The sequence below is a fragment of the Coregonus clupeaformis genome, unplaced genomic scaffold, assembly GCF_020615455.1.
Source record: "Coregonus clupeaformis isolate EN_2021a unplaced genomic scaffold, ASM2061545v1 scaf0492, whole genome shotgun sequence".
In the NCBI taxonomy this organism is placed as follows: Eukaryota; Metazoa; Chordata; class Actinopteri; order Salmoniformes; family Salmonidae; genus Coregonus; species Coregonus clupeaformis.
The window spans coordinates 103,580-247,420 of record NW_025533947.1 but is presented as its reverse complement, the minus strand read 5'-3'; the positions used below and the strand labels follow the sequence as shown (position 1 = coordinate 247,420).

The 143,841-nt window shown below is 41.1% G+C and overlaps 6 protein-coding genes and 4 long non-coding RNA genes across 66 annotated transcripts; 2 read left to right on the top strand and 8 right to left on the bottom strand.

The window, feature by feature from the left end:
• Positions 1-6,323: 6,323 nt before the first annotated feature.
• Positions 6,324-19,481, bottom strand: LOC121587464 (butyrophilin subfamily 1 member A1-like). Its single transcript, XM_041904409.2, has 11 exons — positions 19,404-19,481; positions 18,200-18,364; positions 17,959-18,093; positions 15,488-15,580; positions 15,157-15,183; positions 15,033-15,053; positions 14,710-14,742; positions 9,966-10,025; positions 9,740-9,766; positions 9,468-9,616; positions 6,324-7,001 (listed from the first exon to the last, which is right to left on the bottom strand). Exons 1-11 carry the CDS (start codon positions 19,408-19,410, stop codon positions 6,981-6,983), a joined length of 738 nt encoding a protein of 245 aa, XP_041760343.2. The 5' UTR covers positions 19,411-19,481; the 3' UTR covers positions 6,324-6,980.
• A 7,231-nt stretch (positions 19,482-26,712) lies between these two features.
• LOC121587463 lies at positions 26,713-27,735 on the bottom strand. Its single transcript, XR_006004075.1, has 3 exons — positions 27,687-27,735; positions 27,542-27,568; positions 26,713-27,408 (listed from the first exon to the last, which is right to left on the bottom strand). It is a non-coding gene; the product is annotated as an uncharacterized LOC121587463 (long non-coding RNA).
• A 199-nt stretch (positions 27,736-27,934) lies between these two features.
• Positions 27,935-29,740, bottom strand: LOC121587462. The gene is made up of 2 exons (XR_006004074.1): positions 28,795-29,740; positions 27,935-28,025 (listed from the first exon to the last, which is right to left on the bottom strand). It is a non-coding gene; the product is annotated as an uncharacterized LOC121587462 (long non-coding RNA).
• A 4,791-nt stretch (positions 29,741-34,531) lies between these two features.
• Positions 34,532-39,677, bottom strand: LOC121587454 (E3 ubiquitin-protein ligase TRIM39). Of its 7 annotated transcripts, none has more exons than XM_045215680.1 (15): positions 39,616-39,659; positions 39,457-39,477; positions 39,294-39,359; positions 38,972-39,037; positions 38,651-38,716; positions 38,329-38,394; positions 38,171-38,194; positions 38,008-38,073; positions 37,687-37,752; positions 37,365-37,430; positions 37,043-37,108; positions 36,884-36,904; positions 36,721-36,786; positions 36,196-36,222; positions 34,532-35,572 (listed from the first exon to the last, which is right to left on the bottom strand). In XM_045215680.1, the coding sequence occupies exons 1-15, from the start codon at positions 39,644-39,646 to the stop codon at positions 35,049-35,051; spliced, it is 1,242 nt and encodes a 413-aa protein (XP_045071615.1). In that variant the 5' UTR covers positions 39,647-39,659; the 3' UTR covers positions 34,532-35,048. The 7 variants fall into 7 exon arrangements, with proteins under 7 accessions (XP_045071615.1, XP_045071614.1, XP_045071616.1 ...); XM_045215679.1 differs by having other exon boundaries at positions 39,457-39,480; positions 39,616-39,658; XM_045215681.1 differs by having other exon boundaries at positions 38,171-38,191; positions 39,457-39,480; positions 39,616-39,658.
• On the bottom strand, positions 39,677-137,054 carry LOC121566612 (proteoglycan 4-like). 50 transcript variants are annotated; one of them, XM_045215630.1, is made up of 49 exons: positions 136,920-137,054; positions 135,082-135,144; positions 134,555-134,908; positions 126,191-126,355; positions 125,869-126,018; positions 125,563-125,658; positions 125,379-125,420; positions 124,508-124,528; positions 124,345-124,410; positions 124,023-124,088; positions 123,863-123,886; positions 123,700-123,765; positions 123,378-123,443; positions 123,218-123,241; positions 123,055-123,120; positions 122,732-122,797; positions 122,409-122,474; positions 122,086-122,151; positions 121,763-121,828; positions 121,603-121,626; positions 121,440-121,505; positions 121,117-121,182; positions 120,794-120,859; positions 120,634-120,657; positions 120,471-120,536; positions 120,148-120,213; positions 119,825-119,890; positions 119,502-119,567; positions 119,179-119,244; positions 118,856-118,921; positions 118,534-118,599; positions 118,374-118,394; positions 118,211-118,276; positions 117,888-117,953; positions 117,565-117,630; positions 117,242-117,307; positions 117,082-117,105; positions 116,919-116,984; positions 111,173-111,238; positions 42,033-42,053; positions 41,870-41,935; positions 41,548-41,613; positions 41,389-41,412; positions 41,226-41,291; positions 40,904-40,969; positions 40,582-40,647; positions 40,423-40,446; positions 40,260-40,325; positions 39,677-40,003 (listed from the first exon to the last, which is right to left on the bottom strand). In XM_045215630.1, exons 1-49 carry the CDS (start codon positions 136,927-136,929, stop codon positions 39,921-39,923), a joined length of 3,240 nt encoding a protein of 1,079 aa, XP_045071565.1. In that variant the 5' UTR covers positions 136,930-137,054; the 3' UTR covers positions 39,677-39,920. The 50 variants fall into 50 exon arrangements, with proteins under 50 accessions (XP_045071565.1, XP_045071570.1, XP_045071578.1 ...); XM_045215635.1 differs by having other exon boundaries at positions 41,389-41,409; XM_045215645.1 differs by lacking the exon at positions 39,677-40,003 and adding an exon at positions 40,043-40,124.
• Positions 54,100-56,331, bottom strand: LOC121587461. Its single transcript, XR_006004073.2, has 3 exons — positions 56,301-56,331; positions 54,317-54,481; positions 54,100-54,210 (listed from the first exon to the last, which is right to left on the bottom strand). It is a non-coding gene; the product is annotated as an uncharacterized LOC121587461 (long non-coding RNA).
• On the bottom strand, positions 88,642-96,616 carry LOC121587457 (butyrophilin subfamily 1 member A1-like). The gene is made up of 5 exons (XM_041904406.2): positions 95,672-96,616; positions 95,155-95,502; positions 90,150-90,314; positions 89,900-90,034; positions 88,642-89,171 (listed from the first exon to the last, which is right to left on the bottom strand). Exons 1-5 carry the CDS (start codon positions 95,721-95,723, stop codon positions 89,050-89,052), a joined length of 822 nt encoding a protein of 273 aa, XP_041760340.1. The 5' UTR covers positions 95,724-96,616; the 3' UTR covers positions 88,642-89,049.
• On the bottom strand, positions 101,518-104,470 carry LOC121587458 (E3 ubiquitin-protein ligase TRIM68-like). 2 transcript variants are annotated; one of them, XR_006004069.2, is made up of 5 exons: positions 103,597-104,470; positions 102,693-102,827; positions 102,489-102,542; positions 102,344-102,370; positions 101,518-102,210 (listed from the first exon to the last, which is right to left on the bottom strand). XR_006004069.2 is itself a non-coding variant. In XM_045215686.1 (3 exons), the coding sequence occupies exons 1-3, from the start codon at positions 102,565-102,567 to the stop codon at positions 101,924-101,926; spliced, it is 393 nt and encodes a 130-aa protein (XP_045071621.1). In that variant the 5' UTR covers positions 102,568-102,657; the 3' UTR covers positions 101,518-101,923. The 2 variants fall into 2 exon arrangements, 1 of the variants encoding a protein (XP_045071621.1); XM_045215686.1 differs by lacking the exons at positions 102,693-102,827; positions 103,597-104,470 and having other exon boundaries at positions 102,489-102,657.
• LOC123484911 lies at positions 136,765-137,264 on the top strand. Its single transcript, XR_006658780.1, has 2 exons — positions 136,765-136,828; positions 137,046-137,264. It is a non-coding gene; the product is annotated as an uncharacterized LOC123484911 (long non-coding RNA).
• A 619-nt stretch (positions 137,265-137,883) lies between these two features.
• LOC121559381 (cyclin-dependent kinase 2-associated protein 2-like) lies at positions 137,884-141,982 on the top strand. The gene is made up of 5 exons (XM_045215687.1): positions 137,884-137,980; positions 138,821-138,976; positions 139,410-139,501; positions 139,826-139,946; positions 141,409-141,982. The coding sequence occupies exons 2-5, from the start codon at positions 138,922-138,924 to the stop codon at positions 141,474-141,476; spliced, it is 336 nt and encodes a 111-aa protein (XP_045071622.1). The 5' UTR covers positions 137,884-137,980; positions 138,821-138,921; the 3' UTR covers positions 141,477-141,982.
• Positions 141,983-143,841: the final 1,859 nt, after the last annotated feature.

The window sequence follows — 143,841 nt, the reverse complement described above, 5'->3', positions numbered from 1 at the left end:
GAGGTAATGGGAGCCGCTACCTGACCAAAGCCACGGATAAACCTCCGGTAGTAGTTGGCAAACCCTAAGAATCGCTGCACCTCCTTAACCTAGGTTGGAGTCGGCCAATTACGCACGGCCGAAATGCGATCAATCTCCATCTCCACCCCTGATGCGGACAGGTGGTGCCCTAGGAAGGAGACAGACTTTTGAAAGAACAGACATTTCTCCGCCTTGACGTACAGGTCATGTTCCAACAGTCGACCAAGCACCTTGCGCACCAGGGACACATGCTCGGCTCGTGTAGCGGGGTATATGAGAATGTCATCTATATACACCACTACACCCTGTCCGTGCAGGTCCCTGAAAATCTCATCAACAAAGGATTGGAAAACTGATGGAGCATTCATCAACCCGTAAGGCATGACGAAGTACTCATAGTGCCCAGATGTGGTACTAAATGCCGTCTTCCACTCATCCCCCTCCCGGATACGCACCAGGTTGTACGCGCTCCTGAGATCCAATTTGGTGAAGAAGCGCGCCCCATGCAAAGACTCCGTCATACTAGCAATGAGAGGTAGTGGATAACTGTACTTAACAGTGATCTGATTGAGACCACGGTAGGCAATGCACGGGCGTAAACCTCCATTCTTCTTCTTCACAAAAAATAAACTTGAGGAGACAGGTGAAGTGGAAGGCCGAATGTATCCCTGTCCCAGAGATTCGGAGACATATGTTTCCATAGCAGCCGTCTCTTCCTATGACAGAGGATACACGTGACTCCGGGGAAGTGCAGCGCCTACCTGGAGATTTATCACACAATCCCCCTGTCGATGGGGTGGTAATTGAGGCGAGAGCCAAATCGGCATATTCGGGGGGAATGTGCATAGTGGAGACCTGGTTTGGACTTTCCACCGTAGTTGCACCTATGGAAACACCTACACGAGCACTGACGTGACCATCCCTTGAGAGCCCTCTGTTGCCATGAAATTGTGGGGGCATGAGAGGTTAACCAGGGAAGCCCCAATCAGAAAGAGACTAATTCTCTCCTCATGACCCTCCTGCATTTTCATCCAGAGTGGAGCTGTGACCTCCCTAATCAGGCCTGACCCTAAAGGGCGACTATCTAAGGCATGTACGGGGAAGGGCACATCAACAGGAACAGTAGGAATCCCTAATCTACGGGAAAACATACGATCACTAAAGTTCCCAGCTGCGCCTGAATCTACGAGCGCCTTATGCTGGGAATGCGGGGAAAACTCCGGAAATTCGATGGCAATACACATGTGCGCAACAGGGAGCTCTGGGTGAGTCGGGTGCCTACTCCCCTTGGACGGTCCACCAGTGCTCTGTCTGCTGCCTCAACTCCCTGAGGACCCTCCCCAGCACCGACCAGCAGTGTGTCCTCTGCGGCCACAGTTGGTGCAGGAGACGGCCCCCCTTCCGGTCTCCCTGAGAGCAGCACCTCCAAGCTCCATCGGTGTAGGGTCGGAGGTGCTGGGGGATGGAATGGACAGACCCTGATCCGTACGTCCGCGGGTGGCCAACAGGTTATCCAGCCTTATCGACAAATCCACCAGCTGGTCCAGGTTAAGGGTGGTGTCCCTGCAGGCCAGCTCCCGACGAACATCCTCCCGTAGGCTGCATTGGTAGTGGTCAATCAGGGCCCTCTCATTCCATCCCGCGCTGGCAGCCAGGGTCCTGAAGTCCAGTGCGAAGTCCTGTGCGCTCCTCTTCCCCTGTCTGAGGTGGAACAGACGTTCCCCCGCCGCTCTTCCCTCCGGTGGATGATCGAATACCGCCCGGAAGCGGCGAGTGAAATCTTCATAGCGCACCGACGCCGCATCTATTCCTCCCCACTCGGCGTTGGCCCACTCGAGCGCTCTCCCCGACAGACAGGAGATGAGGGAGCCGGGTGGATGGTAGCCAGGTAGAGCTCTACCTGGAGCAGAAAACCCTGGCACCCGGCAGCTGTACCATCATATGCCCTCGGGAGCGAGAGCCGGATCCCACTGGAACCAGGTGATGAATGGGGTGGACAGTGGTGTGGGTTACTGTGTAGTTGGAGGAGGTGTAGGAAAACCCCCTCTCTCCCATCGCTCCATGGTGTTCAACACACACTCCATTGCTGTGCTGAGAGTCTGTATCATGGTCGCCTGCTGTTGGACGCGTTCCTCCACTGATCTGGAAGGAATTAATGTACCTGCTGACTCCATTTGAGGTGCGTGTTTCTGTCAGGCGTCCGTGTGTAGCGGTAGGACGGAGTCAGGCGCAGGACACAGAGCTAGTTGACAACGTACTTTACACGTAAATATAAAATGAACATACAATCCACGCAGGGAGGACAATCCCGCTCACCAGTCGATAATACCAAACATAGAACAAACATGCACACAACACAGTGGGAGCCAGAGGGTTAAATAGGGAACAAATCATAGACATAATGGGAACCAGGTGTGTACAATGAAGACAAAACAAGTAGACCACAGAAACATAGATCGGTAGCAGCTAGTACTCCGGTGACGACGAACGCCGAAGCCTGCCCGAGCAAGGAGGCGCAGCCTCGGCTGAATCCGTGACATGGTGCCCCTCTTATACTGAACAAAAATATAAATGCAACATGTAAAGTGTTGGTCCCATGTTTCATGAGCTGAAGTAAATTATCCCAGAAAAAGCTTATTTCTCTCAAATGTTGTGCACAACTTTGTTTACATCCCTGTTAGTGAGCATTTCTCCTTTGCCAAGATACAGTGGGGGGAAAAAGTATTTAGTCAGCCACCAATTGTGCAAGTTCTCCCACTTAAAAAGATGAGAGGCCTGTAATTTTCATCATAGGTACGTCAACTATGACAGACAAATTGAGATTTTTTTTCTCCAGAAAATCACATTGTAAGATTTGTAATGATTTTATTTGCAAATTATGGTGGAAAATAAGTATTTGGTCACCTACAAACAAGCAAGATTTCTGGCTCTCACAGACCTGTAACTTCTTCTTTAAGAGGCTCCTCTGTCCTTCACTCGTTGCCTGTATTAATGGCACCTGTTTTGAACTTGTTATCAGTATAAAAGACACCTGTCCACAACCTCAAACAGTCACACTCCAAACTCCACTATGGCCAAGACCAAAGAGCTGTCAAAGGACACCAGAAACAAAATTGTAGACCTGCACCAGGCTGGGAAGACTGAATCTGCAATAGGTAAGCAGCTTGGTTTGAAGAAATCAACTGTGGGAGCAATTATTAGGAAATGGAAGACATACAAGACCACTGATAATCTCCCTCGATCTGGGGCTCCACGCAAGATCTCACCCCGTGGGGTCAAAATGATCACAAGAACGGTGAGCAAAAATCCCAGAACCACACGGGGGGACCTAGTGAATGACCTGCAGAGAGCTGGGACCAAAGTAACAAAGCCTACCATCAGTAACACACTATGCCGCCAGGGACTCAAATCCTGCAGTGCCAGACGTGTCCCCCTGCTTAAGCCAGTACATGTCCAGGCCCGTCTGAAGTTTGCTAGAGTGCATTTGGATGATCCAGAAGAGGATTGGGAGAATGTCATATGGTCAGATGAAACCAAAATAGAACTTTTTGGTAAAATCTCAACTCGTCGTGTTTGGAGGACAAAGAATGCTGAGTTGCATCCAAAGAACACAATACCTACTGTGAAGCATGGGGGTGGAAACATCATGCTTTGGAGCTGTTTTTCTGCAAAGGGACCAGGACGACTGATCCGTGTAAAGGAAAGAATGAATGGGGCCACATTGTATGATTTTTAATGAATTTATTTGCAAATTATGGTGGAAAATAAGTATTTGGTCAATAACAAAAGTTTCTCAATACTTTGTTATATACCCTATGTTGGCAATGACACAGGTCAAACGTTTTCTGTAAGTCTTCACAAGGTTTTCACACACTGTTGCTGGTATTTTGGCCCATTCCTCCATGCAGATCTCCTCTAGAGCAGTGATGTTTTGGGGCTGTCGCTGGGCAACACGGACTTTCAACTCCCTCCAAAATTTTCTATGGGGTTGAGATCTGGAGACTGGCTAGGCCACTCCAGGACCTTGAAATGCTTCTTACGAAGCCACTCCTTCGTTGCCCGGGCGGTGTGTTTGGGATCATTGTCATGCTGAAAGACCCAGCCACGTTTCATCTTCAATGCCCTTGCTGATGGAAGGAGGTTTTCACTAAAAATCTCACGATACATGGCCCCATTCATTCTTTCCTTTACACGGATCAGTCGTCCTGGTCCCTTTGCAGAAAAACAGCCCCAAAGCATGATGTTTCCACCCCCATGCTTCACAGTAGGTATGGTGTTCTTTGGATGCAACTCAGCATTCTTTGTCCTCCAAACACGACGAGTTGAGTTTTTACCAAAAAGTTCTATTTTGGTTTCATCTGACCATATGACATTCTCCCAATCCTCTTCTGGATCATCCAAATGCACTCTAGCAAACTTCAGACGGGCCTGGACATGTACTGGCTTAAGCAGGGGGACACGTCTGGCACTGCAGGATTTGAGTCCCTGGCGGCGTAGTGTGTTACTGATGGTAGGCTTTGTTACTTTGGTCCCAGCTCTCTGCAGGTCATTCACTAGGTCCCCCCGTGTGGTTCTGGGATTTTTGCTCACCGTTCTTGTGATCATTTTGACCCCACGGGGTGAGATCTTGCGTGGAGCCCCAGATCAAGGGAGATTATCAGTGGTCTTGTATGTCTTCCATTTCCTAATAATTGCTCCCACAGTTGATTTCTTCAAACCAAGCTGCTTACCTATTGCAGATTCAGTCTTCCCAGCCTGGTGCAGGTCTACAATTTTGTTTCTGGTGTCCTTTGACAGCTCTTTGGTCTTGGCCATAGTGGAGTTTGGAGTGTGACTGTTTGAGGTTGTGGACAGGTGTCTTTTATACTGATAACAAGTTCAAAACAGGTGCCATTAATACAGGCAACGAGTGAAGGACAGAGGAGCCTCTTAAAGAAGAAGTTACAGGTCTGTGAGAGCCAGAAATCTTGCTTGTTTGTAGGTGACCAAATACTTATTTTCCACCATAATTTGCAAATAAATTCATAAAAAATCCTACAATGTGATTTTCTGGAAAAATTCTCTCTCAATTTGTCTGTCATAGTTGACGTGTACCTATGATGAAAATTACAGGCCTCTCTCATCTTTTTAAGTGGGAGAACTTGCACAATTGGTGGCTGACTAAATATTTTTTTCCCCCACTGTATTTGCCCACCCCGATTCCTTTTTCCACGCAACTTCATCTAGAATTGTTGAATGAGTTTCCTGTAAACAATATATATTATATTCCTTCTCTTTGAGCCATGTAAATTTTGTTATTCTTTTGTTATTATCTGCTTAGCCATTACAATTATAACTGGCTATACTTATTTCACCACATACCATAATGAGATACAAGTTTCAAATCTATTTATCATTATATATGTTTGTAAATTTACCAATAAAAACTACCATAGTGATTGAGTGTCCATATAGCTGTACCATGATATTTGCATTGCTACTAAGTAACCCTCCAATTGTTCTCCACTAATATTGAATTTGGCCATTACAACTATAGCCCATAGAAACAAATTGAATAACACATTCATAAATGGAAAAACAGACAGTCAAACAAAAAATCATAAGGAATAAGGTTGAGTGTCTGTCCTATATCTAGGATATATAAGTAAGCTCAAGAAATATATTAGTTTTTTGGACACATATTTAACCCCTTTTTCTTTGTTGGCACAAAACTACCTCCATACTTCCATTCGTAGAGCAAAACGGAGAACACCATCATGTTTGTGAGAATCTCCCCTTTCCATAGTGGGGTCATATTCGTTTTTTAGGCCAAACCGTTCGGATGCTACAGACGTTTTCCTGAGAAAACCGATTTTCGGGATGTCTCATGGTCGGCTCGGCCACCTTCCACCGCAGATGCAGAAGGCTGACATAGATGGATGCTGTTGATTGAGACGCAGCCCATGCCTAAACTCATGGATTTTGATGGGGATTTTTGTTAGTATGTTACTTAGATTGACACACAGGTGCGTCTATAGACTCTTATTAACTCTTTAGACCCCAATATAACTCTAGAATGCTGCTGTAGATTACTGAGAATTTTCAAGGTAATTTTTTTAATATTTTCTCACACATTTCAAAGAAACAGACATTGCTCAAAAACAAAGAACAAATGACAATTACAAGTGAACTTAGTTTTAAAGAGCACAACCTCTTCTTTAATATGACACCACATTCATGTCAATAGGAATAACACTCATTTTATCTTCCATTGTGTATAGACACTCACTATCAAGAAATGATTAACACAACAAAAACCCACAGTATTTAAATTACTCCCTCAAAATGTACCAAATATACTATATTGTACAAATATTTAAAAAATAATCCAAAATGTGACCAGAGGACAATATTCAGAAAGTATTTCAAAACCCACACAATGTAGGCTATTGTATTGACAAAGACTCTTACTACTTATTCAGAGACTATTTCAAAATGTAGATAACCTCTCTCAAAAAGATTTAGTACAGACAAGGTCTGACACAAAATGTAGAAATAGTAGCCTACTTTGACAACAATTCAGTGAATTGGATGTGGACAGGTTGGTGTTAAACACCAGATATAAAAAATACTCCTAACACTTTTAAAAACAACTTAAAAACCCCTGCCTCTGTCACATTAGGCCCAGGCTGTGTGGTACAAGGGTGAATGGTGGGACTTGGGGCAGATGCACCCCATGGAAACATAGGCTCTACTCTCGGGTGTGCGCTCCCTCTCCATCTGCTTCTTCCTCTCCCTACTCCACCTCCTCTCCCTCTGCTTCCTGCTCTCCATGTTCATCTTCATGTTAATCTCCCTCCACTCTCCTTTCCCTCCTCTACAGTCTCCTCTTTCTCTCTCCCTCCACTCTCCTCTCTCACTCCACATCTCTATTCCTCCTATCATCAGAGCCCTGACACTCCACATCCCTTCCCTCGCTTTCACTGACCTAAAGGAACGGACTAACAGAGGGAGAGGGAGAGAGAAGCGGAGCAACAAATAGGATACAATTGTGGTCAGGAATATCATCTCTCTCTCCCCATCTCAAAGTAAGTGGCACAACGGTTTATAGATTCAACACATCAACTATTGCTTATTTATGTTGAAAATAAAAGATTACAAAGATGACACTGTGCAATTTAGCCAAAAAGGTTTAGAATAATTCTTCATCTATTTCGATGGGCATAGTTAGCTGGTTGTCTTTGAGACTATCAAGTGACAGCATAGCGAGCGAAGCACAATGTTGCCTCCAACTCTTGTTTTCTTGCCTGACAGACTAACTACAGAGTTCGCCAATGTTAGCTGATTAGTTATGAAACTGGGACAGTTTCCAAATGAATTGCATCGGTAGAATCAGGACAAAACAAGCAACTTATTAGCCGGCTACGTAAACAAATATCACTGCAACTCAATATCATATGAGCTCCACTGCGCGGGCATCTACCCTAACATGACCGCTAAGCTGTCAAAGAATAGGAAAACGAGGCAATGTATAGCATATGAATATCTGTACCTAGCAAACATGACAAACCATGACCTAAGCCCAACAGATAAAAACAAATTACTCTAATATCCATTTTGGTAGCTAGTTAGCTGGTTTTCTGTATATCTAGCTAGTGAAAGTGACAGCTGAGGTTGACGCTTCTCAAGCGCAGCCCAAATTTACCGCCACACACAACTTTTCTTGCCTGACAGACTAGCTAGATAGCTACAGCAAGCAGCTTGGGCCGTTTCGATATGAATTACATCGGTAGAAACAATACTTGTTAGCTGACTATATACCAACTAGTTAGCTGACTATGTACAGCTAAACACTGAAACTATTTCCATGAGACAGAGAGCAATCATTCAAGCTCCTGCTTCACTGCTGATGTGCTTGCCTGTACCAACCAAATGATTATGACAGGATTTGCTAATCTGAGAGCTATTACCCAAGTTTCACAGCATCAAACATCAACAACCCCAAACATATATCTGCTGTTCACTAATTTCATTCACCTCGACATAAATCGCTTTCAATGTGCAAGGGCGTGTCCGAATCCATATCACCAACCAACATAGATACAGCCTCTTCCACAGTGTAAAGACATGGCCGCGTTGGCGCCGTCATTTTGAGTAAGTAATTTATTTTTTATTTAAAAAATCTAAATGACAGCATACCCTGTTTCCAGTTTATGTTTCATGACAACAGCCATGTGAATACGACAACAGGTTGTTAGCAAGTTAATTCCGCAATATTATTGTTTAAAAAAGAAGGCCTTTCGCGGCCGTTATAGTAATTTAAAGAAAGGCCGTTGACGGCCACTATGGGTTCTAAAGGTTTAACTGTAGTTAGACAAGCTAGCTACTCTAACTTGATTGATGGCCTGAAATGGCTTCTTGGTAGCTAGCGATGCGGTTGTTAGATTGGGAACCTATCTGGGTTCCCAATTTCATTGCTAGGTGGCTAGCAGTATTACAGAGAAACATATATTTTTTTTACAGGACAAATCCGAGGTAGCACGTGCCCCTGTGCCCCCTATGGGCATGACGCCTCTGTTTACTAAATGTGAAATAGCACCTTTGAATTCTACAAACAATAACAGAAGAGTGGGAATAATAACTTAGTCCTCCCTCTCCCATAAACTCCCTCCCTTAGTCTGAGTGTCTGTACTTCCACTATCTCCTCTTCATCAAACCACACCCCCAAGGCTTACTCATTTACTAAATGTTGATGAAAATCAGACTTCAGTCTCCTATGTCAGAGGATGCGCAATTGTATGGGTATGTCAGTCTTTTTCATTACTGGCATCCTGGTCCAGTCTGTTCAATGCACTGAATAGACCACCGACTGGACGTGTTGCACTGGAGTTTTGAAAATTACATTAATTCAATATCTGGTTAGTTTATGTCAATACAGAACTCAACAGCATTGTTGAGATTCAAATTTCAAGTATAATGTGTTTATGCAGCTGATTTACCTGTTTGTGTCTCAGAGTGTTACAATGGGATTTTATTTATTATTTCTTTCCACCTTTGTCATCCAGAGTCATTTAACTGTTAAGGAATTTGTCACGGAACCCAGGGCTGAATACAGCTAAGAATGTGCTAGACGACACAATGTTAAACAAACTGTAGAGATGTGCCTTTGATTCAGCATTATAAAAGGAAAGCATCTGTCTGTCACAATCTAAGAACACTCCCAGTGATGTAAGAATTTTTTCTCCAGATTCTGGTAGGTCTAATAATATGAAAGGGCTTTCATTTCCAGATACTGGCATTTGAGGGTCATCAGGGACATAATAACCTTTTCCTTTTTCATATGTAAAAACCCAGAAACCGTTCTCAGGGGTTAAGGGGACAACAGCCCTTGACTGAGTGGCTTCGTATGTGGCTACACCAACATACCATAACTGTTTCTCTTCCTTCAAAATATTATCATCCCTCACCTTCACTTCCCAGTATAACTGTCCGGAGCGGAATCTGTCCTCACTAAAGACATGAAGAGCCATGGGAACATCAGTTACTTTTGACTTCATTTTACTTGCATACACGTCTAGGTTAGGGTGAGCAGACTTTGGGTCCAGAGTGATTTCCACTAAAAAAAGAGAATAAGATTTGGTGAATTCATTCACTCACATGGTTTGCTGATATGGATGTAACTTGATGAAGGTACAGCCATGTAATGATATTATGTTAGTTCTTTGATCATGTGTCCTACCTTTGAATCTTTTCACTTCGCCCCATGCTGTAAATGAACAAATCAAATCAGATAAATATTTATCCACTAATCTTATCAACTGAAAATAGACATTGGGTTCCTTTTCGTCTTATGGGTGTTCAATAAATGCTAATAACCCTGAATGACTGTGCTTGTGGGGTGAATAAGTTCTAAAAACCTAGAAAAAAACATTCAATAATGAAAAGGTATGTCAATATAAATTTACCTTTTGGTACATTTACATCTTTCTGTGTAGTTGTTTCCTTGGCAGTTTGCATACCACATTCTGCATGAGTAAAACATATGATTATTGACATAGTTTATTATTGATACGTAATATAAATAAACCATATTGATCGATCTATATGATCGATGCATGATACATTACTCATTGAGTTAAATCCTTAGCCGCTACATTTATTTTTTGACTTATAATGAATGATATGTACTATTGATTCTCGAAGACTATTACATTTTACATTTTTTGTCATTTAGCAGACGCTCTTATCCAGAGCGACTTACAGTTAGTGAATACATATATATATATATATTTTTTTATACTGGCCCCCCGTGGAACTATAACTTATAAATGCCTCATGAACTTAGTTCAACTGTCTTACCACATCAGAGCCCAAAATATAAGATTTACTCCAATGTTTTTAAACAATGTAAATGTAAACAAACACTGTATAGCCTCAAAACACGGTTAAAACTTCCCTGGAAACCCGACGTTGAATTCCATTGAATTCTGCTTCGGGCAGAAATGTGCGTTTGAATCAGGAAAGTTTCCTCTCATGACCTCTACAAGCCAGAATGTTGAATAAATGTATATTTAAACGTACTTTACCGGTGGTCCGTGCGGTTGGTCCTTTTGGCGGTAGGAATTTCAGACAATATATCCACAGGAAACTATAATTACATCAACTTTTCAAAGCGCTGGTAGTGCTTTCAGATTTCTATCACCTGAAGCATGCGCAGAACCATGTAAACACGTGCACGAGCTCGGCAAGTATGCATGCGTCTCGTGCATGTATTTTTATCTTGTGCGCATGCTTCAGGTGATAGAAATCTGAAAGCACTACCAGCGCTTTGAAAAGTTGATGTAATTATACTTTCCTATTTTTTTTTTTAAACAATACAAAACATACACATACAAACGTCAGCATACAAATGCACATAAAACCTCAATGATATAACACCTGCTCAGACCCACCTGGTCAAACCCCCATCTCCAGAGCCCACATCAATTTCCAACACATGGCCTCAAACTGCACCATTTTGTTACTCTCTGTCGCCCACGCACTTTCAACATTTGGTTCATAAAACATCTGACCTTTCCATTGTGTTAATGATGGAGGATTGGTTAATTTCCAGTTTTTAAGTATCCGTTTTTTTTCAAGATAATTGATGACAAAAGTATCGTCTAACCCTTCGGGTATCTCACTGCACTCATATGCCATGTCTTGAAATATGCAGACAGACGGATTAAAAGTACATTTACATTGTAATACTTCAGACAGCCAACTTTCTAACTACGCCCATACCTTTTGGACTTTATAGCATTCCCAGAAGGCATGGATTATTGAGTCATTGTTAGTTTTACATGACTCTGCCAATGTGCTGTAAATTTGTGAATTTTGTCTCTTCTATAATAAACTATATAGTTTATACTGGATTAAGCGTACAGTTTTAACTGTAATTTTGTTAGTTGTGTTCCAACATTCTCTCCATCAAAATCAGTTATTTTTCAATCTTGGTTCCAATAGTCTATATTTTTTTTCTAAGAGATTGTCAGTTGGAAAGGCTTTCTGCAAGGTATTGTATATCTTACCTACAGTACCGGTCAAAAGTTTTAGAACACCTACTCATTCAAGGGTTTTTCTTTATTTTTTTACAATTTTCTACATTGTAGAATAATAGTGAAGACATCAAAACTATGAAATAACACATATGGAATCATGTAGTAACCAAAAAAGTGTTAAACACATTTTTGATATTCTTCAAATAGCCACCCTTTGCCTTGATGACAGCTTTGCACACTCTTGGCATTCTCTTAACCAGCTTCACCTGGAATGCTTTTACAACAGTCTTGAAGGAGTTCCCGCATATGCTAAGCACTTGTTGGCTGCTTTTCCTTCACTCTGCGGATCGACTCTCCCAAACCATCTCAATTGAGTTGAAGTCGGGGGATTGTGGAGGCCAGGTCATCTGATGCAGCACTTCATCACTCTCCTTCTTGGTCAAATAGCCCTTACACAGCCTGGAGGTGTGTTGGGTCATTGTCCTGTTGAAAAACATATGATAGTCCCATTAAGCCCATACCAGATGGGATGGCGTATCGCTGCAGAATGCTGTGGTAGCCATGCTGGTTATGTGTGCCTTGAATTCCAAATAAATCACAGACAGTGTCACCACACCATAACACCTCCTCCTCCATGATTTATTGTGGGAAATACACATGCAGAGATCATCCGTTCACCCACACCGCGTCTCACAAAGACACGGCGGTTGGAACCAAAAATCTCCAATTTGGACTCCAGACCAAAGGACAAATTTCCACCGGTCTAATGTCCATTGCTCGTGTTTCTTGGCCCAAGCAAGTCTCTTCTTCTTATTGGTGTCCTTTAGTAGTGGTTTCTTTGCAGCAATTCGACCATGAAGGCCTGATTCACACAGACTCCTCTGAACAGTTGATGTTGAGATGTGCATGTTACTTGAACTCTGTGAAGCATTTATTTGGTCTGCAATTTCCGAGGCTGGTATCTCTAATGAACTTATCCTCTGCATCATTCCTCATGGGAGCCAGTTTCATCATAGCACTTGGTGGTTTTTGCGACTGCACTTGAAGAAACTTTCAAAGTTCTTGAAATGTTCCGTATTGACTGAACTTCATGTCTTAAAGTAATGGACTGTCATTTCTCTTTGCTTATTTGAGCTGTTCTTGCCATAATATGGACTTGGTCTTTTACCAAATAGGGCTATCTTCTGTATACCCCCTACTTTGTCACAACACAACTGATTGTCTCAAACGCATTAAGAAGGAAAGAAATTCCACAAATTAACTTTTAAGACGGCACACCTGTTAATTGAAATGCATTTCAGGTGACTACCTCATGAAGCTGGTTGAGAGAATGCCAAGAGTGTGCAAAGCTGTCATCAAGGCAAAGGGTGGCTATTTGAAGAATCTCAAATATAAAATATATTTTGATTTGTTTAACACTTTTTTGGTTACTACATGATTCCATATTTGTTATTTCATAGTTTTGATGTCTTCACTATTATTCTACAATGTAGAAAACAGTAAAAATAAAGAAAAACCCTTGAATGAGTAGGTGTTCTAAAACTTTTGACCGGTAGTGTATATTGTGAATATCTTTTACTGACTCAAATAGGATTCCCTCAAGATTGCTCTGATGTCCAAAATATTTCAAATCAAAATGTTCTGATATGAAACTTTTAAGTTGCATGTATTTGAAAATATCTACATTGGTCAGTCAAAAATGGCTTTCTAATTCTGTCATGGAAATACATTTATTTCCTAATTTATTTACAATTTCTATGCCTTTAGTTTTCCATGTATACCAATTTATCGGTGAATTCTTAAAAGCTATCCATATGGTTGTGTTTTTCGGGAGTGATATATTTTCTTCCATGTTGTTATAGTGTTCTTAACTATGAAGTTGTTAATGTTCTTAGCTTTATCCTTTGAAAATAGACATGGAAAAGATTCTGGGGATGAGCATGCTTATCTTCAATATGTACCCATTGTTCCTCTAGTGCATTTAATTATATGTAAAGTAAAATCCTTGGGTGGCGAGTTGATACAATTCCAAGTCTAGAAGGTTAAAACCTCCCTCAGACTAAGGAAGATGTTAATCTTTCTTTTTTATTCTATGAGCTTTATTTGCCATACAAAGTCTGTTATGACCGAGTATACTTTTTAAAGAATGTCTTCAGTGGGGTAATTGATATTACCAAGAATAAATATCCAAACTTTGGGAGCCATGCCATTCTGAAGAGGTTAATTCTACCTGTAAGATTTATGGGAAGATTATTCCATTTAATTAGATCTGCTCTCATATTTTTGAGTAATAAAATAAAGTTATTTTTATATCATTGTTGTTTGTTGTCACTTATTAAAAGTAAGTGTTTTATATTTTTCGTGGTCCACTTAAAGGATTGCTGTAGATCATGAGTAATTTTTTTCCCCTTTGCCATTATTCTGTTTCTTTTTTTTCACATTCATTTTATATCCTAAGATTTTAGAGTATTCTGTAAATATTTTTAGCAAGGGGGGCATTGAGTTTTCTATATTGGTCAGGTATATCAGGAGATCATCTGCAAATAAGTTTAGTTTATATTCATGTTTACCAATACTGACACCTGTTATCTTTGGGTCTGACTCATGTCTAATTGTTTCTGCAAGTGGTTCAATTGCCAGTGCAAACAGGAGGGGGGAGAGAGGACATCCCTATCTTGTGCTCCTTTTCTAAAGCAATTTCATCAGATAATGTATTACTTGTGTATATTTTTTGCTTTAGAACATTTATATAATATTTTTATTTATTATTTCAGCTGGAAAGTAATTATACTTTCCTGTGGATGTGTTGTCTCACATTTCTACTGCCAAAAGGGCCAACCGCATGGACAACCGTAATGTGGTAAAGTACGTTAAAATATATTTTTATTCTACATTCTGGCTTGTAGAGGTCATGAGAGGAAACGTTCCTGATTCAAACGTTCATTTCTGCCCTTAGTACAATTCAGTGCAACTCAACGTCGGGTTTCCAGGCAAGGTTAAAACTACAATTTTGATATCATGGATGGTCAGTCCTTGCATCCGTAGCTCTGTGTATGAATTTGAGAGTGGTTACATTTATACAGGCCCAAGCCTTAGCTTTTAACGAAAACAGAGGTGGGGTGAACACTTTGTTATTGTTTCAATTAAAGACTCTTTAATGGAACAGTACCTTCATTTGGCACTTGATTTTTACCTACTTCACCTGGAGATGTATTAGAAACAGAGTGTCATAGTAAGAAATACCATTTGAAAATAGAAAATCTATTTAATTTGAACACCACCTAACTGAGTTTAATTCTAAACGTATTTTAGTCAATTTCTAATTAAGTGACACATATTATTTAGCTAATGTACTGTAGATATACAGTATACACAATTTTTACATCAAATAATCAACAAACATAATCTTCACTACAAAACACAATAAATGCTCAGTCAAGTTACCTTAGCAATGTTAAATAAAAATATAATTAAATAATAAACAAACTGTACCTGCGAAAAGAGCTGTTTCTTCTATTAAAAGAAGACGTTACAAAAAAAAGAAACCAAATATGTTAAAATCATGTTATCAAATGTGTAGAAATACACACAATAGTAAAACATATAGAAGTAATACCTGGCCTCTCAGTAGACTCTGTTTTATCTGAAATAAAATGAAACTAATATTAATATAGGTAGGTCATGCAATATTACTTTGTTAAAATGTATTGTATTATATCAGGGATATTTTCAATGTTATCATCAAACCTAATATTATAAAGCGTCAAATCCTAACTTTCACTTAAGTTGAATTTTCACAAAGTCTCCAATTGACATCTATGCATGACTAAGTGAAAATTTTACTTAAGTGGAAGTTAAGATTTGCCCCTAAATGATTAGACAACCCTTAATACCGTCTGCATAGACTGTTCACATTTAATTGAATATGTGTTAGCTTGTTGACATACCTGTTTTTTTGTTCCAGATGAAGAGCCCAATGACAGTAAAGACTAGCAGTAAAATAATCGGAGTTGTGATGAAGGCTCCAAGACTCCAATGACCTATACAAGGATTTATCAAACCATTAAACATTTTACATTTAAAGAAATCTGTACTTAAAATCTGAAGTGAGTCTTATTTTCCAAGTTTATGATCTTGTCTTTTGGTAGATATAGTAACTCGAGACAACATGTTAGAGGTCTTCACCAGTCCACCTGTACCCGAAAGGTCGGGTTGGACCTAGTTGTCATGGGTCTCTGGTATTTGTAATTATAACCGATTTGCCCGTAAGGACCTGTACAGACCCGAACGCGACTGGTGACGTAGAGAGAGAGTGAAAATGTCTTGCTTTTCACGAAAGTGGTGCGTGAAGCTTGCTGTTGTTGCCGGCCAATCACAAGTCATCAAAAGCATCACTATAGTAAAAGAGCCTCCCCGTGTGGCAAGCGGGTTAGGGGATACAGGTAATTGCCAAAATAAAGGAAACACAGACAGTGTCTTAAAGGGGAATAATGACATATTTCAAAAATGTGTCTAAGTTCCTAAACCCCTCGAACTCGTTGTTGGACTGTCTGTCAAAGTGCAGACCTCTCTCACTCAGGGAGAGCTAGAGTGAAAGCTATGCCACAGGGTTATGCAGGCCCCCACTCACTGCAGCGCTAGATAGAACTTTGTGGAAAAATGGAAATCTACGAAAAAAATAAACATTCTGTCACAGTGAAAATACTAAATTGGGGAAGTCCAATCAATTGTGAGATATGACATATACATTTTATGTGATAAATTTGGGTCTAACATGGTCATACCATGGAGATGGTCATACCATGGATCATTTTGCTATTTGAATTTGAATTTTAAGACCCTTTAGGTATGAAAAAAAAACGATTTGATAAAATATTGGATTTGGCATTTACTACTATAGTCCATTTGCATTTTAGTCATTTAGCAGACGCTCTTATCCAGAGCGACTTACGGGAGCAATTAGGTTTAAGTGCCTTGCTCAAGGGCACATCAACAGATTTTTCACCTTGTCGGCTTGGGATTTGAACCAGCGACCTTTCGGTTACTGGCTCAACGCTCTTAACCGCTAGGCTACCTGCTTCCATAGAACTGCATTGAATAACACATTCATAAATGGCAAAACAGACAGTCAAAAGCATTTATCATAAGGAATAAGGTTTTGACATGTCTGTACTATATCTAGGATATATAAGAAAGCAACATTGTTGAATACCCGTTTCTTATTGGCTAGAAGGGCATTCTAGAATGGACATTAAAACCAGATAACGGGACAGTTGGAAAAGATATTGGGACACCTTGCAATCATGACGCAACAAGCGCATATACATGCAGACCGTACTGGCTACAAAGTTACAGAAAGCTACACCAACAACCACACAAACTAAAATTGGATACATTGCAAACACAGGTCCAAAGAGAAAATGTTATTACTTCCATACTTTCATTCATTTTTTAAACCGCTACCGGGTTACCTTCAGATGAGTCCCGTGACACTTGTGGGGGTCGTACAAACTGAGAAGACCATTGTGTTTGTGAGAGCCTCATCTTTCCATATAGTGGTCATATTAGTTTGTAGCCCAAACGGTTCGAACGCGACACACAGAAGTTGGCACAGATGATACCGACTTCAGACGAGTCCCGTGGAGCTTGTGGGAGTCGTAGAGCAAGACAGAGAACAACATCATGTTTGTGAGAGTCTCATCTTTCCATAGAGTATTAGTTTGCCACTTTCCATTGCATTTGCGTATGTAGTGGATTGAGACGCAGCCAATACAAAAAAAACGATCTCTATCTTAAACAGACGGATTTTGATTGGTCTTTTTTTATTATGTTGCGTCAATCAACTCTTAAGGATTAATTAACTCAGGAATCACACATGTGGAAGCACCTGCTTTCAATATACTTTGTATCCCTCATTTACTGAAGTGTTCTTTATTGTGTCAGTTATCTGTTGATCATATCTAATTAATGGAATATGGAATTAAAATGATGGAATTAAAAGGTAAATGAGAAGGATAGACTACAATGACCAAGATCTATGGCAGCTAGAAGTTAGTCTAACTAGTGCGAGTTGGCTTGGTTGCTGTTTTTCTCTCTCTCTCCCTGCCTGGACCCACATTACTCACACGCACACAGCCCCTCCCTCTGCTAGAGTGGCTCCGTTTCTCTCTCCATCGCGCTTTAACAGCTCCAGTTAAGTTCTTTTGCTGCTTCCCTCAGATTGGATCAGACCGGGTCTGGTTGTCCTTGGGTCCGTTCAGACCAAGTCTCTATCTTTTAAGAATTAATTTATTCAGGTAGGTGTCCGTGTAGGAAAGTTTTTTTTGTTGACTGGTTTGTGGGTATAATTAACTTATTGTGTTAAGTTGACTAAGATATTAAATGATGAGATACTGATTAAGATTTCTGAGATTCTCACTCTCCGTTGGAGCTCTGGGCAGGATTCTACTCTCCTTCTTCACCTCCTCAGACAGAGAGACTGTACAGGAGAGCCAATCGGAGTCTGAGGGAGAATACAGCAGCCAACTACTGACACTCACCAATCCCTGAGGATCTGAAACAGAGAGCATGGGGGGGATATACACACTTATTCACAGACAGACAGACACAAACAGCCGTACATAGTTGCAGTAATGATCCAGACTAGTGTCTGCAATAACCTGGAGTGTTGAGTACTTCTTGTCCATTTCTGATCTCTGTCCCCTCTTTGTTTCTCCAGGTTAGTGTAGGTTGTGGTGACCAGCCCTCTGATGAACAGGTAACGTTCACCAGACCTCCTCCTCCTCTTGTTTCAGCTACAGAGAGAACTGGGATACCACCTAATACTAGTGAAAATATAAAGGGTGAGTGTGAGGGCATGTTACAACCATGAAAATATTATACAAGGCATATGTTCTGTGAACCTGTCCCCAGCCACTGGGTCACTACCTAATACTAATGGAAATAGAAAATGGGAGAGGGTGGGAGCAGGCTATGACTATGTAGACAAAAATTTGAAGAAATCAAATTTTCCCGTGGATTATCATACGGACATCATAAAACAAGAGATACAAGAGTATTTCTGCTACAATATTGTGAGTATTACGCAGGGTTGGGGTCAATTTCATTAAAATTTCAGTCAATTCAGGAAGTACACTGAACTTCCAATTCTCTTCAATTAGGAACATTTGGAATTGGAATTTGGTTTACTTTCTGAATTTACTGGAATTGAAACGGAACTGAACCAAACCCTGGTATTATGGTATTTTTGGGGAAGTTGTAGTTTTGTGGACCTAAAATGTCATCCCATGTTGAAGGGATAGATCACCCAAATTACAAAATTACATATTGGTTTCCTTACCCTGAAATCTGTCTATTGACAAGTTAAGATAGCAATCCATGCTTCGGTTTTGTTTACCTGGCCACTGTCACCAAATGCAAACTCTTTAGCAAGTATGGCCTATTAACATTTTTTACATTTACATTTTTAGTCATTTAGTAGACGCTCTTATCCAGAGCGACTTACAGTTAGTGAATACAATTATTTATTTTTTTATACTGGCCCCCCCTGGGAATCGAACCCACAACCCTGGCGATGCAAACGCCATGCTCTATCAACTGAGCTACATCCCTGCCGGCCATTCCCTCCCCTACCCTGGACGACGCTGGGCCAATTGTGCGCCGCCCATGAGTCTCCCGGTCGCGGCTGGCTGCGACAGAGCCTGGATTCGAACCAGGATCTCTAGTGGCACAGTTAGCACTGCGATGCAGTGCCTTAGACCACTGCGCCACTCAGGAGAACCAATGCAAGTGAAGGAAACCAATCTGTAATTTTGTAATTTGGGTGAACTATCTATTAAGTAAGCACTGTCCCCAGTCCCTTACCATTCATTGTGAGGAGTACAATGGCCTTGTCGTACCACTGTTCACTGCTAACATAGCACACATACTCCCCCCTGTCTTCTAGAGAGACCCTCTCCAGTCTCAGGGACACATTCCCTCTCTCCAGCCCCCCAGTTAGAGACACCCTGCCCCTGTACCGGGGGTCCACAGACGTCTCCTGGATCTTGTGATCTTTGTACAACAAGGCAGGTTTGTTGAAATCACCGGACCGGTACCAGCGCACCTCCAATGGCTCCGCATTGAAGAGAGGTGAAAGTTCACAAGGTAAAGAAACGGAGGAGTTCAACCAGGTCAAGATTGGACCATGTGGGACCGACAAGATGAAGACCACTGGGGGAGAGCGAGAGAGAGAGAGACTAATACATGTTTTCTTACTCAAAGAAATTGAAGGATAATATTATTTATTTATACATTTGAGACAGTTATGTAGAGAAAATAGGATTTTTTGCAGATAACTAATAGCATATGCTCACCAGGACTTTGGGCTGTGATGTGAACGGTGAGAGCTGCCAGTATCATCACCCTCAGAGACACACCTGTGTTGAGATCAGTGTGATGACATTATCATCATAACAGGGTATGCTGAAGTAAGGAGTGGAGTAAGGAATCATGTCATCTCTATTTATGGAATTTCTATCTGCAATGTTTAGTATGTTGCACCCTGAAAGCTAAAACTGTTGGTTCAGCCAAACAATCATATTCATCCAGCCATTGTGCAGCAAAGACACCAATTAACATACAGTATAGATCATGTGATGCTGAACTTTGGACCTTCAGTTCAGAACTTGTGACAGTGTCAATAAATTGTACTACTGCTACTGTATCTTGTAAAGGGAAATTACAAAAAGATATACACAATGGAAGATATTGTAGAGAAATAAATAGAGCCTTGACTGATCCTGCTTGGATGAATGCTCGAGTAAATGCTGATTAACCCTCCTTAAGAATTATTCTAATACTACAGTAGGAAGTTGAGCCTTTTTTTGTAATAATAAAAATAAGTCAAGCAATAGAATATCAAAACATGTCTTTGTAAATAAGATTAAACCAAGGGGAGGAGAGGAGGAAAAGGATAGTGAAGTACAGAGATACATGCTTCAGAGAAAGGTAGTAGTGGTGAAATTCATTTCTACCTGAATGCATCCTTCTTCTTCAATTTCAAGTTGTTGTAACATACATTTCCAGGTGTTGCAACATCAAACCTCTGCGGCTTTGGAATTCTCTGATACTCCTATAGATTCATGACCAGCTGACATATCACACTGTATTTGAATTCTACTTTGTAGGAGATAATGAAGATAGAACAGTTTATCCACTCCCATCTGTCCACTCCCTCTCTTTATTGTATTGTCTTAACATAGAGTCATGTGACAGGGCTATGACTTTGAATTGATCATAGAAACACAATGTTGTTTTTAAAAACAAAAAGTAACACCTACTTCTTAGGTTGTTCTTCAAGTGTACTTATATGAGGAATAGTGAACTACACTCTTAGAAAAAAAGGTGCCATCTAGAACCTACAAGGGTTCTTCCGCTGTGCCCATAGGAGAACACTTTGAATAACCTGTTTTGCTCCCAAGTAGAACCCTTTTGGTTCCAGGTAGAACCCTTTACACAGATGGTTTTACATGGAACCCAAAATAGTTCTACCTGGAACCAAAAAGGGGTCTACCTGGAACCAGAAAGGATTCTCCTATGGGGACAGCTGAAGAACCCTTTTGGAACCCTTTTTTCTAAGAGTGTACCTGAGGAATTCCACATGGAAGAGCTCACTCATTGATACCCAATCACAAATGTAACCCAAGCACCTGTACAGTCTATCAACTTGCGGAGCGCTCACCTACCAGAGAGCAAGGGGGACCTAGAAACCGCTCAAATCTCCAAGAGTACATAGGGATAGGGGCTAGCCTAGGGGTTGATTTGGAATTGGGCAAATTGTGATGGCCCTGAATTTGTATGAACCGTCTCAGTGCTTCTCCTGCCGACGTTGCGCTTCCCATTTAATTCCCTATTACATAGCCAGCATCAGCTGAGCAAAAGAGGGTTGCGACAACATCGACCGATGAGCGCCTAGGATTGAGCGACTTTGATCAATGGAAAGTGCGAACAAGCTGTATCTTTGTTTTTTGGCGGATTTGGCACAACTGCACTGTGACTAGGGTCGGCATGGTGGATAGTTCAGATGGTAGCATTAGGGCAATTGATATTGATATTGATAATGATGATAAAAACAGTGATGATCAGCTATTTACACCTGTTGCAAATAGGAGGAACAGGAGTAAGAGAAATCGCAATGAGGGTGATGGAGGGATGAATACTGCTGGAGAAACAATGTGTAGTGTTGAGAGTAGACCTGTAAAGTGCAGGACCTCTAGACAAAGAGGTTGGAGTAGAAAGTTCTAAAGTTATGTTAGTGTTTCCAGAACCAGCAAGTAACTACTTCCATCCTTTGCGTTTGACAAAAGCAATTAGGGAAGAGATTGGGGTGATTAAAGATGCCAAACCGATGGGTTATGGGAAGGTCCTGATCTTTGCAAATAGTACAATTCAGCAGGAAAAAGTATTGAAATTGAACTCACTAAATGGGGGTCGGGTGAAATGTCACATTCCCGGTGCTATGTCTAAACTGAGAGGAGTAATTGCTGGGATGCCATTGGAAATTACAATGGAAGAAGTGAAGGCTTCCCTTAAAGGAGGAAAAGTTATTGACTCGAAAAGGATGAAAAGCAAGAAGAGTGACAGTGGAGTGGACACTACAACTGTATTGTTACACTACAACTGTATTGTTACGATTTGAGGGGAATCTGCCCAATAGGGTGCAACTAGGATCACTCAGTTATCCGGTTAGAGAGTATGTGCCGCCTCCACTTCGGTGCTTTAATTGCCAGCGGATGGGGCATGTTGCTATGTAAAATGAGATGTGCAAAGTGTGGTGGGGATCACGAGTATGGGAAATGTGGGCCTGATGCTAAAGTTAAATGTTGTAACTGTGACGGAGAACATAGTGCAGCATATGGAGGATGTGAAGTACAACAGAAAGCCATGGAAGCGGAGAGGTACAAAACTACAAACAATGTATCCTATGCTGAGGCTGTTCAGAAAGTGAATAACAAACCTAGTGTTCAAAATACTCATGATACAACATATTGGCAGATAGTGGCCGCTTCGAGGATGCCAGCGGAACCTCAGCCCATTGTTAATGTGATATGCGAGCATAAATGCTCGATTACAGAGAAAACCATGGTAGTAGGTCGTGTAGACTTCTTGGGCTTCATGTGTAGGGCAATCAATATGATTGCTCCACATAAGAGCAGGACTGCACAAATAAAATAAGTAGTGAAGGCAGCCAAATACATTCTAGGGATTTCTGAAGTTACGGTAGAAATTATACATTGAATGCTGAACCAAAATTCTAATGATGATCAGGATAATAAATAGTATTATGGTGTTCCTTATTGTTCAATGGAATGCTAGGAGTTTGATAGCCAATGGGCAAGAATTTAAGAAGTTTATACATGATTTAGATGTTTTACCAGACGTGGTGTGTATACAAGAAACATGGCTTGAACCTCAATTGGATTATATTATTCCTGGTTTTATCTCTGTGAGAAGTGATAGAATAGAGGGTTCGGGTGGTGTGTGTGCTACATTTATCAAAGAAGGTGTAGCACATAGAGCAATTCATGGTTTCAAAGAACATGAATGTGCGGCAGTGGAGATTTGTAGAGAAGGGGGTAATATCACATTGTTTAATTACTATAATCCTTGTAAACCCATCTCTGTATCTGAATTAGATATAGTTGCGAAATCCAGTAAAGGTGATAAGAAGATATGGTGTGGAGATTTCAATGTGCATAACAGCTTGTGGGGCAGCAATACCACAGATGTCAATGGTTTAGTTGTTGAAGATTTTATGGAGTGGAGGGGACTAGTTTGTATAAATAAATAAGTAAATGTGACTAGAGGTACATTGTCATGTTCAGATCTTACATTGGTGTCTTCCTCCATTGCTGGTATACATTATGTGAGTGGGATGTGAAGATAGAATCCATAATAGGTAGTGATCATTTCCCATTCAAGTGCAACATACAGTGCATTCGGGAAGCATTCAGGCCGCTTCCCTTTTTCCACATTTTGTTATGTTACAGCCTTATTCTAAAATGGATTCAATAATATTTTTTCCTCATCAATCTACACACAATATCCCATAAAGACAAAGCGAAAACAGGTTTTTAGACATTTTTGCAAATGGAAAACAGAAATACCTTATTTACTTAAGTATTCAGACCCTTTGCTATGAGACTTGAAAATGAGCTCAGGTGCATCCTGTTTCCATTGATCATCTTTTAGATGTTTCTTCAACTTGACTGGAGTCCACCTGTGGTAAATTCAATTGATTGGACATGATTTAGAAAAGGCACACACCTGTCTATATAAGGTCCCACAGTTGACAGTGCATGTCAGAGCATAAACAAAGCCATGAGGTCGAAGGAATTGTCCGTAGAGCTCCGAGACAGGATTGTGTCGAGGCACAGATCAGGGGAAGGGTACTAAAACATTTCTGCAGCATTGAAGGTCCCCAAGAACACAGTGGCATCCATCATTCTTAAATGGAAGAAGTTTGGAACCACCAAGACTCTTCCTAGAGCTGGCCACCCAGACAAACTGAGCAATCGGGGGAGAAGGGCCTTGGTCGGGGAGGTGACCAAGAACCCGATGGTCACTCTGACAGAACTCCAAAGTTCCTCTGTGGAGATGGGAAAATCTTCCAGAAGGACAACAGTCTCTGCAGCACTCCAACAATCAGGCCTTTATGGTAGAGTGGCCAGACGGAAGCCACTCCTCATTAAAAGGCACATGACAGCGCGATAAAGGACTCTGACCATGAGAAACATGACTCTCTATTCTGATGAAACCAAGATTGAACTATTTGGCGTGAATGCAAAGCGTCACGTCTGGAGGAAACCTGGCACCATCCCTACGGTGAAGCATGGTGGTGGCAGCATCATGCTGTGGGGATGTTTTTCAGTGGCAGGGACTGACTGGGAGAATAGTCAGGATCGGGAGCGACGCTCCCCATCCAACCTGACAGAGCTTGAGAGGATCTGTAGAGAAGAATGGGAGAAATTCCCAAAATACAGCTGTGCCAAGCTTGTAGCGTCATACCCAAGAAGACTCGATGCTGTAATCGCTTCCAAAGGTGTTTCAACAAAGTACTGAGTAAAGGGTCTGAATACTTATGTAAATGTTATATTTCAGTTATTTTTTATTATACATTTCCTCAAATTTATAAAAACCAGTTTTTGCTTTGTCACTAGGCATGTTTATTGTGCGTAAATCGATGAAGGAAAAAAAACTATTTAATCAATTTTAGAATAAGGATATTATCGTAACAAAATGTGGAAAAAGACAAGGGGTCTGACTACTTTCCGAAGGCACTGTATGTACAGTACCAGTCAAAAGTTTGGACACACCTACTCATTCAAGGGTTTTTCTTTATTTTTATTATTTTTTACATTGTAGAACAATAGTGAAGACATCAAAACTATGAAATAACACAGTGGTTTCTTTGCAGCAATTTGACCGTGAAGGCCTGATTCACACAGTCTCCTCTGAACAGTTGATGTTGAGATGTGTCTGTTACTTGAACTCTGTGAAGCATTTATTTGGGCTGCAATTTCTGAGGCTGGTAACTCTAATGAACTTATCCTCTGCAGCAGAGGTAACTCTGGGTCTTCCATTCCTGTGGCGGTCCTCATGAGAGCCAGTTCCATCATAGCGCTTGATGGTTTTTGCGACTGCATTTGAAGAAACTTTCAAAGTTCTTGAAATGTTCCGTATTGACTGACCTTCATCTCTTCAAGTAATGATCGAGTGTTGTTTCTCTTTGCTTATTTGAGCTGTTCTTGCCATAATATTGACTTGGTATTTTACCAAATAGGGCTATCTTCTGAATACCCCCACTACCTTGTCACAACACAACTGATTGGCTCAAACGCATAAAGAAGGAAAGAATTTCCACAAATTAACTTTTAACAAGGCAAACCTTTTAATTTATGTGCATTCCAGGTGACAATCTCATGAAGTTGGTTGAGAGAATGCCAAGAGTGTGCAAAGCTGTCATCAAGGCAAAGGGTGCCTATTTGAAGAATCTCAAATATAACATATATTTTGATTTGTTTAACACTTTTTTGGATACTACATGATTGCATATGTGTTATTTCATAGTGTTGATGCCTTCACTATTATTGTACAATGTAAAAATTAGTGAAAATAAAGAAAAACCCTTGAATGAGTAGGTGTGTCCAAACGTTTGACTGGTAGTGTATGTGTGTGTGTTGAATTGAGCATCCCTGAATAACATTTAAGTCAAAATGATACCCCATTTAGGCCTAAGAGCTAAATCTTGGTTTCATCAGACCAGAGAATCTTGTTTCTCATGGTCTGAGAGTATTTAGGTGCCTTTTGGCAAACTCCAAGTGGGCTGTCATGTGCCATTTAATGAGGAGTGGCTTCCATCTGGCCACTCTGCCATAAAGGCCTGATTGGTGAAGTGCTGCAGAGATGGTTGTCCTTCTGGAAGGTTCTCCAATCTCCACAGAGGAACTCTAGAGCTCTGTCAGAGTGACCATTGGGTTCTTGGTCACCTCCCTGACCAAGGCCCTTCTCCCCCGATTGCTCGGTTTTAACGGGGGGACCAGCTCTAGGAAGTGTCTAGGTGGTTCCAAACTTCTTCCATTTAAGAATGATGGAAGCCACTGTGTTCTTGGGGACCTTCAATGCTGCAGAAATGTTTTAGTACCCTTCCCCTAATCTGTGCCTCAACACAATCCTGACTCGGCGCTCTACATACAATTCCTTCGACCTTATTGCTTTGTTTATGCTCTGACATGCACTGTCAACTGTGGGACCTTATATAGACAGGTGTGTGCCTTTTCTAAATCATGTCCAATCAATTGAATTTACCACAGGTGGACTCCAATCAAGTTGTAGAAACATCTCAAGGATGATCAATGGAAACAGGATACAGCTGAGCTCAATTTCGAATCTCATAGCAAGTGGTCTGATTACTTATGTAAATAAGGTATTTCTGTTTTAAGTTTTTAAAACATTTGCAAACATTTCTAAAAACCTGTTTTCGCTTTGTCATTATGGGGTATTGTGTGTAGATTGCTGAGGATATTTTTTTAAAAATCCATTTTAGAATAAGGCTGTAAAGTAACAAAATGTGGAAAAAGTCAAGGGGTCTGAATACTTTCCGAAGTCACTGTATGTATGTGTGTGTGTGTGTGTGTGTGTGTTGAACTGAGCATCCCTGAATAACATTTCAGTCAAAATTATACCCTAGCCATGTGTTCCTACAGCTGCCTCATATTAAACATACCGTAGTTGTAGTGTTGGCCTAATTTAAAATACATTGCCTACAGTATGCCTCCTTTGTCGTGTTTTAACCTTCATATCTTAGTATTTATTCAACATATTATCATAACATGTTTATCACTTTTTCCAGGGCTGAACACAGGGAGAAAGCAGTTTGATACCACATCACTAAAAGTGTAGAGATGTGACTTTGTCTCAACATTATAAAAAGACAAAGTTTGTCTGTCACTGTCTAGAAACACTCCTACTATAGAAAGATATTCTGCCACAGTTATTTGTTTTGGCGGGTTAGTTGTTTTTACATGGAAACCTCTTCCTTTTTCATAAAATAAAATCCAGAAACCATACTGAGGAGTTAAAGGAATGGTAGATTTTCTCGGAGCATTTTCTCTGGCCACACCGATATACCATGACAGCTTTTCTGTACAATTATCCCCCATCTTCACTTCCCAGTAGTGCTGTCCAGAGATTAAACGCTCTTTACCCAACACATGGGGATGCTTGTTTGAGGAATTGTTAGCTTCTCCTGTGCTGTACTGAGCCTTTTTTCCTTCATCACTCACATTAAAAGCAAGGTGAGCAGTCTGGGCATCCATAGTGACGTTCTCTGAGGGAAGAGAATATGATTTCATTAATTCAGACATAATGTTGACATGGATAAGTCTTAAAATGTAGGCCCATACAATAATAGTTATCATCTAGTTAACATCTAGTAATTTTGTCCACAAAGAATATCCTACTTTTGAATCCTTTCACCTGGAGCCAATCTGCAGAAAAGCAAATATGAAGTCAATGGAAAACACTGAGATTATATAATTTAGATTCACATTACTATGAATATTAGACTCAAATTAAATTTACTAAACTTTAGGTTATTAACTTTACCTTTTAGATAAATTCCTTCTTCAACAGCTTGTTTCTCATGAATGTGTCCTGTCTCTACGAGCACAAATACCCTAAACATAAAATACCATAAAATAATTGTATTGAAATGTATACAAATATTAGTGACTCTTACAGCAGAGTATGTGGGATGGGAAGTAAGTGAGATCTGAATGGGTGAATACTGTTTGTAGGACACTCACTCACCAGGCTGGCATATCTGTGGCAGGATTCTGCTCTCGCTCTTCTTCTCCTCAGACAGAGAGACTGTACAGGAGAGCCAATCTGAGTCTGAGAGAGAATACAGCAGCCAACTACTTACACTCACCAAGCCCTGAGAATCTGATTCAGCAAAGAGAGACAGAAAGAGAGAGAGAGATAGACAGAGAAAGAGAGAGAGAGAGACAGAGATAGATAGAAAGAGAGAGAGAGGATGGTTTTGATTTTCACTGTTAGGTTCTAAATAAACAGAGTGAAACTCACTGACGACTAGTAAAGCTCAAACCAAGTTTATTCACCCACAGGGTCACACAGCTGCATCAGACAAAGACATATTTACACAATCACAGGTATTTAAACCTTCCTCCTATGCTGAGTATCCTCCTTACACATCTGGACAGCCAATACATCTATGTTGCTACACAGGAAGTTAAGTGATATGGGTAATAAACTGTTCCTTCTCCTTTCATGTGACCTGACCTCGGCCCCCATTCCTCACTAATCCACAGCTATCCACCCTTATCAGTGACCGCAACCATGTGATTGCCTTTTCCCTTACTTAGTAACATTCCAAGCCCCTGGCTCATATCCAACCTCCATTGACCCCACCATACCCATTCCTCCTACATATAACCATTAACTTCTGGTGTAGCAAGTATTTCAAATTACAACCCAACAACTGAATCCAGACTGTGGCCCTTCTCCTCTCCATAGGATACCTAATATCTAGCAATAACATATTCTGACAGAATGTAAACGTTCTGCATTCCCCTCTCTCCCTCAGTAACATGAATAAGGATATTTCATATTTCAAGTTTAGAAGTCAGAACCCATCATCACAATGAACATTTTACATACATTTGTATGTTATCATTGCAAGTAATGTTTTTACCAGATGTGTAGAGAACTTCTTGTCCATTTCTGATCTCTTTCCCCTCTTTGTTTCTCCAGGTGACTGTAGGTTGTGGTGACCAGCCCACTGATGAACAGGTAACGTTCACCTGACCTCCACTTCCTCTTGCTTCAGCAATAGAGACAACTGGGATACCACCTAGTACTATTGGAAATATAGAGAGTTCAACCCCAAAAATAGATAGCACTGTTAGAAAAGTTTGTTCTATTTTCAAGAATTGTTCATAAATTCAACAAAATGAGTAATACTAGTTAGATTCGGAACTAGATTCAACCCAAAAGCACAGTATCTCTCCCTAAACAAGTTTACATCACATGTTATGTTTGTTTACAGGTTCATCAATTGAAGAAACATAGTCCTCTGCTCCTTACCAATCAGCGAGGGACACTTTGGCCTTTTCATACCAATGTTCGCTGCTGACATGGCACACATACTCTCCCCTGTCTTCCAGAGTGACCCTCTCTAGTCTCAGGGACACGTTCCTCCTCTCCACCCCCCCAGTTAGAGACACCCTGCCCCAATTTGTACCCGAGTGCATGGTTCCTCTCCCTTGATTTCCTGCTATTGTGAAACCAAAACACCTGTGATTTTCTTGTAATCCGGTAGATTCATGGCCATCTGAATATCACATTGTATTTGAATGATACTTTGAGTTCCACTTTGTAAATGAGAGAATAGACCAGTAAGCATAATACTAAGGTTTTGCCTCTACAGCCTGTCCACTTGTATGACATTATCTGTGCCTTCACTTTCACCACCAAGGGTTACTGATTCACAAGTTAGCTGCCCACAGTTTCTGCTGATCATGAAGGGGGACCCATTGTAGAGAACTAGACCTTGTCTTGACTGATCCTGCTTGTTTGATACCCTCCATATATAACAAACAGTATAATGCTTATTTTGTGAATAAATAAAACATAAATTACCTGCTCTATAACTTGATCAACATCCCCATCTGTAATAAGGAGACAATCCAGAAAAATATGCATTTCACATTCTCTATGGTGCACTATAACACTACACCTACGTCTCCCGAGTGGCGCAGTGGTCTAAGGCACTGCATCGCAGTGCTAGCTGTGCCACTAGAGATCCTGGTTCGAATCCAGGCACTGTCGTAGCCGGCCGCGACCGGGAAACCCATGGGGCAGCGCACAATCGGCCAAGCGTTGTCCAGGGTAGGGGAGGGAATGGCCAGCAGGGATGTAGCTCAGTTGGAGAGACCTGAAATAATGTATGCACTCACTAACTGTAAGTCGCTCTGGATAAGAGTGTCTGCTAAAATTACTAAAAACAACAAAAAAAAGATAGACACAGGAGGAGGAGAGAGAAGACGTAAAAAGTGAGAATCCCATTCTTTGAAGAGGGCAGTTGTTAATCATAGAGTGAAGTTTATTTGTACCTGAGTGCATGGTCCCTCTCCATTGCTTTTCCAGCTGTCGTAACATCAAAACCTTCTGTGGGTAATTGGAATGCTCTGGTAAAACGTATGACCATCTGACACATCACAGTGTATTAAAGTTCTGCTTTGGAGCCCAAAATGGTAATAGAAGAGATAAAACAAGTTATCCCTCTCCTGTCTGTCCACTCCCTGCCTTTAAGGTGTTCTCTTTACTTTCACATTCTCCATGGTGCACTATAACACTACGCCCAACACCTATCATTTTATATTGTATGTTCAGCAGTTTCATTATTGATGAGGGCTGCGAATAGTGTAGCTTGTCCCTGAGCTGGTCAACAAATTGTTGCCTCTCTACCTACTGGAGGTACTGCAAGTTAGTTCCAACCTTAAAAGTAACAAAGAAAGCTATGAAAAAAGTGTTTATGAACTGACACGCAAAACGACACCGGATTCAAAAATTAGAATCTTTCAATTTAAATTATTATATAAAATTCTTGCTACCAATAGAATGTTATTTATATGGGGGATACAATCTTCCCAGCTCTGCAGATTTTGCTGTGAAGAGACAGAATCATTAGATCATTTGTTTTGGTTCTGTCCATTTGTAGCTTGTTTTTGGACACAGGTCCAGGAATGGCTAAAGGATTGCAATATTTACCTGGAACTAACCTTGCAGATAGCATTACTGGGTGATCTGAAAAGTCATAGTCAATCAATCAATAATATAATAATACTTTTAGCAAAAATGTTTATTTTTTATTCACAATCTGTAGAAGCAATGAGAATAGAAAGGTTCAGAACTTTTGTAAAACATCACAGTACGGTTGAAATATATATGGCAAATAGAAATCCTATATGGATGGTGTTAAGAGATAAATGGGAGGTATTGAATAGAGTTGAAGGATGGGACTAGTAACAAATAACAACAAATAATAACAAAGATAGCTAATAATGTAAGCATACTGTGTCCATAATAAGTATATGGGTTGTATGTTGGGAGCTTTTGGGAAAGAGCACAGTTAGAAAGATATGGCATATAGAAGCACAACCGGATGGACATCATGAAAATGATCGGAGAGGTTGAAAGTAGAATAAGTTCAGGAGCAAAAAAATTATAATAAAAAATAAAAATAAAAATCTATATATATATTAGAATTATTGTAAAATTAACTCTGTCCATAAGGTGTAGATAGTAAGTATAGACCGGAAGTAGAGGACTGGGCATTGTTGTTCACTAATTTACTCCAAGTAGGGAAAGGATGGTGGGGTTGAAAAGGGGGATTGGAAGTGATGCAGACAATTACATTGATAGAAGATACAATCTATCTGCAATATTAAGCTGATCCATCCAAACCCCCCAAAAAAAAAAAAAAAAAAGCTAGCAGGTCAGTTAGGAACTGCCTTTGTCACACCATCTGGGTAAGGGCATTCCTGTGCTGCACCAGAAATACTCTAAATGGAGAGATGGGAAACTCATTTCGATTCGTGTTATTATATTCCTCTTTCATTTACAAATCTGATGACATGACTGAGACCGGGCTGTATCAAGGGGATTTTTATTTAGTTGAGCCTGATATCTAGCTACATTTCGTATTTGTATAGTTAGCTACAGTGCCTTCGGAAAGTATTCAAACCCCTTGACTTTTTCCACCTTTTGTTACGTTACAGACTTATTCTAAAATGAATTAAATAAATACACATCCTCAGCAATTTACACACAATACCCCATAATGACAAAGCAAAAACAGGTTTTTAGAAATGTTTGCAAATGTATTAAAAATGGAAAACAGAAATAACTTATTTACAGTATTCAGTATTCAGACGCGTTGCTATGAGACTCGAAAATGAGCTCAGGTGTATCCTGTTTCCATTGATCATCCTTGAGATGTTTCTACAACTTGATTGGAGTCCACCTGTGGTAAATTCAATTGATTGGACATGATTTGGAAAGGCACACACCTGTCTATATAAGGTCCCACAGTTGACAGTGCATGTCAGAGCAAAAACCAAGCCATGAGGTCGAAGGAATTATCCATAGCGCTCCGAGACAGGATTGTGTTGAGGCAGAGATCTGGGGAAGGGTACCAAAACATTTCTGTAGCATTGAAGGTCTCCACCCGGCACAGCCAGAAGAGGACTGGCCACCCCTCATAGCCTGGTTCCTCTCTAGGTTTCTTCCTAGGTTTTGGCCTTTCTAGGGAGTTTTTCCTAGCCACCGTGCTTCTACACCTGCATTACTAGCTGTTTGGGGTTTTAGGCTGGGTTTCTGTACAGCACTTCGAGATATCAGCTGATGTATGAAGGGCTATATAAATAAAATAAAATTGATTGATTGAAGGTCCCCAAGAACACAGTGGCCTGCATCATTCTTAAATGGAAGAAGTTTGGAACTACCAAGACTCTTCCTAGAGCTGGCCGACCGGCCAAACTGGCAATCGGGGGAGAAAGGCCTTGGTTAGGGAGGTGACCAAGAACCCAATGGTCACTCTGACAGAGCTCCAGAGTTCCTCTGTGGAGATGGGAGAACCTTCCAGAAGGACAACCATCTCTGCAGCACTCCACCAATCAGGCCTTTATGGTAGAGTTGCCAGATGGAAGCCTCAGTAAAAGGCACATGACAGCCTGCTTGGAGTTTGCCAAAAGGCACCTGAAGGACTCTCAGGCCATGAGAAACAAGATTCTCTGGTCTGATGAAACCAAGATTGAACTATTTGGCCTGAATGCCAAGTATCACGTCTGGAGGCAACCTGGCACCATCCCTACGGTGAAGCATGGTTGTGGCAGCATCATGCTGTGGGGATGTTTTTCAGCGGCAGGGACTGGGAGACTGGTCAGGATTGAGGGAAAGATGAACGGAGCAAAGTACAGAGAGATCCTTGATGAAATCCTGCTCCAGAGCGCTCAGGACCTCAGACTGGGGCGAGGGAGTGGCTTCGGGACAAATCTCTGAATGTCCTTGAGTGGACCAGCCACAGCCCGGACCTGAACCCGATCTAACATCTCTAGAGAGACCTGAAAATAGTTGTGCAGCGACGCTCCCCATCCAACCTGACAGCGCTTGAGAGGATCTGTAGAGAAGAATGGGAGAAACTCCCAAAATACAGGTGTGCCAAGCTTGTAGAGTCATACCCAAGAAGACTCGATGCTGTAATCGCTACCAAAGGTGCTTCAACAAAGTACTGAGTAAAGGGTCTGAATACTTATGTAAATGTGATATTTCCTGGTTCTTTTATTATACATTTGCAAAAAATTCAAAAAACCAGTTTTTGCTTTGTCCTTATGGGGTATTGTGTGTAGATTGATGAGGGGGAAAAACTATTTAAGCCATTTTAGAATAAGGCTGTAACGTAACAAAATGTGGAAAAAGTCAAGGGGACGGAATACTTTTCAAATGCACTGTATATGTCATTTAGTAGACACTTTTATCCAAAGCAACATGGAAGAACTGGGACATTTTCAGCTTCCAGGAATTGTGTACAGATCCTAGCGACGTGGGGCCGTGCATTATCATGCTGAAACATGAGGTGATGGCGGCGGATGAATGGCACGACAATGCGCCTCAGGATCTTCTCCCAGTTCTTCCATGGCCTACATACTCAGACATGTCACCCATTGAGCATGTTTGGGATGCTCTGGATTGATTTGTACAACAGCGTTCCAGTTCCCGCCAATATCCAGCAACTTCGCACTGCCATTGTGCCATTGAAGAGGACTGGGACAACATTCCACAGGCCACAAACAACAGCCTGATCAACTCTATGCGAAGGAGATGTGTCGCGCTGCATAAGGCAAATGGTGGTCACACCAGATACTGACTGGTTTTCTGATCCACGCCCCTACCTTTTCTTTAAGGTATCTGTGACCAACATATGCATATCTGTATTCCCTGTCATGTAAAATACCTAGATTAGGGCCTAATGAATGTATTTCAATTGACTGATTTCCTCATTTGAACTGTAACTCAGTAAAATCTTTGAAATTGTTGCATGTTGTGTTTAGATTTTTGTTCAGTATATTGAAACATTCAACAACACCAGTGAAACCTTATCAAAAGATTACAGTAATTTATGAATTGGGACAACATTTTAACAGAATTCAAGAATGCAAAGGATATTGCTAATTTGTACTACAGTAGCTTCACAGTATACATTCACAATCTAGCTACAGGTAGAAAAAAAAGTTAAAGATTTGTGGTTGATTTTATAGAACTCGCCAGCTTGTAGTCCTAAAGTTAGTTCTGGTTCGTTCAGCCATTTTTTGGGGGAAATAATTAGGTTTTGGGATAAACGCAGAAAATAGCATCTGAGGTTAACACAGGCTTAGGAGATTTTGATCTGAGATAATATCAGTCAGTTAATATGAACGTTATGAATTAAGCCTTTATGTGCTTTTTCTGATTACATAAAAAGTGACATTAGCTGATAAAGATGATCTCCTATGCCTGCGTTTACCACAGACCTTATTTTCTATATTTATCCAAAAACCCTACAAAAACTCCTTTCATTTTCCCATAGGGTTTGTTCAATGAACCATGGCGGGTTACTGCCAACAAAAAGACGGCATTAATATTGCTCTCTTTTTCTTGTGGCGTCTGAAAACTTTTCGGGAAAAAGACACACACATTTACAACTGGGCATCACTGAATAACTCAAAATGTGTATAACGCATGTCTCATTTGACATGAATTTCACCTGCATCTCGGACCCATTTCACACTATAGTGCTAACCCAACCTATACTGTGCTGGCTCTGATATTGTCCTTTCCAGCACGGTTCCAGCAACTACAGTGGATGCTTAACCCGGCCAACGCAGTTCAGCTTAAGGGTTTTGGTAGTCATTCCAATATTCTCATTGGGGTTTTGTCACGTTGTCCTGGGCTGAACACAGGAAAGTAGTTTGATGTCGTCACATCAGTAAATGTGTAGAGAAGTGACTCTGTATCAACATTATAAAAAGACAGAGTGTGTCTGTCACAGTCTAGAAACACTCCCACTATAGTGATCTCTGCCACAGTTATCGGTGTTTGAGGGTCAGTATTGACATGGAAACCCTTTTCTTTATCATAAGAAAGAATCCAAAATCCATTCTGTGGAGTTAAAGGAACAATAGATCTTCTCTTAACATTTTCTCTGGCCACACCAACATACCATGACAGTTTTTGGACTTTTTGTTCCTTTACCCTCACTTCCCAATAGTGTTGTCCTGAACTGAAACTCTCTACACAAAATACATGGAGATGCATTCTCATAGAGGGGTTTTCTGTATCTTTTTCTTTTACGTAAATAGCCCGCTTTCCTTTACTGATTCTAATAGCAGGGTGCACAGTCTTTATATCCAGAATGATGTTCTCTGATGGAACTGGAAAGACAAGATTTATTTCATTTACACAATAAGTTGGGATGGATTGGTAAGGATTTCAGATAATGTGGACCTACAGGAAACTGCCAAAATAAAGGAAACACTTGAGTAAATGAAGTTTCTGGCGGCTCGGTTATGGTGTGGGGTGCTTTTCCTAGCATGGTTTAGGTCCACTCAACCCCTTAGATGGCAAGGTAAACGCCAATAAATACACAGCCATTCTGAGTGATCACCTTCAACCTATGATCAATCATTTCTATTCTGATGGGAGTGTTCTCTTACAGAATGATAATGCCCCCATAGGGTACGAGTGGTCACAATGGTTTGATGATCATGAAAACAATGTAAATTATATGCCATGGACATCTCAGTCACCAGATCTCAACTCAATTTAACACGTATGGGTGATTCTGGAGCGGCGCCTTAGACAGCATTTTCCACCACCATCAACAAAAGAGCTCCAGACACTTGTAGAATCTATGCCAATGCTGTCCTGGCAGCTCTTGGTGGCCAAATGCCCTATTAAGACACTTTGTTTGTTTCCTTAATTTTGGCTGTTAACTGTATATCGTATTAATTTAATGAACATACAATTTTCCTGTCCTTTTGTGATTTTGTTTTACCTTTGAATCCTTTCACCTGGTGCCAATCTGCATTGAAAAAAGTAAATTGTGAGTGTCTTGTATTTCAATTGCTCCAAAAGTTGTATAAATGTATAAATTATAAATGGTTAAATGCACTCCAACACGTCAGCAGAATTAGTTTTATAAACAATGCATTCACTGTAAATTATACAATTCAGAGGGTAACGCATTTTTTCCACCTATATAATTTGACCTTTCAGATTAACTTCTTTACCAGATGCTATGTGTTTGGTAGGAGTGTTCACTGTGTTTTCTGCCCCTAACAGAGCAAATTTTGGTAATTATATTGCAATTCATTATCATAAATATTTTATTGATACAAAACTAGGCTAATACATAATTATCAAAGTTATAATATTACACAATATACTGTATATCATGATAGTGAACATTACCTTCAATGGGGTTGTGGAACTGGGACAGACAAATACGATTGAGATTATTTCAAATTATCATCCAATTATACAATTAAAAGGGTAATATATTTTTTACCTATTACTTTAACTGCCAGATTAACTTCTTTTCCAGCGGCCATCTGTTTGGTAGGTTTTGGCACTGTGTTTTCTGCCCCTAACGGAGACCATTTAGGTCAAATTGAAATTCATCAGGTTACTACATTATCAAAGTTATATTATATCATATACAGTATATCATGAGTGAACATTACCTTCAATTAGGTTTTTTGTCTCTGTTGAATGGAAAAGGTGAAAGTTATTGTAAAAAGGTGAATGTGGAACTGGTACAGTCAAATCCTATTGAGATTATGTCAAATTATCATCCATTATCCAATTAAAAGGGTAATATTTCTTTTTCCCTATTACTTTACCTGCCAGATTAACTTCTTTTCCAGCAGCCATCTGTTCGGTAGGTTTCGGCACTGTGTTTTCTGCCCCTAACGGAGACCATTTAGGTCATATTGAAATTCATCAGGTTACTACATTATCAAAGTTATATTATATCATATACAGCATATCATGAGTGAACATTAACTTCAACTAGGTTTTTTGTCTATGCTGAATGGAAAATGTTAAAGATATTGTTAAAAGGTGAATGTGGAACTGGGAAAGTCAAATCCTATTGAGATTATGTCAAATTATCATCCATTATACAATTAAAAGGGTAATATATTTTTAATCCTATTACTTTACCTGCCAGATTAACTTCTTTTCCAGAGGCCATCTGTTCGGTAGGTTTCGGCACTGTGTTTTCTGCCCCTAACGGAGAACATTTAGGTCATATTGAAATTCATCAGGTTACTACATTATCAAAGTTATATTATATCATATACAGCATATGATGAGTGAACATTAACTTCAACTAGGTTTTTTGTCTCTGCTGAATGGAAAATGTTAAAGTTATTGTTAAAAGGTGAATGTGGAACTGGTACAGTCAAATCCTATTGAGATTATGTCAAATTATCATCCATTATACAATTAAAAGGGTAATATATTTTTAGTCCTATTACTTTACCTGCCAGATTAACTTCTTTTCCAGAGGCCATCTGTTCGGTAGGTTTCGGCACTGTGTTTTCTGCCCCTAACGGAGAACATTTAGGTCATATTGAAATTCATCAGGTTACTACATTATCAAAGTTATATTATATCATATATAGCATATCATGAGTGAACATTAACTTCAACTAGGTTTTTGTCTCTGCTGAATGGAAAATGTTAAAGATATTGTTAAAAGGTGAATGTGGAACTGGGACAGTCAAATCCTATTGAGATTATGTCAAATTATCATCCATTATACAATTAAAAGGGTAATATATTTTTTATCCTATTACTTTACCTGCCAGATTAACTTCTTTTCCAGAGGCCATCTGTTCGGTAGGTTTCGGCACTGTGTTTTCTGCCCCTAACGGAGAACATTTAGGTCATATTGAAATTCATCAGGTTACTACATTATCAAAGTTATATTATATCATATATAGCATATCATGAGTGAACATTAACTTCAACTAGGTTTTTTGTCTCTGCTGAATGGAAAATGTTAAAGATATTGTTAAAAGGTGAATGTGGAACTGGGACAGTCAAATCCTATTGAGATTATGTCAAATTATCATCCATTATACAATTAAAAGGGTAATATATTTTTATCCTATTACTTTACCTGCCAGATTAACTTCTTTTCCAGTGACCATCTGTTCGGTAGGTTTCGGCTCTGTGTTTTCTGCCCCTAACGGAGAACATTTAGGTCATATTGAAATTCATCAGGTTACTACATTATCAAAGTTATATTATATCATATACAGCATATCATGAGTGAACATTAACTTCAACTAGGTTTTTTGTCTCTGCTGAATGGAAAATGTTAAAGATATTGTTAAAAGGTGAATGTGGAACTGGGACAGTCAAATCCTATTGAGATTATGTCAAATTATCATCCATTATACAATTAAAAGGGTAATATATTTTTAGTCCTATTACTTTACCTGCCAGATTAACTTCTTTTCCAGAGGCCATCTGTTCGGTAGGTTTCGGCACTGTGTTTTCTGCCCCTAACGGAGAACATTTAGGTCATATTGAAATTCATCAGGTTACTACATTATCAAAGTTATATTATATCATATATAGCATATCATGAGTGAACATTAACTTCAACTAGGTTTTTGTCTCTGCTGAATGGAAAATGTTAAAGATATTGTTAAAAGGTGAATGTGGAACTGGGACAGTCAAATCCTATTGAGATTATGTCAAATTATCATCCATTATACAATTAAAAGGGTAATATATTTTTTATCCTATTACTTTACCTGCCAGATTAACTTCTTTTCCAGTGACCATCTGTTCGGTAGGTTTCGGCTCTGTGTTTTCTGCCCCTAACGGAGAACATTTAGGTCATATTGAAATTCATCAGGTTACTACATTATCAAAGTTATATTATATCATATACAGCATATCATGAGTGAACATTAACTTCAACTAGGTTTTTTGTCTCTGCTGAATGGAAAATGTTAAAGATATTGTTAAAAGGTGAATGTGGAACTGGGACAGTCAAATCCTATTGAGATTATGTCAAATTATCATCCATTATACAATTAAAAGGGTAATATATTTTTAATCCTATTATTTTACCTGCCAGATTAACTTCTTTTCCAGTGACCATCTGTTCGGTAGGTTTCGGCACTGTGTTTTCTGCCCCTAACGGAGAACATTTAGGTCATATTGAAATTCATCAGGTTACTACATTATCAAAGTTATATTATATCATATATAGCATATCATGAGTGAACATTAACTTCAACTAGGTTTTTTGTCTCTGCTGAATGGAAAATGTTAAAGATATTGTTAAAAGGTGAATGTGGAACTGGGACATTCAAATCCTATTGAGATTATGTCAAATTATCATCCATTATACAATTAAAAGGGTAATATATTTTTTTTCCTATTACTTTACCTGCCAGATTAACTTCTTTTCCAGTGACCATCTGTTCGGTAGGTTTCGGCTCTGTGTTTTCTGCCCCTAACGGAGAACATTTAGGTCATATTGAAATTCATCAGGTTACTACATTATCAAAGTTATATTATATCATATACAGCATATCATGAGTGAACATTAACTTCAACTAGGTTTTTTGTCTCTGCTGAATGGAAAATGTTAAAGATATTGTTAAAAGGTGAATGTGGAACTGGGACAGTCAAATCCTATTGAGATTATGTCAAATTATCATCCATTATACAATTAAAAGGGTAATATATTTTTTATCCTATTACTTTACCTGCCAGATTAACTTCTTTTCCAGTGACCATCTGTTCGGTAGGTTTCGGCTCTGTGTTTTCTGCCCCTAACGGAGAACATTTAGGTCATATTGAAATTCATCAGGTTACTACATTATCAAAGTTATATTATATCATATACAGCATATCATGAGTGAACATTAACTTCAACTAGGTTTTTTGTCTCTGCTGAATGGAAAATGTTAAAGATATTGTTAAAAGGTGAATGTGGAACTGGGACAGTCAAATCCTATTGAGATTATGTCAAATTATCATCCATTATACAATTAAAAGGGTAATATATTTTTAATCCTATTATTTTACCTGCCAGATTAACTTCTTTTCCAGTGACCATCTGTTCGGTAGGTTTCGGCACTGTGTTTTCTGCCCCTAACGGAGAACATTTAGGTCATATTGAAATTCATCAGGTTACTACATTATCAAAGTTATATTATATCATATACAGCATATGATGAGTGAACATTAACTTCAACTAGGTTTTTTGTCTCTGCTGAATGGAAAATGTTAAAGTTATTGTTAAAAGGTGAATGTGGAACTGGTACAGTCAAATCCTATTGAGATTATGTCAAATTATCATCCATTATACAATTAAAAGGGTAATATATTTTTAATCCTATTACTTTACCTGCCAGATTAACTTCTTTTCCAGAGGCCATCTGTTCGGTAGGTTTCGGCACTGTGTTTTCTGCCCCTAACGGAGAACATTTAGGTCATATTGAAATTCATCAGGTTACTACATTATCAAAGTTATATTATATCATATATAGCATATCATGAGTGAACATTAACTTCAACTAGGTTTTTTGTCTCTGCTGAATGGAAAATGTTAAAGTTATTGTTAAAAGGTGAATGTGGAACTGGTACAGTCAAATTCTATTGAGATTATGTCAAATTATTATCCATTATACAATTAAAAGGGTAATATATTTTTTATCCTATTACTTTACCTGCCAGATTAACTTCTTTTCCAGAGGCCATCTGTTCGGTAGGTTTCGGCACTGTGTTTTCTGCCCCTAACGGAGAACATTTAGGTCATATTGAAATTCATCAGGTTACTACATTATCAAAGTTAGATTATATCATATACAGCATATCATGAGTGAACATTAACTTCAACTAGGTTTTTTGTCTATGCTGAATGGAAAATGTTAAAGATATTGTTAAAAGGTGAATGTGGAACTGGGAAAGTCAAATCCTATTGAGATTATGTCAAATTATCATCCATTATACAATTAAAAGGGTAATATATTTTTAGTCCTATTACTTTACCTGCCAGATTAACTTCTTTTCCAGAGGCCATCTGTTCGGTAGGTTTCGGCACTGTGTTTTCTGCCCCTAACGGAGAACATTTAGGTCATATTGAAATTCATCAGGTTACTACATTATCAAAGTTATATTATATCATATACAGCATATCATGAGTGAACATTACCTTCAACTAGGTTTTTTGTCTCTGCTGAATGGAAAATGTTAAAGATATTGTTAAAAGGTGAATGTGGAACTGGGACAGTCAAATCCTATTGAGATTATGTCAAATTATCATCCATTATACAATTAAAAGGGTAATATATTTTTTATCCTATTACTTTACCTGCCAGATTAACTTCTTTTCCAGTGACCATCTTTTCGGTAGGTTTCGGCACTGTGTTTTCTGCCCCTAACGGAGAACATGTAGGTCATATTGAAATTCATCAGGTTACTACATTATCAAAGTTATATTATATCATATACAGCATATTATGAGTGAACATTAACTTCAACTAGGTTTTTTGTCTCTGCTGAATGGAAAATGTTAAAGTTATTGTTAAAAGGTGAATGTGGAACTGGTACAGTCAAATTCTATTGAGATTATGTCAAATTATTATCCATTATACAATTAAAAGGGTAATATATTTTTTATCCTATTACTTTACCTGCCAGATTAACTTCTTTTCCAGAGGCCATCTGTTCGGTAGGTTTCGGCACTGTGTTTTCTGCCCCTAACGGAGAACATTTAGGTCATATTGAAATTCATCAGGTTACTACATTATCAAAGTTATATTATATCATATACAGTATATCATGAGTGAACATTACCTTCAATTAGGTTTTTTGTCTCTGTTGAATGGAAAAGGTTAAAGTTATTGTAAAAAGGTGAATGTGGAACTGGTACAGTCAAATCCTATTGAGATATGTGCTTGGTGTCAATGGAATGTTTCCTCAAAAATAAGTTAATGTATTAGCATGTATTAGCATTTCACCTAGAGATCAGAATGAAACAGTTACCTGCCGGCCCCTGTGCTAGCTCAGTTTGATTCGAAATATAGACACAATCATGTCAACATAAAATCAATCATGGTTTATGTTGTCATAACTCATCTCACACTTAGTTTATTTATCACACAGATCAGATGAGATACTGTTTCTGCACTTTTGGCATGACACATTTTAGAGGGTAAAGAAATGTATTCCCCCTATTACTTAATACCTTCCAGATTAATTTCTATACCAGCTGCTCTCTCTTCAGTAGTTGGTATCTGTTCTGTGATTTCTGCCCCTAGCAGAGCACATTTAGGTCATTACCCGCAATTCATTACCTTACATATTAAAATTTATACTAAACATCTAAATGATGATCAAAGTTATAATATTATTTCATCATGATAGTTAAGAACCTTCAATTGTTTTTTTGGGCTCTGTTGAACGGAGTAGGTAAAAGTTATTGTAAAAAGGTAAATTGTGGAACAAGGAGAGTCAAATCCTATTGAGATATGTGCATATCATGCTTCGTGTCAATTGAATGTTTTCTAGAAAATAAGTTAGTTGCATGCATCTTATGATAGCCTTTCACTCAGTTTGATCTGAAATATAGAGACACAATTGTCAAAATAAAATCAATCATTGTTTATGTTGTCTTAACTCAAATTTCACTCTTAGTTTATTTATCAGATGAAATACACTACCTGAACTGTTTCTGGACTTTTGGGATGAAGACCACATGGACCCTAAAAGATACAAAAATATTATTGTTTATATATTTTATGGACAAAATATTTTATGACACATTTCTCTATAGGGTCATTATTACTGTTATATCTTGCTCTTATAATTACATCACAAACACTAATATGACTGAATACCAGATACCTCTTCGTTTGCACAGAATGACAGAGCACAGAGCACCGATGAACAGAAACAGGACCAACAGGACCAGAGTCACAATGAAGGCTTCTTTGGAGACTCCTGCACAGAGACCCAACATGGATAAAATGCCTCTAAAGCTCTCAAGACATGACATCATCAGAACACCATCACAGTGAAATTAATTAGCAAAAGCAATCTGTAGACACCTCTTCAACCTGTTCATCCTCCTCCTCTAAAGTAATGTATGTGTGGGATGGGGAGAGAGGGATCTGATTGTGGGTAGGCTGTTTGTGTAGGAGACTAACTCACCAGGTACAGCTGTAGGAGCTGTGTATATATGTGGCAGAATTCTGCCCTCTCTCTTCGCCTCCTCAGACAAAGAGACTGTACAGGAGAGCCAATTGGAGTATGAGGGAGCATACAGCAGCCAACTACTGACACTCACCAAGCCCTGAGGATCTGATACAGAAAGATGGGGGGGAATCTAAATATTCACATTGACTTACACAAAGTAGTCAACTGAAAGTACACCACAACCCAGGTCACATTTTTTACCCAAAACACAGGTACTAGAACATTTGTGTCAGCAGAACAGAGACAGTGTGAGGAAGTACCAAAATGTAATTACCAGAAGTGTTGAGTACTTCTTGTCCATTTCTGATCTCTGTCCCATCTTTGTTTCTCCAGGTGAGTTTAGGTTGTGGTGACCAGCCCACTGATGAACAGGTAACGTTCACCTGACCTCCTCCTCCTCGTCCTTCAGCTACAGAGAGAACTGGTTCACTACCTGTCACTGATGGACAGAGAAGGGGGGACAAGCAACAACTATTAAGACACAGATAGAATGACAGAATAAATTGGAAGAATAAAATATATATATTTTACAATTTAGTGTTAGATGGTTCCTCACTCTGAAAGTAGTCTATGGGCCAGAAGAAACTATTGTTACCGGAGTTGTAACTCCAGTTCTATGAGTGGAGCGGAGCCCCATAGGGGAGCTCTGCTCCTATTGGTTTACCCCGCTGCCTAGGCAGCGAACAGTCTGAGACAAAATTATGCACACACCTGCAGCCAATAGGAGTACAGGTGTCCCTATAAGAGGGGACGCTTCCCCTCAATAAGCATCCAGAGAAATTATCTTCAGACTGGAGGGTCGGAAGGGCCTTAAGTCCTATGGGGCTCCGCTCGACTCATAGAACTGGAATTACAACTCCGGTAACTATCGTTCTATATCGTGGAGCTCTGCTCCTATTGGTTTAAGGCGGAGCGCAACGCTCCAAAATGTACTCCCTGCCGAGCCCAACACTTCCCACTTGAAAAGGTCGGGCCTAGCAATGGCTGCGACCAAGTCCCACAGTACTGTGACACACTGTGTCACAAAATACTGTGTCCTCTGTACAAATCCGCCCCACCTAGTCCAATGGCATTGCCAATGTCTAGTGGGCAGATAACCAGAATATGAGCCATACTAATCTGAACCAGCAGATAGATGGTACCTCAATATCCTGTTAAAACAAAACCGACCACTAATGGAATGACACAAAGTGTCACTCTACACTGTGTATTCGGTAATCCGCCACACTCAATCTATGGAAACCCAAAGATTAGTGGGTAGACTCCAGAACATGAGTCATACTAATCTGAACAAGCAGATAGATGACGTCACAATTCCGTCAATATATATGACCGGTCTAATAGTAATGTAAACAAAGTTACAAACACTATTTCCCTCATCATTCCGCCCCAACCCAGTTATGCACTGGTGAGCAGGTCACAATACATTACCTCTACTGTACTGATAACCTCAGTCAGGAGTCATGGCTCTCTCATAGAAAAAAAGCCGACCTAATGGGAACCCTGCCCCCTGGTCCTGCATCTTTTTTCTCTTAGTTCAAGTCCTTCCATCAGCTACACTGAGTACAGACTGAACCAGAGAGTTAGAAGACATATCTAACAGGTAGAAATAGATAAAAGGAGACGGTGACGATCAAGACACCGCTGCGCAATTATCCTCTACACCTGTTCCTCTGAAAAAGGTAATAGAAGCCTCTACTCCACGAGTGGATTGGGCTCTTCTACCCAGAGGCAATGGCCGCCCTGCAGCCTCATAAGCCGTCTCAATGCCTTACAAAGCCAATGAGACAGACGCTGTTTAGAAAGTGGTCTACTGAGTGCAGCCGCACCGTGACACACAAAACAGCTGAGGCGATGACCTAATCGCTGCGTTGCGCTCCACGTAGCGCGCCAAGACGCGCACTGGGCACAGGCGATGGAGCCGTTCCTCTCTCCTCTCAACATGGTGAAAGGGAGAGAAGGCCCACAGCTCTACGATCTGTAATCTATATGAGCTCTTAATAACCTCAGGCATAAATGCCGGGTTAAGACTTAACACCGTCCTGCTCAATCGTCATAAATGGCAAGGCACTCGGGTCTCGTCGAAAGAGCGTACAAATCACTGACACGTTAAGCAGTGGTCAAAGCGAGCAACAGTGTCATCTTCAAAGATAACATCTTAAGGGGGATTTGATTCAATGGCTCGAACGGTGGCTCGCAGAGCGCTTCGAGTACCAAAATCAAATCCCACTGAGGAAGCGTGGCTCTAGGCATTGGCCTAAGCCGCCGTGTTCCCATTAGAAAACGTTTCACAAGAGGGTGGCTGAAAACAGTGTCTCTGCCAAACCCTCATGACAAGCCTAAATCGCCGCCGCAAGCACCTACATGGTGGCGGGTGAGCGCTGCTTATCACATAGGAACTGTAGGAATGAGCGTATGCTCTCGACCTGACAGCACACGTAGTCCACATTTTCTGTGACACAACACTGTCGAAAAACATTCCATTTACTGGCATAAGTCTCAGTGGAACCACGGAATGGGCCGACGACATGAGACCCAAGAGTGACATGACCGAAAGCGCCTTTACCGTGTGATTCAGATAAAACCTTGGTAGGGCTAGCAACAGGGCAGCCCGTTGAGGATCCGAAATTCGAGCCCTCGTCGTTACAGTGTCTAGCTGTATCCCCAGATAGACAATCTGATGACTGGGCCAAGGTGCGCTCTTTTTTCCCAATTCACAGCGAACCCCAGACACGTGAGATGAATCACTGTCTGTGTCGTGTGTGTGATCACCAGCTCTGCTGACGAGGCGAGAACCAGTAAGTCGTCTAGGTAGGCTAAAACCCTTATCCCCTGACGACGTAACCGTGCTATTGCCGCCTCCACACATTTGGAAAACGTGTGAGGTGCCAGGGCGTACCCGAATGGCATCCTCATGTATTAGTACGCCGCCCCTTGAAAAGCGAAAACGCAGAAACTTCCTGTGACGCGGAGGTACCGGCACATGAACATATGCGTCCTTCAGGTCTATGCTCGTACAAAAGTCTCTCCTCTGGACACATTCCAGCAGAGGTTTTGTCGTCAGCATTCGAAAGGGGGGCGCAGCTGGCGCATAGTGGGGGATCTATGAGGCCACTCCAAGCATGCTGTGATCCTAAGCACACAAAACATAAGTTGTCATGGAGGAGCAGCGACATTGAGCTCTGAAAAGAGCTTTTGGGCGTGGAAAAACTCCTGGTGTGCTCATTTAGAGGACGACGTTGAGACTTGGAAATCGGCGACAGCTTTCTCGTCCTGAGTCTTGTCTTCTTATCGGCTTCTTCAGTCTAGTCCAGTCGCTGAAGACAATGGGAGGCTGATTGAGGGGAAGCATCCCCTCTTATAGGGACACCTGTACTCCTATTGGCTGCAGGTGTGTGCATCATTTTGTCTCAGGCTGTTCGTTGCCTAGGCAGCAGGGTAAACCAATAGGAGCAGCGCTCCCCTATGGGGCGGAGCTCCACGATATAGAACTGTATTCCATGGTTTGGTTTTCTTTTAAACGACCACGACAAACTTCAGCTAACTATAGCCACCGCTAGCTAACATTCAATAGGAGTGATAGGGGCATCCATGACATTTTCTAAATGTCATGGCCAAACAACTCAAATCAACTTTCAATTATATCGTTTGAAGTTACTTAAAGGTGGTTTGCCCATTTTGTTTACATTAAACGGATGCCTCTATCCCTTCCAGATATGTTTTATTTTTTGGGGGCGGGGCTATATAAGGCTAAAGTCAGCTGAAGTTTGTAGTTGGCTGTACCCCTAATGCAATTGTAAACTGAGAGGTGGCAAATGTAACTGCCTTTTTGTTTTTACTCTGTGGTACCAAAGACTCCATAACGTGTCTCAGTGTAGGAGTGCTTATCTAGGATCAGGTGCTTTGGGGGTGACACCACAATACACAGTTTCACCATCAATTTGAGAGATAACCCTTACCATTCACTGTGAGGAAGACACTGGCCTTTTCATACCACTGGTCACTGGTGACTTGGCATATATACTCCCCCCTGTCTTCCTGTGTGACCCTCTCCAGTCTCAGGGACACATTCCCTCTCTCCAGCCCCCCAGTTAGAGACACCCTGCCCCTATACTGGGGGTCCACAGGGGCCTCCTGGATCTTGTGATCTTTGTACAACAAGGCAGGACTGTGGAAGTTAATGGAACGGTACCAGCGCACCTCCAATGGCTCTGCATTGAAGAGAGGTGAGACTTCACAGAGTAGAGAGACCGAGGAGCCAGACAGGGTCGAGGTTGGACCATCAGGGACAGTTAAGGTGAACGTCTCCGGGGCTGGAGAAGGAGAGACAGGGGAGAAAGAGGGCGAGAGAAAGAGAGGGTGACTTATTTGTGCTTGACTCCCAGGGCCAGTTTCCTGGACACAGATTAAGCGTAGTCCTGACCTGGATCTCCATTTAAATTACTTTTTAATACCGTGTCCAGGTAACCGTTTCCTTTCAGTTACTAATGTAATTAACAGTGTAAACATTCTCACCAGGTTGAGCTGCTCTGATGGGTACTGTGAGAGCAACCAGTATCAGCACCCTCAGACACAACCCTGCATAAAAGATAAAGGATATCACAATGACATTATCACAACTTATTATTCAATGGCGCTGGAGGAGATGGCTGGCGTTTTACTGGCTCCTAACCAACTGTGCTATTGTGTGTGTTTTTTCTGCATTGTTTGTAACTTATTTTGTACATAATGTTTCTGCCACCGTCTCTTATGACTGAAAAGAGCGTCTGGATATCAGAACATTGATTACTCACATCGAACTGGACGAAGATGTTTTATTTAACAAGTCGGACGCGAAGGATTTACTGCAGACACCGGACCAGGCCCAAATCCTGTCACACCCTGGCTCTGGGACTCATTATATTGAGCCAGGGTGTGTTCATTCTATGTGTGTATTTCTATGTTGGTAATTCTGTTGTGTTTAATTCTATGTTTGCCTGAGTGACTCCCAATCAGAGGCAACGAGTGTCAGCTGTTGGCTGGTTGTCTCTGATTGGGAGCCATATTTAAACTGTCTGTTTTCCCTTTGTGTTTGTGGGTTTTTGTTCCGTGTTCGGTCATTGATACCGTGGACGTCACGAGTCATTTCTTGTTTTGTATTCATGTTTAAACTTTAACTAATTAAAGTATGTTTGTTCATCACGCTGCGCCTTGGTCTACTCCTTACCTCGATCGTGACAAATCCCTGTCATTCGCATTCGCAAATCCCTGTCATTCGCATGGTCTTTTACCAAATAGGGCTATCTTCTGTATACCCCCTACTTTGTCACAACACAACTGATTGTCTCAAACGCATTAAGAAGGAAATAAATTCCACAAATTAACTTTTAAGACGGCACACCTGTTAATTGAAATGCATTCCAGGTGACTACCTCATGAAGCTGGTTGAGAGAATGCCAAGAGTGTGCAAAGCTGTCATCAAGGCAAAGGGTGGCTATTTGAAGAATCTCAAATATAAAATATATTTTGATTTGTTTAACACTTTTTTGGTTACTACATGATTCCATATGTGTTATTTCATAGTTTTGATGTCTTCACTATTATTCTACAATGTAGAAAACAGTAAAAAATTAAGAAAAACCCTTGAATGAGTAGGTGTTCTAAATCTTTTGACCGGTAGTGTATATTGTGAATATCCTTTACTGACTCAAATAGGATTCCCTCAAGATTGCTCTGATGTCCAAAAGATTTCAAATCAAAATGTTCTGATATGAAACTTTTAAGTTGCATGTATTTGAAAATATCTACATTGGTCAGTCAAAAATGGCTTTCTAATTCTGTCATGGAAATACATTTATTTCCTAATTTATTTACGATTTCTATGCCTTTAGTTTTCCATGTATACCAATTTATCGGCGAATTCTTAAAAGCTATCCATATGGTTGTGTTTTTCGGGAGTGATATATTTTCTTCCATGTTGTTATAGTGTTCTTAACTATGAAGTTGTTAATGTTCTTAGCTTTATCCTTTGAAAATAGACATGGAAAAGATTCTGGGGATGAGCATGCTTATATTCAATATGTACCCATTGTTCCTCTAGTGCATTTAATTATATGTAAAGTAAAATCCTTGGGTGGCGAGTTGATACAATTCCAAGTCTAGAAGGTTAAAACCTCCCTTAGACTAAGGAAGATGTTAATCTTTATTTTTTATTCTATGAGCTTTATTTGCCATACAAAGTCTGTTATGACCGAGTATACTTTTTAAAGAATGTCTTCAGTGGGATAATTGATATTACCAAGAATAAATATCCAAACTTTGGGAGCCATGCCATTCTGAAGAGGTTAATTCTACCTGTAAGATTTATGGGAAGATTATTCCATTTAATTAGATCTGCTCTCATATTTTTGAGTAATAAAATAAAGTTATTTTTATATAATTGTTGTTTGTTGTCACTTATTAAGTAAGTGTTTTATATTTTTTGTGGTCCACTTAAGGGATTGCTGTAGATCATGAGTAATTTTTTTCTCCCTTTGCCATTATTCTGTTTCTTTTTTTTCACATTCATTTCATATCCTAAGATTTTAGAGTATTCTGTAAATATTTTTAGCAAGGGGGGCATTGAGTTTTCTATATTGGTCAGGTATATCAGGAGATCATCTGCAAATAAGTTTAGTTTATATTCATGTTTACCAATACTGATACCTGTTATCTTTGGGTCTGACTCATGTCTAATTGTTTCTGCAAGTGGTTCAATTGCCAGTGCAAACAGGAGGGGGGAGAGAGGACATCCCTATCTTGTGCTCCTTTTCTAAAGCAATTTCATCAGATAATGTATTACTTGTGTATATTTTTTGCTTTAGAACATTTATATAATATTTTTATTTATTATTTCAGCTGGAAAGTAATTATACTTTCCTGTGGATGTGTTGTCTCACATTTCTACTGCCAAAAGGGCCAACCGCATGGACAACCGTAATGTGGTAAAGTACGTTAAAATATATTTTTATTCTACATTCTGGCTTGTAGAGGTCATGAGAGGAAACGTTCCTGATTCAAACGCTCATTTCTGCCCTTAGTACAATTCAGTGCAACTCAACGTCGGGTTTCCAGGCAAGGTTAAAACTACAATTTTGATATCATGGATGGTCAGTCCTTGCATCCGTAGCTCTGTGTATGAATTTGAGAGTGGTTACATTTATACAGGCCCAAGCCTTAGCTTTTAACGAAAACAGAGGTGGGGTGAACACTTTGTTATTGTTTCAATTAAAGACTCTTTAATGGAACAGTACCTTCATTTGGCACTTGACTTTTACCTACTTCACCTGGAGATGTATTAGAAACAGAGTGTCATAGTAAGAAATACCATTTGAAAATAGAAAATCTATTTAATTTGAACACCACCTTACTGAGTTTAATTCTAAACGTATTTTAGTCAATTTCTAATTAAGTGACACATATTATTTAGCTAATGTACTGTAGATATACAGTATACACCATTTTTACATCAAATAATCAACAAACATAATCTTCACTACAAAACACAATAAATGCTCAGTCAAGTTACCTTAGCAATGTTAAATAGAAATATAATTAAATAATAAACAAAATGTACCTGCGACAAGAGCTGTTTCTTCTATTAAAAGAAGACGTTACAAAAAAAAGAAACCAAATATGTTAAAATCATGTTATCAAATGTGTAGAAATACACACAATAGTAAAACATATAGAAGTAATACCTGGCCTCTCAGTAGACTCTGTTTTATCTGAAATAAAATGAAACTAATATTAATATAGGTAGGTCATGCAATATTACTTTGTTAAAATGTATTATATTATATCAGGGATATTTTCAATGTTATCATCAAACCTAATATTATAAAGCGTCAAATCCTAACTTTCACTTAAGTTGAATTTTCACAAAGTCTCCAATTGACATCTATGCATGACTAAGTGAAAATTTTACTTAAGTGGAAGTTAAGATTTGCCCCTAAATGATTAGACAACACTTAATACCGTCTGCATAGACTGTTCACATTTAATTGAATATGTGTTAGCTTGTTGACATACCTGTTTTTTTGTTCCAGATGAAGAGCCCAATGACAGTAAAGACTAGCAGTAAAATAATCGGAGTTGTGATGAAGGCTCCAAGACTCCAATGACCTATAAAAGGATTTATCAAACCATTAAACATTTTACATTTAAAGAAATCTGTACTTAAAATCTGAAGTGAGTCTTATTTTCCAAGTTTATGATCTTGTCTTTTGGTAGATATAGTAACTCGAGACAACATGTTAGAGGTCTTCACCAGTCCACCTGTACCCGAAAGTTCGGGTTGGACCTAGTTGTCATGGGTCTCTGGTATTTGTAATTATAACCGATTTGCCCGTAAGGACCTGTACAGACCCGAATGCGACTGGTGACGTAGAGAGAGAGTGAAAATCTCTTGCTTTTCACGAAAGTGGTGCGTGAAGCTTGCTGTTGTTGCCAGCCAATCACAAGTCATCAAAAGCATCACTATAGTAAAAGAGCCTCCCCGTGTGGCAAGCAAGTTAGGAGATACAGGTAATTGCCAAAATAAAGGAAACACCGACAAAGTGTCTTAAAGGGGAATAATGACACATTTCGAAAATGTGTCTAAGTTCCTAAACCCCTCGAACTCGTTGTTGGACTGTCTGTCAAAGTGCAGACCTCTCTCACTCAGGGAGAGTTAGAGCGAAAGCTATGCCACAGGGTTATGCAGCCCCCCACTCACTGCAGCGCTAGATAGAACTGTGGAAAAACGGAAATCTACGAAAAAAATAAACATTCTGTCACAGTGAAAATACTAAATTGGGGAAGTCCAATCAATTGTGAGATATGACATATACATTTTATGTGATAAATTTGGGTCGCGGGTTCACAATTTGATCTTTTCTGAGATCTAACATGGTCATACCATGGAGATGGTCATACCATAGATAATTTTGCTATTTGAATTAGAATTTTAAGACCCTTTAGGTATGAAAAAAAAAACGATTTGATAAAATATTGGATTTGGCATTTACTACTATAGCCATTTGCATTTTTGTCATTTAGCAGACGCTCTTATCCAGAGCAACTTACAGGAGCAATTAGGTTTAAGTGCCTTGCTCAAGGGGACATCAACAGATTTTTCACCTTGTCGGCTCGGGATTTGAACCAGCGACCTTTCGGTTACTGGCTCAACGCTCTTAACCGCTAGGCTACCTGCTTCCATAGAACTGCATTGAATAACACATTCATAAATGGCAAAACAGACAGTCAAAAACATTTATCATAAGGAATAAGGTTTTGACATGTCTGTACTATATCTAGGATATATAAGAAAGCAACATTGTTGAATACCCGTTTCTTATTGGCTAGAAGGGCATTCCAGAATGGACATTAAAACCAGATAACGGGACAGTTGGAAAAGATATTGGGACACCTTGCAATCATGACGCAACAAGCGCATACACATGCAGACCGTACTGGCTACAAAGTTACAGAAAGCTAAACCAACAACCACACAAACTAAAATTGGATACATTGCAAACACAGGTCCAAAGAGAAAATGTTATTACTTCCATACTTTCATTCATTTTTTAAACCGCTACCGGGTTACCTTCAGATGAGTCCCGTGACACTTGTGGGGGTCGTACAAACTGAGAAGACCATTGTGTTTGTGAGAGCCTCATCTTTCCATATAGTGGTCAGATTAGTTTGTAGCCCAAACGGTTCGAACGCGACACACAGAAGTTGGCACAGATGATACTGACTTCAGACGAGTCCCGTGGAGCTTGTGGGAGTCGTAGAGCAAGACAGAGAACAACATCATGTTTGTGAGAGTCTCATCTTTCCATTGAGTATTAGTTTGCCACTTTCCATTGCATTTGCGTATGTAGTGGATTGAGACGCAGCCAATAAAAAAAACGATCTCTATCTTAAACAGACGGATTTTGATTGGTCTTTTTTTATTATGTTGCGTCAATCAACTCTTAAGGATGAATTAACTCAGGAATCACACATGTGGAAGCACCTGCTTTCAATATACTTTGTATCCCTCATTTACTGAAGTGTTCTTTATTGTGTCAGTTACCTGTTGATCATATCTAATTAATGGAATATGGAATTAAAATGACGGAATTAAAAGGTAAATGAGAAGGATAGACTACAATGACCAAGATCTATGGCAGCTAGAAGTTAGTCTAACTAGTGCGAGTCGGCTTGGTTGCTGTTTTTCTCTCTCTCTCCCTGCCTGGACCCGCATTACTCACACACACACACACACACACACACACACACACACACACACACACACACACACACACACACACACACACGCACACAGCCCCTCCCCCTGCTAGAGTGGCTCCGTTTCTCTCTCCATCACGCTTTAACAGCTCCAGTTAAGTTCTTTTGCTGCTTCCCTCAGATTGGATCAGACCGGGTCTGGTTGTCCTTGGGTCCATTCAGACCAAGTCTCTATCTTTTAAGAATTAATTTATTCAGATAGGTGTCCGTGTAGGAAAGCACAAGGTCCATTTCACAACAGGTCCAAGTTTTTTTTGTTGACTGGTTTGTGGGTATAATTAACTTATTGTGTTAAGTTGACTAAGATATTAAATGATGAGATACTGATTAAGATTTCTGAGATTCTCACTCTCCATTGGAGCTCTGGGCAGGATTCTACTCTCCTTCTTCACCTCCTCAGACAGAGAGACTGTACAGGAGAGCCAATCGGAGTCTGAGGGAGAATACAGCAGCCAACTACTCACACTCACCAAGCCCTGAGGATCTGAAACAGAGAGCAAGGGGGGGATATACACACTTATTCACAGACAGACAGACACAAACAGCCGTACATAGTTGCAGTAATGATCCAGACTAGTGTCTGCAATAACCTGGAGTGTTGAGTACTTCTTGTCCATTTCTGATCTCTGTCCCCTCTTTGTTTCTCCAGGTGAGTGTAGGTTGTGGTGACCATCCCTCTGATGAACAGGTAACGTTCACCTGACTTCCTCCTCCTCTTGCTTCAGCAACAGAGACCACTGGGGTACCACCTAGTACTAATGGCCAGATGAGGCGGGAAGTGGGGCAAATTACAACCGTGAGGACAATGATTGTGAGAATCTATTTAATTGTGTGCATTACATTTCCCCCTGGATTACTTTAAACTTGCATAACCAATTGCCACCTTCTCTCTACATTTCAAAGAGAGAGTTCACCCAAGTTACGAAATGGCATATTGGTTTCTTACCCTGTAAGCAGTGTTAGACTGCCACTTGTCCATAGACTGCTTACAGACTAAGTAAATCAATGTCATTTTGTGAACTATTACTTTAAACTAAAGTTACAATATCCGTTTCACTACATTATTGTGAATATTACAGTATATTTGCAGTGCAACTGTTCTGTCTGTCCCACACACACAGCTAAAAACAGTGCCTTCAGAAAGTATTAACACCCCTTGACTTTTTCCACATTTTGTTACAAAGTGGGATTGAAATGGATTTAATTGTGTCATTTTTCTGTCAACAATCTGCACAAAATACTGTCAAAGTGGAAAATAAAAGACTAATATATCTTGATTAGATAAGTATTCAACCCCCTGAGTCAATAGGTTAGAATCACCTTTGGCAGCAATTACAGCTGTGAGTAAGCTGGGTAAGTCTCTAAGAGCATTGCACACCTGGATTGTACAATATTTGCTCATTATTCTTTTAAATTCTTCAAGCTCTGTCAAGTTGATTGTTGATCATTGGCCTTGTGTTTTAGGTAATTGTCCCGCTGAAAGGTGGATTTATCTCCCAGTCTGTTGGAAAGCAGACTGAACCAAGTTTTGCTCTAGGATTTTGCCTGTGCTTAGCTCTATTCTGTTTATTTTTATCCCAAAAAATGACAAGCATACCCATAACATGATGCAGGCACCACCATGCTTGAAAATGGGTGGTACTAAGTGTTTTGTTGAATTTGCTCGAAACATAACGCTTTGTATTCAGGACAAAATTATAATTTATTTACCACATTTTTTGCAGTATTACTTTATTGCAAACAGGATGCATGTTTTGGAATATTTATTTTCTGTACAGGCTTCCTTCTTTTCCTTCTAGTATTGTAAAGTAAATACAATGTTGTTGATCCATCCTCAGTTTTCTCCTATCACAGCCATTAAACCATATAACTGTTTTAAAATCACCATGGTGAAATGCCTGAGCAGTTTACTTCCTCTCCAGAAACTGAGTTAGGAAGGGCGCCTGTATCTTTAGTGTGGCTGGGTGTATTGATACACCATCCAAAGTGTAATTAATAATTTCACCATGCTCAAAGGGATATTCAATGTCTGCTTTTCTTTTTTTTACCCATCTACCAATAGGTGCCCTTCTTTGCGAACCATTGGAAAACCTCCCTGGTCTTTGTGGTTGAATCTGTGCTTGAAATTCACTGCTCGACTAAGGGACCTTACAGATAATTGTATGTGTGGGGTACAGAGATGGGGTAGTTATTTAAAAAATAATGTTAAACACTATTATTGCACACAAAGTGAGTCCATGCAACTTATTATGTGACTTATTGAGCACATTTTTACTCCTGAACTATTTTAGGCTTGCCATAACAAAACGGATTGAATACTTCTTGACTCAAGACATTTTAGCTTTTCATTTTTAATTAATTTGTAAACATTTCTAAAAACATAATTCCACTTTGACATTATGGGGTATTGTGTGCAGTTCAGTGACACAACATCTCAATTTAATCCATATAAAATGCAGCCTGTAAAACAACAACATTCGGAAAAAGTCAAGGGGTGTGAATCCTTTCTGAAGGAACTGTAGCTACCCATTCCACACTGTCTACACAAGCACAGTGCAGTCTTCAGTCCCTTACCATTTACTGTGAGGAAGACACTGGCCTTTTCATACCACTGTGCGCTGCTGACATGGCACACATACTCCCCCCTGTCTTCTAGAGTGACCCTCTCCAGTGTTAGTGATACGTTCCCTCTCTCCAGCCCCCCAGTTAGAGACACCCTGCCCCTATACTGGGGGTCCACAGGGGCCTCCTGGATCTTGTGATCTTTGTACAACAAGGCAGGTTTGTTGAAGTCACCGGACCGGTACCAGCGCACCTCCAATGGCTCCGCATTGAAGAGAGGTGAGAGTTCACAAGCCAGAGAGACCGAGGAGTTCAACGCGGTCAAGATCAGACCATGAGGGACCATCAAAGTGAAAACCGCTGAGATAAGAGTGAGATGTAGAGTGCTTGTAAGAGGGTGTGAAAATGAGCAATTTATATAGGGCATTACAACACTTTGCTTCATAAGGGACTTACAGCCTGGTCTTAATCCTCTATAAATGTGGTTATAGATGTTGATGAGCAGTTATTACCACCTACTGTATATGGTGCATTGTAATGCATTATGTATAGCTCATAAGGCATACATGTGTTTATAATGCATTATGAAGAGGGTATACGTTTTAATGAAAAAAGCTAAGACAGTTATATGGAAGAAATCAATGTTTTTGCAACTATTAGACCGTTGATGTGCTCACCTGGACTTTGAGCTGCCATGCGAACTGTCAGAGCTGTCAGTGTCATCAACCTCAGCCACAGACCTGTGTTAAAGATAAAGGACATCCTATTGATGACAATATCATCATAACTGCAGTTATTATAAGACATTTAATCTATTGCGTCAATAAACACGTACAGTAGTAGGGTACAACACTGGTATGTTCAGATAAAAATATATTGAGTAGAACAGACATGCCTCTAGGTAGAGTATAATGGAATTTATTTCTGCAATGTTCAGTATGTCGCACCCTCCTGAATATGACCCTAGTCATTTGATCCAATTCCACATTGTTTCTCAAAGCTAAAACCATTAGGTCATACAGCCAATGTGCAGGAACCATTGAACAAATAGACTGTGTTATACTGAACTTTGGACCATAAGACATTGGACAAGTTAAATTACAGTGCATTCGGAAAGTATTCAGACCCCTTGACTTGTTCCACATTTTAGTCATTTAGCAGACGCTCTTATCCAGAGCGACTTACTGTTAGTGAGGGCATACATTTATTTAAAATTATTTCATACTGGCCCCCCGTGGGAATCGAACCCACAACCCTGGCATTGCAAACGCCATGCTCTACCAACTGAGCTACATCCCTGCTGGCCATTCCCTCCCCTACCCTGGACAAATTGTGCGCCGCCCCATGGGTCTCCCGGTCACGGCCAGCTACGACAGAGCCTGGATTCGAACCAGGATCTCTAGTGGCACAGCTAGCACTGCGATGCAGTGCGTTAGACCACTGCGCCACTCGGTTCCACATTGTTTCATTACAGCCTTATTCTAAAATTGATTTTAAAAAGCTACACACAATACCCCATAATGACAAAAACTGGTTTTTAGAATTTTGTGCAAATGTATAAAAATAAAAATAAACTGAAATGTCACATTTACATAAGCATTCAGACCCTTAACACAGTATTTTGTTGAAGCACTTTTGGAAGCGATTACAGCCTCAGGTCTTCTTGGGTATGACGCTACAAGCTTGGCACTCCTGTATTTTGGGAGTTTCTTCCATTCTTCTGTGCAGATCCTCTAAAGGTTTGTCAGGTTGGATGGGGAGCGTCTCTATGTATTAGGTAATAAGGGTTTTGTCAAAGGACAACACTACTGGCAAGTGGAGGTAAAGGATAATGGTTGTCTCTGAAAAACTGTCATGGTATGTTGGTGTAACAATAGTGGAATCGGCTGTTCCTCTTCAAAATAAAAGTCCCTAATTGAAAGTAGTGCAAACGGATACACATAGTGAAATCATGCCCTATTTGGACTAGATGATGCTAAATAAGGTTGGAAATCACCTCCCCAGTCAGCCTATTGTGCGTTTTGACATTCATATTCCACTGTACAGCCTTACCTATGGATTGTTGATCCATTATATAGGGTATCATATAATTCTGGACTAAGATTGAACCGTACTACACCGGCTCCAACGCTCGTCGGATGTGGCAGGGCCTACAAACTATTATAGAATACAAAGGGAAGCACAGCCGCAAGCTGCCCAGTGACACGAGCCTACCAGACGAGCTAAATTATTTATATGATCGCTTCGAGACAAGCAACACTCAGCTGTTCCGGACGACTGTGTGATCACGCTCTCCGTAACCTTTAAACAGGTCAACATTTACAAGGCCGCAGGGCCAGACAGATTACCAGGATATGTACTCCGAACATGCGCTGACCAACTGGCAAGTGTCTTCACTGACATTTTCAACCTGTCCCTGACTGAGTCTGTAATACCAACATGTTTCAAGCAGACCACCATTGTCCCTGTGCCCAAGAACACTAAGGTAACCTCCCTAAATGACTACAGACCCGTAGCTCTCATGTATGTAGCTATGAAGTGCTTTGAAAGGCTGGTCATGGCTCACATAAACACCATTATCCCAGAAACCATAGACCCACTCCAATTTGCATACCGCCCAAACTGATCCACACTGCCCTTTCCCACCTGGACAAAAGGAACACCTACGTGAGAATGCTATTCATTGACTACAGCTCAGCATTCAACACCATAGTGGCCTCAAAGCTCATCACTAAGCTAAGGACCCTGGGGCTAAACACCTCCCTCTGCAACTGGATCCTGGACTTCCTGACGGGCCGCCCCCAGGTGGTAAGGGTAGGTAACAACACATCTGCCACGCTGATACTCAACACAGGGGCCCCTCAGGGGGTGCGTGCTCAGTCCACTCCTGTACTCCCTGTTCACCCATGACTGCATGGCCAGGCACGACTCCAACACCATCATTAAGTTTGCCGACGACACAACAGTGGTAGGTCTGATCACCGACAATGATGAGACAGCCTATAGGGAGGAGGTCAGAGACCTGGCCGTGTGGTGCCAGAATAACAACCTCTCCCTCAATGTGATCAAGACAATGGATATGATTGTGGACTACAGGAAAAGGAGGACAGAGCACGCCCCCATTCTCATCGACGGGGCTGTAGTGGAGCAGGTTGAGAGCTTCAAGCTCATTGGTGTCCACATCACCAACAAACTATCATGGTCCAAACACACCAAGACAGTCGTGAAGAGGGCACGACAACGCCTATTCACCCTCAGGAGACTAAAAAAATGTGGCATGGGTCCTCAGATCCTCAAAATGTTCTACAGCTGCACCATCGAGAGCATCCTGACTGGTTGCATCCCTACCTGGTATGGCAATCGAGAGCATCCTGACTGCAAGGCACTACAGAGGGTAGTGCGTATGGCCCAGTACATCACTGCCATCCAGGACCTCTATACCAGGCGGTGTCAGAGGAAGGCCCTAAAAATGGTAAAATACTCCAGCCACCCTAGTCATAGACTGTTCTCTCTGCTACCGCACGGCAAGCGGTACCGGAGCACCAAGACTAGGTCCAAAAGGCTTCTTAACGGATTCTACCCCCAATCCATAAGACTCCTGAACAGCTAATCAAATGGCTACCCAGACTATTTGTTGGTTAAGGGCTTGGAAGTAAGCATTTCACTGTTGTATTTGGCGCATGTGACAAATACAATTTGATTTGATGTGATTTGATCAGTCTACTCAGTGACACCCACAGAACACAATTGTGAACAGTTTTTAAAAATATTAGCGTTGTAGCTCTTATTGCGGAACTTTAACTGTTGGGAAATCACCACACTATCCTACCTATTGTGCATATTGACATGTACAGCCTTTTGTTTAATTTATATAACAACATTCCAACAGTGTTTAGCCTTCTCTAGTCCAATTGTGACATGATATCACAATCTTTGTAAGTTTTAATGGGGAACTTTTATTTTGAAGCAAACCACCGATTCCACTATTGTTGCTCACGCTAATGTTGTTCACGACACACACATCGTCTGTGCCACATAATGTGCGCACCACTACGTTGGCAAGACAAAAAACTACAGGAAAGATGGTCGTTTAATGTGAGAGAATCAACGATGTTACGATTTTGAAAGTCATGTAGTGTAAACTGGGCATTAGGGAATTACTTTGTGTTAATCCATTTATTCACCTTTTTACACTAACTTAAATGTTTTCCATCCAACAGAGACAAAAAAACGAATTAAAGGTAATTAATGAACATTCATCACCATGTAATATGACATAACACTGACAATCATGCTTAATTTCTTACAGTTTGGTTTGCAATATATTTACCTAAGTATGTTTATTACAAATGTGCATTAATCTTTGAGGTAAAAAAAAAAGCTTTACATATATTTTCCACACAATTTAAATTGTAGGCTCTGTGTTTTCTATTTACTTGGTATTGGTTTTATGCAGATTGGCAGGTGAAAGAATTCAAAGGTAGGAAAAACAACCATGGCAAGATTAGTGCATGTTTATGTTATGTTTAACACAATTGTTGTATAGGCCTAGATTACATGGCTTTAGTCAGTACAGCGGGAAGGTAGAGGTGGAATACGGATAGAAGGGGCATTAGTTTTTGCAGAGTTGCCAAAAACCGGAAATTCCGGTTTTCAGGGGACATGAGAGTGCCTGTGACAGGACTTCTGCTGCTTCTCGTTCTTAAGATTTGTTTTTGCATCTTTGACTTTTGGTTTTGTACACCAGTCTCAAACATTTGAAAATACAATATTTTTGGTTACGGAAAATATTATTTATAGCGGTTTAGATGGTACAATGATTATCTACACTATAATTGCTTGTTTGTCACATAAATTGAAATTGGACAAGCTATTAGAATTTTAGCAACCAGGAAATGGCGGAGCAGGGACGGCCTGTTCAATAGGGCGATATGGGCGACGCACTGCCAAACGGGAAAAGGAAGGGATTTTTTTTCTAATCAATTATATCACGGCAACAGTAGTTATCAGTGTTCACGTCTGATCTGCCAGCCACTAAATGTCAAATCAGGCTAAAGTCGTGCTTCAAATGGCCCCGCCCGTTTTTGGGGCGATTTCAGTCAGGTTGAAAATCGCCCAGAAGTCTCTCATAGCCTGTCATGTAAAATCTATTTTTTTCAAATTTCAAAGCTTTCAATACATTCTCTATGGGTGTCTGTGTGCTTGCACTTACGCGCTTTCGTCATACGTGACGTAACCATGAACGTAACTAAGACAATAGCGGCTAGCAGCGTCTCTGTTGCGACCTGCAGTGTGGCGTTATTTTATGTTTTTAATTTGTAGACTTAGTTTACAAACATTCTGCCAACCATGGATTTCCAGTGGTTGGTTTTGGACTGATCTTGTTGATCGTGTACATACCCGCTACGAACGGACTAAATAATGAAAACGCTGCTGGCAGCGGAATCCAATACAGCTGGGAGACTTGGCTGGATGACAGAGTCCCGGACAGAGAAGTGGAGCCGGCCGGCTTCACCCTGGTCAGAGCGGACCGCGATCCTGGTAAGAGAGCGACTCTGTACCCCGACATTGAACTGCTTTCTGTGTCATTGCGACCTTACTATCTGCCCCGTGAGTTCCCCCAATTGTTTGTTACCGTTGTGTACTGTTGATAATCACAAGTTTACTGGAGAACTGAGACCAAGTAGAGACTTTGGACAGGGTGGATATGGTATAATAAAGGCAGTTTATTCAGAGGTAAAGATATCTGGAATCGCGTGCACGGACTTGTTCGTCAAACTCTTAGGGAGAAGAGAGCCCCGAAAACATTGTGTGCAGACATTTTATACAATAAATGATGTAGGTTGAATCTAGTAGTTCTGATCTTCTGATTGGTCCTGATGAGTTGGGCGAGGTCCCCTCCACTGTTGCATTGGCTCTGAGTCGGGTTCTCTGTCTTCAAATGTTCAGCCTAAAGAGAGGGGATTTTTGTGTGTGTGTGTGTGTGTGTTTAACAGTGATGATGTGTGTGTGTGTGTGTGTGTGTTATCAGTGATGATGTGTGTGTGTGTGTGTGTGTGTGTCCTCAGAGCAAGAACTCGTGAGTTGGAAGAACTGAGAGACCTATGGCGTGGGTGTTGTCCTTGGCCACCTGCTGACAAGGCTGACAAGATAGGACTCTTTTGTCCATTGTTATAGGATAGGAACAGCATTGATTGAAAACAAACGCCCAACACAAAATGGGTCATGCACAAGATTTTAGTCAGACCAAGCTATAACATTATATATTTACTACGACAGTACATTCAACCAAAAGCTAATATAACAAAGGCATCAGAGATTATTTATAATCTGTCACAGAAACTGGAATCCATCTCCCCAGATCAGTCAATAAATGCTTCTGGTATTGACTTATATGCTGCCCCTGTCTTCATGTTGTTGCTGGACATATCTTTTTTAAAATGTGTGTAGGTCACCTAAATCATCAGAAAAATTGCCCCTCCTGAGAATTTTTTCAGGAGCCGCCACTGTGGCGGAGTGATTTCTTCATAGTGCCTTTAAAACAATAAAGCAGCATGTCTTTCTAAATACAATTAAACAAGGGGAGGAGATGAGAGAAAGTGAAGGGAGATACAACATTCTTAAAAGAATGATAGTAGTTTATCTGGTGAAATTCATTTCTACCTGAATGCATGATCCCTCTCCTTCAATTTCCAGCTGTTGTAACAAAGTTATCTTCGGCTTTGGAATCCTCAGATGACACTATGGATTCATGACCAGTTGACATATCCACAGTGTATGTTAATTCTACTTTGTAAGCGAGAATGAAGATAGAACAGCTTCTCCCCTCCCCTCTCCCTCATCTTATTATATTTCCCTATTTCCGTGTAGTCATTTGACAGGGCTATGTTTTTGAAAACTGCACAGCCCAATCTCCAAATAAAACGCCAACCCTGGCGTAACTGCAGTAACATAATTACATCATGTGGTGCTTTATCTTGGCTCTTAGTTAAACTCCGCAAAAGTGAAACTAAAATGTAGGTTTAGGCATTCATTCCAAATGGTTATGTTAAGGTTTGGGAAAGGCTTAAAAAACACACACAAAAACAATTGTCTAGGACTGGGATTGAACACATGCGCCTCGGAGCTTGACTCTGTACCTTAAACACCTATCCACCATCCCCCATCGCCCTAGCGAGCCGTCAGCTGCTAGAAGGTAATAGGCGCTCACATTGCACCTAGTGGATGGTATAGCTTCTGTAACAGTGTTGCTTCCGTCCCTCTCCTCGCCTCTACCTGGGCTTTAACCAGGGACCCTCTGCACACATCGACAACAGTCACCCTCGAAGCACCGTTACCCATCGCTCCACAAAAGCCGCGGCCCTTGCAGAGCAAGGGAAACAACTACTTCAAGGTCTCAGAGCGAGTGATGTCACCGATTGAAATGCTACTAGCGCGCACCGCTAACTAGCTAGCCATTTCACACCGGTTACACTTCCACATGTCGCAAAAATAAAATAAGATCAAGCTTTATTTATACAGCACATTTCAGACATGGAATGCAATGCAATGTGCTTCACAGGAAAAAACGAATAAAAACAATGAAAATAAAAACGGAAATATTTACTACACAGATGCATGACGCATTTAGAATTCCATGAACAGAACTCTATGATCAGAATACTAAAGCTGCATGAACTGTCAAGTCTAGACACGGCCTAGAAACAGTAGATCTGTTCTATGTGCGCTATTTCTAGGCTTCCCGTTCTTAAGATTTGTTTTTGCGTCTTTTACTTTTGGTTTTGTACACCAGTCTCAGCCACTTCTCATCTATGCCCCTACTAACCTAAGGTAGCCAGGCGTAAAATAAACACCTGAAACGAGATCTCCCACATTCTGGTCTTGATGAGAGTTTAAAAAAACTGTCAGGAGAGGTTCTCTTCTGCACTGTTCAACCAATCCAGTAAATGTGAAGGAGGAGTTAAGATGGAGTGTCTCCTTGTTAAAGGGAAATATCACTCAAAAACTATATATATATATATATATATATATACTGCTCAAAAAAATAAAGGGAACAGTTAAACAACACATCCTAGATCTGAATGAATTAAATAATCTTATTAAATACTTTTTTCTTTACATAGTTGAATGTGCTGACAACAAAATCACACAAAAATGATCAATGGAAATGGTCTGGATTTGGAGTCACCCTCAAAATTAAAGTGGAAAACCACACTACAGGCTGATCCAACTTTGATGTAATGTCCTTAAAACAAGTCAAAATGAAGCTCAGTAGTGTGTGTTGTCTCCACGTGCCTGTATGACCTCCCTACAACGCCTGGGCATGCTCCTGATGAGGTGGCGGATGGTCTCCTGAGGGATCTCCTCCCAGACCTGGACTAAAGCATCCGCCAACTCCTGGACAGTCTGTGGTGCAACGTGGCGTTGGTGGATGGAGCGAGACATGATGTCCCAGATGTGCTCAATTGGATTCAGGTCTGGGGAACGGGCGGGCCAGTCCATAGCATCAATGCCTTCCTCTTGCAGGAACTGCTGACACACTCCAGCCAAATGAGGTCTAGCATTGTCTTGCATTAGGAGGAACCCAGGGCCAAGCGCACCAGCATATGGTCTCACAAGGGGTCTGAGGATCTCATCTCGGTACCTAATGGCAGTCAGGCTACCTCTGGCGAGCACATGGAGGGCTGTGCGGCCCCCCAAAGAAATGCCACCCCACACCATGACTGACCCACCGCCAAACCGGTCATGCTGGAGGATGTTGCAGGCAGCAGAACGTTCTCCACGGCGTCTCCAGACTCTGTCACGTCTGTCACGTGATCAGTGTGAACCTGCTTTCATCTGTGAAGAGCACAGGGCGCCAGTGGCGAATTTGCCAATCTTGGTGTTCTCTGGCAAATGCCAAACGTCCTGCACGGTGTTGGGCTGTAAGCACAACCCCCACCTGTGGACATCGGGCCCTCATACCACCCTCATGGAGTCTGTTTCTGACCCTTTGAGCAGACACATGCACATTTGTGGCCTGCTGGAGGTCATTTTGCAGGGCTCTGGCAGTGCTCCTCCTGCTCCTCTTTGCACAAAGGCGGAGGTAGCGGTCCTGCTGCTGGGTTGTTGCCCTCCTACGGCCTCCTCCACGTCTCCTGATGTACTGGCCTGTCTCCTGGTAGCGCCTCCATGCTCTGGACACTACGCTGACAGACACAGCAAACCTTCTTGCCACAGTTCGCATTGATGTGCCATCCTGGATGAGCTGCACTACCTGAGCCACTTGTGTGGGTTGTAGACTCCGTCTCATGCTACCACTAGAGTGAAAGCACCGCCAGCATTCAAAAGTGACCAAAACATCAGCCAGGAAGCATAGGAACTGAGAAGTGGTCTGTGGTCACCACCTGCAGAACCACTTCTTTATTGGGGGTGTCTTGCTAATTGCCTATAATTTCCACCTGTTGTCTATTCCATTTGCACAACAGCATGTGAAATGCATTGTCAATCAGTGTTGCTTCCTAAGTGGACAGTTTGATTTCACAGAAGTGTGATTGACTTGGAGTTACATTGTGTTGTTTAAGTGTTCCCTTTATTTTTTTGAGCAGTGTATATACAGTGAGGGAAAAAAGTATTTGATCCCCTGCTGATTTTGTACGTTTGCCCACTGACAAAGACATGATCAGTCTATAATTTTAATGGTAGGTTTATTTGAACAGTGAGAGACAGAATAACAACAACAAAAATACAGAAAAACGCATGTCAGAAATGTTATAAATTGATTTGCATTTGAATGAGGGAAATAAGTATTTGACCCCTCTGCAAAACATGACTTAGTACTTGTTGGCAAAACCCTTGTTGGCAATCACAGAGGTCAGACGTTTCTTGTAGTTGGCCACTAGGTTTGCACACATTTCAGGAGGGATTTTGTCCCACTCCTCTTTGCAGATCTTCTCCAAGTCATTAAGGTTTAGAGCCTGATGTTTGGCAACTCGAACCTTCAGCTCCCTCCACAGATTTTCTATGGGATTAAGGTCTGGAGACTGGCTAGGCCACTCCAGGACCTTAATGTCCTTCTTATTGAGCCACTCCTTTGTTGCCTTGGCCGTGTGTTTTGGGTCATTGTCATGCTGGAATACCCATCCACGACCCATTTTCAATGCCCTGGCTGAGGGAAGGAGGTTCTCACCCAAGATTTGACGGTACATGGCCACGTCCGTCATCCCTTTGATGCAGTGAAGTTGTCCTGTCCCCTTAGCAGAAAAACACCCCCAAAGCATAATGTTTCCACCTCCATGTTTGACGGTGGGGATGGTATTCTTGGGGTCATAGGCAGCATTTCTCCTCCTCCAAACACGGCGAGTTGAGTTGATGCCAAAGAGCTCGATTTTGGTCTCATCTGACCACAACACTTTCACCCAGTTCTCCTCTGAATCATTCAGATGTTCATTGGCAAACTTCAGACAGGCCTGTATATGTGCTTTCTTGAGCAGGGGGACCTTGCGGGCGCTGCAGGATTTCAGTCCTTCAGTGTGTTACCAATTGTTTTCTTGGTGACTATGGTCCCATTTGCCTTGAGATCATTGACAAGATCCTCCAGTGTAGTTCTGGGCTGATTCCTCACCGTTCTCATGATCATTGCAATTTCACGAGGTGAGATCCTGCATGGAGCCCCAGGCCGAGGGAGATTGACAGTTATTTTGTGTTTCTTCCATTTGCGAATAATCGCACTAACTGTTGTCACCTTCTCACTAAGCTGCTTGGCGATGGTCTTGTAGCCCATTCCTGCCTTGTGTAGGTCTACAATCTTGTCCCTGACATCCTTGGAGAGCTCTTTGGTCTTGGCCATGGTGGAGAGTTTGGAATCTGATTGATTGATTGCTTCTCTGGACAGGTGTCTTTTATACAGGTAACAAGCTGAGATTACGAGCACTCCCTTTAAGAGTGTGCTCCTAATCTCAGCTCGTTACCTGCATAAAAGACACCTGGGAGACAGAAATCTTTCTGATTGAGAGGGGGTCAAATACTTATTTCCCTCATTAATATGCAAATAAATTTATAAAATTTTTGACATGCGTTTTTCTGGATTTTGTTGTTGTTATTCTGTCTCTCACTGTTCAAATAAACCTACCATTAAAATTATAGACTGATAATTTTTTTGTCAGTGGGCGAACGTACAAAATCAGCAGGGGCTCAAATACTTTTTTCCTACACTGTATATATATATACAGTGTAGGCTTTTTTATGGTGGTTTTGGAGCAGTGTCTTCTTCCTTGCTGAGCGGCCTTTCAGGTTATGTTGATATAGGACTCGTTTTACTGTGGATATAGATACTTTTGTACCTGTTTCCTCCAGCATCTTCACAAGGTCCTTTGCTGTTGTTCTGGGATTGATTTGCACTTTTCGCACCAAAGTACGTTCATCTCTAGGAGATATATATTTAATTAGTCCACAGTTGATACAAAATGCATCATATGATGCAAAACGCATCATCATGATGATGTGGCTGGATAAACTTTTCTTCTTAAAAGTCCAATATCTTAACAACTTGACTGCTGACAGACAAAACATTTTGGGACGGTATCAACACTGGACTAATGAAATAAATACCAAAGGATCGTTTTTGAGTGAAATTCCCCTTTAACGTCCAAAAGCAGAAGTCCTGTCACAGGCTCTCTTATTTCCCCTGAAAATTAAACGTCCAGTTGTTGGCAACTCTGCAAAGGCTAATGCCCCTACTGTCCGTCTCCCATCTCTACCTTCCGGGTGTACTGACTAAAGCCATAAAAAAATATGAAAGGTGGTCGGAACCCCCTTTAGAAAATACAAAAAAACATACAGAGTCATAGCTGTAGTATTGGCCTAATTAAAATAAATATGTGTATAATGTAAAGTATGTCTAATTTGACATGTTTTCTCCTTCATCGCCTAGTACTCGTTCAATATATTCTTATTTGCTATGAGTTACGTTGTCCAGGACTGAACACAGGAAGAAAGTTTGATGCTTTCACATCAGTAAAAGTGTAGAGCTGTGACACTGTATCAACATTATAAAAATACATAGTGTGTCTGGCACAGTCTAGAAACACTCCCAATGTAAATAGCTCTTCTCTAACAATTACTGGTGTTGAAGGGTCAGTAAGGAGATGGAAACCTTGTCTTTTATCATAAGAGAGAATCCAGAAACCATACTTGGGTGTTAATGGAACAGTAGGCCTTCTCTCAGCATTTGCTTTGGTCACACCAACATTCCATGTCCGTTTTTCAGAGACAACCATTTGTTTATCCTTTACCTCCACTTGCCAGTGGTGTTGTCCTTAGACAAACCCTTATTACCTAACACATAGAGATGCATGTTAGACTTCCCAGTATCTTTTGCTTTGATGTACTGAGCCCTCCTTCCTTCAGCAGTCACTTTAATAGCAGGATGGGCAGTCTGGACATCAATAGTGATGTTCTCTAAAGGAAGAGAATATGATTTAATTTATTCACAAATATATTTTTTGGGGGGGTATTTTATTAGGATCACCATTAGCAGTTGTGAAAGTCGCAGCTACTATTCCTGGGGTCCACACAGAACATGAAACATGACACAATACAGAACATTAATAGACAAGAACAGCTCAAGGACAGAACTACAGTTGAAGTCAGAAGTTTACATACATCTTAGCCAAATACATTTAAACTCAGTTTTTCACAATTCCTGACATTTAATCCTAGTAAAAATTCCCTGTCTTAGGTCAGTTAGGATCACCACTTTATTTTATTTTAAGAATGTGAAATGTAATAATAATAAATAATAATAAATAATAATAAATAATAATAATAATAATAATAAGAGAGAATTATTTATTTCAGCTTTTTATTTATTTCATCACATTCCCAGTGGGTCAGAAGTTTACATACACTCAATTAGTATTTGGTAGCATTGCCTTTAAATTGTTTAACTTGGGTCAAACGTTTCGGGTAGCCTTCCACAAGCTTCCCACAATAAGTTGGGTGAATTTTGGCCCATTCTTCCTGACAGAGCTGGTGTAACTGAGTCAGGTTTGTAGGCCTCCTTGCTCGCACACGCTTTTTCAGTTCTGCCCACAAATTTTCTATAGGATTGAGGTCAGGGCTTTGTGATGGCCACTCCTTCCTCATGATGCCATCTATTTTGTGAAGTGCACCAGTCCCTCCTGCAGCAAAGCACTCCCACAGCATGATGCTGCCACCCCTGTGCTTCACGGTTGGGATGGTGTACTTCGGCTTGCAAGTACCCCCTTTTTCCTCCAAACATAACGATGGTCATTATGGCCAAATAGTTCTATTTTTGTTTAATCAGACCAGAGGACATTTCTCCAAAAAGTACAATCTTTGTCCCCATGTGCAGTGGCTTTTTTATGGTGGTTTTGGAGCAGTGTCTTCTTCCTTGCTGAGCGGCCTTTCAGGTTATGTTGATATAGGACTCGTTTTACTGTGGATATAGATACTTTTGTACCTGTTTCCTCCAGCATCTTCACAAGGTCCTTTGCTGTTGTTCTGGGATTGATTTGCACTTTTCGCACCAAAGTACGTTCATCTCTAGGAGACAGAACGCGTCTCCTTCCTGAGCGGTATGACGGCTGCGTGTTCCCATGGTGTTTATACTTGCGTACTATTGTTTGTACAGATGAACGTGGTACCTTCAGGCATTTGGAAATTGCTCCCAAGGATGAACCATACTTGTGTAGGTGTAAAAAAAAAATTCTGCGGTCTTGGCTGATTTCTTTTGATTTTCCCATGTTGTCAAGCAAAGAGGCACTGAGTTTGAAGGTAGGCCTTGAAATACATCCACAGGTACACCTCCAATTGACTCAAATGATGTCAATTAGCCTATCAGAAGCTTCTAAAGCCATGACATAATTTTCTGAAATATTTCAAGCTGTTTAAAGGCACAGTCAACTTAGTGTATGTAAACTTTTGACGAACTGGAATTGTGATACAGTGAATTATAAGTGAAATAATCTGCCTGTAAACTATTGTTGGAAAAATTACTTGTGTCATGCAGAAAGTAGATGTCCTAACCAACTTGCCAAAACTATAGTTTGTTAACAAGAAATGTGTGGAGTGGTTGAAAAACAAGTTTTAATGACTCCAACCTACGTGTATGTAAACTTCCGACTTCAACTGTACATACATTAAAAAAAACGGCACACATGTTGAGATTTAGATGTGCGTTTCCCCCATTAATATGTAAAGAGCATTGAGCACCTAGGTGGAAAAGTGCAATATAAATCCAATCTATTAGTAGTAGTAGTAGTAGTAGTAATTGTAGTAGTAGTTTAATATAAGTAATGTAATCTAGGCCTATACAATAATTATGTTAAACACAACATAAACATTCAATAATCTTGCCATGGATTGTTTTTCCTACCTTTGAATTCTTTCACCTGCCAATCTGCATAAAACAAATACCAAGTAAATAGAAAACACAGAGCCTACAATTTAAATTGTGTGGAAAATATATGTATTTTTTAGGGCCTTCCTCTGACACAGCCTGGTATAGAGGTCCTGGATGGCAGGAAGCTTGGCCCCAGTGATGTACTGGGCCATACGCACTACCGCAGCCCAATCCACAGCCCACCAATGAGTAACTCCCCAAACAATTCTGAATGTACATACAATTTTCACATGTTCCACCGCAGAACTGTCATAAACAAATCTCACAAGCATCAGACACTGCAAGCTCCCAGCGACTATAATCAAACCTAACACAATATCTGCCACTTAATTTCCAGCAATATTGCTCCTTGTCTGTCTATGTGGTGCGCACATTGGTCCATCACTCCTTGTGTAGCCAGTTGATGTGATACCCTTGTGGGTTCAATTAAATGTTAACTCCAAATAGGCTTAACTGGCAGAAGTATACAATGAGTAAGTGTATCATTTGTATCTATTATTTTCAATGAAATGAGCTGCAGCAGTACAGAACCATCTCTAGAACAGCACACTAGATGGCACATTCCTCACAGGCTAGACTAGATGCACAATTAAAGAGGAATTACAACAACAACAAAAAACTTTACAAAATTGTCTTCAGATGTGATTTAAGCATTGATATGGACTCAGAACATGTACTTTCAATGTTTCTCCATGAACAATTGTAATTTTGAGAGTAAAAAAATAAATAATCTAAAACTAGGAGAAATAAAACATTTGGGAAAATATAAAACAGAATTTGGATAAAAAATCTCTGATTTTATTGGGCCCCCCTTAGAGTTGTTTATTAACCATTATTTTACCAGGTATATTGACAGAAAATATAGTGCACTACTTTCTCTTGTCCACTAAGGACCTGGGGAAGAGTTGCAGGGGAGAGGAGAAGAATGTGCCTTTTTGAAAGCTAGAAAAAAAAGTAGCTCGCGACCTTTCATTTAAAAAAAAGTAGCTTTCATGCTAGAGAAGTTGGAGACCCCCTGCCATACAGAGTTGAAATATCTAGCCTTCAGAGCTGTAACATTTTGACACTTTGGCTTTGGTCGATGTCCACGCCAATCACCATAAAAATCTGTCAGTTTAAGCTAACAATATGTTTTTTTGCATTGGAATCATCTCAATCCACCGCATCTGCCTATGTTGCACTTCTGCATCTGTGTGAAAGGTGACAGAGCAGTGTTTGTCAGACCATGAGACATCCTGAAAATCGGTCTTCTCACAAAATCTTCTGTAGCGTCCAAACGGTTTGGCCTACGGTTTGACTCTCACGAACAGGATGGTGTTAAAACAACTGTTTCCTGATCTTTCTTATATCTCTCAGATATAGGACAGACACTTCAAAACAAACTTCCTTTAGATTTTTTGGGGGGAACTATCTGTTGTTACATGTAGTGAATCTGTTATTTAACGCATTTGAATGGGCTTATAGCAGTAAGGACAAAAATAATTTTTTGTCAAATAAATTTTTATTTAAAAAAATATATACTTCATGGGGTATTAAAATTCCAAATCAAATAGCAAAATGATCCTTGGTATGACTTTCTTAAAACAATTCCATATAGCTTAGTAGTACCCCCCCTTACGGGTTAAAGGCAAGTACAAACACATACTAGTTAACTAAAGTAGGCTAGTCATCACTCCTGCTCAAGAGTCTACACATTCTGTAGGACTCCAACAAGGGGTTCCGGAAGTGGATTCTCAATCCTCGTAACAAGTGGTGATATTAAATATTAGCGATAGCGTTATTACTGTGCAACGTAGACGTTCTATTGTCTGCTGAGATTGCAAAACAATTTGTATGTTGATGTAGTGCCCATCGGTTATGAATGTTTCAAACCTCTGTTGAGAAGTTGTGTTTTTACCGTCAGTTTCTGGTTTCAAAGAGCACAAAAAACAACACTTATCATGAGCCTTAGCGTTTATGTCTTCACTGAAATTGCCCCTAGGTCTATACCATCTAGTCTAATGCGACCAACAAGTTACCATGGAACTACTGCGAGCGTTTGGAGTTATATTTTGAAGCCAGAGGAGGAGTCACTCGTATTTCACTGTTAGTTTTACACAAATAATTGTACATTTTCAGTTAATAGAACTGAAGATTGTTTATTTTTTATTAAAAGTACTGATAATGTTGGGTGTACTGTTGCTTGCATATGTATACAACCTCCATTGACACCACCATACACATTCCTCCTACATATAACCATTAACTTCTGGTGTAGCAAGTATTTCAAATTACAACCCAACAACTGAAACCAGACTGTGGCCCTTCTCTTCTCCATAGGATACCTGATGTCTAGCAATAACATGTTCTGACAGAATGTAAACGTTCTGCCTTCCCCTCTCTCCCTCAGTAACATGAATAAGGATATTTCATATTTCAAGTTTAGAAGTCAGAACCCATCATCACAATGAACATTTTACATCAATTTGTATTTTATCATTGCAAGTAATGTAATTACCAGATGTGTAGAGTACGTCTTGTCCATGTCTGATCTCTGTCCCCTCTTTGTTTCTCCACGTGAGAGTAGGTTGTGGTGATCAGCCCACTGATGAACAGGTAACGTTCACCTGACCTACACCTCCTCTTGCTTCATCAACAGAGAAAACTGGGATATCACCTAATACTAATGGAGGAGAAACCACAACCATCAGGACAGCTGATCGAATGAGTTCAACAGTATATATGGCAAGTAATCAGTGGAGAAAAATGAAAAGTCAAATTCTACAAAAGGTGTGAGACCAGGTTGCTTGTTACAATGTAATTACAAAGGTTATGATCATTTACATTGCAAGTTAGGACAACTCACGACAAAGGTTAGGAGAATTTACATTGCAGGCAGGAGTGGCACCACAGTTGTTTTCCTGATTTGGTAACCTAACCAGGTAAAACGCCGGACCTTATATGCAGGGTTTTCAAAACTCGGTCCTGGGGACCCCAAGGGACCTTTTGGTTTTTGTCGTAGCCCTACGAAGCTGATTCAAATAAGCAACTTATCAAGCTTTGATTATTTGAAATCAACTGTGTAGTGCTAGGGCAAAAACCAAAATGTGCACCCCTTGGGGACCCCATGACCGAGTTTGGGAAACAATGTTATACTGTATAATGTGATTATGTTGTAAAAAGGTTTAATATGGGCTATGGTGGGACCAGAGTTTTTCTAATCAGGTCACATGGTTTAAAAAAAAACTATTGGAAAAACCCTGTCACACTGCAGAAACCTTGTACTTGTTGATATTAATTATATTTTAAAGAAGGACTAGGGGTGTTTCCTATACACAGACACAGCAACATGATTGGACAATAAAACTCACAGGGCTGAGTTTGCTTCATGCAGGTTTGCATTGTGTAGTATTGCCCTATGCAATTGTAGGTCTAATAAAACATTTACTCACAGTCTGTCATCTTGTGTTTATTGATTAATTCCAGTTAATAATTATGGTAGCCTAGTCAGCCCATGTTTGAATATATGTTTGAATATAAACCAAATGTTATCCAATTCACATTTTCTCACAAACAAATAGGTTAACACTACACAACGTTACTGCTTCGTTTACCATGGCCAGTAGGACAGGGGCATAGTAGGCTAGACTATATGCAGCTGCTGTTAGTAGCCTACAGTTGATTAGACTGAAAATGTGTCGTTTCCATGCAATACAGCAGATCAGATCGCTAATGTTGTAGGTGTGTAGGCTGCTACGTTTATGTAATGTTTTTGCTTGTGTTTGTCGAGAGTGATGTGTTATCAGACAAGCATCAGTTGTCAGAGCAGCTTACCGATCACTGCACATCTGTAATTAGCCCACCCATCTACCTCATCCCCATATTGTTATATTTTTTTGCTCATTTGCACCCCAGTATCTCTATTTGCACATCATCTTCTGCACATCTATCATTCCAGTGTTCATACTAAATTGTAATTATTTTGCACTATGGCCTATTTATTGCCTTACTTCCATAATTTACTACATTTGCACACACTGTATATATATTTTATATTGTGTTATTGACTGTACGTTGTGTTTATCCCATATGTAACACTGTGTTGTTGTTTTTATCGCACTGATTTGCTTTATCTTGGCCAGGTCGCAGTTGTAAATGAGAACTTGTTCTCAACTGGCTTACCTGGTTAAATAAACGTGAAATAAAATAAAATAAATAAAACACTTGCTAAATAAATACTGGAGGAAAGTGGAGAGCGCGCCTTGAGCTTTGTGCGTGGTTAACCCAACCTTCGATTTCCGTCAATCTGACACGCAAAGAGGATGCAGCTGCACTCTGATATGAAGGACAGAAATTGTGCACGAGTTGACAAATCATGAGGCAAATCTGAAGGGAAAAAAAACAATTTGCCCCTCTAACACACGTCGATATTTTAAATCAAAAGTGATTGAAAAGTGCTGTGGCAAATGCCTCCACGTCATACGTTTTCCGGCAGCCCTGAATGCAGGTTCAGAGAACTAACGACAATTGTTAAAATAATGTACATAGAAGGCTAGGAATAGGATTACGGGGAGGGTTAGACAGAATCAGACTTTCTTATTTATTCTCTCTAGTCAGAACGGTACAATGCCAGAATGTGGACAGCCAGAGCACGGTGGCTCAGTATATGGCTGGGAAAGCGTACCTCAATCCAGGGATGGAATATGTCACTGTACCATACCTGCCAACTTTTCAAAAAACCTTGGAGTGAGATTTTGTCCTGGGTCCGCCTGGGTCCTGCAGTCGGTGAAAAGCAATTGCACTGCCTGCGTCTCAGAACTGCGGCCGCCTTGATCTCATGAGGTTATCGTTGCCCACGTGTGCATGACGTCAGAGAAAGTCGGGATCAAGTCGGACACAAATCTAACCAGCATGCATTGGGCGGTGATCGCCGGTGATCGATTCTGCGCAGACCGGGCTCATCTCAAATGAGCCTCTTGTCTATGATCTGTCGGCATGGTTATACTGGCCTGTGGCCTTCTTGGAGGCCTTGATGATATCGGAGGGGGGCTCCCAATTGAAGCAGGGCTCCAGATTGGCCATCTTTATGGTCATTATTGAGGACAGGGTGCCATCCAATGCTAGGCTGTTTCTTCTCTTGGTTTTGTTCAGTCCCATAACTGAAAACACCCTCTCAGCATCTGCGTTTGCATGGGGCAACACCAGGACAAGCTTGGCGACGGCAGCAAGCCTCTCGAATTCTTTGGCTCCTGTCACCTATGGAAAATGCACCAAAACACAATGGAAAAACATACTTTGATTTTTGATTGATTAATACTGTAAGTATACTGTAGGTTGATCCATTAACAAAGTTCAGATAAAAACATGCATAATTTGCAACATGCATGACACAAATGCATGACACAATTTTAAGCAACAGATGTAGCCAAGCCACACCTGCCAAAAGGAAAGACAAAAAAGGAAAAATGTTTTACCTTATGCTTCCGGGTTGCCATTTCAGCCCAGAAGCTTTCCATTTCAGTTTGGTCCTGCAGGGATATCATCGGCATGGTCTGATAATTTAGAAACTCCTCACCCACAAGGTCATACTCCTCTGGCCCATGGTATGGGAGGAGATGGGGAAACCTATTTATGAAAGTAGAGTTACAAGTTGTTACGTTTTAGGTATATAGTCATCAACCAGCAGCAGTTCATACACATCTTTGAGGAGAAGCCACATAAGAATATCTCATGTGCAGTTTAGGAGTGAACACACCTCATCATAAAACACAGGGTATTTTAGCTAAGATGATAGACAATAATTAGAGAAAAAAAACTAACCTTTCAACAAAGTACAGGACATCTTCGATGTCACTTTCAGCCCTCTGCCGTACATCTACAATTTGTTCGTGCTTGATCAGTGGCTCTTCCAGTGGCAGCTTCTTAAGTGCATAGTCCACAGCACTTGTCAGGAAACACAACACAGCTTCATGGAATTAATCCACCTGCTGTGGTGTGATGTCACCCTCGTCGAGTAATCTGTTAAGTTTAGCCCTGGTTGTGAACCCAATGTTCAACTTTCTTCCTGTCACAGATACAGCATATCGGTATAAGGTCCAAGGCTAAATATCACATATCACAGTGTTTGATCATAATAATAGTCAAATACTAACCTGGTAAATGGTTTGCCTTTTCTTTAAAGGCAATTTCACAAGGCTCCTCATGGCACTGCAGAGCTGCTGGAACCATAAACTTGGAAATAGCTTGCGTTCGAATTTCACCATCTATAACAGACATTTACAAAAATAGTAGGTGAAACCTGTTTTAGAGGATCCCTGCAGATATCAGCAAGAAACACAGAATGGAAAAAAACAGCAAAATCCAATCCCACCTCATCATGTAACAAAAATATTGATGACTGCTCTCTCTGAAGCAGCAAGTTGAAAGAAGTGAAAGTTGGTACGGTGGCTTGGAGGAACAGCAGGTATACTTCTATTGCACACATTTCCTGTATTTATGTTAAATTCTTTGGAATACATTCACCACACTAAATCATGTTCACACGCACAAACAAATAATTTATTTCAAGATTTAAAGTTTGAGAGTGAGTACTCAATTGGACGACATTTCATTGTTACATACCTAGTCTCAGCTCAGCTTCTTATCAGACTTCTTGAGGTAGTGACCGTTTCTTCTCCTGTTATCTTTCGCGGCGATGGTATCTCTTCTTCTGTCGCTAACTTCGGGGTGCAGCGCATATGGTTCAGATGCGCTCATCAGCGCCATCTACCGTCGGGGAGTTTGAAAAAAGGAACGAACGAGTCTCTGCCGATTTTTTTTGCGTGAGAAATTGGATGTGTGGCGTGAGTGCGTGTGAAAACAGGCAAAAACGTGTGTCACACGGCGAAAGCATGAGAGTTGGCAGCTCTGCTGTACTCTGAATTATCCAGAAATTATGAAGGGATAGGAGATTGGAATACTACTAGTTAATTAAAACTGCAGTTTTCGTGAAATCTGAAACACTTGAAGCTGGGATGTCCCTCCTACCATTTCATTCACTCTTCCGACTGTCCATCAACTCCTGGTTGACCAATACATCACAGCCACTAATGCCATTGTAGCGCAGCAGGAGAATAGGTTTCGTAGCTGGATCACATTTCTCGCGTCGGCTCCACGGTGTCCTGATCACAGCATCCTGCCGTTAAGACCTTACAGGGAAGATGTAATTACAGCGACCTTAACGTCTGAATATTTAGCCTAGGGGAAGGATTATCTAAAATGCTACAGTCGTCCCTGATGCGACTCGTACAGGCAACCTTCGGATTGCTAGACGGTCGCGGTATACGCCCACCCATCCTCCCCGACAAACCTACCTACCTACTGTTGTTCCTGTCTTAAATAGTGTAACCAGCCCAAGCAGATTATTCATGTTCAGGTTGACACTAAATAATAATATATCCCAAAAATAAAGAAAAGGGCATGCCATACTAAACATGTATCAAACAAACGTGGGAAGACTGCCGAGTCCAAGAGGACACTTCTTACTTTGCAATCAAAGTAAGTCTGTAAATCATTACTTACTTATCAACCCTTGCTGGCGCTTCAAGCAACTCGCCCCAGACAGCTGCACCCTATGAATAGGATGTGGTAGTGTACTGTCTAGCTATGACCTGTAACACTTGCTACCTCCATTCAGTGCATTTGTAACCCACTGTAGTTTAACAAATTGATGTCAAAATAGGAATTTCCATAAATAAATATTCTATAAAGTCGAATCCTGCTATTGGTTGCTGCATCTAATGGGTCATTTTCAGCAGATTGGTGTTATTGGAAACAAATGCTGTTCTGAGGGCATGCATGATTGTGGCTAGATGTTTGAGTCGCGTCTTGGAAAATGTTAGCGTTTTAGCTAACCCTAACCTTTTTTCTAACCTTGACCTAATTCTCGTAACCTGCCATGTTAATTATCCTGACCTGCTGTGTAAGTTCTCCTAACCTGCTACGAAAAGTCACTTCTGTGGCACTCCATCTAGTTCAAACTGGTAGGCCTGCCCGCTGAATAGCGGGACTTTCCAATAACGCGATACACCTCATTCTCCCATCATGTTCGTCCATGCAGCCAATATTGTCACGCCCTGGCTCTGGGGACTCTAGTATGTTGAGCCAGGGTGTGAGTTTTCATGTGTGTTGGTTCTAGTTGTTGTATTCTATGTTGGCCAGGGTGGCTCCCAATCAGAGACGGCTGTAGCTCGTTGTCTCTGATTGGGAGTCATACTTAGGTAGCCGTTAGGCATTCATTCATTGTGGTTTCTTGTTCCGTGTTGGTTTGTGTTGTAACCAGGGACGTCACGTTTTCGTTTTGTTGTTTTGTTCGTGTGATCATCAATTAAATAAAATGTTCGCATTCAACTATGCGCATTGGTCCTCTGTTCCCGACGATCGTGACAGAAGAAACCACCAAAACTGGACCAAGCAGCGTGTCCAGGAGTCATCGCCAGGGGAGTCGCTAGCAGATCTCCGTGGCAACCTCGACTGGGTCAAGCCTAATGAGGAGCAGAGAGGGTGGACTTGGGAACAGTGGAGGAAGAGTCTCGACTGGGTCAAGCCAAAGGAGGAGCAGAATGGCTGGAGTTGGAAGCAGGAGAGCGAGAGTTGGGCGAGAACGATAGAGGCCTGGTCCACGGGGAAGAGAGACCCCCAGAAATTGTTTAGGGGGGGGGGCTCACGACGTCGGGGCAGCAGGAGGCCGCGATAGAGCGGTCCAGCGGGTTGGCAGAGGAGGCCGCCAGGTTACGGGGGCCACTGGTCGAAGAGGGGATGGAAGGTGTAGAGGCACGGCGAGAGGTACTGGGGTGTGTTACCAGTCCGGTCCGGCCCGTTCCAGATCCCGGTGTAGGGCCAGTGGTGTGTGTCCCCAGTACGGTCCGGTCGGTTCCTGCTCCCCGCACCAAGTCAGTGGTGCGCTCCCGTCAGCCCGGCTCGGCCCGTTCCTGCTCCCCGCACCAAGCAGTGGTGCGCTTCGTCAGCCCGGCTCGGCCCGTTCCTGCTCCCCGCGCCAAGTCAGTGGTGCGCTCCGTCAGCCGGCTCGGCCCGTTCCTGCTCCCCGCACCAAGTCAGTGGTGCGCTCGTCAGCCCGGCTCGGCCCGTTCCTGCTCCCCGCACCAAGTCAGTGGTGCGCTTCGTCAGCCCGGCTCGGCCCGTTCCTGCTCCCCGCACCAAGTCAGTGGTGCGCCCGTCAGCCCGGTTCGGCCCGCCCCTGCTCCCCGCACCAAGTCAGGGGTGCGTTTGCGTCAGCCCGGCTCGGGCGTTCCTGCTCCCCACACCAAGCCAGTGGTGTGCGTCGTCAGTCCGGCACAGCCCGTGCCTGTTCCACTGGTGCCTGGTTCAGCACGGGTCAGCTGCTTCACGCCGGAGCTAGAGCAATCCGCTCCACCAGTGTGCAGTCCAGCTCCGGTCAGCAGGGCCAGACCGGACCAGGGGTACTTTGGGGGGTTAGAGAGCGAGTGGGGATCATGTCCGGAGCCGGATCCGCCGCCAAGGCGGAGTGCCAACCCGGTCCCTCCCCTGTGGTATTTGGTTGGCGCGGTCGGAGTCCGCGCCTTTAGGGGGGGGGTACTGTCACGCCCTGGCTCTGGGGACTCTAGTATGTTGAGCCAGGGTGTGAGTTTTCATGTGTGTTGGTTCTAGTTGTTGTATTCTATGTTGGCCAGGGTGGCTCCCAATCAGAGACGGCTGTAGCTTGTTGTCTCTGATTGGGAGTCATACTTAGGTAGCCGTTAGGCATTCATTCATTGTGGTTTCTTGTTCCGTGTTGGTTTGTGTTGTAACCAGGGACGTCACGTTTTCGTTTTGTTGTTTTGTTCGTGTGATCATCAATTAAATAAAATGTTCGCATTCAACGCTGCGCATTGGTCCTCTGTTCCCGACGAACGTGACAAATATACAATGGGCAATTAAAGAAAGACAGCAATTAATTAAAAGTGAACGTTGGACCTACAGACAGTGAAGCAGTTTGATTACTTTAATACTAAAATATTTCCTCCAAAAAAGACAGCCACACTGACAGCCATGTAGAAAAACATAATACAATTACAATTGAAATCTGTGTTGCTGGTTTATAAATTATATGATTCATGCAGTATGAAGCAATAACTTATTTTGTAAATAATAAATAAATCACCAGTCCTTTGAACATTTCTACATATTACAAATACTATTTAAGCAAGGGGAAGAGTGGAGAGACACAGAAAAATGTTTGTATACTGGAAAGGATAGTCATCTAAAAAGCATTTGTACCTTAGTGCATTGTCTCTCTCCTTCAGTTTTTCTGCGATTGTAAACTCAAAATCCGCTTTCGGTTTGAAATCTTCGGATAATGCTATAGATTCATGACCATCGTACATATCACAGTTTACTATATTTGTATTTTACGAATAATAACAGAATAGTGAGAAGGATAACTGCGTTCTCCCTCTCGTCTACGACCTCTCTCTTTCTCATTGTCAGTAATTTCACTTTCTCCCCTCAAGTAAATGAAAAATGTTTTGGTTGTTTGTACTTTTACCCCTTTTTTGTGATATCCAATTGGTAGTTACAGTCTTGTCCCATCGCTGCAACTCCCCTACAGATTCGGGAGAGGCAAAGGTCGAGAGCCATGCGTCCTCCAAAACACGACCCTACCAAGCTGCTTCTTGACACACTGCTCGCTTAACCCGGAAGCCAGCTGCACCAATGTGTCGGAGGAAACCCCTTCCAACTGACGACCGAAGTCAGCTTGCAGGCGCCCGGCCCGCCACAAGGAGTTGCTAGAGCGCGATGGGACAAGGAAATCCCGGCCGGCCAAACCTGGCCGGCTGTGACAAAGCCTGGGATCGAAGCTGGGGCTGTAGTGACGCCTCAAGTACTGCGATGCAGTGCCTTAGACCTCATCGCCACTCGGGAGGCCTAGTAAATTACACTTCTGACTTATTCATTAACCAAACACAAACTGCATATCCTTGTTAGTTTGCTTTTACAGTACAGCACATGATGTGCACATCAACTGGAACTATTCATAGAATGTATGATTATTATCTTGCTATTGAAGTGGCTGGGGGATTCAAGCCATTGGCCCAGGAACATGAGCCAGAAGGGAATGGGGCCACCGACCATCTTCTTTTCATGTAAATGAGTCAGAAGAAGAGTCCATTACACACACACACACACACACACACACACACACAAGCCTACTGAATTTGTCATGTTTAATTTATAAAGTGAAGACTAGAAGGTGGAGATTTCTTAAACCCTGCATTCCAATAGTGGAAAAATACCAAGAGATCCAGTCTCCTATGGAAGCCTTTTCATATTGTGTGTCATCATGGTCCACACTGTACGGTGCATTAAAAGACCACTGAGTAGAGGTAGTGTACTGGAATACAAAATAGCCTGATATGACAGCTGACCTGTTTGAGTCCATGATGGTCAATATTTTATAGCCTTTTACCCTCAATGTGAATTAAGTTAGTTCTGGTTTCCATAAACTGATTACATTTATTTAATATCAGGATATATTATGTCAACATTGAATACAGAATTCAGAATATTGGGATATTTATTACAGAAGATCTCACTACAGGTAGAGAACTATAAATCATTTTCAATTTTTTTTGCTTCAAATGATTTTTTTTAAAGAAGACATTCAATATTCATGCCATTTTTTAAACTGAATAACATTTCAAGTTCAACCTACATTTCAAGTATAAAATGTATGTCTTTGTATTCTCTGAGAGTGTCTAAGAGTGTTATAATAGGCTTTTATATCAACTCTGTGCGTCTAAAACAAAATCCATTATTGTGGCATGTCTTAACCTTTCTCATCTAGAGTCATTTAACTGTTAAGGGTAATTCGTCACGTAACCCAGGGCTGAATACAGCTAAGAATGTGCTAGATGACACAACGTTTAAAAAACTGTGGAGATGTGCCTTTGATTCAGCATCATAAAAGGAAAGCATCTGTCGGTCACAATCTAAGAACATTCCAAGTGTTGTAAGAATTGCTTTTCCAGATTCTGGTAGCCTTAGAAATATGAAAGGGCTTCCATTTCCACATACTGGCATTTGAGGGTCATCAGGGACATAATAACCTTTTCCTTTTTCATATGTAAAAACCCAGAAACCGTTCTCAGGGGTTAAGGGGACAACAGCCCTTGACTGAGTGGCTTCGTATGTGGCTACACCAACATACCATGACTGTTTCTCTTTGTTAAAAATATTATCTTCCCTCACCCTCACTTCCCAGTATAACTGTCCACAGTTGAATTTGTCCTCACTAATGACATAAGGAGCTGTGGACACATCAGCTACTTTTGATTTCTTACAACGGATCTTCTTCCTATCTGGAGACACAACCAGATCCGGGACAGAAGGTTTTGGCTCCAGAGTGATGTCCACTAAGAGAAAATAAGAGGATTTAATTGTTGTCCTTAAATTCTATGTATTGCTCATGTTATGCTACATTGAGCTTACCAAACATTAGGAACACCTTTCTAATATTGAGTTACACACCCCCAGAAACGTTGCCGTTCTTGACACAAACCAGTGCACCTACTACCATACCCCGTTCAAAGGCACATAAATCTTGTGTCTTGCCCATTCACCCTCTGAATGGCACACATACAAAATCCATGTATCAATTGTCTAAAGGCTTAAAAATACTTATTTAACTGTCTCCTCCCTTTCATCCACCCTGATTGAAGTGTATTTAACAAGTGACATCAATAAGGGATCATAGCTTTCACCTGGATTCACCTGGTCAGTCTATGTCATGGAAAGAGCAGGCGTTCTCAATGTTTTGTATACTCAGTGCATATATAACTGTTGTGTAGTGATATTGTGTTTGATACGTGTTTGTGTCCTACCTTTCAATCTTTTCACTTCACCCCATGCTGCAATTGAATGGTTTGAGATTTTATTGACAGATTAAAAAATGAATTGGCATGCACAATCTTGTTTTCCTGCGAGTGTTGTTCAATATACAAATAAGCAATTCTGAATGATTGTGCATATGAGGTGAAAAAGTGCATTTTCTAAAGATAATAATATTAATATATAATATAATAATAGATAGAATCTCATTTTACCTTTTGGGACTGATTCCATATCAGTTTGTGTAGCACTTTCTAGCCAGAGTGAAACATATGATTGATTTTATTGGGATGTACAAAGTTGTTTTTCCTAGGAGTGTTCAGTTAATGCTCATAAACAATTATGAATGATTGTGCATGCATGTTGAATTAGTACATTTTCAAAAGACTAGAGAAATAAAATTGTTTGTAAAAATACATTTACCTTTTAGGACACATTCTGTCTGTGTAGCTTTTTCTGCTGCCAAGAGTGAAACATATTAATTTTTTGTTAGAACTTTTTTATTTTACATTTAAAAAATATATATATTTCCCTTTATTACTTTCCAACCCCAACAACCCTTTCCCTAATTGGAGTAAACTAGTGAACAACAATGCTTAGGCCTCTACTTCCAGCTGATACATACTATATACATTTTATGGACACAGTCAATTTTACAATGATTCTATTTTGTTTGTTTTTACTCCTGAACTTCCTCTACCCTCAACCTCTCCGATCATTTTCATGATGTCCATCCGGTTTGCTTCTATATGCCATATCTTTCTAACTGTGCTCTTTCACAAAAGCTCTCAACCTATGACCTATATACTTATTATGGACACAGTATGCTTTACATTAGTTATCTTGTTGTTATTAGTTGTTGTTAGTTGTTATTAGTCCCATCCTTCAGCTCCATTCAACACCTCCCATCTATCTCTTAACTCTTCAATTTGCCATATATTTTTCAACTGTACTGTGATGTTTCACAAAAGTTCAGAACCCTTCTATTCTCATTGTTTCTACAGATTGTAAATTGAAAAAAAAAAAATCTAAAAGTATTATTATATGATTGATCGATTGACTATGACTTTTCAGATCAACCAGTAGTGCTATTGCAGGGTTAGCCCCAGGTAAATATTGCAATCCTTCAGCCATTCCTGGACCTGTGACCAAAAACAAGCTAAAAATGGACAGTACCAAAACAAATGATCTAATGATTCTGTCTCTTCGCAGCAAAATCTGCAGAGCTGGGAAGATTGTATCCCCCATATAAATAACATTCTATTGGTAGCAAGAATTTTGTATAATCATTTAAATTGAAATATTATACGTTTTGAATCCGGCATCGTTTTGCATATCAGTTCATAAACACTATGCCATGGAATCGGTACGTCAAAAATCTCTTCTCAACTATTTTGCAATCTATGTGGGAAGGCTGACAATCCTTTCGTCCTTAAATGAAACTGGTATACTTTTTTATTTATCAAAAATGTATTTAACCAATTATGTTCTTTAATGCAGGGCTGACAGACAAGTTCCTTACTTTTTCCCCCTTCCACTTTCCTCTTCCATTTTTGTGGTAATGCTGCAATTATTTGGTTGTAATTTTGGGTAGAGCAGATATTTCCATATGTTTTTGTTAGCTGCATGTGCGACATAACACCACCAGTCCTACCTATGATATAATTTACGAAGATTATACCTTTTTTTTTGTATAATAATGTTTTTTTTATCAATTAGTATATTTGAGTTTAACCACAATATTTGTTGCATTATTTGTTCTGTCATTTCTGGAGGATTAAATTGAAATTGCAACCAACTTTCTATGGCTTGATTTAGAAATAGTGATATTTGGGAGATTATTTCCTTTTCAAATAACTTAAAGTGAGAGGTTGTAATCTGAATAAAGGGAAAAGGCCATTCTTGAACATGGGGTGAGACAATGTTACTAATTTGCTAGAGAACCAGTTTGGATTTAAGTATAACTTTTGTATGACTGAAGCTTTTACTGATAGGTCTAATGCTTTAATATTTAATAATTGATGTCCTCCGAATTCATATTCATTATATAAATAGGGCCGTTAAATTTTGTCTGGCTTGCCGTTCCAAATAAAATGGAATATTATTTTCTCATATAATTAAAAAAAACTGTTCTCTAGGCTTAGGCAAGACCATAAGCAAATAGGTCAACTGGGATAATACTAAAGAGTTAATCAGGGTGATTTTTCCACAAATAGACAGATATTTACCTTTCCATGGTAGCAAGATCTTATCTATTTTTACTTTCTATTAAAATTTATTGGAGTGAGATCATTTATTTAATTTGGGATATGTATTCCGAGTATATCCACATCACCATCAGACCATTTTATTGGTAAACTACATGGTAATGTAAATTTTTTATTTTTTAGTGATCCAATACGTAATACAGTATGTAATACCTTGCTAAAACCAAGTATAGAGTTTATTTGTTATAATTCATTGGTATTAGATTTAAAAGGTGATCGAATAGCTCCTGATTTGTAATGTCATTAATGCATTTCTTTTGAAGCAATGTTTAAAAAAAATGTACAAGTGAATAGGTTGGTTTATTTTTAAGTTTAAATTTCCCACGTATCTCGTTAAAGTTTTGACCAATGAGGTAACTTGTTAAGTTGTGGCCAATGGGAGAGTGGACTGGTTGCTGGGAAAAGAAAAGGAGGGAAAAGTTGAAAGGAGAAGGAGGAGAGACGTTAGTTGGGTTGGTGAAGGAAAAAACGACCAAAGGAAACGATAAAGAGAAAACAAAACCATACCTACAGAGTTTTATAAAGGGAAATCCTGATTTTATTTCTATAAGTGTTTATTAGTTCGTTAAGAAAGACCTAGTAGAGACTGAAGCTGCCGTCACATTGTGGAGACATTCGACATCCTAGAGGTTAGCCTAGCATCGTGCAAGACTTGGAGAGAATTGCTGGTGACGATCAGTTCGGGTTTCCAACGGATGTCTGTTGCTGCTACGGATTACTGGCTGCATTGATAGCTGTGTTCGCTGTGGCTCTTGTGAGGACACCTGCACGGAACTACTATATTTTGCTGAGGCATTATCTACAAGTAGTGAGTAACTACAAATGTGTGGTGGACTTCGGGACTTTATGTATGTCGTCATTTTTTTTATGAGCTCCAACGCGCGCCCAGGGTTTAAGCAAGCTTGCAAATAATTTGGACATGGGTTGTGGAAAAATCATTGGGGTTTATAATTTTTATTTCTTTTGATGTGATACATTGAACATTTGATTAATATAGATCTTGAACCTTATGTCTGTTGTATTGGTGGAGTCATTGACTGTTTCAGTTTATTTAATGCATGGGAAAGCATATCCTTATAACAATAACCAAGTCTATAATCATTCTATCTGAAGTTAATACCCTATTTGTCATTCACCCTAGCAAGTTTACAATAGGGATTCTTATTGGAGATGTCCTTCTCACCTAATATCCCATGCTGTTCAGATATTCTAAATAAGGTAATATCTTGAGAGTCAAATTTGAGCCTGGTGAGAGGGTTACAAGTACATTTATCATTATTTGGTTGTAATCCAGAGGTTAGAAAATGTATCTAGATCCTCTATGAGGCTGTGGAGGGATTCAAGTTGTGGATTTAAAATAAAACATGAACCATCAGTGTACAATGACACATATGATTATTAATATCATTGATTATATAAAAAACATTTAAATAATTGATTATTAAAGGGTTACCTTTGCAAGGTTTAATAGAAATTAGTTTCAACACTATTTACCTTCAAGAAGAGCTGCTTCTTCTATTTAATGAAGTTGGTCAAAGAAACCAAAATTAGACATAATTACAAGTCAATATGATGTGTAAAAATACAACAAATAGACTTGCGGGAAAAATGTAATTCTTACCTGCTGGCCTTTCAATAGGCTCTGTTTTATCTGAAATGCAATGACACTAATATCAAGATGTGAAAATGTGAAAACATGTACAGTATACTATTAGTGGAATGGTCATCCTGAGTGATCTCAGGAAGCAGCAGGTACTTCTGGGTAATGGCAGTTACTCTGCTCTGTACTCATAGCTTGGCTATGATAAGGGAAATGAGCGAGGAGCGAGGAGCACCCCGAAGAGCAGAGCCTATATGCGAAGAGCAAACATACAACAAATAAAATGTCACCCAAGTATCTGAGTTCTCATGTCACACATTTGTATCATGGCTGGAGTTCATTTACACAAATTTGAGATGTGCACACCTCTAAATCTTGGGAGTACAAAATGTTTCCTCACATGCGTAGACTGATGTAAAGTATTGGGACAATGACACTTTTTGGGGTGTTTTGGCTCTGACATCATAAAACAAAAGATACAAATAACATACCCTACAAGACATGCATTTTATGGGGGTATGATATTTGTGCGTCTGTAACTTTCTCACTCATTATTATTGATGATTAATTCAGGATTATCCGTAATCATGGTATTATCCACATGATTGTATACGTGTTTAGAAACATATGATATTCTTATTTACAATAAAAGTGACTCCAAAATGACACAAACATTATTTACCATTTATTTCAATTGTGCACAAAATAATCTGAAACACAACCAAAACAAACAGCAAATGCATCCAGCAAATGTGTAAAGTCACAAGCTTGATGTAGTCATTGTGTTCAATGAAAATGGGACCAAATACTTACATTTTTACTACTTTAATACACAGACAGTTTAAGTGAATTTGTCCCAATTCTGCTTGTCCACTAAAAGGGGGGGACTATGTACAAGAAGTGCTGTAACTTCTAAATGGTTTACCCGATGTGGATGAAAATACCCTCAAATCAAAGCTGACAGTCTGCACTTTAATCACATATTAATTGTATAATTTCAAATTCAAAGTACTGGAGTACAGATTTGATTTTAGATTTTAACGACAGATATGTACCATCTTGTTTTCCTGCGAGTGGTGTTCAATATACTAATAAGCAATTCTGAATGATTGTGCATATGAGGTGAAAAAGTGCATTTTCTAAAGATAATAATATTCATATATAATATAATAATAGATAATTGATAGAATTTCATTTTACCTCTTGGGACTGATTCCATATCAGTTTGCATAGCACTTTCTAGGCAGATTAAAGCTGACAGTCTGCACTTTAAACTCATGGTCTTTGTATAATTTCAAATCCAAAGTGCTGGAGTACAGAGCCAAAACACAAACAAAAATGTCACTGTCCCAATACCTTTGGAGCTCACTGTATTTGATAATAGTGTTGGTTAAAGAGATAGTTCACCCAAATTACAACATTACATATTGTTTCATATGAACAAGGACAGAGTGAAATCCATGCTTTGATTTTTCCACTTTCACTGCTTACTGACACATTCTCCAAATAAAACCAATGTAGGTCAATGTACCCAACATTAACATGTTTTCAATTTCATGCCCAAATCATCCAAGTAATCAGTCTGACTTGATTTGAAGTTGGTTTGTGATGACTTGGCCATGGAATTTAATAATATAATCTTGTTAATATACCTGTTTTTTTGTTCCAGAAGAAGAGCCCAATTAGGGTAGAGATGACTAAAATATTGATGACCAGTAATGTGATGAAGCCCCCAAGACTCCAATGTCCTGTAGAAGGAAGAAAAACCACTTAAGCTTTAATAGAACATTACTCTGTAGTTGAGAGTAGCAGCCATTTACCATTGATTATCAGTTCATGAATTGCCATGATATTTAGTAAACTATATTTTTTTAACCAATAAGGCACTCAAATCCTGATAAATTGAGTCCTTAGTTAGTGCCTAATTCATAGTAATAATAAGAGGGATTTCTGATGCTGAAAACTTGGGATAACATCATATTAACCTGTCACCTCCTACATTTTTGGTGCCCCATATATATTTTTTGCCACTAAATAGAATAATACGTGCCCTGTACTCTCTCAAGTCAAACAACAGATGTACCACACATATGACAAATTGAATGTGTGATACTGTACCTTGCTTTTCATTTTAGGCAGGGGTGAAAGTAGATGTCATTTCTTGCCGGAACAGGACCACCAACATCTTTTATGGGCCTAATTGGTAAAGATTTTTCTTTTTTCTTTTTAAATGTATTACATACCGGACCGGCTTATTTTCTCTGATTATAGGTCCCTTGTCTATCGTACCCTTCATCAATTAAAATACAGTATTTAGATATGTCATACCAATGGGTTTTGATTTGTATACTGCTATGGGTATAAGTAAACTTGAACTTGAATTTACATCATGTGTAACTGAGTGAACTGACTGAAATAGTTCAATATTGAGATATTAAATGTTAAAGGTATTGATAACCATTTCTGAAATGCTCACCCTCCATTGGAGCTCTGGGTATTATTCTTCCCTCCCTCTTCTCTTCCTCAGACAGAGAGACTGTACAGGAGAGCCAATCGGAGTCTGAGGGAGAATACAGCAGCCAACTACTGACACTCACTAAGCCCTGAGGATCTGTTACAGAATGAAATACACATTCATAGATACATGTGCACAAACACAAACATACAGTCGTAGATAGCCTTCTTCAGATGGATTTTGCCTCTGTAGTGATTCTACAAGTAATTACCCGAGATGTCGTGTACTTCTTGTCCATTTCTGATCTCTGTCCCCGCTTTGTTTCTCCAGGTGAGTGTAGGTTGTGGTGACCAGCCCTCTGATGAACAGGTAACGTTCACCTGACTTCCTCCTCCTCTTGCTTCAGCTACAGAGAGAACTGGGATATCACCTAATACTAGTGAAAATATAAAGGGTGAGTGTGAGGGCATGTTACAACCATGAAAATATTATACAAGGCATATGTTCTGTGAACCTGTCCCCAGCCACTGGGTCACTACCTAATACTAATGGAAATAGAAAATGGGAGAGGGTGGGGGCAGGCTATGACTATGTAGACAAAAATTTGAAGAAATCACATTTTCCCGTGGATTATCATACGGACATCATAAAACAAGAGATACAAGAGTATTTCTGCTACAATATTGTGAGTATTACGCAGGGTTGGGGTCAATTTCATTAAAATTTCTGTCAATTCAGGAAGTACACTGAACTTCCAATTCTCTTCAATTAGGAACATTTGGAATTGGAATTTGGTTTACTATCTGAATTTACTGGAATTGAAACGGAACTGACCCAAACCCTGGTATTATGGTATTTTTGGGGAAGTTGTAGTTTTGTGGACCTAAAATGTCATCCCATGTTGAAGGGATAGATCACCAGCTGGCTACAACAAAACGGACGCTGTGGTCTGGCTAATCAACCTGAGCTAGGCCCATCGCCCATCTCCCGGCTATCTACCTCTCTATCAACCGGACGGGACCACATAGTATTGACACGGAGCCCCGCCGATCCTACACGACTGGTCTGCCGACGAAATCGTCTGATGTGGTTACGACGTAACCACGAAGATTCCATCCATCTGCTAGCCCTGGCCCGTTAGCACACGCTTACTCACTAAACTGAACTAGCTACTGGACTAGCTACTTGCTATTAGCCACAGGTAGCAGTGTTTCACGCAGAACATTTGATTTTTTTTTCCGCGGGATTAATTTTAATCACTGGACTTTGATCACCGGATATTCGGCCAGTAGCCTCTTACTCACTAGCACTTCACCACCGGACCTTATGATAACTCAGCTATACAGCTGATATCTGCTGGACTGTTCCTTTTTACGGTACTACATCCTGTTTATGTTTAGCCTCAGCCCAAACATGGTTAGTTTATTGTTGTTTCGGTTATTTCTAATTGTACTATATCACTGTAGACCCCCCAGCCTAGCTAAACCTGCCTTAGTTAGCTCTTTTGTCCCTCCACCCATACACTCAGAAACCGACTCAATTGATGCCTCTAGAGATACTATCTCTTTCAGTGTTACCCAACGCTTAGGTTTACCTCCACTTTACTCATATCCTTCCATATCCTTGTCTGTACATAATGCCCTGAATCTTTTCTATAACACCCGGAAATCTGCCCCCTTTATTCTATGTACCCAACGCACTAGAAGACCAGTTCTTAAAGCCTTTAGCCGTATCCTTATTCTAGTCCTCCTCTGTTCCTCTGGTGATGTAGAGGCTAACCCAGGCCCTGTAGTCCCCAGTATCACTCCTACTCCCCAGGAGCTATCATTTGTTGACTTCTGTAATCGCAAAAGTCTTGGTTTCTTGCACATAAATATCAGAAGTCTACTTCCTAAGTTTGAGTTATTCACTGCGTTAGCACACTCTGCCAACCCTGATGTTCTAGCAGTGTCTGAATCCTGGCTCAGGAAGGCCACCAAAAATTCTGAAATTTCCATCCCCAACTATAACATTTTCCGTCTAGATAGAACTGCCAAAGGGGGTGGAGTTGCAATCTACTGTAGAGATAGCCTACAGAGCTCTATCATACTATCCAGGTCTGTGCCCAAACAGTTTGAGCTTCTACTTCTAAAAATCCACCTTTCCAGAAATAAGTCTCTCACTGTTGCCGCTTGCTACAGACCCCCCCTCAGCCCCCAGCTGTGCCCTGGACACCATATGTGAATTGATTGCCCCCATTTATCCTCTGAGTTTGTACTGCTTGGTGACCTAAATTGGGATATGCTTAATACCCCAGCCATCCTACAATCCAAGCTAGATGCCCTCAACCTCACGCAAATTATCAACGAACCTACCAGGTACAACCCTAAATCCTTAAACATAGGTACCCTCATAGATATCATCCTGACTAACATACCCTCTAAATACACCTCAGCTGTCTTCAACCAGGATCTCAGCGATCACTGCCTTATTGCCTGCGTCCGTAACGGGTCCGCGGTCAAACAACCACCCCTCATCACTGTCAAACGCTCCCTAAAACACTTTAGCGAGGAGGCCTTCCTAATTGACCTGGCCCAGGTATCCTGGATGGATATAGATCTCATTCCGTCAGTAGAGGATGCCTGGTTGTTCCTTAAAAGTAATTTCCTCTCAATCTTAAATAAACATGCCCCATTCAAAAATACAGAACTAAGAACCGATATAGCCCCTGGTTCTCCTCAGACTTGACTGCCCTTGACCAGCACAAAAACATCCTGTGGCGTACAGCATTAGCATCAAATAGCCCCCGCGATATGCAACTTTTCAGGGAAGTTAGGAACCAATATACACAAGCAGTCAGGAAAGCAAAGGCTAACTTTTTTCAAACAGAAATTTGCATCCTGTAGCACTAACTCCAAAAAGTTTTGGGACACTGTAAAGTCCATGGAGAATAAGAGCACTTCCTCCCAGCTGCCCACTGCACTGAGGCTAGGAAACACTATCACCACCGATAAATCTACAATAATCGAGAATTTCAACAAGCATTTTGCTACAGCTGGCCATGCTTTCCATCTGGCTACCACTAACCCGGCCACCAACTCTGCACCCTCTGCTGCAACTTGCCCATGCCCCCCGCTTCTCCTTCACACAAATTCAGACAGCTGATGTTTTGAAAGCGCTGCAAAATCTGGACCCCTACAAATCAGCTGGGCTAGACAATCTGGACCCTTTCTTCCTAAAACTAGCCGCCGAAATTGTCGCAACCCCTATTACTAGTCTGTTCAACCTCTCTTTCATAACGTCTGAGATCCCCAGAGATTGGAAAGCTGCCGCGGTCATCCCCCTCTTCAAAGGGGGTGACACTCTAGATCCAAACTGCTACAGACCTATATCCATCCTGCCCTGCCTTTCGAAAGTATTCGAAAGCCAAGTTAATAAACAGATCATCGACCATTTCGAATACCACCGTACCTTCTCCGCTATGCAATCTGGTTTCCGAGCTGGTCACGGGTGCACTTCAGCCACGCTCAAGGTCCTAAACGATATTATAACCGCGATTGATAATAGACAGTACTGTGCAGCCGTCTTCATCGACCTGGCCAAGGCTTTCGACTCTGTCAACCACCGCATTCTTATTGGCAGACTAAATAGCCTTGGTTTCTCAAATGACTGCCTCGCCTGGTTCACCAACTACTTCTCAGATAGAGTTCAGTGTGTCAAATCGGAGGGCCTGTTGTCTGGACCTATGGCAGTCTCTATGGGGGTGCCACAGGGTTCAATTCTTGGGCCGACACTTTTCTCCGTGTATATCAATGATGTCGCTCTTGCTGCTGGTGACTCTCAGATCCACCTCTACGCAGACGACACCATTTTGTATACATCTGGCCCTTCATTGGACACTGTGTTAACAAACCTCCAAACGAGCTTCAATGCCATACAACAATCCTTCAGTAGCCTTCAACTGCTCTTAAACACTAGTAAAACTAAATGCATGCTTTTCAATCGAACGCTGCTAGCACCCGCCCACCCGACTAGAATCACCACTCTCGACGGGTCTGACCTAGAGTATGTGGACAACTACAAATATCTAGGTGTCTGGTTAGACTGTAAACTCAACTTCCAGACTCACATAAAGAATCTCCAATCCAAAGTTAAATCTAGAATCGGCTTCCTATTTCGCAACAAAGCCTCCTTCACTCATGCTGCCAAACATGCCCTCGTAAAACTGACTATCCTACCGATCCTTGACTTCGGCGATGTCATTTATAAAATAGCCTCCAACACTCTACTCAGCAAATTGGATGTAGTCTATCACAGTGCCATCCGTTTTGTCTCCAAAGCCCCATACACTACCCACCACTGTGACCTGTACGCTCTTGTTGGCTGGTCCTCACTACATGTTCGTCGTCAAACCCACTGGCTCCAGGCCATCTATAAATCACTGCTAGGCAAATCCCCGCCTTATCTTAGCTCATTGGTCACCATAGCAGCACCCACCCGTAGTCTGCGCTCCAGCAGGTATATCTCACTGGTCATTCCCAAAGCCAACACCTCCTTTGGCCGCCATTCCTTCCAGTTCTCTGCTGCCAATGACTGGAACGAATTGCAAAAATCTCTGAAGCTGGAGACTCTTATCTCCCTCAATAACTTTAAGCATCAGTTGTCAGAGCACCTTACCGATCACTGCACCTGTACACAGCCCATCTGAAATTAGCCCACCCAACTACCTCATCCCTATATTGTTATTTAATTTGCTCTTTTGCAGTCCAGTATCTCTATTTGCACATAATCTCTTGCACATCTAGCATTCCAGTGTTAATACTATTGTAATTATTCTGCACTATAGCCTATTTATTGCCTTACCTCCATAACTTGCTACATTTGCACACACTGTATATATATTTTCTGTTGTATCTCTGACTTTATGTTTTTTTTACCCCATATGTAACTCTGTGTTGTTTTTGTTGCACTACTTTGCTTTGTCTTGGCCAGGTCGCAGTTGTAAATGAGAACCTGTTCTCAACTGGCTTACCTGGTTAAATAAAGGTGAAATAAAAAAATAAAAAAATAAAACCCAAATTACAAAATTACACATTGGTTTCCTTACCCTGAAATCTGTCTATTGACAAGTTAAGACAGCAATCCATGCTTCGGTTTTGTTTACCTGGCCACTGTCACCAAATGCAAACTCTTTAGCAAGTATGGCCTATTAACCAATGCAAGTGAAGGAAACCAATCTGTAATTTTGTAATTTGGGTGAACTATCTATTGAGTAAGCACTGTCCCCAGTCCCTTACCATTCACTGTGAGGAGTACAATGGCCTTGTCGTACCACTGTTCACTGCTAACATAGCACACATACTCCCCCCTGTCTTCTAGAGTGACCCTCTCCAGTCTCAGGGACACATTCCCTCTCTCCAGCCCCCCAGTTAGAGACACCCTGCCCCTGTACCGGGGGTCCACAGACGTATCCTGGATCTTGTGATCTTTGTACAACAAGGCAGGTTTGTTGAAATCACCGGACCGGTACCAGCGCACCTCCAATGGCTCCGCATTGAAGAGAGGTGAAAGTTCACAAGGTAAAGAAACTGAGGAGTTCAACCAGGTCAAGATTGGACCATGTGGGACCGACAAGATGAAGACCGCTGGGGGAGAGCGAGAGAGAGAGAGAGAGAGAGAGAGAGAGAGAGAGAGAGACTAATACATGTTTTCTTACACAAAGAAATTGAAGGATAATATTATATATTTATACATTTGAGACAGTTATGTAGAGAAAATATGATTTTTTGCAGATAACTAATAGCATATGCTCACCAGGACTTTGGGCTGTGATGTGAACGGTGAGAGCTGCCAGTATCATCACCATCAGAGACACACCTGTGTTGAGATCAGTGTGATGACATTATCATCATAACAGGGTATGCTGAAGTAAGGAGTGGAGTAAGGAATCATGTCATCTCTATTTATGGAATTTCTATCTGCAATGTTTAGTATGTTGCACCCTGAAAGCTAAAACTGTTGGTTCAGCCAAACAATCATATTCATCCAGCCATTGTGCAGCAAAGACACCAATTAACATACAGTATAGATCATGTGATGCTGAACTTTGGACCTTCAGTTCAGAACTTGTGACAGTGTCAATAAATTGTACTACTGCTACTGTATCTTGTAAAGGGAAATTACAAAAATATATACACAATGGAATATATTGTAGAGAAATAAATAGAGCCTTGACTGATTCTGCTTGGATGAATGATCGAGTAAATGCTGATTAACCCTCCTTAAGAATTATTCTAATACTACAGTAGGAAGTTGAGCCTTTTTTTGTAAAAAAATAAATAAGTCAAGCAATAGAATATCAAAACGTGTCTTTGTAAATAAGATTAAACCAAGGGGAGGAGAGGAGGAAAGGGATAATGAAGTATAGAGATACATGCTTCAGAGAAAGGTAGTCGTGGTGAAATTCATTTCTACCTGAATGCATCCTTCTTCTTCAATTTCAAGTTGTTGTAACATACATTTCCAGGTGTTGCAACATCAAACCTCTGCGGCTTTGGTATTCTCTGATACTCCTATAGATTCATGACCAGCTGACATAGCACACTGTATTTGAATTCTACTTTGTAGGAGATAATGAAGATAGAACAGTTTATCCACTCCCATCTGTCCACTCCCTCTCTTTATTGTATTGTCTTAACATAGAGTCATGTGACAGGGCTATGACTTTGAATTGATCATAGAAACACTATGTTGTTTTTAAAAACAAAAAGTAACACCTACTTCTTAGGTTGTTCTTCAAGTGTACTTATATGATGAATAGTGAACTACACTCTTAGAAAAAAAGGTGCCATCTAGAACCTACAAGGGTTCTTCCGCTGTGCCCATAGGAGAACACTTTGAATAACCTGTTTTGCTCCCAAGTAGAACCCTTTTGGTTCCAGGTAGAACCCTTTACACAGATGGTTTTACATGGAACCCAAAATAGTTCTACCTGGAACCAAAAAGGGGTCTACCTGGAACCAGAAAGGATTATCCTATGGGGACAGCTGAAGAACCCTTTTGGAACCCTTTTTTCTAAGAGTGTACCTGAGGAATTCCACATGGAAGAGCTCACTCATTGATACCCAATCACAAATGTAACCCAAGCACCTGTACAGTCTATTAACTTGCGGAGCGCTCACCTACCAGAGAGCAAGGGGGACCTAGAAACCGCTCAAATCTCCAAGAGTACATAGGGATAGGGGCTAGCCTAGGGGTTGATTTGGAATTGGGCAAATTGTGACGGCCCTGAATTTGTATGAACCGTCTCAGTGCTTCTCCTGCCGACGTTGCGCTTCCCATTTAATTCCCTATTACATAGCCAGCATCAGCTGAGCAAAAGAGGGTTGCGACAACATCGACCGATGAGCGCCTAGGGTTGAGCGACTTTGATCAATGGAAAGTGCAAACAAGCTGTATCTTTGTTTTTTGGCGGATTTGGCACAACTGCACTGTGACTAGGGTCGGCATGGCGGATAGTTCAGATGGTAGCATTAGGGCAATTGATATTGATATTGATAATGATGATAAAAAGAGTGATGATCAGCTATTTACACCTGTTGCAAATAGGAGGAACAGGAGTAAGAGAAATCGCAAAGAGGGTGATGGAGGGATGAATACTGCTGGAGAAACAATGTGTAGTGTTGAGAGTAGACCTGTAAAGTGCAGGACCTCTAGACAAAGAGGTTGGAGTAGAAAGTTCTAAAGTTATGTTAGTGTTTCCAGAACCAGCAAGTAAGTACTTCCATCCTTTGCGTTTGACAAAAGCAATTAGGGAAGAGATTGGCGTGATTAAAGATGCCAAACCGATGGGTTATGGGAAGGTCCTGATCTTTGCAAATAGTACAATTCAGCAGGAAAAAGTATTGAAATTGAACTCACTAAATGGGGGTCGGGTGAAATGTCACATTCCCGGTGCTATGTCTAAACTGAGAGGAGTAATTGCTGGGATGCCATTGGAAATTACAATGGAAGAAGTGAAGGCTTCCCTTAAAGGAGGAAAAGTTATTGACTCGAAAAGGATGAAAAGCAAGAAGAGTGACAGTGGAGTGGACACTACAACTGTATTGTTACACTACAACTGTATTGTTACGATTTGAGGGGAATCTGCCCAATAGGGTGCAACTAGGATCACTCAGTTATCCGGTTAGAGAGTATGTGCCGCCTCCACATCGGTGCTTTAATTGCCAGCGGATGGGGCATGTTGCTATGTAAAATGAGATGTGCAAAGTGTGGTGGGGATCACGAGTATGGGAAATGTGGGCCTGATGCTAAAGTTAATTTGTTTTTATTTATTTTATGTCATTTAGCAGACGCTCTTATCCAGAGCGACTTACATGTTGTAACTGTGACGGAGAACATAGTGCAGCATATGGAGGATGTGAAGTACAACAGAAAGCCATGGAAGCGGAGAGGTACAAAACTACAAACAATGTATCCTATTGCTGAGGCTGTTCAGAAAGTGAATAACAAACCTAGTGTTCAAAATACTCATGATACAACATATTGGCAGATAGTGGCCGCTTCGAGGATGCCAGCGGAACCTCAGCCCATTGTTAATGTGATATGCGAGCATAAATGCTCGATTACAGAGAAAACCATGGTAGTAGGTCGTGTAGACTTCTTGGGCTTCATGTGTAGGGCAATCAATATGATTGCTCCACATAAGAGCAGGACTGCACAAATAAAATAAGTAGTGAAGGCAGCCAAAGACATTCTAGGGATTTCTGAAGTTACGGTAGAAATTATACATTGAATGCTGAACCAAAATTCTAATGATGATCAGGATAACAAATAGTATTATGGTGTTCCTTATTGTTCAATGGAATGCTAGGAGTTTGATAGCCAATGGGCAAGAATTTAAGAAGTTTATACATGATTTAGATGTTTTACCAGACGTGGTGTGTATACAAGAAACATGGCTTGAACCTCAATTGGATTATATTATTCCTGGTTTTATCTCTGTGAGAAGTGATAGAATAGAGGGTTCGGGTGGTGTGTGTGCTACATTTATCAAAGAAGGTGTAGCACATAGAGCGATTAATGGTTTCAAAGAACATGAATGTGTGGCAGTGGAGATTTGTAGAGAAGGGGGTAATATCACATTGGTTAATTACTATAATCCTTGTAAACCCATCTCAGTATCTGAATTAGATATAGTTGCGAAATCCAGTAAAGGTGATAAGAAGATACGGTGTGGAGATTTCAATGTGCATAACAGCTTGTGGGGCAGCAATACCACAGATGTCAATGGTTTAGTTGTTGAAGATTTTATGGAGTGGAGGGGACTAGTTTGTATAAATGATGGTCAGAGTAAATGTGACTAGAGGTACATTGTCATGTTCAGATCTTACATTGGTGTCTTCCTCCATTGCTGGTATACATTATGTGAGTGGGATGTGAAGATAGAATCCACAATAGGTAGTGATCATTTCCCATTCAAGTGCAACATACAGTGCATTCGGGAAGCATTCAGGCCGCTTCCCTTTTTCCACATTTTGTTATGTTACAGCCTTATTCTAAAATGGATTCAATAATATTTGTTCCTCATCAATCTACACACAATACCCCATAAAGACGAAGCGAAAACAGGTTTTTAGACATTTTTGCAAATGGAAAACAGAAATACCTTATTTACTTAAGTATTCAGACCCTTTGCTATGAGACTTGAAAATGAGCTCAGGTGCATCCTGTTTCCATTGATCATCTTTTCGATGTTTCTTCAACTTGATTGTTTTTTTTTGTTGTTTTTTTTACATTGTAGAACAATAGTGAAGACATCAAAACTATGAAATAACACAGTGGTTTCTTTGCAGCAATTTGACCGTGAAGGCCTGATTCACACAGTCTCCTCTGAACAGTTGATGTTGAGATGTGTCTGTTACTTGAACTCTGTGAAGCATTTATTTGGGCTGCAATTTCTGAGGCTGGTAACTCTAATGAACTTATCCTCTGCAGCAGAGGTAACTCTGGGTCTTCCATTCCTGTGGCGGTCCTCATGAGAGCCAGTTCCATCATAGCGCTTGATGGTTTTTGCGACTGCATTTGAAGAAACTTTCAAAGTTCTTGAAATGTTCCTTATTGACTGACCTTCATGTCTTCAAGTAATGATTGACTGTTGTTTCTCTTTGCTTATTTGAGCTTGCCATAATATTGACTTGGTATTTTACCAAATAGGGCTGTCTTCTGTATACCCCCACTACCTTGTCACAACACAACTGATTGGCTCAAACGCATGCAGAAGGAAAGAATTTCCACAAATTAACTTTTAACAAGGCAAACCTTTTAATTTATATGCATTCCAGGTGACAATCTCATGAAGTTGGTTGAGAGAATGCCAAAAGTGTGCAAAGCTGTCATCAAGGCAAAGGGTGCCTATTTGAAGAATCTTAAATATAAAATATATTTTGATTTGTTTAACACTTTTTTGGATACTACATGATTCCATATGTGTTATTTCATAGTGTTGATGCCTTCACTATTATTGTACAATGTAAAAATTAGTGCAAATAAAGAAAAACCCTTGAATGAGTAGGTGTGTCCAAACGTTTGACTGGTAGTGTATGTGTGTGTGTGTGTGTGTGTGTGTGTGTGTGTGTGTGTGTGTGTGTTGAACTGAGCATCCCTGAATAACATTTAAGTCAAAATGATACCCCATTTAGGCCTAAATCTTGGTTTCATCAGACCAGAGAATCTTGTTTCTCATGGTCTGAGAGTCTTTAGGTGCCTTTTGGCAAACTCCAAGCGGGCTGTCATGTGCCATTTAATGAGGAGTGGCTTCCATCTGGCCACTCTGCCATAAAGGCCTGATTGGTGAAGTGCTGCAGAGATGGTTGTCCTTCTGGAAGGTTCTCCAATCTCCACAGAGGAACTCTAGAGCTCTGTCAGAGTGACCATTGGGTTCTTGGTCACCTCCCTGACCAAGGCCCTTCTCCCCCGATTGCTCGGTTTTAACGGGGGGACCAGCTCTAGGAAGTGTCTAGGTGGTTCCAAACTTCTTCCATTTAAGAATGATGGAGACCACTGTGTTCTTGGGGACCTTCAATGCTGCAGAAATGTTTTAGTACCCTTCCCCTGATCTGTGCCTCAACACAATCCTGACTCGGCGCTCTACATACAATTCCTTCGACCTTATTGCTTTGTTTATGCTCTGACATGCACTGTCAACTGTGGGACCTTATATATACAGGTGTGTGCCTTTTCTAAATCATGTCCACTAACTGTAAGTCGCTCTGGATAAGAGCGTCTGCTAAATGACGTAAATGAAATTAAATGAATGTCCAATCAATTGAATTTACCATAGGTGGACTCCAATCAAGTTGTAGAAACATCTCAAGGATGATCAATGGAAACAGGATACAGCTGAGCTCAATTTCGAATCTCATAGCAAGTGGTCTGATTACTTATGTAAATAAGGTATTTCTGTTTTTAGTTTTTAATACATTTGCAAACATTTCTAAAAACCTGTTTTCGCTTTGTCATTATGGTGTATTGTGTGTAGATTGCTGAGGATTTTTTTTTTTTTAATCCATTTTAGAATAAGGCTGTAAAGTAACAAAATGTGGAAAAAGTCAAGGGGTCTGAATACTTTCCGAAGTCACTGTATGTATGTATGTGTGTGTGTGTGTTGAACTGTGCATCCCTGAATAACATTTCAGTCAAAATGATACCCTAGCCATGTGTTCCTACAGCTGCCTCATATTAAACATACCGTAGTTGTAGTGTTGGCCTAATTTAAAATACATTGTCTACAGTATGCCTCATTTGTCGTGTTTTAACCTTCATGTCTTAGTATTTATTCAACATATTATCATAACATGTTTATCACTTTTTCCAGGGCTGAACACAGGGAGAAAGCAGTTTGATACCACATCACTAAACGTGTAGTGATGTGACTTTGTCTCAACATTATAAAAAGACAAAGTTTGTCTGTCACTGTCTAGAAACACTCCTACTATAGAAAGATATTCTGCCACAGTTATTTGTTTTGGCGGGTTAGTTGTTTTTACATGTTAACCTCTTCCTTTTTCATAAAATAAAATCCAGAAACCCATACTGGGGAGTTAAAGGAATGGTAGATTTTCTCTGAGCATTTTCTCTGGCCACACCGATATACCATGACAGCTTTTCTGTACAATTATCCCCCATCTTCACTTCCCAGTAGTGCTGTCCAGAGATTAAACGCTCTTTACCCAACACATGGGGATGCTTGTTTGAGGAATTGTTAGCTTCTGCTGTGCTGTACTGAGCCTTTTTTCCTTCATCACTCACATTAAAAGCAAGGTGAGCAGTCTGGGCATCCATAGTGACGTTCTCTGAGGGAAGAGAATATGATTTCATTAATTCAGACACAATGTTGACATGGATAAGTCTTACAATTTAGGCCCATACAATAATAGTTATCATCTAATAAACATCTAGTAATTTTGTCCACAAAGAATATCCTACTTTTGAATCCTTTCACCTGGAGCCAATCTGCAGAAAAGCAAATATGAAGTCAATGGAAAACACTGAGATTATATAATTTAGATTCACATTACTATGAATATTAGACTCAAATTAAATGTACTAAACTTTAGGTTATTAACTTTACCTTTTAGATTAATTCCTTCTTCAACAGCTTGTTTCTCATGAATGTGTCCTGCCTCTACGAGCACAAATACCATAAACATAAAATACCATAAAATAATTTTATTGAAATGTATACAAATATTAGTGACTCTTACAGCAGAGTATGTGGGATGGGAAGTAAGTGGGATCTGAATGGGTGAATGCTGTTTGTAGGACACTCACTCACCAGGCTGGCATATCTGTGGCAGGATTCTGCTCTCGCTCTTCTTCTCCTCAGACAGAGAGACTGTACAGGAGAGCCAATCTGAGTCTGAGAGAGAATACAGCAGCCAACTACTTACACTCACCAAGCCCTGAGAATCTGATTCAGCAAAGAGAGACAGAAAGAGAGAGAGAGATAGACAGAGAAAGAGAGAGAGAGAGACAGAGATAGATAGAAAGAGAGAGAGAGGATGGTTTTGATTTTCACTGTTAGGTTCTAAATAAACAGAGTGAAACTCACTGACGACTAGTAAAGCTCAAACCAAGTGTATTCACCCACAGGGTCACACAGCTGCATCAGACAAAGACATATTTACACAATCACAGGTATTTAAACCTTCCTCCTATGCTGAGTATCCTCCTTACACATCTGGACAGCCAATACATCTCTGTTGCTACACAGGAAGTTAAGTGATATGGGTAATAAACTGTTCCTTCTCCTTTCATGTGACCTGACCTCGGCCCCCATTCCTCACTAATCCACAGCTATCCACCCTTATCAGTGACCGCAACCATGTGATTGCCTTTTCCCTTACTTAGTAACATTCCAAGCCCCTGGCTCATATCCAACCTCCATTGACACCACCATACACATTCCTCCTACATATAACCATTAACTTCTGGTGTAGCAAGTATTTCAAATTACAACCCAACAACTGAAACCAGACTGTGGCCCTTCTCTTCTCCATAGGATCCCTGATGTCTAGCAATAACATGTTCTGACAGAATGTAAACGTTCTGCCTTCCCCTCTCTCCCTCAGTAACATGAATAAGGATATTTCATATTTCAAGTTTAGAAGTCAGAACCCATCATCACAATGAACATTTTACATACATTTGTATGTTATCATTGCAAGTAATGTTTTTACCAGATGTGTAGAGAACATCTTGTCCATTTCTGATCTCTTTCCCCTCTTTGTTTCTCCAGGTGACTGTAGGTTGTGGTGACCAGCCCACTGATCAACAGGTAACGTTCACCTGACCTTCACTTCCTCTTGCTTCAGCAATAGAGACAACTGGGATACCACCTAGTACTATTGGAAATATAGAGAGTTCAACCCCAAAAATAGATAGCACTGTTAGAAAAGTTTGTTCTATTTTCAAGAATTGTTCATAAATTCAACAAAATGAGTAATACTAGTTAGATTCGGAACTAGATTCAACCCAAAAGCACAGTATCTCTCCCTAAACAAGTTTACATCACATGTTATGTTTGTTTACAGGTTCATCAATTGAATAAACATAGTCCTCTGCTCCTTACCAATCAGTGAGGGACACTTTGGCCTTTTCATACCAATGTTCGCTGCTGACATGGGACACATACTCTCCCCTGTCTTCCAGAGTGACCCTCTCTAGTCTCAGGGACACGTTCCTCCTCTCCACCCCCCCCAGTTAGAGACACCCTGCCCCAATTTGTACCCGAGTGCATGGTTCCTCTCCCTTGATTTCCTGCTATTGTGAAACCAAAACGCCTGTGATTTTCTTGTAATCCGGTAGATTCATGGCCATCTGAATATCACATTGTATTTGAATGATACTTTGAGTTCCACTTTGTAAATGAGAGAATAGACCAGTAAGCATAATACTAAGGTTTTGCCTCTACAGCCTGTCCACTTGTATGACATTATCTGTGCCTTCACTTTCACCACCAAGGGTTACTGATTCACAAGTTAGCTGCCCACAGTTTCTGCTGATCATGAAGGGGGACCAATTGTAGAGAACTAGACCTTGTCTTGACTGATCCTGCTTGTTTGATACCTTCCATATATAACAAACAGTATAATGCTTATTTTGTGAATAAATAAAACATAAATTACCTGCTCTATAACTTGATCAACACCCCATCTGTAATAAGGAGACAATCCAGAAAAATATGCATTTCACATTCTCTATGGTGCACTATAACACTACGCCTATGTCTCCCGAGTGGCGCAGTGGTCTAAAGCACTGCATCACAGTGCTAGCTGTGCCACTAGAGATCCTGGTTCGAATCCAGGCTCTGTCGTAGCCAGCCGCGACTGGGAAACCCATGGGGCAGCGCACAATCGTCCAAACGTTGTCCAGGGTAGGGGAGGGAATGGCCGGCAGGGATGTAGCTCAGTTGGAGAGACCTGAAATAATGTATGCACTCACTAACTGTAAGTCGCTCTGGATAAGAGTGTCTACTAAAATTTCTAAAAAGTAAAAAAAAACAGACACAGGAGGAGGAGAGAGAAGATGTAAAAAGTGAGAATCCCATTCTTTGTAGAGGGCAGTTGTTAATCATAGAGTGAAGTTTATTTGTGCATGGTCCCTCTCCTTTGCTTTTCCAGCTGTCGTAACATCAAAACCTTCTGTGGGTAATTGGACTTATGACCATCTGACATATCACAGTGTATTAAAGTTCTGCTTTGGAGCCCAAAATGGTAATAGAAGAGATAAAAAACAAGTTATCCCTCTCCTGTCTGTCCACTCCCTGCCTTTAAGGTGTTCTCTTTACTTTCACATTCTCCATGGTGCACTATAACACTACGCCCAACACCTATCATTTTATATTGTATGTTCAGCAGTTTCATTATTGATGAGGGCTGCGAATAGTGTAGCTTGTCCCTGAGCTGGTCAACAAATGGTTGCCTCTCTACCTACTTGAGGTACTGCAAGTTAGTTCCAACCTTAAAAGTAACAAAGAAAGCTATGAAAAAAGTGTTTATGAACTGACACGCAAAACGACACCGGATTCAAAAATTTGAATCTTTCAATTTAAATTATTATATAAAATTCTTGCTACCAATAGAATGTTATTTATATGGGGGATACAATCTTCCCAGCTCTGCAGATTTTGCTGTGAAGAGAAAGAATCATTAGATCATTTGTTTTGGTTCTGTCCATTTGTAGCTTGTTTTTGGACACAGGTCCAGGAATGGCTAAAGGATTGCAATATTTACCTGGAACTAACCTTGCAGATAGCATTACTGGGTGATCTGAAAAGTCATAGTCAATCAATCAATCAATAATATAATAATACTTTTAGCAAAAATGTTTATTTTTAATTCACAATCTGTAGAAGCAATGAGAATAGAAAGGTTCAGAACTTTTGTAAAACATCACAGTACAGTTGAAATATATATGGCAAATAGAAATCCTATATGGATGGTGTTAAGAGATAGATGGGAGGTATTGAATAGAGTTGAAGGATGGGACTAATAACAAATAACAACAAATAATAACAAAGATAGCTAATAATGTAAGCATACTGTGTCCATAATAAGTATATGGGTTGTATGTTGGGAGCTTTTGGGAAAGAGCACAGTTAGAAAGATATGGCATATAGAAGCAAACCGGATGGACATCATGAAAATGATCGGAGAGGTTGAGAGTAGAAGAAGTTCAGGAGCAAAAAAATAAAAAAATATATAATAGAATTATTGTAAAATTAACTCTGTCCATAAGGTGTAGATAGTAAGTATAGACTGGAAGTAGAGGCCTGGGCATTGTTGTTCACTAATTTACTCCAAGTAGGGAAAGGATGGTGGGGTTGAAAAGTAATAAAGGGGAGTATATATATATATTTTAAAAAAAACATTGGGGATTGGAAGTGATGCAGACAATTACATTGATAGAAGATACAATCTATCTGCAATATTAAGCTGATCCATCCCCCCCCCCCCAAAAAAAAAAAAAGCTAGCAGGTCAGTTAGGAAATGCCTTTGTCACACCATCTGGGTAAGGGCATTCCTGTGCTGCACCAGAAATACTCTAAATGGAGAGATGGGAAACTCCTTTCGATTCGTGTTATTATATTCCTCTTTCATTTACAAATCTGATGACATGACTGAGACCGGGCTGTATCAAGGGGGATTTTTATTTAGTTGAGCCTGATATCTAGCTACATTTCGTATTTGTATAGTTAGCTACAGTGCCTTCGGAAAGTATTCAAACCCCTTGACTTTTTCCACATTTTGTTACGTTACAGACTTATTCTAAAATCAATTAAATAAATACAAATCCTCAGCAATTTACACACAATACCCCATAATGACAAAGCAAAAACAGGTTTTTAGAAATGTTTGCAAATGTATTAAAAATGGAAAACAGAAATAACTTATTTACAGTATTCAGTATTCAGACGCGTTGCTATGAGACTCGAAAATGAGCTCCACCTGTGGTAAATTCAATTGATTGGACATGATTTGGAAAGGCACACACCTGTCTATATAAGGTCCCACAGTTGACAGTGAATGTCAGAGCAAAAACCAAGCCATGAGGTCGAAGGAATTATCCATAGCGCTCCGAGACAGGATTGTGTTGAGGCAGAGATCTGGGGAAGGGTACCAAAACATTTCTGTAGCATTGAAGGTCCCCATGAACACAGTGGCCTGCATCATTCTTAAATGGAAGAAGTTTGGAACTACCAAGACTCTTCCTAGAGCTGGCCGACCGGCCAAACTGAGCAATCGGGGGAGAAGGGCCTTGGTCAGGGAGGTGACCAAGAACCCAATGGTTCCAGAAGGACAACCATCTCTGCAGCACACCACCAATCAGGCCTTTATGGTAGAGTGGCCAGATGGAAGCCTCAGTAAAAGGCACATGACAGCCTGCTTGGAGTTTGCCAAAAGGCACCTGAAGGACTCTCAGGCCATGAGAAACAAGATTCTCTGGTCTGATGAAACCAAGATTGAACTATTTGGCCTGAATGCCAAGTGTCACGTCTGGAGGCAACCTGGCGCCATCCCTATGGTGAAGCATGGTTGTGGCAGCATCATGCTGTGGGGATGTTTTTCAGCGGCAGGGACTGGGAGACTGGTCAGGATTGAGGGAAAGATGAACGGAGCAAAGTACAGAGAGATCCTTGATGAAATCCTGCTCCAGAGCGCTCAGGACCTCAGACTGGGGCGAGGGAGTGGCTTCGGGACAAGTCTCTGAATGTCCTTGAGTGGACCAGCCACAGCCCGGACCTGAACCCGATCTAACATCTCTGGAGAGACCTGAAAATAGTTGTGCAGCGACGCTCCCCATCCAACCTGACAGCGCTTGAGAGGATCTGTAGAGAAGAATGGGAGAAACTCCCAAAATACAGGTGTGCCAAGCTTGTAGAGTCATACCCAAGAAGACTCGATGCTGTAATCGCTACCAAAGGTGCTTCAACAAAGTACTGAGTAAAGGTTCTGAATACTTATGTAAATGTGATATTTCCTGGTTCTTTTATTATACATTTGCAAAAAATTCAAAAAACCTGTTTTTGCTTTGTCCTTATGGGGTATTGTGTGTAGATTGATGAGGGGGAAAAACGATTTAAGCCATTTTAGAATAAGGCTGTAACGTAACAAAATGTGGAAAAAGTCAAGGGGACGGAATATTTTTCAAATGCACTGTATATGTCATTTAGTAGACACTTTTATCCAAAGCGACATGGAAGAACTGGGACATTTTCAGCTTCCAGGAATTGTGTACAGATCCTAGCGACGTGGGGCTGTGCATTATCATGCTGAAACATGAGGTGATGGCGGCGGATGAATGGCACGACAATGCGCCTCAGGATCTTCTCCCAGTTCTTCCATGGCCTACATACTCAGACATGTCACCCATTGAGCATGTTTGGGATGCTCTGGATTGATTTGTACAACAGCGTTCCAGTTCCCGCCAATATCCAGCAACTTCGCACTGCCATTGTGCCATTGAAGAGGAGTGGGACAACATTCCACAGGCCACAAACAACAGCCTGATCAACTCTATGCGAAGGAGATGTGTCGCGCTGCATAAGGCAAATGGTGGTCACCCCAGATACTGACTGGTTTTCTGATCCACGCCCCTACCTTTTCTTTAAGGTATCTGTGACCAACAGATGCATATCTGTATTCCCTGTCATGTAAAATACCTAGATTAGGGCCTAATGAATGTATTTCAATTGACTGATTTCCTCATATGAACTGTAACTCAGTAAAATCTTTGAAATTGTTGCATGTTGCTTTTAGATTTTTGTTCAGTATATTGAAACATTCAACAACACAAGTGAAACCTTATCAACAGATTACAGTAATTTATGAATTGGGACAACATTTTAACAGAATTCAAGAATGCAAAGGATATTGCTAATTTGTACTACAGTAGCTTCACAGTATACATTCATAATCTAGCTACAGGTAGAAAAAAAAGTTAAAGATTTGTGGTTGATTTTATAGAACTCGCCAGCTTGTAGTCCTAAAGTTAGTTCTGGTTCGTTCAGCCATTCTTTTGGGGAAATAATTGGGTTTTGGGATGAACGCAGAAAATAGCATCTGAGGTTAACACAGGCTTAGGAGATTTTGATCTGAGATAATATCAGTCAGTTAATATGAACGTTATGAATTAAGCCTTTATGTGCTTTTCCTGATTACATAAAAAGTGACGTTAGCTGATAAAGATGATCTCCTAAGACTGCGTTTACCACAGACCTTATTTTCTATATTTTTCCAAAAACCCTACAAAAACTATAGGGTTTGTTCAATGAACCATGGCGGGTTACTGCCAACAAAAAGACGGCATTAATATTGCTCTCTTTTTCTTGTGGCGTCTGAAAACTTTTCGGGAAAAAGACACACACATTTACAACTGGGCATCACTGAATAACACAAAATGTGTATAACGCATGTCTCATTTGACATGAATTTCACCTGCATCTCGGACCCATGTCACACTATAGTGCAAACCCAACCGATACTGTGATGGCTCTGATATTGTCCTTTCCAGCACGGTTCCAGCAACTACAGTGGATGCTTAACCCGGCCAACGCAGTACAGCTTAAGGGTTTTGGTAGTCATTCCAATATTCTCAATGGGGTTTTGTCACATTGTCCTGGGCTGAACACAGGAAAGTAGTTTGATGTCTTCACATCAGTAAATGTGTAGAGAAGTGACTCTGTATCAACATTATAAAAAGACAGAGTGTGTCTGTCACAGTCTAGAAACACTCCCACTATAGTGATCTCTGCCACAGTTATCGGTGTTTGAGGGTCAGTATTGACATGGAAACCCTTTTCTTTATCATAAGAAAGAATCCAAAATCCATTCTGTGGAGTTAAAGGAACATTAGATCTTCTCTTAACATTTTCTCTGGCCACACCAACATACCATGACAGTTTGTCTTTTTGATCCTTTACCTTCACTTCCCAATAGTGTTGTCCTGAACTGAAACTCTCTACACAAAATACATGGAGATGCATTCTCATAGAGGGGTTTTCTGTATCTTTTTCTTTTACGTAAGTAGCCCGCTTTCCTCTATTGACTCTAATAGCAGGGTGCACAGTCTTTATATCCAGAATGATGTTCTCTGATGGAACTGGAAAGACAAGATTTATTTCATTTACACAATAAGTTGGGATGGATTGGTAAGGATTTCAGATAATGTGGACCTACAGGTAACTGCCAAAATAAAGGAAACACTCGAGTAAATGAAGTTTCTGGCGGCTCTGTTATGGTGTGGGGTGCTTTTCCTAGCATGGTTTAAGTCCACTCAACCCCTTAGATGGCAAGGTAAACGCCAATAAATACACAGCCATTCTGAGTGATCACCTTCAACCTATGATCAATCATTTCTATTCTGATGGGAGTGGTCTCTTACAGAATGATAATGCCCCCATAGGGTACGAGTGGTCACAATGGTTTGATGATCATGAAAACAATGTAAATTATATGCCATGGACATCTCAGTCACCAGATCTCAACTCAATTTAACACGTATGGGTGATTCTGGAGCGGCGCCTTAGACAGCATTTTCCACCACCATCAACCAAAGAGCTCCAGACACTTGTAGAATCTATGCCAATGCTGTCCTGGCAGCTCTTGGTGGCCAAATGCCCTATTAAGACACTTTGTTGGTTTCCTTAATTTTGGCTGTTAACTGTATATCATATTAATTTAATGAACATACAATTTTCCTGTCCTATTGTGAATTTGTTTTACCTTTGAATCCTTTCACCTGGTGCCAATCTGCATTGAAAAAAGTAAATTGTGAGTGTCTTGTATTTCAATTGCTCCAAAAGTTGTATAAATGTATAAATTATAAATGGTTAAATGCACTCCAACACGTCAGCAGAATTAGTTTTATAAACAATGCATTCACTGTAAATTATACAATTCAGAGGGTAACGCATTTTTTCCACCTATATAATTTGACCTTTCAGATTAACTTCTTTACCAGATGCTATGTGTTTGGTAGGAGTGTTCACTGTGTTTTCTGCCCCTAACAGAGCAAATTTTGGTAATTATATTGCAATTCATTATCATAAATATTTTATTGATAAAAAAACTAGGCTAATACATAATTATCAAAGTTATAATATTACACAATATACTGTATATCATGATAGTGAACATTACCTTCAATGGAGTTGTGGAACTGGGACAGTCAAATCCGATTGAGATTATTTCAAATTACCATCCAATTATACAATTAAAAGGGTAATATATTTTTTTTATCCTATTACTTTACCTGCCAGATTAACTTCTTTTCCAGCGGCTATCTGTTCGGTAGGTTTCGGCACTGTGTTTTCTGCCCCTAACGGAGAACATTTAGGTCATATTGAAATTCATCAGGTTACTACTGTTAGGCCTACTGCTGCTAGGTAGCTCTCTCTCTGCTCTCTCCCTCCCCTCTGTCTGTCCTTGATTGCAGGAGTGAAGTCTGGTGTGCGGGAGTCAGGGTTCCAGCTGCAGCTCATTCACCATAATCACCTCAGCCTTTAAGACCCGGTCAAACTTACCACTCATCGTCAGATCATAGTCAAGACGACCATGTTAGTCTCGCTGCCGACTCAACCTGTTTATTTTTGCTCTTTGTGTTTTGGCCTGTTCTATTTACTTTTTCTCCTGTGCCACAGATATTTGGAACCTGACTCCTGCCTCCGCTTCACTCCTGCCACCACCATCCTGCTCTCCACTACCGGACCTCTCTTTTGGACTCACCACGGACACTAGGACATTACGGTACCACACCTGCCCTGACCTGGATCTGTTACCCTCCCTGTAACCTGGACTTGCTCTTCCCCTATTATTGGAAACCTGGACTATTGAACATTTTAAATAAACCTGTTAAACCTTCTCTGGCTTGGTGTACTTGTCTGCATTTGGGTTCTAATACTGGTAAATCATAACAGTATGATCTGACCATCATGAACCCAGCAGACAGTAGCTTGGATACCACCCCAGAGTGCACTCAAATTTGGACTGCCATAGCCAATCAGGGCATTTTACTTGGCCAACATGATACCCTGTTTAAGACGATTGCTGAGGACAGTCAGGTGCTGCTTAATCAGGTTCAATTACTCACCAATCAAGTGTCTGCCCTTACTACCCCTTCAGCCCAGATCAGAGAGCCTTTTGTTCCTGCTCCAGAGCGCTATGACGGGAACATGGGAACCTGTGGCGATTTTTTTGACTCAATGCTCGTTAGTGTTTGAACAACAGCCCCTCACCTACGCCTCAGAAAGAGCCCGTATTGCCTACCTTATCAACTCTACTAGCGGTTCCGCTCGTGCCTGGGGATCCGCGGTCTGGGAGAGTCAGTCGGACATTTGCAACGCTTACGTTGCCTTCACCACTGAGATGAGGAAGGTTTTTGACCACCCCGTACGAGGCAAGGAGGCTGCGAAACGGTTGTTTTCTCTTCGGCAGGGGGCTCGCAGTGTGGCGGAGATGGCAGTGGAGTTTCGGACTTTAGCAGCAGTGAGTGGTTGGAATGACGAGGCATTACAAGGAGTGTTCATCAATGCTTTGTCTGAGACTTTAAAAGATGAATTGGTGTCATATGATGAATCGCCTACGCTGGATAATCTTATTTCACTCACCATCAGGTTGGATAATCGGATTCGGGAGCGCCGCCGGGAGAGGAGTGTTAGTTCCAAGCAACCTGTCTGTCATCAACAAACTCCTCCCCGCATCTTCCCTACGGAGAAAGCCGTGTCTTCCCGAGTCGATACGAGGAGCACTGAACCCGAAGCCATGGAGGTGGGTCGGTACGGTTGTCCTCAGAGGAGCGTGCACGTCGCATTCAGGCTCGGGTCTGCCTGTATTGTGGAGAAGCTGGTCATTTCGTTCCTTCCTGCCCAGTTCGTCCGGGGAAAAGGGCCGGCTCATCATTAATGGGAGAAGTTTTGGTGAGCCGAGCAGCGGATTCTTCCTCTTCTCCCCGCATTCTGCTCCAGGCATCCCTCCAGTGGCAGTTCCAGAATCTCTCTGTTAGTGCGCTGATTGACTCTGGTGCAGACGAAAGCTTTTGGATAGAGAGTGGGCTCAACAAATGGATTTGGAGACTGTTCCTATGGACTGTCCGCTGCAGGCTAAGGGTCTGAATGGACAATTGTTGACCCATATTACCCATCAGACTGTTCCTGTTTGTCTTAGAGTGTCGGGAAATCATCAGGAGAACATTCAATTCCATATTATCGACTGCCCACAGACCCCTCTGGTCCTTGGTATCCCCTGGCTCATAAGACACAATCCACACATTGATTGGGTGACAGGTAGAATTGTTTCATGGAGCACATTTTGTCATGTGAATTGTTTGTGTTCTGCTCTGACTCCTGCCAGTACTGTGCCTCGACCTCCACTGGAGTCCATGGATCTTTCTAATGTTCCTGACGTGTATCATGACCTGGCATCCGTTTTCTGCAAACACAGAGCTACTTCTCTTCCTCCTCACCGGCCTTACGACTGTGCCATTGACCTCCAGCCAGGAGCTCCGCTCCCCAGCAGTCGCCTGTACAATCTCTCCCGGCCGGAGACGGAGGCTATGGAGAACTACATTCGGGACTCCTTGGCGGCAGGTATTATGCGTCCTTCCTCGTCACCTGTAGGAGCGGGATTCTTTTTTGTTGCTAAGAAGGATAAGACCCTCAGACCCTGTATTGATTACCGTGGACTTAACAACATCACCATTAAGAACAAGTATTCTCTGCCTTTGATTAATTCTGCTTTTCCCCTCCTTCATGGTGCTACCATCTTTACGAAACTGGATCTACGAAATGCGTATCACCTGGTGCGCATTCGTAAAGGTGATGAATGGAAGACTGCCTTCAACACACCCTTGGGACATTTTGAGTATCTGGTTATGCCTTTTGGGTTGTCTAATGCCCCTGCTGTTTTTCAGGCACTAGTCAATGATGTCCTTCGGGACATGTTGAATCGGTTTGTTTTTGTCTATCTGGATGATATCTTGATTTTCTCAGAGTCCTCCCAGGAACATGAACTGCATGTGCGCCAGGTGTTGCAAAGGTTGTTGGAGAACAAACTGTTTGTGAAGATGGAGAAATGTGAATTTCATGTGTCTGAGACCTCTTTTTTGGGTTACATCATCGCTCAGGGGGAGTTGCGGATGGACCCAGCTAAGATCTCTGCTGTCACGGACTGGCCAGCCCCCTCTACCCGCAAACAACTTCAACGATTTCTGGGGTTTGCGAACTTCTATAGGAGGTTCATCAAGGACTACAGCCGCATTGCGGCGCCACTCACCGCTCTCACCTCCATCTCACGACCGTTCGCTTGGAATGAAGGGGGCCGAATCAGCGTTCGAAGAACTGAAACATCGCTTCGCCTCGGCTCCCATTCTGATGCAGCCGGACCCCGACCGCCAGTTTGTCGTGGAGGTGGATGCATCCGACACTGGGGTAGGTGCGGTGTTGTCACAGCGTTCTCCTGAAGATAACAAACTGCATCCCTGTGCTTTTCTCTCAAGGAAACTTTCTCAGGCAGAGAGGAATTATGATGTTGGCAATCGTGAACTGCTCGCCGTTAAGCTGGCTCTCGAGGAGTGGCGACATTGGTTGGAGGGGCGGAACAACCCTTCATCGTTTGGACGGATCATAAGAATCTGGCTTACCTCCAGTCAGCGAAGCAGCTCAACCCCCGTCAAGCCAGGTGGGCACTATTTTTTGGGAGATTCAATTTTTCTCTGTCTTACCGTCCTGGGTCACGCAACGTCAAGCCTGACGCCCTGTCTCGTGTTCATTCGGCTGTTGATACTGGTAGTAACCCTGAACCCATTTTGCCTCCTACCTGCAGTATTGCGGTCGTCACATGTGACATCGAGGGGATTGTTAGACAGGCTCAACATCATCAAGCTGACCCTGGGAGGGGTCCTCCTAACCGGATGTTTGTCCCTGAGTCTGCTCGCTCCCAGGTACTTCAGTGGGCTCACTCGTCTCCCCTTACCTGTCACCCTGGAGTTTCGCGGACCCTTGACTTTGTGCGACGGAAGTTCTGGTGGGCCACGATGGAGGCGGACACTCGAGCCTTCATTGCTGCTTGTACGGTATGTGCACGAAGTAAGAACTCCACCCAGGCCAGCGCTGGTCATCTACGACCTCTACCTATACCCAGCCGGCCCTGGTCGCATATCGCTATGGATTTTGTCACTGGACTTCCCCCCTCGTCTGGAAAGACTGTAATTCTTACGGTGATTGATCGTTTTTCTAAGTTCGCTCATTTTTTGGCCCTACCTAAACTGCCCACTGCCAGAGAGACGGCTGATATTTTGGTTGAACATGTGTTCCGCTCTCATGGTCTACCCACGGATATTGTCTCTGACAGGGGTCCCCAGTTTGTCTCCCAGGTGTGGAAAGCTTTCTGTAAAGCTTTGGGCATTACATCCAGCCTGTCCTCTGGATATCACCCCCAGACCAACGGGCAAGCCGAGAGAGCGAACCAGGAGATGGAGACCGCTCTTCGCTGTGTCACAGGGTCTAACCCTGGGTCATGGAGCTCCATGCTCCCCTGGGTGGAATATGCTCATAACACCTTGACTAACGCTTCCTCTGGTTTGTCTCCTTTTCTGTGTGCTCTGGGTTATCAACCTCCCCTGTTCCCTTCTCAAGAGAGGGAACTGGCGGTACCCTCGGTGCAGTCCCACATGCGCCGCTGCTTCAAGGTCTGGAGGAAGGCCAGGGTAGCTCTGTCCCGAGCTTCGGCGTACATGCAGAGGCAAGCCAACCGTCACCGGTCCCAGGCTCCCGGTTACTCTCCTGGTCAAGAGGTATGGCTGAAGTCACGGGACCTTCCATTGAAGGTGGAGTCTAAGAAGATGGCGCCTCGTTTTATAGGACCGTTCAAGATACTGTCTATTGTTAACCCCTGCGCGGTTAAGCTACAGCTTCCTGCCTCCCTACGGGTTCATTCCACCTTTCATGTTTCCCAGATTAAGCCTGTGTCGGTTAGCCCTCTGTGCCCGCCCTCTCGTCCCCCTCCTCCGCCCAGGATCGTGGGTGGGGGTCCGGTCTACACTGTCCGGCGACTTCTGGATGTTCGCCGCCGGGGTCGTGGTTTCCAGTACCTGGTGGATTGGGAGGGTTATGGTCCTGAGGAACGTTCCTGGGTGCCCAGGAGCTTCATTGTGGATCCTGCTCTGGTCCGAGAGTTTCATAGGTTACATCCCGATAAACCCCGTCGGCCGCCAGGTGGCGTCCGTAGAGGGGGGGTACTGTTAGGCCTACTGCTGCTAGGTAGCTCTCTCTCTGCTCTCTCCCTCCCCTCTGTCTGTCCTTGATTGCAGGAGTGAAGTCTGGTGTGCGGGAGTCAGGGTTCCAGCTGCAGCTCATTCACCATAATCACCTCAGCCTTTAAGACCCGGTCAAACTTACCACTCATCGTCAGATCATAGTCAAGACGACCATGTTAGTCTCGCTGCCGACTCAACCTGTTTATTTTTGCTCTTTGTGTTTTGGCCTGTTCTATTTACTTTTTCTCCTGTGCCACAGATATTTGGAACCTGACTCCTGCCTCCGCTTCACTCCTGCCACCACCATCCTGCTCTCCACTACCGGACCTCTCTTTTGGACTCACCACGGACACTAGGACATTACGGTACCACACCTGCCCTGACCTGGATCTGTTACCCTCCCTGTAACCTGGACTTGCTCTTCCCCTATTATTGGAAACCTGGACTATTGAACATTTTAAATAAACCTGTTAAACCTTCTCTGGCTTGGTGTACTTGTCTGCATTTGGGTTCTAATACTGGTAAATCATAACAACTACATTATCAAAGTTATATTATATCATATACAGCATATCATGAGTGAAAATTACTTTCAATTTGGTTTTTTGTCTCTGTTGAATGGAAAATGTTAAAGATATTGTTAAAAGGTGAATGTGGAACTGGGAAAGTCAAATCCTATTGAGATTGTCAAATTATCATCCAATTATACAATTAAAAGGGTAATATATTTTTAATCCTATTACTTTACCTGCCAGATTAACTTCTTTTCCAGCGGCCATCTGTTCGGTAGGTTTCGGCACTGAGTTTTCTGCCCCTAAAGGAGAACATTTAGGTCACATTGAAATTCATCAGGTTACTACATTATCAAAGTTATATTATATCATATACAGCATATCATGAGTGAACATTAACTTCAACTAGGTTTTTTGTCTCTGCTGAATGGAAAATGTTAAAGATATTGTTAAAAGGTGAATGTGGAACTGGGAAAGTCAAATCCTATTGAGATTATGTCAAATTATCATCAAATTAAACAATTAAAAGGGTAATATATTTTTAATCCTATTACTTTACCTGCCAGATTAACATCTTTTCCAGTGACCATCGGTTCGGTAGGTTTCGGCACTGTGTTTACTGCCCCTAACGGAGAACATGTAGGTCATATTGAAATTCATCAGGTTACTACATTATCAAAGTTATATTATATCATATACAGAATATCATGAGTGAACATTACTTTCAATTAGGTTTTTTGTCTCTGTTGAATGGAAAATGTTAAAGATATTGTTAAAATGTGAATGTGAAACTGGGAAAGTCAAATCCTATTGAGATTATGTCAAATTATCATCCAATTATACAATTAAAAGGGTAATATATTTTTAATCCTATTACTTTACCTGCCAGATTAACATCTTTTCCAGTGACCATCGGTTCGGTAGGTTTCGGCACTGTGTTTTCTGCCCCTAATGGAGAACATTTAGGTCATATTGAAATTCATCAGGTTACTACATTATCAAAGTTATATTATATCATATACAGTATATCATGAGTGAACATTACTTTCAATTAGGTTTTTTGTCTCTGTTGAATGGAAAATGTTAAAGATATTGTTAAAAGGTGAATGTGGAACTGGGAAAGTCAAATCCTATTGAGATTATGTCAAATTATCATCAAATTATACAATTAAAAGGGTAATATATTTTTTATCCTATTACTTTACCTGCCAGATTAACATATTTTCCAGTGACCATCGGTTCGGTAGGTTTCGGCACTGTGTTTTCTGCCCCTAACGGAGAACATGTAGGTCATATTGAAATTCATCAGGTTACTACATTATCAAAGTTATATTATATCATATACAGTATATCATGAGTGAACATTACTTTCAATTAGGTTTTTTGTCTCTGTTGAATGGAAAATGTTAAAGATATTGTTAAAAGGTGAATGTGAAACTGGGAAAGTCAAATCCTATTGAGATTATGTCAAATTATCATCCAATTATACAATTAAAAGGGTAATATATTTTTAATCCTATTACTTTACCTGCCAGATTAACTTCTTTTCCAGCGGCCATCTGTTCGGTAGGTTTCGGCACTGAGTTTTCTGCCCCTAAAGGAGAACATTTAGGTCACATTGAAATTCATCAGGTTACTACATTATCAAAGTTATATTATATCATATACAGCATATCATGAGTGAACATTAACTTCAACTAGGTTTTTTGTCTCTGTTGAATGGAAAATGTTAAAGATATTGTTAAAAGGTGAATGTGGAACTGGGAAAGTCAAATCCTATTGAGATTATGTCAAATTATCATCCAATTATACAATTAAAAGGGTAATATATTTTTAATCCTATTACTTTACCTGCCAGATTAACTTCATTTCCAGTGACCATCTGTTCGGTAGGTTTCGGCACTGTGTTTTCTGCCCCTAACGGAGAACATGTAGGTCATATTGAAATTCATCAGGTTACTACATTATCAAAGTTATATTATATCATATACAGTATATCATGAGTGAACATTACTTTCAATTAGGTTTTTTGTCTCTGTTGAATGGAAAAGGTGAAAGTAATTTTTTAAAGATGAATGTGGTACTGGGAATGTCAAACCCTATTGAGATTATGTCAAATTATCATCCATTATACAATTAAAAGGGTAATACATTTTTTATCCTACTACTTTACCTGCCAGATTAACTTCTTTTCCAGCGGCCATCTGTTCGGTAGGTTTCGGCACTGAGTTTTCTGCCCCTAAAGGAGAACATTTAGGTAATATTGAAATTCATCAGGTTACTACATTATCAAAGTTATATTATATCATATACAGCATATCATGAGTGAACATTAACATCAACTAGGTTTTTTGTCTCTGCTGAATGGAAAATGTTAAAGATATTGTTAAAAGGTGAATGTGGAACTGGGAAAGTCAAATCCTATTGAGATTATGTCAAATTATCATCCAATTATACAATTAAAAGGGTAATATATTTTTAATCCTATTACTTTACCTGCCAGATTAACTTCTTTTCCAGTGACCATCGGTTCGGTAGGTTTTGGCACTGAGTTTTCTGCCCCTAAAAGAGAACATTTAGGTCACATTGAAATTCATCAGGTTACTACATTATCACAGTTATATTATATCATATACACCATATCATGAGTGAACATTAACTTCAACTAGGTTTTTTGTCTCTGCTGAATGGAAAATGTTAAAGATATTGTTAAAAGGTGAATGTGGAACTGGGAAAGTCAAATCCTATTGAGATTATGTCAAATTATCATCCAATTATACAATTAAAAGGGTAATATATTTTTAATCCTATTACTTTACCTGCCAGATTAACATCTTTTCCAGTGACCATCGGTTCGGTAGGTTTCGGCACTGTGTTTTCTGCCCCTAATGGAGAACATTTAGGTCATATTGAAATTCATCAGGTTACTACATTATCAAAGTTATATTATATCATATACAGTATATCATGAGTGAACATTACTTTCAATTAGGTTTTTTGTCTCTGTTGAATGGAAAATGTTAAAGATATTGTTAAAAGGTGAATGTGGAACTGGGAAAGTCAAATCCTATTGAGATTATGTCAAATTATCATCCAATTATACAATTAAAAGGGTAATATATTTTTAATCCTATTACTTTACCTGCCAGATTAACATCTTTTCCAGTGACCATCGGTTCGGTAGGTTTCGGCACTGTGTTTTCAGCCCCTAATGGAGAACATTTAGGTCATATTGAAATTCATCAGGTTACTACATTATCAAAGTTATATTATATCATATACAGCATATCATGAGTGAACATTACTTTCAATTAGGTTTTTTGTCTAAGTTGAATGGAAAATGTTAAAGATATTGTTAAAAGGTGAATGTGGAACTGGGAAAGTCAAATCCTATTGAGATTATGTCAAATTATCATCAAATTATACAATTAAAAGGTTAATATATTTTTTATCCTATTACTTTACCTGCCAGATTAACATCTTTTCCAGTGACCATCGGTTCGGTAGGTTTCGGCACTGTGTTTTCTGCCCCTAACGGAGAACATTAAGGTCACATTGAAATTCATCAGGTTACTACATTATCAAAGTTATATTATATCATATACAGTATATCATGAGTGAACATTACTTTCAATTAGGTTTTTTGTCTCTGTTGAATGGAAAATGTTAAAGATATTGTTAAAAGGTGAATGTGGAACTGGGAAAGTCAAATCCTATTGAGATTATGTCAAATTATCATCCAATTATACAATTAAAAGGGTAATATATTTTTAATCCTATTACTTTACCTGCCAGATTAACTTCTTTTCCAGCGGCCATCTGTTCGGTAGGTTTCGGCACTGAGTTTTCTGCCCCTAAAGGAGAACATTTAGGTCACATTGAAATTCATCAGGTTACTACATTATCAAAGTTATATTATATCATACACAGCATATCATGAGTGAACATTACCTTCAACTAGGTTTTTTGTCTCTGCTGAATGGAAAATGTTAAAGATATTGTTAAAAGGTGAATGTGGAACTGGGAAAGTCAAATCCTATTGAGATTATGTCAAATTATCATCCAATTATACAATTAAAAGGGTAATATATTTTTAATCCTATTACTTTACCTGCCAGATTAACATCTTTTCCAGTGACCATCGGTTCGGTAGGTTTCGGCACTGTGTTTTCTGCCCCTAACGGAGAACATGTAGGTCATATTGAAATTCATCAGGTTACTACATTATCAAAGTTATATTATATCATATACAGTATATCATGAGTGAACATTACTTTCAATTAGGTTTTTTGTCTCTGTTGAATGGAAAATGTTAAAGATATTGTTAAAAGGTGAATGTGGAACTGGTACAGTCAAATCCTATTGAGATTGTGTCAAATTATCATCCAATTATACAATTAAAAGGGTAATATATTTTTAATCCTATTACTTTACCTGCCAGATTAACATATTTTCCAGTGACCATCGGTTCGGTAGGTTTCGGCACTGTGTTTTCTGCCCCTAACGGAGAACATTTAGGTCACATTGAAATTCATCAGGTTACTACATTATCAAAGTTATATTATATCATACACAGTATATCATGAGTGAACATTACTTTCAATTAGGTTTTTTGTCTCTGTTGAATGGAAAATGTTAAAGATATTGTTAAAAGGTGAATGTGGAACTGGGAAAGTCAAATCCTATTGAGATTATGTCAAATTATCATCCAATTATACAATTAAAAGGGTAATATATTTTTAATCCTATTACTTTACCTGCCAGATTAACTTCTTTTCCAGCGGCCATCTGTTCGGTAGGTTTCGGCACTGAGTTTTCTGCCCCTAAAGGAGAACATTTAGGTCACATTGAAATTCATCAGGTTACTACATTATCAAAGTTATATTATATCATACACAGCATATCATGAGTGAACATTACCTTCAACTAGGTTTTTTGTCTCTGCTGAATGGAAAATGTTAAAGATATTGTTAAAAGGTGAATGTGGAACTGGGAAAGTCAAATCCTATTGAGATTATGTCAAATTATCATCCAATTATACAATTAAAAGGGTAATATATTTTTAATCCTATTACTTTACCTGCCAGATTAACATCTTTTCCAGTGACCATCGGTTCGGTAGGTTTCGGCACTGTGTTTTCTGCCCCTAATGGAGAACATTTAGGTCATATTGAAATTCATCAGGTTACTACATTATCAAAGTTATATTATATCATATACAGTATATCATGAGTGAACATTACTTTCATTTAGGTTTTTTGTCTCTGTTGAATGGAAAATGTTAAATATATTGTTAAAAGGTGAATGTGGAACTGGGAAAGTCAAATCCTATTGAGATTATGTCAAATTATCATCCAATTATACAATTAAAAGGGTAATATAATTTTAATCCTATTACTTTACCTGCCAGATTAACATCTTTTCCAGTGACCATCGGTTCGGTAGTTTTCGGCACTGTGTTTTCTGCCCCTAATGGAGAACATTTAGGTCACATTGAAATTCATCAGGTTACTACATTATCAAAGTTATATTATATCATATACAGCATATCATGAGTGAACATTAACTTCAACTAGGTTTTTTGTCTCTGCTGAATGGAAAATGTTAAAGATATTGTTAAAAGGTGAATGTGGAACTGGGAAAGTCAAATCCTATTGAGATTATGTCAAATTATCATCCAATTATACAATTAAAAGGGTAATATATTTTTAATCCTATTACTTTACCTGCCAGATTAACATATTTTCCAGTGACCATCGGTTCGGTAGGTTTCGGCACTGTGTTTTCTGCCCCTAATGGAGAACATTTAGGTCATATTGAAATTCATCAGGTTACTACATTATCAAAGTTATATTATATCATATACAGTATATCATGAGTGAACATTACTTTCAATTAGGTTTTTTGTCTCTGTTGAATGGAAAATGTTAAAGATATTGTTAAAAGGTGAATGTGGAACTGGGAAAGTCAAATCCTATTGAGATTATGTCAAATTATCATCCAATTATACAATTAAAAGGGTAATATATTTTTAATCCTATTACTTTACCTGCCAGATTAACATCTTTTCCAGTGACCATCGGTTCGGTAGGTTTCGGCACTGTGTTTTCTGCCCCTAATGGAGAACATTTAGGTCATATTGAAATTCATCAGGTTACTACATTATCAAAGTTATATTATATCATATACAGCATATCATGAGTGAACATTACTTTCAATTAGGTTTTTTGTCTCTGTTGAATGGAAAATGTTAAAGATATTGATAAAAGGTGAATGTGGAACTGGGAAAGTCAAATCCTATTGAGATTATGTCAAATTATCATCCAATTATACAATTAAAAGGGTAACATATTTTTAATCCTATTACTTTACCTGCCAGATTAACTTCTTTTCCAGCGGCCATCTGTTCGGTAGGTTTCGGCACTGAGTTTTCTGCCCCTAAAGGAGAACATTTAGGTCACATTGAAATTCATCAGGTTACTACATTATCAAAGTTATATTATATCATATACAGCATATCATGAGTGAACATTAACTTCAACTAGGTTTTTTGTCTCTGCTGAATGGAAAATGTTAAAGATATTGTTAAAAGGTGAATGTGGAACTGGGAAAGTCAAATCCTATTGAGATTATGTCAAATTATCATCAAATTATACAATTAAAAGGGTAATATATTTTTAATCCTATTACTTTACCTGCCAGATTAACATCTTTTCCAGTGACCATCGGTTCGGTAGGTTTCGGCACTGTGTTTACTGCCCCTAACGGAGAACATGTAGGTCATATTGAAATTCATCAGGTTACTACATTATCAAAGTTATATTATATCATATACAGTATATCATGAGTGAACATTACTTTCAATTAGGTTTTTTGTCTCTGTTGAATGGAAAATGTTAAAGATATTGTTAAAAGGTGAATGTGGAACTGGGAAAGTCAAATCCTATTGAGATTATGTCAAATTATCATCCAATTATACAATTAAAAGGGAAATAATTTTTTATCCTATTACTTTACCTGCCAGATTAACTTCTTTTCCAGCGGCCATCTGTTCGGTAGGTTTCGGCACTGAGTTTTCTGCCCCTAAAGGAGAACATTTAGGTCACATTGAAATTCATCAGGTTACTACATTATCAAAGTTATATTATATCATATACAGCATATCATGAGTGAACATTAACTTCAACTAGGTTTTTTGTCTCTGCTGAATGGAAAATGTTAAAGATATTGTTAAAAGGTGAATGTGGAACTGGGAAAGTCAAATCCTATTGAGATTATGTCAAATTATCATCAAATTATACAATTAAAAGGGTAATATATTTTTAATCCTATTACTTTACCTGCCAGATTAACATCTTTTCCAGTGACCATCGGTTCGGTAGGTTTCGGCACTGTGTTTTCTGCCCCTAACGGAGAACATTTAGGTCATATTGAAATTCATCAGGTTACTACATTATCAAAGTTATATTATATCATATACAGCATATCATGAGTGAACATTAACTTCAACTATGTTTTTTGTCTCTGTTGAATGGAAAAGGTGAAAGTTATTTTTTAAAGATGAATGTGGTACTGGGAATGTCAAACCCTATTGAGATTATGTCAAATTATCATCCATTATACAATTAAAAGGGTAATATATTTTTTATCCTATTACTCTACCTGCCAGATGAACTTCTTTTCCAGTGACCATCTGTTCGGTAGGTTTCGGCACTGTGTTTTCTGCCCCTAACGGAGAACATTTAGGTCATATTGAAATTAATCAGGTTACTACATTATCAAAGTTATATTATATCATATACAGTATATCATGAGTGAACATTACCTTCAATTAGGTTTTTTGTCTCTGTTGAATGGAAAAGGTTAAAGTTATTGTAAAAAGGTGAATGTGGAACTGGTACAGTCAAATCCTATTGAGATATGTGCTTGGTGTCAATGGAATGTTTCTTCAAAAATAAGTTAATGAATTAGCATGTATTAGCATTTCACCCAGAGATCAGAATGAAACAGTTACCTGCCGGCCCCTGTGCTAGCTCAGTTTGATTCGAAATATAGACACAATCATGTCAACATAAAATCAATCATGGTTTATGTTGTCATAACTCATCTCACACTTAGTTTATTTATCACACAGATCAGATGAGATACTGTTTCTGCACTTTTGGCATGACACATTTTAGAGGGTAAAGAAACGTATTCCCCCTATTACTTAATACCTTCCAGATTAATTTCTATACCAGCTGCTATCTCTTCAGTAGTTGGTATCTGTTCTGTGATTTCTGCCCCTAGCAGAGCACATTTAGGTCATTACCCGCAATTCATTACCTTACATATTTAAATTTATACTAAACTAGACATCGAAATGATGATCAAAGTTATAATATTATTTCATCATGATAGTTAACAACCTTCAATTGTTTTTTTGGGCTCTGTTGAACGGAGTAGGTAAAAGTTATTGTAAAAAGGTAAATTGTGGAACAAGGAGAGTCAAATCCTATTGAGATATGTGCATATCATGCTTCGTGTCAATGGAATGTTTTCTAGAAAATAAGTTAGTTGCATGCATCTTATGATAGCCTTTCACTCAGTTTGATCTGAAATATAGAGACACAATTGTCAAAATAAAATCAATCATTGTTTATGTTGTCTTAACTCAAATTTCACTCTTAGTTTATTTATCAGATGAAATACACTACCTGAACTGTTTCTGGACTTTTGGGATGAAGACCACATGGACCCTAAAAGATACAAAAATATTATTGTTTATATATTTTATGGACAAAATATTTTATGACACATTTCTCTATAGGGTCATTATTACTGTTATATCTTGCTCTTATAATTACATCACAAACCCTAATATGACTGAATACCAGATACCTCTTCGTTTGCACAGAATGACAGAGCACAGAGCACCGATGACCAGAAACAGGACCAACAGGACCAGAGTCACAATGAAGGCTTCTTTGGAGACTCCTGCACAGAGACCCAACATGGATAAAATGCCTCTAAAGCTCTCAAGACATGACATCATCAGAACACCATCACAGTGAAATTAATTAGCAAAAGCAATCTGTAGACACCTCTTCAACCTGTTCATCCTCCTCCTCTAAAGTAATGTATGTGTGGGATGGGGAGAGAGGGATCTGATTGTGGGTAGGCTGTTTGTGTAGGAGACTAACTCACCAGGTACAGCTGTAGGAGCTGTGTATATATGTGGCAGAATTCTGCCCTCTCTCTTCGCCTCCTCAGACAAAGAGACTGTACAGGAGAGCCAATCGGAGACTGAGGGAGAATACAGCAGCCAACTACTGACATTCACCAAGCCCTGAGAATCTGATACAGAAAGATGGGGAGGGGAAATCAAAATATTCACATTGACTTACACAAAGTAGTCAACTGAAAGTACACCACAACCCAGGTCAAATTTTTTACCCAAAACACAGGTACTAGAACATTTGTGTCAGCAGAACAGAGACAGTGTGAGGAAGTACCAAAATGTAATTACCAGAAGTGTTGAGTACTTCTTGTCCATTTCTGATCTCTGTCCCATCTTTGTTTCTCCAGGTGAGTTTAGGTTGTGGTGACCAGCCCACTGATGAACAGGTAACGTTCACCTGACCTCCTCCTCCTCGTCCTTCAGCTACAGAGAGAACTGGTTCACTACCTGTCACTGATGGACAGATAAGGGGGGACAAGCAACAACTATTAAGACACAGATAGAATGACAGAAAAAATTGGAAGAATACAAGATATGTATTTTACAATTTAGTGTTAGATGGTTCCTCACTCTGAAAGTAGTCTATGGGCCAGAAGAAACTATAGTTACCGGAGTTGTAACTCCAGTTCTATGAGTGGAGCGGAGCCCCATAGGGGAGCTCTGCTCCTATTGGTTTACCCCGCTGCCTAGGCAGCGAACAGCCTGAGACAAAATTATGCACACACCTGCAGCCAATAGGAGTACAGGTGTCCCTATAAGAGGGGACGCTTCCCCTCAATAAGCCTCCCGAGAAATTATCTTCAGACTGGAGGGTCGGAAGGGCCTTAAGTCCTATGCTCCACTCCACTCATAGAACTGGAATTACAACTCCGGTAACTATCGTTCTATATCGTGGAGCTCCGCACCATAGGGGAGCTCTGCTCCTATTGGTTTAAGGCGGAGCGCAATGCTCCAAAATGTACTCCCTGCCGAGCCCAACACTTCCCACTTGAAAAGGTCGGGCCTAGCAATGGCTGCGACCAAGTCCCACAGTACTGTGACACACTGTCACAAAATACTGTGTCCTCTGTACAAATCCGCCCCACCTAGTCCAATGGCATTGCCAATGTCTAGTGGGCAGATAACCAGAATATGAGCCATACTAATCTGAACCAGCAGATAGATGGTACCTCAATATCCTGTTAAAACAAAACCGACCACTAATGGAATGACACAAAGTGTCACTCTACACGGTGTATTCGGTAATCCGCCACACTCAATCTATGGATCCCCAAAGATTGGTGGGTAGAATCCAGAACATGAGCCATACTAATCTGAACTAGCAGATAGATGGCGTCTCAATATCCTGTCAAAACAAAACCGATCACTAATGGAATGACACAAAGTGTCACTCTACACTGTGTATTCGGTAATCCGCCACACTCAATCTATGGAAACCCAAAGATTAGTGGGTAGACTAATCTTAGTGGGCTGTAATATCTTATGTTTCACGGAGTCGTGGCTGAACGACAACAATGATAACATTCAGCTAGCAGGCTATACGCTACATCAACAGGACAGAACTGCAGACTCTGGTAAGACAAGGGGTGGCGGTATATTTGTAAACAACAGCTGGTGCACAAAATCAAATACCAAGGAAGTCTCGAGGTTTTGCTCGCCTGAGGTAGAGTATCTTATGATAAGCTGTAGACCACACTATTTACCAAGAGAGTTTTCATCTATATTTTTCATAGCTATTTTCTAGTCTATTTACCACCACAAACCAATGCTGGCATTAAGATTGCACTGAATGAGTTGTACAAGGCCATTAATCAACAGGAAAACGCTCATCCAGATGCAGCGCTCCTAGTAGCCGGGGACTTTAATGCAGGGAAACTTAAATCCGTTCTACCTAATTTCTACCAGCATGTTAAATGTGCAACCAGAGGGAAAAAAACTCTAGACCACCTTTACTCCACACACAGAGACGCATACAAAGCTCTCCCTCGCCCTCCATTTGGCAAATCTGACCATAACTCTATCCTCCTGATTCCTGCTTATAAGCAAAAACTGAAGCAGGCAGCACCAGTGACTCGGTTAATAAAAAAGTGGTCAGATGACGCAGATGCTAAGCTACAGGACTGTTTTGCTAGCACAGACTGGAACATGTTCCGGGATTCTTCAGACAGCATTGAGGAGTACACCACATCAGTCACTGGCTTCATCAATAAGTGCATCGATGATGTCGTCCCCCACAGTGACCGTACGTACATACCCCAACCAGAAGCCATGGATTACAGGAAACATCCGCACTGAGCTAAAGGGTAGAGCTGCCGCTTTCAAGGAACGGGACTCTAACCCGGACGCTTATAAGAAATCCCGCTATGACCTCCGACGAACCATCAAACAGGCAAAGAGTCAATACAGGTCTAAGATTGAATCATACTACACTGGCTCTGACGCTCGTCGGATGTGGCAGGGCTTGAAAACTATTACAGACTACAAAGGGAAGCACAGCCGCGAGCTGCCCAGTGACACAAGCCTACCAGACGAGGCTAAACCACTTCTATGCTCGCCGAGGCAAGCAACACTGAAGCATGCATGAGAGCACCAGCTGTTCCGGACGACTATGTGATCACGCTCTCCGTAGCCGATGTGAGTAAGACTTTTAAGCAGGTCAACATTCACAAGGCCGCAGGGCCAGACGGATTACCAGGACGTGTACTCCGAGCATGTGCTGACCAACTGGCAAGTGTCTTCACTGACATTTTCAACATGTCCCTGACTGAGTCTGTAATACCAACATGTTTCAAGCAGACCACCATAGTCCCCGTGCCCAAGAACTCTAAGATAACCTGCCTAAATGACTACCGACCCGTAGCACTGACGTCTGTAGCCATGAAGTGCTTTGAAAGACTGGTCATGGCTCACATCAACAGCATAATCCCAGAAACCCTAGACCCACTCCAATTTGCATACCGCCCCAACAGATCCACAGATGATGCAATCTCTATTGCACTCCACACTGCCCTTTCCCACCTGGACAAGAGGAACACCTACGTGAGAATGCTATTCATTGACTACAGCTCAGCATTCAACACCATAGTGCCCTCTAAGCTCATCACTAAGCTAAGGATCCTGGGACTAAACACCTCCCTCTGCAACTGGATCCTGGACTTCCTGACGGGCCGCCCCCAGGTGGTAAGGGTAGGTAACAACACATCTGCCACACTGATCCTCAACACGGGGGCCCCTCAGGGGTGCGTGCTCAGTCCCCCTCCTGTACTCTCTGTTCACCCATGACTGCATGGCCAGGCACGACTCCAACACCATCATTAAGTTTGCCGACGACACAACAGTGGTAGGCCTGATCACCGACAACGATGAGACAGCCTATAGGGAGGAGGTCAGAGATCTGGCCGTGTGGTGCCAGGACAACAACCTCTCCCTCAACGTGACCAAGACAAAGGAGATGATTGTGGACTACAGGAAAAAAAAGAGGACTGAGCACGCCCCCATTCTCATCGACGGGGCTGTAGTGGAACAGGTTGAGAGCTTCAAGTTCCTTGGTGTCCACATCACCAACGAACTATCATGGTCCAAACACACCAAGACAGTCGTGAAGAGGGCACGACAAAGCCTATTCCCCCTCAGGAGACTAAAAAGATTTGGCATGGGTCCTCAGATCCTCAAAAAATTCTACAGCTGCACCATCGAGAGCATCCTGACTGGTTGCATCACCGCCTGGTATGGCAACTGCTTGGCCTCTGACCGCAAGGCACTACAGAGGGTAGTGCGTACGGCCCAGTACATCACTGGGGCAAAGCTCCCTGCCATCCAGGACCTCTATACCAGGCGGTGTCAGAGGAAGGCCCTCAAAATTGTCAAAGACTCCAGCCACCCTAGTCATAGACTGTTCTCTCTGCTACCGCACGGCAAGCGGTACCGGAGTGCCAAGTCTAGGTCCAAAAGACTTCTCAACAGCTTCTACCCCCAAGCCATAAGACTCCTGAACAGCTAATCATGGCTACCCGGACTATTTGCACTGCCCCCCCACCCCATCCTTTTTACGCTGCTGCTACTCTGTTAAGTATTTATGCATAGTCACTTTAACTCTACCCACATGTACATATTACCTCAACTACCTCAACTAGCCGGTGCCCCCGCACATTGACTCTGCAACGGTACCCCCCTGTATATATAGCCTCCCTACTGTCACTTTATTTTACTGTATATATAGCCTCCCTACTGTCACTTTATTTTACTTCTGCTCTTTTTTTCTCAACACTTTTTTGTTGTTGTTGTTTTATTCTTACTTTTTTTGTTTAAAATAAATGCACTGTTGGTTAAGGGCTGTAAGTAAGCATTTCACTGCAATGTCTGCACCTGTTGTATTCGGCGCATGTGACCAATAAAATTTGATTTGATTTGATTTAGACTCCAGAACATGAGTCATACTAATCTGAACAAGCAGATAGATGACGTCACAATTCCGTCAATACATATGACCGGTCTAATAGTAATGTAAACAAAGTTACAAACACTATCTCCCTCATCATTCCGCCCCAACCCAGTTATGCACTGGTGAGCAGGTCACAATACATTACCTCTACTGTACTGATAACCTCAGTCAGGAGTCATGGCTCTCTCATAGAAAAAAAGCCGACCTAATGGGAACCCTGCCCCCTGGTCCTGCATCTTTTTTCTCTTAGTTCAAGTCCTTCCATCAGCTACACTGAGTACAGACTGAACTAGAGAGTTAGAAGACATATCTAACAGGTAGAAATAGATAAAAGGAGACGGTGACGATCAAGACACCGCTGCGCAATTATCCTCTACACCTGTTCCTCTGAAAAAGGTAATAGAAGCCGCTACTCCACGAGTGGATTGGGCTCTTCTACCCAGAGGCAATGGCCGCCCTGCAGCCTCATAAGCCGTCTCAATGCCTTACAAAGCCAATGAGACAGACGCTGTTTAGAAAGTGGTCTACCGAGTGCAGCCGCACCGTGACACACAAAACAGCTGAGGCGATGACCTAATCGCCGCATTGCACTCCACGTAGCGCGCCAAGGCGCGCACTGGGCACAGGCGATGGAGCCGTTCCTCTCTCCTCTCAACATGGTGAAAGGGAGCTCTACGATCTGTAATCTATATGAGCTCTTAATAACCTCAGGCATAAATGCCGGGTTAAGACTTAACACCGTCCTGCTCAATCGTCATAAATGGCAAGGCAGTCGGGTCTCGTCGAAAGAGCGTACAAATCACTGACACGTTAAGCAGTGGTCAAAGCGAGCAACAGTGTCATCTTCAAAGATAACATCTTAAGGGGGATTTGATTCAATGGCTCGAACGGTGGCTCGCAGAGCGCTTCGAGCACCAAAATCAAATCCCACTGAGGAAGCGTGGCTCTAGGCATTGGCCTAAGCCGCCGCGTTCCCAATAGAAAACGTTTCACAAGAGGGTGGCTGAAAACAGTGTCTCTGCCAAACCCTCATGACAAGCCTAAATCGCCGCCGCAAGCACCTACATGGTGGCGGGTGAGCGCTGCTTATCACATAGGAACTGTAGGAATGAGCGTATGCTCTCGACCTGACAGCACACGTAGTCCACATTTTCTGTGACACAACACTGTGAAAAAACATTCCATTTACTGGCATAAGTCTCAGCGGAACCACGGAATGGGCTGACGACATGAGACCCAAGAGTGACATGACCGAAAGCGCCTTTACCGTGTGATTCAGATAAAACCTTGGTAGGGCTAGCAACAGGGCAGCCCGTCGAGGATCCGAAATTCGAGCCCTCATCGTTACAGTGTCTAGCTGTATCCCCAGATAGACAATCTGATGACTGGGCCAGGGCGCGCTCTTTTTCCCAATTCACAGCGAACCCCAGACACGTGAGATGAATCACTGTCTGTGTCGTGTGTGTGATCGCCAGCTCTGCTGACATGGCGAGAACCAGTAAGTCGTCTAGGTAGGCTAAAACCCTTATCCCCTGACGACGTAACCGTGCTATTGCCGCCTCCACACATTTGGAAAACGTGTGAGGTGCCAGGGCGTACCCGAATGGCATCCTCATGTATTAGTACGCCGCCCCTTGAAAAGCGAAAACGCAGAAACTTCCTGTGACGCAGATGTACCGGCACATGAAAATATGCATCCTTCAGGTCTATGCTCGTACAAAAGTCTCTCCTCTGGACACATTCCAGCAGACGTTTTGTCGTCAGCATACGAAAGGGCCGTTTGGCTACGCTCTCGTTGAGAACGCGTAGATCCAATATTGGCCTCATTCCCCCCATCTTTTTGGGCACCAGGAAATAGGGCGAATATAGCCCCCTGTTCCTTTGCTCCCGAGGAACTACTGTGACTGCCTCCTTCGCCAAAAGTTCCGTAATCTCTGTAACGAGAGCGTGACCTTTCCCGGCGTTTTCATCACCATCTCCACCACCCTCCTGAATGGGGAGGGATCGGGTGAAATTGGATGGCATAACCCTTCTCCAGCGTCCGGTCTTGCCAGTGGGAGAGGGTACAGCTTCGCTGCCACTCCCAATAATGCTGAGAAAGCGGAAGAGCGCGAAGCTGTGGTGCATTCAGTAGGAAGAACCTGTATTCCTCTACGGCCGTCGCCGCCGCTGTTCCCCGACAGTGAAGTGGTGGAACAGCCCAAGGCGGGCCTCTCATGAAAGGGAGAGGAAACATGAGCGGGTTCTGAGAGAAACGGGGGCGCTGACACGTTGGTTATACTCGTAACCTCGTTGTCCCAGCCCTCCATGAACGCTGCACGGGTCTGAACTGCACTGATTGCGTCATCATTCCAGTAACTGGCTGTGTACGCAGGCTACTATGTGAATCCTGTACCACAACACTCCTAAGAGTCTATGTGTGTAAGGTTTTTATGAGGTATAACAAGGCGGCTCATCAAAGATGTCTGCCTTGTTCCCTTATTCACACGTGCCTCATGTGTATGCTCAACTACGCACCCGTAGTGGGCTGTGCTACACTCAGAGTGGTGAGGAGGAGAGAGAGAGAGAGAGTAAAGGCACCTGAACGGTTTCGGGTGTATCATGGAAAAGGGGCTGTCTTGTGACAAAGTCAATTGGAGCCAACTCTTTATTAGACACACAACACGCAGTTTCCTCCAGTAGGGGGGGACAGTGGGCACAGTCACACAAGGCGCTGCGCCGTCTTCCGTTCTCTCCCCCTCGCCATGTCATAAACGGCGTCTCTTCTGGCCGCCCTTCGAGTGATGCCAGGATGACGCTTTAATGACCTCTCTCGCCGGCGGAATGGTCGGCACCTCTTGCGCTGCAGGAGGGGCGGGGCCCACTCCCTTGCTGCTGGAGACCGCCGTCTGATGCCGGGTACGACGCGGAGCAGTAGCGAGAGTAAGGGCCGCCCTCCATCATGTCCACTTCCGGGTTGGAGGGAATGGGGGGCAGCTTAATCTCCAGCCGCTTAGCAGCCATCTCAATGAGCCCTGGAAAATCAGAGCGCAGAGAGGCTGTGGCGTAGGACGGGCCTGCTGAAAATTCAGAGCCTGTGTCGTCATCACCCAGGGATGTAAATGACCTCACACTTTCCTGAGGGAAAAAGGGGTGTTAAACGTCTGGGTCAGAGTAATGGATAGTTCCAATAGAATACCCATTTCCTCCCCAATATTCCTGTCATCTCCTGAGTCAGCGCCCTCAGATGATGCCTCAGAAGCTGAGGCTAGCACCGATAACACGTCCTCTAGAGGGATATCCTCCCGAAAAAATGACCATCGCTGCTTCCTCTCCTTTAAAGAAAGGAGGGCGCAGCTGGCGCATAGTGGGGGATCTATGAGGCCACTCCAAGCATGCTGTGATCCTAAGCACACAAAACATAAGTTGTCATGGAGGAGCAGCGACATTGAGCTCTGAAAAGAGCTTTTGGGCGTGGAAAAACTCCTGGTGTGCTCATTTAGAGGACGACGTCGAGACTTGGAAATCGGCGACGGCTTTCTCGTCCTGAGTCTTGTCTTCTTATCGGCTTCTTCAGTCTAGTCCAGTCGCTGAAGATAAAGGGAGGCTGATTGAGGGGAAGCATCCCCTCTTATAGGGACACCTGTACTCCTATTGGCTGCAGGTGTGTGCATCATTTTGTCTCAGGCTGTTCGTTGCCTAGGCAGCAGGGTAAACCAATAGGAGCAGAGCTCCCCTATGGGGCGGAGCTCCACGATATAGAACTGTATTCCATGGTTTGGTTTTCTTTTAAACGACCACGACAAACTTCAGCTAACTATAGCCACCGCTAGCTAACATTCAATAGGAGTGATAGGGGCATCCATGACATTTTCTAAATGTCATGGCCAAACAACTCAAATCAACTTTCAATTATTTCGTTTGAAGTTACTTAAAGGTGGTTTGCCCATTTTGTTTACATTAAACGGATGCCTCTATCCCTTCCAGAGATGTTTTATTTTTTGGGGGCGGGGCTATATAAGGCTAAAGTCAGCTGAAGTTTGTAGTTGGCTGTACCCCTAATGCAATTGTAAACTGAGAGGTGGCAAATGTAACTGCCTTTTTTTTTTTACTCTGTGGTACCAAAGACTCCATAACGTGTCTCAGAGTAGGAGTGCTGATCTAGGATTAGGTGCTTTGGGGGTGACACCACAATACACAGTTTCACCATCAATTTGAGAGATAACCCTTACCATTCACTGTGAGGAAGACACTGGCCTTTTCATACCACTGGTCACTGGTGACTTGGCATATATACTCCCCCCTGTCTTCCTGTGTGACCCTCTCCAGTCTCAGGGACACATTCCCTCTCTCCAGCCCCCCAGTTAGAGACACCCTGCCCCTATACTGGGGGTCCACAGGGACCTCCTGGATCTTGTGATCTTTGTACAACAAGGCAGGACTCTGGAAGTTACTGGAACGGTACCAGCGCACCTCCAATGGCTCTGCATTGAAGAGAGGTGAGACTTCACAGAGTAGAGAGACCGAGGAGCCAGACAGGGTCGAGGTTGGACCATCAGGGACAGTTAAGGTGAATGTCTCCGGGGCTGGAGAAGGAGAGACAGGGGAGAAAGAGGGCGAGAGAAAGAGAGGGTGACTTATTTGTGCTCGACTCCCAGGGCCAGTTTCCTGGACACAGATTAAATGACTTTTTAATACCGTGTCCAGGGAACCGTTTCCTTTTAGTTACTAATGTAATTAACAGTGTAAACATTCTCACCAGGTTGAGCTGCTCTGATGGGTACTGTGAGAGCAACCAGTATCAGCACCCTCAGACACAACCCTGCATAAAAGATAAAGGACATCACAATGACATTATCACAACTTATTATTCAATGGCGCTGGAGGAGATGGCTGGCGTTTTACTGGCTCCTAACCAACTGTGCTATTGTGTGTGTTTTTTCTGCATTATTTGTAACTTATTTTGTACATAATGTTTCTGCCACCGTCTCTTATGACTGAAAAGAGCGTCTGGATATCAGAACATTGATTACTCACATCGAACTGGACGAAGATGTTTTATTTAACAAGTCGGACGCGAAGGATTTACTGCAGACACCGGACCAGGCCCAAATCCCTGTCATTCGCATGAAGAGAAGACGCCGATACAGGGGACGCAGATCCGGGTGCCTTGTGAGAATTGGTCGGCGAGTGGGTAACCCGCCTCTAACCAGCCGTCCTATTGGCCAACGTGCAATCATTGGAGAATAAACTGGATGAGCTCCGTTCAAGACTATCCTACCAACGGGACATTAAAAACTGTAATATCTTATGTTTCACCGAGTCGTGGCTGAACGATGACATGGATAACATACAGCAGGCTGGGTTTTCCGTACATCGGCAAGACAGAACAGCTGCCTCTGGTAAGACAAGGGTTGGCGGTCTGTGTCTATTTGTCCATAACAGCTGGTGCACGAAATCTAATATTAAGGGAGTCTCAAGGTTTTGCTCGCCTGAGGTAGAGTATCTCATGATAAGCTGTAGACCACACTATTTACCAAGAGAGTTTATCTGTATTTTTCGTAGCCATCTATTTACCACCACAAACCGATGCTGGCACTAAGACCGCACTCAACGAGCTGTATAAGGCCATAAGCAAACAAGAAAATGCTCATTCAGAGGCAGCGCTCCTAGTGGCCGGGGACTTTAATGCAGGGAAATGTCATCACGAGTTTTAATGACTCCAACCTAAGTGTACTAAACGACTTCAACTGTACATACAGTATCAAAGTATCAAAATATTTTACCAATACAATTAAAACAATTGTCATAATGATTATGCCCATGTTGACTCCAATGCTTCCCACAGACTGTATGTCCTTTGGGTGGTGGACCATTCTTGATACACACAGGAAACTGTTGAGCATGAAAAACCCAGCAGCGTTGCAGTTCTTGACACACTCAAACCGGTGCACTTGGCACATACTACCATACCCCGTTCAAAGGCACTTAAATCTTTTGTCTTGCCCATTCACCCACTGAATGGCACACATAAACAATCCATGTCTCAATTGTCTCAAGGTGTAAAAATCATTATTTAACCCATCTCCTCCGCTTCATCTACACTGATTCAAGTGGATTTAACAAGTGCCATCAATAAAGGATCATAGCTTTCACCTGGATTCACCTGGTCAGTCTATTTCAAGGATCATAGCTTTTCACCTGGATTCACCTGGTCAGTCTATGTCATGGAAAGAGCAGGTGTTCCTAATGTTTTGTACACTCAGTGCATATTGCATGGTCAAATCAGATCCCGCCTTTTGTCTCATATGTGTAGCTATTGGGTTAATTAGCAACCAGAGGAAGATGAATGAACAGACAGAGCCTGTGATTCTGAACTTTGAACTTTCAGACATTGGTTTTATATTTGTACTACTGCTACAGTATATTCATTAACTAGCCACACTAGCAGCCATTTTAGAAAAGTAGAAGGGGGTAGAAGAAGCATAACCTTTTTCAATGACGAGGTAACTGATAACTGAAAACCTTTCATTAAAATGTTAACTCATGTTTCACTGGCATGATGGTAGTCATAAGTCATATCAAATGCATTTGTACCTGAGTTCATGGTGCCTCTCGTTCGATTTCCATCAAATGTATCCTCAATGTAGGGATCCTCCGATGATCCTTGTCTACTCCCTCCCTTAATATTTAATTGTAGTTTCACTTTCCCTTCTCTTGCAGAGCCTACATTGGTTACTGATTGACAAAAGGTGACGTTCCAGGGCGTCACTACGCATCTCAGAAGACTGCTATATCATATTGATGTGTTTCCGGAGATTTTAAACACTTCTCCAGGCGTTGTGAGATCTGATAATATGTGCAGCGTGACCGTGAAAAAGACGACCTGGAAAGCCATCAAATCTGTAATGTTCCTACCAAAAATACAACTTTGTCACTGTTCTTTGTTCTCTTCTATCTTTTGTCCAATGTTACTGATGCAGCGTGGCCACTTGCAAGTCAACCATGTAGCAAATCAGCTGGTGTGGCCTTGGACAGTGATAGCCTGAAAACTCTATAATTTTTTACAACTAAACTGACAGACCTAGTATCACTCTCTCACAGATCACTCTCACACGAACGCGAACACACACACACCTTTTAAATGTAGTTGGATTACATTTATTTGTTAGGTCATGATGGACAATTTCTGAATTTTTATTTGGCAAACATGTGGAAGAGGGACCTTGATGTGGCATAATAGAACAAACATTTGGTTTATTGTGTGATTGACGTTTCGGTTCAGGCAGTAGATGATCTACATGATGATTGACATGTCCACACATGTAACCACAGGGGAAATGAATCAATGGTGGGTGCCCCATCAAATAATCCCTATACCTGATTTTTTTCCTTACACTCAAACTCTGAACACCAAAGAGGTTATGAAAAAAAATACATACCAGTGCAGAACCCTATAAATCAAAATAAATAGAAGGGAAGGCTCTGATAAATAGACAGTTCTGTGCTCACCTGCTATAGATTTTTTCAGCCTCATTCAGCCAATGACAACGCGCCAACTTCTGAATATTCAGTGAAATCTTTGCATCGACAACCACGCCCCTTTCAGCAGGAGAAAGGAAGCTGCTTTATCGACCTGAAAATCTTCCCCTAGAAAGGTACATTTCGAAAGCATTCCACTTGATTTTTGTTTTCTATTACATGTTTTTAATGGCCGCTAAGATACTAAAACCTATGGAACGCAAATTCATTCTGCAACTACTTGCTGCAATCTAACGTTATAGCTACTATGCACCTTGGTGTTCGCCATCTAGATAACGTTAGCTAGCTAGCAAACCAGTCAGCAAACGGCTAGCTAATGTAGCTAGCTAGTTCGCTTCCTTGCTAAGAAGATATTAACTGGCTATGAAATGCGCAGTGATCAACGAATTCGTTGCAATTACAATTTAGGTCACCAGCTAACTAGCTTTGTTTCCATTCATTTTACTTTGTCTGAAGCAAGATATCATTTCGTCGACCTTTGGTTCGGAAACTAGTTAGCGAGCTACAGTTAACCCACGTTAGCTTAGCTACCTAGCCAACTAGCTAGCTAGTACAGTGTTTTAAAGATAGGTTACGACCAGATGAGGTACTGACTTATTGTGCAAAGCTCCCCGCTAAGCTGATGTAGGTAGAGAAAACAGGCACTGTTGTGACAAATGTTTGAAACCAGCTGGGGTTGTTGGCTTACTAGCTAGCTAGGTAACCTAAGGTCTGGGTCATTAAGTAAGATGTTTACAAACGTCAGTGATCCACTGACAACGTCATGACAGCCTGGTCCAAATCTGTATGAGTTAAACAACAATCCTCTATCATTGTCATGCCAAACCCAATTGGCCATACAGAACATCCAACAAGACTTGCATAGCACGCAGTCTATTCTGGACCAGGCTAGACTGACAGTGTAGTTGAGGAATGTCATACATGATGAACATAAGACCATGACTTTCTCTTCCTAGCTCTCGGGCCCAGCCCACCAGTAAAGCTGTATAAGCACAGGGTCGACGGGACGGACGGAAGCGGCGCATCGTCGTACGGGGAGGTCCGCAGTGACATTACGATGAGCTACAAACCCATCGCCCCTGCCCCTTCCGGCTCCAACCACACCCCGCCAGGTTTCTGCCGAATGTCAATCGGTTATTTTGAGTCCACTATTCTTGCTATCAAGGGTGCACCAATAGAAACATAATTTCTATGGATGCACCCTCTACACTACCCATCTTTGGTTTGGTCTTCACCCATCTTACTGAACTCTCTACCCTACCACAGTGGATTCCATTCAATAGATAAGACTAGCGGTCCTATCCCTGCGACCTGCCCAGAGACTAGCCCAGGGAACACACTACACGTCAACGGCCAACCTGAGTGTCATATACTACCAACCATAATGTAACAATCCCTCTCACCTGAGAATGAATGCGCCACCGAAGCCACGCAGCCTTTATGCCCCTGCCTCCCATTTTAAAGATGATGTTAACTAGTCATAGGTGATGTTAACTAGCCATAGGGCGCTTCAGTGCGTCTGAATTTTCTCTTTCCTCTGCCTAGGCTCCAGTGTGCCCTCCCCCTCACTCCCCTCCTCCTCCAACTTCAGACCGGCGTTCAGTGATTTCGGCCCGCCGTCGATGGGCTTCGTTCAGGTAGGACAGAACAGCCTGACTCATCTCCAACTGCTTTAACTAATGCCTATGATACTTTAGAAAGTCATGTTAAATATGATGTGATGTCATTCAGGGTATTATATCAATAGGGTCCAGGTATCACTAACACGTACAAAACAGATTTGATTTGTTGGCGAATATGTTTATTTGCATAACTCGTCATGGCAATTATCCCTCTATCTCTACCCTTCTGTACGATATAAAGGGACTATATCTTGCTCAGGATCAATAGGGAGTTGTAGTTGCTTTTACTCTTTTCCAACATATACCTTTGTCTCTTATCCCCCTCTCTCTCACACACAGCCAGTGAAAGTGTCTCAGGGCTCAACCTACAGCGAGCTGCTGTCAGTCATTGAGGAGATGAGTCGCGAGATCCGCCCCACCTACGCCGGGAGTAAGAGCGCCATGGAGAGGCTAAAGAGAGGTACTGCAGCCTGGCCGGTTAAACGCCTAGGCTACAAATATCCTCAAAGCTTGGAGCAAAGGTTGTGGTTGTATTGACATAGGGTGTTTATCAGTACTCCATAACTTACTTTCCTTTTCCCTAACCACAGTGCACATACCCAGCAAGCAGACAGTAAGCATATTAATATTATATGCGTAAACACAGCAATAATAAATTAATATAAGGCAGTGGGTGAAAGCAATGATCAACATTGCATGGCAGCATCAGAGCAGCAGCAGCAAACATAAATCTTAGAAATAAGCCAAATAGTATGTTACAAGGCTTTCTGCATTCAATAAAACTGTCAACAAGCTCAGTCATCCAGTCAATCAATCATCAAAATTTAAATCCACCAAATTCAATTAGCAAAATGACAGCCTGTCCAATCCGACATTAATTGTTCTTTAAATTCATAGATGCCGAAATTAGTTTCAGTTCAATCCATGAAACGTAAATGTTATGCACAAAATGAGAAATGGGCAATTCCATGGTAACGGAATTACGCAGAGACTCAGATTTCACTTTAAAATGCATACCAAACAAAAACCATAGTTTTATGGTTTGTTAAACTTTGAAATCAGTGGTTTTTGTTTGGCATACATTTTAAAGTGAACAAATCGGAGTCAAGTCGTAATTCCATTATCGTGGAATTGCCCAAATGCAGGACACATCAAAAATAATGAATTAACCAGTACTTGGTGATGAAAGGTTGTCCTAGTTCTTCAGTATGTGAGATGGTCAGTCCAGAAATCCCTATTCCAAGGCTAGTAATCCCAAGGAAAATGTTTCTCTTATGAATAATTACTGATGTAAATACTTTTCAATGAACCAAACAAACATTTCACCCATGCTTCTCACACCACGGCCATTTTGCTCTTTACTCACATTATTTTATTTTTGGTCATTTAGCAGACGCTCTTATCCAGAGCGACTTACAGGAGCAATTAGGGTTAAGTGCCTTGCTCAAGGGCACATCGACAGATTTTTCACCTAGTCGGCTCAGGGATTAGAACCAGCGACCTTTCGGTTACTGGCACAACGCTCTTACCCACTAAGCTACCTGCCGCCCATTATCTGGGATCCTTGGGACGTCCCTACCCTAAACCCTAACCGTAACACATTTGAACTTCAATTGGGTGACATCAGAGTTCGAGTCCCAAGGATCCCATTTAGACTTTTCCCTATTCACATGGCACCAATACTTAGTGACAGGTTTTTACCAATCAACGGAATGCCCCCCCAAAAAAAAAATGACTAACGCTAAAAGGTCAGAAATTATGGCATATCTTACACAGGTAGGCCTACTTATTCCATATGAGTTTACCTGGAAATACATGGATTTCAATTCACATTAAGGTTCAATGTGGAGACAGTATTATTCTCCACACATGAAGTAAAAGTTATAAATCCCAACTTGTGATGTTTTTCATCTGTCTTCTAGGTATCATTCACGCGAGGGCGCTGGTGAGGGAGTGTCTGGCAGAGACAGAGAGGAGCGCTCGCACATAACCCTTTGCAGAATCCCTTGTCTCTGTATAGGCCTCATCTATGTGTCCCATCTTTGTAATCCTGACCTTTGTCTGTATCGCTCCACTGAACTTGTGACCTTCCCTTGTTCCATTCCCTCTTCCATATAGTCTCTCACATCGCTATGGGGTGTGTTCAGAATGTATAACACATTTTGCAGTTGTAGGACAATTCGCTCTCAGAACATTTTGTAACTTATTTCAGTTTCAGAGGCACCACGAGGTCTTGGTAAATATAGTCTCATCCTGGTAGTCCAGTTCAGTGGGGGCGAAGTGATAGTGTTGTAAAATATTTCTGATAGATTATTGAAAACTATGCCCTAATGAAATGTCTATGTAATGAGGTTGATACTCTGAATCTTTCTCTTAGCTGCTATACTGACACCACTCTACAACCAAAGGTTCAATTCAACATTGTTTTACAGTAAAGCTGCAAGCAACACTTAAGCCTTGTTCACACTGCAGGCCTTAATGCTCAAATCAGTTTTGTTTTTCAAATCCGTTTTGGAATACTGAGTGTCCAAACAGCAAGTTAAAAGTGACAATCGGATGTGTGTTTGTTCAGACAGCAGTCATTTGCTGACATGACTATGCTAGTTGTCATGGTATTGACGGGTGTGTGCACGGTGGTGTAGGCTGATTGGTGGTGGTGCTTGTGCTTCCTATCACTCAGAGGTTATGTAGCAAGCTAAGGTGACAATGCCTGGAATGGACATTTCCCAGTTAATAATATAATAATAATATGCCATTTAGCAGACGCTTTTATCCAAAGCGACTTAGTCATGCGTGCATACATTTTTGTGTATGGGTGGTCCCGGGATCGAACCCACTACCTTGGAGTTACAAGCGCCGTGCTCTACCAGCTGAGCTACAGAGGACCACAGTTGCTTTGAATGTTCAAAATCATAGTGTAAGAACACTTTTAAAGCCTAAAAGGATAAAATAATCAAACTTTCAAAACAAGTATTGTTTGGCTAGCCACAGCAGTCAACTAACTAGGTAGCTGTTTATCTTTCTAGCACATTCACTAATTTGTTTGTAAACAATTAACAAGCTAGTTAGTTACCACATTCTTGTCAAACTGTCAACAGAGTAGCTAGCAAGCAACAATATATGCCAAATAAGTCAAAACACTTCAGGGCAAATAAATCAGATTTGACCATTCAGACAAGTCGCATGGCCAGGAATCAGAATTGTATCTGACTTCAAACCACCTACGAAGGTGGGTTGAAATATCCTATTCAATGTGCTATTTGGCTGTTCAGACTACAGGAAAAATAACAGATTCAGGAAAAATAAGATTCGAATCGGATATGCAAAAAAAAAATGGATTTGATGTGAACAAGGCTTTACAGCATCTTGAATATACCCCGTTCTCTGTTCCACATGCTACCACCCTACACACATTTTCTGCTGTCATAGCACACTATTTGCCACATACAGTCAAGCTTTCCTTGCCCTTCATCTACCACCAATTAACTATTACCTACTCCCTACACACCTGAAATCAGTTTTGTTAGTATGGCAATTTTATAGACCCAATTTTTGCAGTTCTGTACTTAAAAATGGAATAAAATGGTGATAGAAAAGTTTTCCAATTAAAAGAAGTGAGCGTTTGTTTCATTTGTATGTAGTGCACAGGAGGTTGGTAGCACCTTAACTGGGGAGGTCATGTCTGGAGCACAAAGAGTGGAATGGTATCTTTCCATGTGTTCAATGCCATTTCGTTTGCTCTGTTCCAGCCATTATTATGAGCCGTCCTCCCCTCAGCAGCTCCCTGTGATGTAGTGCATATAGAAAGTCTACACGTCCTTGAACTTTTCACATTTTGTTGTCAGTTTCTCAGTTTCATGCATTTAAATAAGAATTTTCTTCCACTTATCTACACACCTTCCTCCACACTTTAGGGGAATTTTGGTGTGAAGAAAAATATAAAAAAATACCATAATTGGACAAGTCTCCACCCAAGTTAATACTTGGTGGAAGCAACTTTGGCAGCAATTACAGCTGTGAGTCTGTTGGTATAGATCTCTCCCAACTTTGCACACCTAGATTTGGCAATATCTTACCATTTTTTACAAAACTGTTCTAGTTCCTCGGGGAGCGTTGGACAGAAATCTTGCCACAAATTTTCGATTGGATTTAGGTCGGGGCTCTGACTGGGCCACTCAAGGACTTAACCTTTTTATTCCTTAGCCACTTCACTAGCTTTGGCTGTGGGCTTCTGCCCCAGTTTCAGCTTTTTTGCAGAGGGCAGCAGGTTTTCCTCAAGGACTTACTGTACATTGCTCCATTCATTTTCTGTTCTATCGTGATAAGTCCTTGACGATGAGAAACACCCCCATAAC

What these genes read in the sequence shown, in the direction of transcription:
- LOC121587454 (XM_045215679.1), bottom strand. Translation starts at nt 39,646, where the DNA reads ATGGTCACTGGAAAAGAAGTTAATCTGGCAG. An exon ending in GACAAAAAACCTAGTTGAAG is followed by an intron (nt 38,074 to 38,170) that starts TTAATGTTCACT and finishes GTTCTCCGTTAG; the next exon opens with GGGCAGAAAACACAGTGCCG. An exon ending in AAAAGAAGTTAATCTGGCAG is followed by an intron (nt 37,431 to 37,686) that starts GTAAAGTAATAG and finishes GTTCTCCGTTAG; the next exon opens with GGGCAGAAAACACAGTGCCG.
- LOC121587457 (XM_041904406.2), bottom strand. Translation starts at nt 95,723, where the DNA reads ATGGTGATGATACTGGCAGCTCTCACCGTTCACATCACAGCCCAAAGT. An exon ending in CATCACAGCCCAAAGTCCTG is followed by an intron (nt 95,503 to 95,671) that starts GTGAGCATATGC and finishes GCTCTCCCCCAG; the next exon opens with CGGTCTTCATCTTGTCGGTC. An exon ending in TGTACTCCTCACAGTGAATG is followed by an intron (nt 90,315 to 95,154) that starts GTAAGGGACTGG and finishes TATTTTCACTAG; the next exon opens with TATTAGGTGATATCCCAGTT.
- LOC121587464 (XM_041904409.2), bottom strand. An exon ending in GCCCAGAGCTCCAACGGAGA is followed by an intron (nt 15,581 to 17,958) that starts GTGAGAATCTCA and finishes ATCCTTGTATAG; the next exon opens with GTCATTGGAGTCTTGGAGCC. An exon ending in AAATCAAGTGCCAAATGAAG is followed by an intron (nt 10,026 to 14,709) that starts GTACTGTTCCAT and finishes TTACTCATGCAG; the next exon opens with AATGTGGTATGCAAACTGCC.
- LOC121587458 (XM_045215686.1), bottom strand. Translation starts at nt 102,567, where the DNA reads ATGTTTATGGTATTTGTGCTCGTAGAGGCAGGACACATTCATGAGAAA. An exon ending in AGAAGGAATTAATCTAAAAG is followed by an intron (nt 102,371 to 102,488) that starts GTAAAGTTAATA and finishes GCTTTTCTGCAG; the next exon opens with ATTGGCTCCAGGTGAAAGGA. An exon ending in CCAGGTGAAAGGATTCAAAA is followed by an intron (nt 102,211 to 102,343) that starts GTAGGATATTCT and finishes CTCTTCCCTCAG; the next exon opens with AGAACGTCACTATGGATGCC.
- LOC121566612 (XM_045215630.1), bottom strand. An exon ending in AGAAGTACTCAACACTTCTG is followed by an intron (nt 126,019 to 126,190) that starts GTAATTACATTT and finishes TTTCTGTATCAG; the next exon opens with ATTCTCAGGGCTTGGTGAAT. An exon ending in AAAATATGTTAATCTGGCAG is followed by an intron (nt 122,152 to 122,408) that starts GTAAAGTAATAG and finishes GTTCTCCATTAG; the next exon opens with GGGCAGAAAACACAGTGCCG.
- LOC121559381 (XM_045215687.1), top strand. Translation starts at nt 138,922, where the DNA reads ATGAGCTACAAACCCATCGCCCCTGCCCCTTCCGGCTCCAACCACACC. An exon ending in CTCCAACCACACCCCGCCAG is followed by an intron (nt 138,977 to 139,409) that starts GTTTCTGCCGAA and finishes TCCTCTGCCTAG; the next exon opens with GCTCCAGTGTGCCCTCCCCC. An exon ending in CATGGAGAGGCTAAAGAGAG is followed by an intron (nt 139,947 to 141,408) that starts GTACTGCAGCCT and finishes TCTGTCTTCTAG; the next exon opens with GTATCATTCACGCGAGGGCG.